Source organism: Erinaceus europaeus, chromosome 16 (genome assembly GCF_950295315.1).
Source record: "Erinaceus europaeus chromosome 16, mEriEur2.1, whole genome shotgun sequence".
Classification (NCBI taxonomy): Eukaryota; Metazoa; Chordata; class Mammalia; order Eulipotyphla; family Erinaceidae; genus Erinaceus; species Erinaceus europaeus.
Window position 1 is genome coordinate 50,573,587 of NC_080177.1, and position 144,179 is coordinate 50,717,765.

Below are 144,179 nucleotides of genomic sequence, written 5' to 3' on the forward strand. Positions count from 1 at the left end.
TACAAAACAGTAAGGTTACAGGGTGTAGTTCCACACTGCACCCACCACCAAAGTTCTGTGTCCCCACCCTCCCAATGGAACCATCGTAGTTCTCACAAAGTCCTAGAGACATTTTGTCTACTCTTGTTTTTTTCTCCCCCCCCCCCACCTCGTGCCTCTTTTTTCAATCTGATCATGTCTTTTTGGTAGTAGCTGAGATTCCTCTGACCTTAAGATCAATGCTCTTTTGTTTTTGGCCTGGCCTACCTCTTTGGCAGGGAATATTCACTGTCTCTACAACAGCTGAGGAAGGCTGAGGATGCTTGTCTTCCTCTGACTACCCCAGGGGTGAGGTCATTCCTTGGAAATATTTGTCATTCTGCCAGCTTTTGACCTGGGCTTCTTAATTAATATTCATGGACCCCTTACTTGGCTTGGTGGGTACTAGCCAAATTAGTGGGTACTATGAGACTTCTGAGATTAAAGACATCTGTTTACACCAGATTTTCTAAGTGATTCATTACCCCCAGGCAAGTGATCTTGTTTACTTCCAGGACTTCAACAGTGTCCACATTGTCTCTAGCCTCTGAACCTATATTTTCAGCAGAACCCCATCTTGGATTACCTCATAGGCTTCCTCCCCATCAACAAGGCCAAGTGTTGGTTTTGGTCTCTGTCACCTCTTATTGAACACCTTCAACAACCTCCCAAATGACCCAATTCCAGAATCTTTTTTTCCTTGATGCTTCTTTCCGTGGCTTTCAGAGCTAACTGGTCATACCATTCCTCTGCTCCCCAGCTGCCAAGGGGACCCAAATGCCCACAAAACAGTGTGAAGACTTCTTTCCTTGATTTTCTTACTGACTCTTTCCCTCTCCTCTCAGTTTCTCTATGTCTCTATCCAATAATAAATAAGTAAAAATATTTTTTAAATATTTTAGTATTTATTTTCCCTTTTGTTGTCCTTGATGTTTTTAATTGTTATTGAAGTTATTATTGTAGTTGTTATTGATGTTGTCATTGTTTGATAGGACAGAGAGAAATGGAGAGAGGAGGGGAAGACAGAGAGGGGGAGAGAAAGAGAAACACCCGTAGATCTGCTTCACCACCTGTGAAGCGACTCCCCTGTAGGTCCTGGTGCTTTGTGCCACATGAGCTTAACCTGCTGTGCTACCCCTGACAACCCAATAAAAATATTTTTTAAAAAAACACTCAGTGGGGAGGGCCAGTTGGTGGTTCACTTGGCTGAGTGTACATGTTATAATGCGTAAGGACCTGGGTTTAAGCCCCCACTACATAGAGGGCAAAAGCTTCATGAATGGTGAAGCAGGTCTGCGGGTATCTCTCTGCTTCTCTCCCTTTCATCTCCACCTTTCCTCTCAATATCTGGCTGTCTCTATCAAATAAAATAAGATAATATGAAATTATTTTTAATTGGGGCTTAGGAGTTAGCATGGTTATCCAAGTGGTTATGCAGTGGTCATGCAGAAAGACTCTCATGTCCCAGGTTTAATCCCCAGCATCACCATAAACCAGAGCTGAGCAGTGCTCTAGACTGACTCTCTCTTTCTCTCTCTCTCTCATTAAAATGAAATACATGTTAATATTGTATTTGTGGCCAAGTTGCAGGTGCTACCATGATGCCAGCCTGACTTCACCAGACAGAGGAATGTATCCAATGTATCCTGCACCCCCACTTCTCCAGAGCCCTACCCCACTAGGGAATAATAGGGACAGGTTGAGAGTATGAATCAACCTACCAACACCCATGTTCAGTGGAAAAGTAATTACAAAAGCCAGACCTTCCACCTTCTGCACCCCATAATGACCCTGGATCCATGCTCCCAGAAGGATAAAGAATAGGAAAACTATCAGGGAAGGGGATAGGATACGGAGTTCTGGTGGTGGGAATTGTGTGGAGTTGTACTCTCTTATCCTATGGTTTTATCAATGTTTCCTTTTTATAAATAAAAAACAAAAATACCAAAATCTAGATATAGACCAGGTCCCATGAGATACAGCATATGTTCACATGTATCCATAAATTAGGGCAAAATATATACCTAAAAGCAAAAGTACACAATAGTCTGTAGTGAGTCAGTATAAATTTCCTAATAATCTCTACTTAGACTTAGATACCCTCCTCACCTACTTCCTATTACACTTCCCTCACTCACTCCAAAGCTAACCTTATCAAAGCAAAGACTGCAAAAGTTGAATAAGGGCAAGAGATTGGCATACTTTAATGATGACTCTAAAGAGTCACTATCAGGCCACCCCATCAGCTGGGCTATATTTGGGGAATCCTGAGGTTCCCAAACAGACATGATGGACCTAGACCTCGAATAAATCCCTCCCTCCATTGTTACCAGTCATCTCTATCAGGAACAACACAATGGACCCCTTTGTGGGCCCCCCATAGGACCTTGCACTCAACTTGGATCAACAACGGTAGAGAATGTTCCATCTATCGAAGGGAAGATGGACAACATACTCTATGTCCCACCTGAGGGAGGTGGGTCCTGATATTGGGGCAGCTTAGAATGTTCTTACTCATGACCACAGAATGTGAGCTCAGATCTAGAGGGATGCAGAGGTCACATAAGCTCCTAAGCTAAATATGGGCCCTAGATCAGATCAAATCAATGGGGTTTATAGTCAACAATATCTATACACCTTTCCGAAATTAGGGAGCTACTCTCTTCCCTGATCCAGCTTTTTGGTTCTTTTTTCAGCCATGACATCATCTCCCCAGATAATAACTTGGATTCACCTGCATATCAGATTTCAGGCTCAGGGAAATAAAAAAATAAAAAAACTAGTATAGGCCCTATGGAATATAACTAAAATATGCCTACTAGCTATCTACTAAATGGAGACTACCCAACTCTTCATCTGCACTATTCCAGCCTTTAGGTTCATCATTAGTTAACAATTTGTTTGGCTTTATATGTTAACTCTCTTTACAGCCACCAGGTTCCAGATGCTAGCATGATGCCAACCGAACTTACCCAGATGGACAACCCCACCAATGTGTCCTGGAGCTCTGATTCCCCAGAACCCTGCCCCAGTAGGAAAAGAGAGAGGCAGGCTGGGAGTCTGGATCAACCTGTTAACGCCCATGTTCAGAGGGGAAGCAATTACAGAAGCCAGACCTTCCACCTTCTGCATCCCACAATGACCTTGGGTTCACACTCCCAGAGGGTTAAGGAATAGGGAAGCTATCAAAGGAGGGGATGGGATATAGAGTTCTGGTGGTGGAATTGTGTGGAGTTGTACTCCTCATATCCTATGGTTTTGTCAGTGTTTCCTTTCTATAAATAAAATTTAAAAATCTTAAAAATTAAAATAAAGAAAAAAGAATAAGAAAGCTATCAAGGAAGGGGATGGGATATGGAATTCTGATGGTGGAAGTTGTGTGGTATTGTGCTCCTCTTATCCTATGGTCTTGTCAATATTTTTATTTTATAAATAACAAAATAATAATAAATAAATAAAATACATGTAATATTTTTAAAATTTATTTCCAGCTCCATCTTATGGACCTTATTTTTCACTTCGTCTTGTGTAGCTTATGTACCCAGATAAGCAAGTTTGATTTTTTTAAGGCCAAGGTACCCCTAAGTTTAAGGAAAGAAATCAGTGACATCTCAGTGGAGCCTTCAGAGTCCAAGACAGCAGAGCTGGGAAGAAATCTGTGACTGTGGAGGGAGAGCCAGTGTGTGATGTGATAATGGGTGTGTTATTAGACAGCCAGGCAGCGCCTACAGGTAGCCAAGTTTTCAAGACCAGGTCAGTCCACTCTGCTCTCAGCTAGTGAGGTGCAGGGAGACAGGCTGTCCTTTAAGCCTTGACTTCTCTCATCTCTAAAAAAAGTAACTTCTTTGCCTTCAGAAGAGATGGATAAACAAGGCTCAAGGATGGAAAAGACTTAACACAGCACCCACAGTCAAGGCAAGAGGCTGTTAGCAACTCTGTGATTTGGACAAACTGGCTGTTGCCCTTACTTCCCAGCAAGGTCTGCGGTAAGAGCCTTCTCCCAGCACTGGCCCCATCCCTACACCACCACCAGGAGCCCTACAGCCAGACTCCAGTGCTCCCCTCCTAAGTCTCCAGCCCAGCCTTGCTAACTGCTACCCAGCAAATGCAACAGGGCCAGGTTAAGGCAAACTCACACCTGCGTGCTAGCTGGGGCAAGGGGGGGAGGGGGGCCCAGAGCACTGGGGAAAGTGGGTTCTCTCCAGGTCATACCTCTCCAAGTGCAGGCTAGACACACACCTCCTACCCCAACCTCCAGCCCCCTTTGGGTTTCTCCACCCTCAACCTCTGATGTGATAATGTGGGTTGGGCTGGGAGTGGTGGACTGCAGGAACTGGAGACGCCGCCTGGGGGCGCTCCCGAACCATTGGGGCAGGTTTGGGAGCGGCGCGGGGGCCCAAAGTCTCCTCCCCCGCCCGCCTCCGCGCTTGTCAGGAGGCTGTTGTGGACGCACGCGGGGGGGGGGGGGGGGGGGGGGAGCTGGGAGCAACGGGAGCGCTCTCACAAAGTTTGCATCCGCGGGTGCGCCAGGCTAGGGCTCGCCTGGCTGAGGGCGGCTGGTGGGCTGCCGGGGCGCGGGCCCGGGAGGCTGCGTGGAGGCGGCGGTGGAGGCGATGATCCGCGCCCCGCTGAGCTCGTCCCGCTGCGCTGGGTGAACCCGCGCAGCCGCTGCCATGGGCACTCTAGGCAAAGCGAGAGAGGCTCCGCGGTGAGTAAGGACTTAGGGATGCGGGGAGTGAGGGGCGCTACCTGGGCCACCCCAGATCTCCCTCCCACCCATTGGCTATGGGAAGCGGGGTGCGCCCTCCAAGGGAAATAATTGGACCGGCTCGGCGGGTGTAGCCAGAGTTTGGACGTTGAGGACAGGTGCGCCCGAGACTGAGGCTGGTTGGGGTGGGGGGACTGCCGGAGGTTCGGGTAGTGCTGGCGAGAGCAGCGCAGCAGAGCGAGCCCGGGAGCCCCGCATCCACGCTGGCCAATCTCCCGACGCTGTTCCCTGCCGGGGTGCCTGGCTCCCTCTCGCTGGCTTTCCTGGCTGCACGCACCTGCTGTGAGCACGGGGCTCAGGCAGCGACACCTGGTGGCCTCCCCGGCCCACGGAGAGCGCGGGTCGAGGGACCCAACCATCTAGACTTTGAGGCAGAGAGCTGAGCTCCCTCCACATGGCTGTTACTCTAGCGAGAGGTCTTAGGAGGGTTTTCTGGTGACAGGAGCGACAGAAAGAATGGCAGTGAGTATGAGGCAGAAAGTAGCTTGGTGGAGGCAGGCAGCTTTTGAGTTTGTCTTCAAATGGGGCCCTAAAAGTGACCACGCACAGACCTCAGCATAGAACTAAGCGCGTTGTGCACCCCACCCCATCCCCAGTGCCATCCACGTGCGCTCTAATATGACCCGCTGTGTCCAGCCTGCACAGGCGCCAAGCCCATGGCGGCAGGAAGCCTGGTGGTGCTGAACTTCCCAGAGCTGAAGGTTCTAGACTCTCTGCATCTCCTCCCCACCCCCCACCGCCCCTCAGGCTAGACTGGAAGAGAGGCTTCAGCCAATTAGTTAAGCCTCTATCATTGGGTCATTTCTTAATTTACAATCAAGTCTAAGGGGGTGGGGCTATGACTACTAGTTTTTAAAAACACACTGTTGCAGATTTAGAACCTATAGATTGTTTTTCATTGCCTGGAATGAAACAGTTAAAAAAAAAAAAACCTTACCTACAGCCATTTCTCCAGAAGAGACAAAGCTTTGAAGATTTCTCTTGCAAAGCGCAGTCGCAGTCAAGAGGGGTGTTGCAAAACAGGTTTCCTAGTTTATGGTGCAGATAATCCCCATCTTCCAGGCCTCCCAGGTGACAGGATTCTGTCTTTCAATTTTTTCTCTTCTCTGCATTCTCCTGCTCTAACCTCTCTGTTGGTCTTTCTGGCCTCCAGACTCTTCAGATTACACCTTTCACCCTCGCTGCCCTTCCTCCTGTCCTGAACACTCTAAGTTCCTTCTTTCTACTTGAATAGACCCAGTCCTCCCAGTTCTGCTAAACCACTCTAACTCTGAGAATCATTTTGTGAACCAAAGTGTTTTCCTCTGCTGGTGACATTAGGAGATTATTATTAAGACTAGAGCCAAAGCAGGATTGGGAGAGGGAAAAGGAGAAGGAGATTCTTTAGATAAGGCTGTTGACAGCCAACGGCAAATAGGTCCTGCACCCATCAGCTGAGGAGGGCTTTCTTTTCATGCTGTCCAGCTCTGCCTTGAGATGTGTGATTCAGCAGTGGTGCCTGAAGCTGAAAGTTGCCTGATAGCAAGGCTGGGCCACCAGCTCCAGGATTATCAAGTTGTCAGTGCTGGGAAGAAAGGAGACAGCATTCATGGCATGGGCCCAGAAGGCCTGTATGTTGGGTGTCCATCGTCACACATGCAGTCCATCATATCTGTAGATAAAGGACTTGGAATCATGGAAGGGTACATCTAGCCTGAGGGTCACTTACACTAGGAGGAAGCCCTGAGACTCAGCCTCTCTGCCATCAGCCCATACTCTGGGAGGACTGTCCTAGTGCCTTCACTTGGATTGACCTTTTCAGCTTCTCTGTGTGGTGTTGGACTTGCCAACTCAGGCACAATAGAAGGGGCTCTGGTCCCAGGCACTGTCAATATTTATTAAGCAAATAAGGTGGGAGAAGTACCAGTTACCCTATCCCATATCTTGCTTTTGTGGGCTGCACAGCCTGGCTGTGTCCGTTGTGTACTTTTCACCACCTTAGTTTCAACAGTGTAGAGCAGAGATAGTCATCTTCCTGAGGTGTCAGCTTTAAAGACCCTGTAGAGGCCTGACACAATGCCTATCATATGCAGTACAGTCACCCACTCTAAGGTGGCCACTGCTGCTTCCTCTCATTTTCAGACACTAATCTGATCCTGGGGCTACCCTGGAGCTGATGCCAGCCAGAAAACTGAATCAGTTCCTTATTTGTGCTAATTTTGTTTATTTTTAATAAATACAGAGAAACTGAGAGGGGAGGGAGGAAAGAGAGAAAAAGAGGTCCAGGTGATGGTATACCTGATTCAGTATACTTGTTACAATGTTCAAGGACCCAGGTTCAAGCCCCTAGCTCCTACCTGCATAGGGCAAGCTTCATAGCTATAACTGTGAGGCAGTGCTACAGGCCTCTCTCTTTCTTTTTCTCTCCCTCCCCTTCCCTCCCTCTCTTTCCCTCGCCCTCCCTCCCCTTTAAACTTCTCTGTCTCTGACCAAGAAATAAATTTATAAATTTTAAAGAGGGAGAGAGAGAGAGAAAGACTTTCAGCCATGCTTCTCTACTCATGAAGCTTGCTCCCCATAGATGGAGGACCAATGGCTTGAACCAGGGCCCTTGTGAATGGTAACATGAGCACTCTACCAAGTGCACCACCACCTGGCCCTTTTAATCAAATCTTTTAGCACCAGCTTGGTCTGGCAGAAATCAGTGTCATGTCAGCTAGCTAGCTGACTACTGGCTTTCATTTGGGTTATCCTAGGCCAAAGAAGAGCCACTGATGCCTGCCATATCCATGCCCTGGAGCACATTTGAAATAGAATCTGAAGATCCAAGATACTGAGTAACCCCCCTCACATGGCCCACTATCTCTTAGCACAGTGGTTTCCCCAGACCCACATGCCCTCAAATTCAATTTGGGTTGAAGTCCCTTCTGGTTAAGATCCTATTTGTTAAGCTTTCCCCAACACTTCTGGGATTGGTTCTCCCTCTCATGAGAACACTTACATGGCTTAGATGGACACTTACTTAATATTTATAGGATTAGGGCCTGGTGGAAGTGCACCCACTACAGCACTTTTGTTACCCTGTGAGAGGACTCAGGCAACAAACCCCAGTGATAATGCTGGTGGCAGAAATAAAGAAATAAATAATAGTTATCTTGACACAGTCTAGAGTCTTTTAAGGAACTTTTTGATCACCTCCATGTAACAGCTAATACAGAATGAGCATCTTTTCCAGTTTGCAGAGTCCTCTCATCTCATGTAAATGCTCTGACTCTGAGCCCTTCTGACCCACTGCAATGCCTTACTTATAGAAGAAGCGCTGATTGACTGGCATATGCCATCATGTTTATCAAAATGTGCAGTGAGTAACAAAAGCAGTGGCTCTGAGGTATAGCTATTATTGTTTTTTCTTTGTCTTGTCTTTTCCTTGGTAGTAAAGTAAAATGAACAACACGGTAGTCCAAGAGAAATAGCTATCTGCTCAGAGGAGTTAACAGCAACAATACCTGTCACCATTAAACCTTCAAAGATTTCCAGATATGTGTGTCTGTATGTTTGTTTCTTTTTCACAGCCAAGGCCTCACTGTTACAGGTTGACTTTTAAGAGAAAGGGAGGCACTACAGTACCAAAGCTTCCTTCAGTGTGGTGGGGACTGGGCTTGACCTTGAGTCATGCACATAGCAAAGCAGCTGCACTACCCAAATGCTCTTTGTTGCCAGCCCTATGTGTTGAGTTTTTAGTAGGAGGGAAACCGCATTTATATGTATCATTTTGCAAGTGAGTAGTAGTTAATCAAGGTCATGACCAAAGATGAAGCTGACTGTGAGTGAATGAAATTTTTTTAAAAAATATTTTATTTATTTATCCCCTTTTGTTGCCCTTGTTGTTTTATTGTTGTAGTTATTATTATTGTTTTTGTTGATGTCATAGTTGTTGGATAGGACAGAGAGAAATGGAGAGAGGAGGGGAAGACAGAGAGGGGGAGAGAAAGACACCTGCAGACCTGCTTCACCACCTGTGAAGCAACTCCCCTGCAGATGGGGAGCCAGGGGCTCAAACCCAGATCCTTAGGCCGGTCCTTGCACTTTGCGCCACACTGAGCTACCGCCTGACTCCCATGGATGAAATCTTAAGCTGTCATTGCCACATCCAAGTCTTATTTTGTTGGTGGTTTTGTTTTGTTTTGTTTTTTCATTCAGTTCTGAAACAAAGCTCTCTGTTTGGTCTGCTTTCTCTTTTAATCTATAAAGATCCAACTAAGTAATGTTTAATGATGAAACTGACTCATGAAATGCTTGTCATAATTATGATCAACAGTGACAAAGAGAATTTGAAAAGCTACCAAGATTTGTGAGGAAGGGGGGGCTGGCTAAAAATCTGAATACCATGGACCATAACCCCTCACTCCAATTCCACCCCATCCTACCTCATACAAGGACCCCCATCTTTGGCTTCTCTCCCAAGGTCCTTGAAATGAAATTGTTCATCTCTTGTACTGATGTCTAGATGACTTGGTTGAAGATGAAACCAACTTAAAAATAATAATAATAAGACTTGAGTCTTAGTGGCTAAAATGGGGGGGAAAAAAAACAGTGCTGGAAGTGAGGAAGTATGAAGATGGCTTGCCTGTCAGGGGATAGGCCCATGGAATCCTCACCCCAAGATGAAGAGCCCTGGTAACAACCCCCAAATCTCACCTTGTTATTTTCTTGGGAGGTGTCTCTTTAACAGCCAACCAGTTTGTTTGCTGTCTCTGCCAAATGGGAGGGTTTTGTCTTCCCTTTTACCAGGGGTGAATTGTCAACTCCTCTCTTCTCCAGCCTGAGCTGTTGGCCTGCTCCTCTGCCTGCACTCACTGCCTCCTCTCTTTCTTGCCAGGAAACTGCCCCATGGATGCAGAGCTGCCCCCAAAGCAAAACTAGAGGCCCAGCCAGGTACTGGCAGCCCCTGCCCCACCCACCCCAGCTTGGTCCAGATCACCCAGTTCCGAATGATGGTATCTTTGGGCCACTTTGCCAAAGGAGCCAGCCTGGATGATCTCATCGACAGCTGCATTCAGTCCTTTGGTGAGTTGGCACCTTGTTGCCCCATCCCCATACCACCCCCCCACGCCACCCCCCGCAGAGAGCTGGCTTTCTTATTTTGTTCTGCCTTAAGAGTGCTCTAGAGACTAGCAACCTAAATCATATTGGGACTTTAAAAATAGCTTTCAAGCCTTTGAAATGTTGGAGATACACACAGTGCCTCTGGCACATGACTGCGTGGGTGGAATAGGTCGTGAAGAGAGGTGTGATTTCCAGCAAAAGAAGTCACCCAGAAAGAGTGTGCCTTCCTCACTGGTTTTAAGATGTCAACGTACCTCTTGCAAAAAAAAAAAAAAAAGCCCTCTTGAAATTCTGAAGTTGTCTGGGGCATTGTCTGTCCCTGTGTTTGAAGGTCACATAAAGGTTACATTCTATGAGTAATCGTTTGTGCGTACATGTGCATATCTTAATTCCTCCATCTAGAGACTAGATGTGATGGAGTGGGGAAGGGCCACCAATAATCAGAATGACTGTGGCTACAAGACACTGGTCAGTAGGCATCTCAATTGGACATCCAAAATCTAGGAGATGGTGGACACAGATGCATGTCAGCAGCAAACTGTAGAAGCAGTGCTGTGTTGTCACCCAGTCTTGACCCTAAAGATATGACTTAGCATAGCTGACAAGCAATTATGTTCAAAAATACACTGTTGTTTTGTTATAAGTGCTGTCTTTCTGATTATTATTTGTAAAATTGTGACTGAATAAGTGTTCCCCTCCAAAAAAAAGGAGTGGTTAACATGGAAGGGAGGGGGGAACTTGTAGGTTTCCAGAACAACTGTCCTCCTTCTGCACCCCTATTTAAACCCCTCCACCCAACCCTCCTGTAGTTGTGAAACAGATAAGCACCAGAGGTGCTAGTCTACTCTAGACCTTTAATGCAATCTGGAGCAGCCCACAGAAGCTGTCATAACTCAGCAGGAAGCATTAGCAGTTGGGTTTAGGGGGATTGGTCAGACCTCATCTACAGAACTGGGTAAGAAAGACTTGGCATCTTACTGACACTCAGAACGATTTAGTATATTGCTGGAAAAAAATTGTTGCATTGAGTTCAACAGGGCTTTGAAGCAGTGACTCTTGGATATTAATGCAGAATCACAGGGTGGATTTTTGTTTTTAGTAACTCATATTCCCAGGACACTCCCCTGAAGTTTTGGGCCCAGTCTAAGGCAGGTGAGGCCAAGGAACTTACATTTCTTTTTTTTCCCCCTCTTCCTTTTCTCTTTCTTCCTTTTCTCCTCCTCAGTTAATTTATTATTATTATTATTATTATTATTATTATCAGAGCATTTCTTAGCTCCAGCTAATGGTGATGCTAGGGATTGAACCTGAGAACTTTGGTACCTCAGCTATGAAAAGCTTTTTAACTATTATGTCATCCCTAGCCTATAAACTAGTATTTCCAATAGGTTCCCAGGTGAGACTAGCCCAGTTGATCTGAGCACATCATTTTGAAAATAACTCCTTTTTCTTTTTGCTGGCTGTAGTCTGTTCAGCTGGGGAAAAGAGGGAGCCTTTTCCTAATCACCCATTAAAAATGGCATTTTAGGGAGTCAGGCTGTAGTGCAGTGGGTTAAGCACACGTGGTGCAAAGCACAAGGACTGACAAAAGGATCCCGGTTTGAGCCCCCAGCTCCCCTCCTGTAGGGGGGTCACTTCACAGGTGGTGAAGCAGGTCTGCAAGTGTCTCTCTTTCTTCCCCTCTCTGTCTTCCCCTCCTCTCTTCATTTCTCTCTGTCCTATTGAACAACGACAACATTAATAACTACAACAATAAAAAACAAAAAAGGGCAACAAAAAGGAATAAATAAATTTTTTAAATATTTTTATTTATTTTCCCTTTGTTGCCCTTGTTTTTTACTGTTGTAGTTATTATTGTTGTTGATGTCATCATTGTTAGATAGGACAGAGAGAAATGGAGAGAAGAGGGGAAGACAGAGAAGGGGAGAAAAAGACCTGCTTCACTGCCTGTGAAGCGACTTCCCTCCAGGTGGGGAGCTGGGGGCTGGAACTGGGATCCTTATGCCGATCCTTGTGCTTCGTGCCACATGTGCTGAACCTGCTGTGCTACTGCCCAACTCCCATAAATAAATATTTTTAAAAATGGCATTTTAATTTCCTTTTCTTGCCCTTTAATCTTCCAGTTAAGGACACCTTTGGAGAAAGAATGGATGGTTTTCCAATTCAAAATGGTCTGCTTAGAAACATAACATGAGTCCAAAGAGACAGCACCCAAGTAGCACAATAGACTTTTCCTGCCCAAGGATAACCAAGGTCCCAGGTTCAGTCCCTGGCACCTCTGTAAGCCAGAGCTGAGCCATGCTCTGATGCAAAACAAAAGCAAAAGCAAAAGCAAAAGCAAAGCAAACCAGTTGTATGTGTGAAGAGATAGGTCTAGAAGAGAAAGCTTAAACACACTGCAAAGGTTACATAGTTTTAGTGGTAACATTTACTAGTCTCTTGCAGAGCAATGTGACTAAATGAACAAGAGTTTTTGTTCTCTTCTCAATTCATTGTGGAAAATTTAGTCACCCACAGTGCAAGATCACCCTTTTCAGGCAAGTGCCTGCTGTGTTCCAGGCTCTTTCTGAACCCTCCAAATACTCTTGACATCAGTTTGGGAAATACTTGACAGATCCTATAGTCCTTTTCCTAAACTGTGGAGCCAGATCCTTCCTACCTTCAACAGAATCCATAAGTTCTAAAATTATGTTGCTTTCTGGAATATGTTGAACTGGACAAACGTGCCTTAAAATTCAAAAACTGACCCCACCTCTAGGTAGGAAGCTTCACTAGTGGTGCAGTAGTGCTGCAGGTGCTTCTCTTTCTATCCCCTCCTATCCATGTTTCTGTCTCAATCTGAAAAGAGAGGAGAGAGAGAGAGAGAGAGAGAGAGAGAAGGCCATCTGGAACAATGGTGGTGTTGTGCGGACACCAAGCCCCAGTAATAACCTGGCTGGAAAAATAAAATTCAAAAGTTGTAAAAACCCCCCCTGAGAGTCTCATAACACTTTGTATTTGTCACAATGTTAGAAAGAAGCATTTGTTAAGCCCCTGATTTCACTGGACACTGTGTTGGCCTGTGCGCATGGAGAACTGTAAGCACCCAGTTCTGTTACTAGAGCGTACAGTAGCTAGGAAGGAAATTTAAAAAAAAAAAAATCTAATGGCCAGCTTTAGTGCAGTGGGTTAAGTGCAAGACCTGGTTAGAGCCCCCAGCTCCCCACCTGCAGGGGGGTCACTTCACTACCCTTTGCTGTCTTCCCCTCCTCTCTTGGTTTCTCTCTGTCCTATCCAACAATAATAATGACAGCACAAATGGGGAAAAATGACCTCCAGGAGCAGTGGATTTCATAGTGCAAGCAGGGCCCCAGCAATAACCCTGGAGGCAAAAAAAAAAAAATCTATGCAAAAGACAGCAGTAGTAAACTAAGATGTGCAGAAACAATAACCCCCGTACACTGATATGAGTGAAGACCTAGGCTGCAGCGATCAGCCACTGCTCAGACTTGCCATGGGCCATGGTGAGGCAGCAGGGAGGCCAGGGGTAAGCTCAAAGGGCTTTGCGTGTGGTGCACTGCACAGCTTCCTGCCACAGAATTTACATGTAGGAGGCAAGAAAGCAAACGCACCATTTGAGTGGAGGGTGCAGGGGACAACTCAGGCACCTGTGATTTGAACTGTGATCTTGTTCTTTGGTTATCAGCAGGCCTGTCTCATGGGAGGCAGGTGGGGACTTAAAGACAGCAGAGCTGGTGGAGAGCAGAAGGCTGTGCTGAGGAAAATCCTGGCCAAGTGTGTGCTTTTCATATTAATGTAATGCTGATGCTTCTCTTGAATCCTGTCACCCCGCATTTCCCCCAGTTTGCGGAGAAAAGTTCCATGTTCAGCGGGGAAGCAATTACAGAAGCCAGACCTTCCACCTTCTGCAACCCACAACGACCCTGGGTCCATGCTTCCAGAGGGATAGAGAATGGGAAAGCTATCAGGAGAGGGGATGGGATATGGAGATTGGGTGGTGGGAATTGTGTGGAGTTGTACCCCTCCTACCCTATGGTTTTGTTAATTTATCCTTTCTTAAATAAAAAATAAATTAAAAAAAAAGCAATCTAGGGTCTGGCAGAGTGCACACACATTACGTTGGTCAAGGGGCTGGGTTCAAGCACAAGGCCTCTGCATTTGGGTACTTGCAAACAAAGCTTCCACAAGCTATGGAGTGGTGTTATAGTATCTTCTTTTTCTGTCTTTCTTTCCCTTTCTATTTCCTTCTATCTTTCACTCTCTGGAGCAGAGCTAAAAACATTTTTTCTGCTAAGGATCATCTGAATATTAATAACATCATTCGTGGGTCATACAAAATTGCACTTAAATTGGCTATGATAAAACCTCCCAGGTTCAAGCCCTGTACACCACCAGCAGGGGAAAGCTTCATGAGCAATGAAGCAGTGCTGCAGGTGCCTCTCTTTCCCTCCTCTCTCTCTCCCTTCCCCCCTTTCAATTTCTCAGTCCTATCAAGCAAAATAAATAAATATTGCATATGGTAACATGTGTGCTCAATCAGTTGCGCCACTGCCCAGCCTCTGCTTTCAGCTGTCTTAACTGATGATTCTCTCTCAAGTGTTGCTGGTGTTAATTACCACCCACCTGATTCTCTTCAGTGACAGGGCACACCTACTACTATGCCTGTACGAATTGGTGGCCAGTTTGAACAGATTAAGGATCCTTTCAGAAGCTTGCCAATGTCAGATAGCAGCTTGCAGACCCTTGATTAAAACTCCGACCCTTAAGTCAGAGCTTCTGGCTTCAACCATGACACAACCCACACCCACCTTCTGTTTGAATCAGAGGTGCCACTTTACCTCCTAGAGCCATTCCTGCTAGTTAACCCACTCTGACAACAATCACACCAACCTGGGGCCTTGATGGCACGTATGCATGAATCATACCATCTGCCACCAAGCTCCAGAGGACCTATGAGATCATCTGGGCCTTTTCAAATGCTTTCACTCAGCAGCAAGCTGGCTGCCGCATGCAGTGCCACGTGTGGGGGGGGGGGTTCAGATTCCCCAGCCCATAGAGTTGTCCACATGACTCTCACTGAATGCAAGCAATGCAAGCCAGCTGCAGCCAGTATCACAGAGGACACTGGACATGTCCCAGAAAATTTGGTCAGTTGTTGGTGGGTTTCTTTTTCTTTTTTTTTTTTTTTACCAGAGCACTACTCAGCTCTGCCTTGTGGTGTTAGGGATTGAATCTTGGACCTTTGTGCCTCAGGTGTGAAAGTCTTTCCCTTTTGTTGCCCTTGTTTTTATTGTTGTAGTTATTATTGTTGTCGTTGTTGGATAGGACAGAGAGAAATGGAGAGAGAAGGGGAAGACAGGGGAAGAGAAAGATAGACACACCTGCAGCCCTGCTTCACCACCTGTGAAGCAACTCCTGTGAAGGTGGGGAGCTGGGGCGGGGGGGGGGGGGACTCAAACCAGGATCCTTATGCTGGTCCTTGCACTTTGCACCACTTATGCCTAACCTGCTGTGCTACCGCCTGACTCCCATCTTTAACTTTTTTTTTTTCAACAACGATATCACTCAGGATCCATGCTTCCTTGACTTCTGATTTTTCTCTATTTCTCCTGCATTGGGCCATTTGTATATTTATAAATTCATTCAAGGGCCATACAAAATTGTCAGCTTAAAAATTATCATTTAGTGTTGCTATGAAAAAATCTCCTAGGTTTGTTGAATTTCAATTTCTGCTGACAGTTGCCTTGGCAGGGTCATACCAAATGTCATTCCTCACCCTTGGGCTACGTAGGAGAGGAGGGAGAGACAGAGAGAAGAGAGACACTGCAGCACTATTCTGTTAGTGGAGCTCTCCCCTTGCAGATGCTCCCACATGGAGGCCTGGGTCAGGTGACAGCATTGTTTGTTTTAAATTGTATCATTTTTTAAATTTTATTTATTGGATAGAAACAGAAATCGAGAGATGGGGGAGATAGGAGAGACAGAAAGACACCTGCAGACCTGCTTCACCACTTGTGAAGTGACCCCCCCTACAGGTGGGGAGCTGCGGGCTCTAACTGGGAACCCTATGTGGGTCATTGCACTTCATGCCATGTGTGCTTAACCCACTATGCAGCCCCTTGTTTGTTTGTTTTTAGCTGTTACATATGTGTTGATTTTCTTCTAAACTCAAAACATCCCTGAAGAAGGGGAAAAGGTCAGCAAGGCATTCTTGTGTCTGCTGGACAAATGAGAAAATGAATGGAATCTCTGAGAACTGAAATAAGTTGTTCCATCACTCCCTGAAGTCTGAGCAGTCACATTGGAGTCTTCTTCAAGAGGTAGGCTGTGCAGTGCTGAGAGGAGACCTGTACCCTGCACCCCAAGCCCCTCCTGCAGGTCTGGCTGCCCCATTTAGAAATTAAACTCCTGGCAGTGGGAGACACCTTGGTGGTATGTCTCCTGTTTGTCAAGTGTCTGCCTGAAATTCTCTCTGAAACAGTGGTAACTAAAATTCCCCCGTGCACCAATGCCCTGATGATTTTGCTCTTTGCTTGTATGTGGGATATCAATGGCTCAAGCAAACAAACTTACAAAAACAAAAAGTAATTAGACTGTCTCTTGGAATCTGTGAACATAATGGTTGTTGGGGCTATGGGAACACAGGAACTCTGGCAGTGGGTGTGGGAGCTATATGCAAACACATAGTACAGAGACTATCCATACACCCAAGATCTTATAATTTTATAAAGCAATATTAAATCATTAGTAATAAAAATAATACTTAAAATTGTCTTGTGCATTGTATTTGCAATATCCAAAGACTTCTCAGACAAGAAAAACTCCAAAAAATAGGTGTATTTCCTGCACTGATGAATACATGAAAAGTTTATACATGGTGGGAGAGATAGCATAGTGGTTATGTAAAGACTGTCATGCCTGAGGCTCTGGGGTCCCAGGTTTAATCCCTAACACTTCCATAAACCAGAGCTGAGGAGTGCTCTGGTCTCTTTTGCTCTCTATCATTCTCTCTGTATGTCTCATTAAAATAAACAAATAGAATATTTTTAAAGAGAAAAACTTGTACAGAACTCAGCTACCCTAGTGATAAGTGCTGTAACTCTCCCACTAGGATTATCACTGGGTCACAGAGCTGCATGATTCTACCCCTCCTGGGGGTGATTATTTTATTTTATTTTATTTTATTTTATTTTTGATAGAAGGTGAGAGGGAAAGGGAAGAGAAGAGAAACACCACAGTAATACTCCTCTGTTATTGAACTCTCCCTTTATTCATGGTGCTGCCATGGAGTGGGCAGTACCTGAACCCAGGTCTCCTCACACATGGTAAAGTTTGTGCTCTACTGGTGAGCTACCTCCTGACCACTTCCTATGTATTTTTCCAATGTGTTAGTAAAGTAATGCTTTTAACTAAACAAGTAAATAGTATAACCTTTTAAAGCTCAAAACAATACCAAATGCTACAAAATGAAGATTACCTTACCTCTGAGTCTCACAGGGCTTCTCCCAGAGGCAGCCATGATTAGCGCTTTCTCTTATGTTCCCATGCATTTTCTATCACATGTAAATTTTAGGCAAAGAAATTCATTTTCCTTGAACAAAGAGGACCTTACTATGCAGTTCCTCACTCTCTTGGGTTTTTTTTTTCCCCTTTGACATATTTTAAAGCTCTTTTTATGCCATCATAAATTAACTTGTCTCAGTCTTTTGAGTGACTATGTGTTTATTGTATTAGTATGATTACTGTTTATCACCAGGTTTATCGCTGAGGCTCAGTCCTGTAGAGATCCACCTTTCCTTTTTACAACAACAGAGAAAATGTTTATTTATTGAGACAAATTATTCACTTGTCACTGCTAGTATTCATCATAGCAGTGGACATCCTTGTCAGAGCAGCTGTGCTTTGAGGAAGTAAAAGAGTTAAAAAGCACAAATGAGGGACTGGGCAGTGGTGCACCTGGCAGATTCCATGTGCAGGTACCTGGTTTCATGTCCCCAGTCCTGCCTGCAGGGGAAGTTTCATGAGTGGGAAAGCTGTGCTCTCTGTCTCTTCTCTATCTCCATTCCCACTCCATTTTTCTCTGTCTCTATAAAGATAAGTAAATAGCCACCATGCAGACACAGAAACCCAGCAATAACCTTGGTGTCAATGAAAAAAAAGGCATCTATGTTAAAAAGGAAAAGATAAAACTGTCACTATTTACAGATGACATCATTTTACATATAGAAAAACCTATTGATAAAATATAAAATTATAAAACTATTAAAATAACAAAGTTTCAGCTCATAAAATAAGTTAATTGTGTTTCTGTACATAGTGAACTGCTAGACAAATTGCATTTTACAACAGCATCAGGAAGGATAAAATACCTGGGAATTAATTTTTTTTAATTATTGACTTAGTAATGATCAACAAGATCATAGGACAAGAGGGGTACAATTCACAATTCCCACCACTAGAGTTCCATATCCCACCCCCTCTATTGGAAGCTTCCCTATTATTTAGCCTTCTGGGAGCATGGACTCAGGAACAGATCCACCATTCTTTGTTTTTAATATTTATTTATTTATTTATTTATTTATTCCCTTTTGTTGCCCTTGTTGTTTTATTGTTGTAGTTATTGTTATTATTATTGGTGTCATTGTTGTTGTATAGGACAGAGAGAAATGGAGAGAGGAGGATCTGCTTCACCACCTGTGAAGCGACTCCTCTGCAGGTGGGGAGCCAGGGCGTCAAATAGGGATCCTTACACCATTCCTTGCACTTTGCACCTCCTGCGCTTAACCCGCTGCACTACCGCCCAACTCCCTAGATCCACCATTCTTAAAGGTTATTTTTTATAGACAATGAGAGGCAGAGAGGAGATGGAGGTAGAGAGAGAGAAGGAAGAAAAAGACCTGTAGTGCTGCTCCTCCACTCATGAAGCTCTCCCTCTGCAGGTACTACAGTTCCTACCAGTACTTGAATCCAAGTCCTCAAGCATGATAATGTGTGTATTCTATCAGGTACACCACCACCCAGCCCTAACAATATAGCATTTCATTGTATAGATATATCACTATTTAATTATGAATTATAACTTACTCTTCAGTGCTCTAGTTGTTTCTTTTTGTACATTTTAAATATTGTTGCAGTAAACACATTGTTAAGTATATTCTTATATGCATCTAAGTAAATTTTATCTGAAAAAGCATTGTGCCCCATTTGACAAAATAACTCACTTGAATAGTATGCTGCTTTGCCCTGTGTGCAATCCAGGTTAAAGCCTGGTTCCCACTGAATTGAAGGAAGCTTTAATGCTGTGTTCTCTCTCTTCCCTTGCCCCCCTCTTCCCTCTTCTCCCTGCATTTTTGCATCTTTGTCTAAAAAAAAAAAAAATCTTACTGGACTGGGAGGTAGTGCACCTGGTTAAGTGTATATGTTAACATGCACAGGGACCCTAGTTCAAGCCCCTGGTCCCCACCTACAGGGGGAAGCTTCACAAGCAGTGAAGCAGTACTGCAGGTGTCTCTCTGTCTCTGTCTCCCTTCATTCTCAATTTCATTCTGTTCTATCCAATAAAAATAAAGTTAAAATAGGGAATCGGGCTGTAGCACAGTGGGTTAAGTGTAGGTGGCGCAAAGCACAAGGATCGGCCTAAGGATCCCAGTTCGAGCCCCCGGCTCCCCACCTGCAGCGGGGGTCGTTTCACAAGCAGTGAAGCAGGTCTGCAGGTGTCTATCTTTCTCTTCCCCCTCTGTCTTCCCTTCCTCTCTCCATTTCTCTCTGTCCTATCCAACAACAACGACATCAATAATAACTACAACAATAAAACAACAAGGGCAACAAAAGGGAGTAAATAAAAAAAGATCACTTTGTTTAAAAAATAAAATAAAGTTAAAGAAAATTTATTGAAATAGTTACCTCATTTGCAATTTTACCAGCCATCTCTCAATACTCTCATCTGTGTCTATTGTCAGCACCTTTATCTGCCATTGTGTTAGGCTCAGGAAGACTCTGACCAAATTTCCACTTCCCCATGCTGCCTGTTTCTTAGAAAGAAGATGGAGACCTTTCCAAGATTCACTTTATGTTCTGTATCTTGTCATTTCATCTCCATCACTGTAGCTCATATCACCCATCCTTAGTGCTGGGTCTGCAACCTGTGGCCTCCTGCCTGTAAGTGTTATGTTCTATTGAATCATGATTTTCCTCAAAGCAGAGGGAAGGCCAGGTTTTCCTCATTACTCTATAGTGTAGACTCAGAGCACAGGTCCAGAGTGGTGGCTCCAGGGAACAGAGTCCAGTCAGCTTCAGGCCAGGCAGGCACCTCTGGGGGAGGAGGCCACAGCTTTCCCCTTTGTAGCGAAATCTGGCCACTGGGAGTCACATGCCAGCTTCCTGGGGCTCTCACTTCCTGAAAGTTTGGTACACTAGACTAGCCTCCAGTGATTCTATACTTGGGGTGCTGTTTGTCTACTCAAGGCCTGTCTGCTTTATCGGTAACAGACAGGTCTCATAAATATCTCCAGTGGTTTAGGTTGACTTCCAGGCTTAAGACAGGAGATAGGGAATCCCCTTATTGCTCATATGTGCTCTCCCATGTGGTGGTGCCTCTAAAAGACCTCTATCATAAGAAACAGGGATAGTCTTTAATATGTTTCTGCATGGAACTAGGTGATAGGCACTCAGCAAAGCTCATGTTACCATGTGCAAGGACCCAGGTTCAAGCCCCAGTTGGGATGCTTCACATGTGGTAAAGCAGTGCTTTTTCTCTCCCTCTCTCTCTCTCTCTCCCCATCTCTATCTCTATGCCTCTATCAAAAGAGAAAGAAAAGGGGGAAATGGCTAATGGTAGTGCTGTAGCAGGCACCAAAATAAAATAAGATAAATAAAATAAAATAATCTTTAGGCATAAAGCTGGCAATGCCTTTGAGAAGCTGAGCATTTAAGTTGAGTTAGTTTACCCAGCCAAGAGACAGAGAGACACACAAAGTAGACTGACAGCTTGAACACTCACTATGATCTGCTTGAACTGGTTCCATCAATAATCACAAAACCCCATAACAACATTATGTTGTTATTTTTTCTGCCACAAAGATGACTTATGGGCTTCTGTGTACATGATTCCACCAGTCCCAGTAGACTCTTATTGTCATTACTTTTTTAAATGGAGGAGAAACTATAAGGAGGGAGAGAGTGAAAGAGAAGGGAGAGGAGAGACATCACAGCACTGCTCCACTGCTCATGAAGCTTCCTACAGATATTCCTATGTAGAGTCCCAGAGTTCAAACTTGGGTCTTTGAACATGGTAACATGTACACTCTACCTAGTTAGCCATCTTCCAGTCCCTTATTTTACTCTTTTTTTAAATTTTATTTATAAAAAGGAAATACTGACAAAACCATAGGATAAGAGGGGTACAACTTCACACAATTCCCATCATCAGAACTCCATATCCCATCCCCTCCCCTGATAGCTTTCCTGTTTTTTTAACCCTCTGGGAGTATGGACCCAAGGTCATTGTGGAATGCAGAAGATCTGGCTTCTATAATTGCTTCCCCACTGAACATGGGCATTGGCAAGTCGATCCAGACTCCCAGCCTGCCTCTCTTTCCCTAGTGGGGCAGGATTCTGGGGAATCAGAGCTCCAGGACACATTGGTGGGCTTGTCTGTCCAGGGAAGTCTGGTTGGCATCATGCTAGCATCTGGAACCTGGTGGCTGGAAAGAGAGTTAACATATAAAGCCAAACAAATTGTTGACTAATCATGAACCTAAAGGCTGGAATAGTGCAGATGAAGAGTTGGTGGTGGGTAGTCTCCATTTTGTAGATAGTAGGCATATTTTAGTTATATTCCAAAGGGCCTGTGGCTATACTAGTGTTTTTTTTTCCCTGAGCCTGAAATCTGATATGCAGGTGAATCCAAGTTATTGTCTGGGGAGATGATGTCAGGGAAGAGAGTAGCTCCCAAATATGGGAAAGGTATATAAATATTTTTTACTTTAAACCCCATTGTTATTTTGCTCTTATACCTAGTAGAAATTAAGGCTCGATATGTAAAGTAACCTGTGGCAAGTGTCTCAGCTCATTAGCAGGAGAATCTTTAAGCTGTGAGCTCTGGTAATTTTTTTTAGTGTTTTTTATTATCTTTATTTATTTGATAGAGACAGCCAGAAATTGAGAGGGAAGGGGAGATAGGGAGAGAGATAGAGAGACACCTACAGCTACACCTACTGCTTTACTACTTGTAAAGCTTTCCTCCTGCAGGTGGGGACCAGGGGCTTGAACCTAGGTCCCTACACATTAAGATGTGTGTTCAGTCAGGTGTGTCACCATCCAGCCCCTCTGTTCACTTTATCTCCAGTGTTTTATCCACTACAGAAGTTTCCTGGAATTCGGATGATAGTGTAGCGAGTTAAGCGCATGTGGCGCAAAGCGCAAGGACCAGTATAAGAATCCCGGTTCGAGCCCCTGGTTCCCCACCTGCAGGGGAGTTACTTCACAAGTGGTGAAGCAGGTTTGCAGGTGTCTATCTTCCTCTCCCCCTCTCTGTCTTCCCTTCCTCTCTCCATTTCTCTCTGTCCTATCTAACATTGATGACATCAGTAACAACAATAATAACTACAACAACAATAAAAAAAAAACCAAAAGCAACAAAAGGGAAAATAAGTAAATATATATATATATATATACATATATATATATATGTATATATATATATATGTTTCCCCCAGTGTAAGAGTAAGCTGTGATCATCAGGGTTGAAAGAGAAACTGGTGGACACACTTCTTATTCTGAGGGTCAACTCCAGATGTTTTCATTTCAGTTACCATTGCTATGGCTTTGATAAAGATGGACCAGACACTAATTTCAAGAAATACTGTCCACTTGATTCTTGGATGTCCTGAGCATTTTTGTCATGCTTTCTAGTAAAATGTGGAAAATCCAAAAGGTGTATTCAGAGAAAAAATAGAGTAGGGCTGTGGAGACAGCATAATGGTTATGCAAAGAACTTTCTGCCTGAGACTCCAAAGTTAACACTCAATTCTCCAACCACCATAAGTAGTTCTCTAGAAAAAAAAAAAAAAAAGGAAGGAAAGAAAAAGAAAGATAAGGTAAATGGGTTTTTCAACATCTGAGCTAGGTAAGCATATGGTAAAGCCAGCCTCCCCCATGGGCATGAATAAAACACTCCAGGCAGACTCCATTAGAGGAGCAAGTTTGCAGCCCCAGGGCCCTGTCAGTAAGATGTTTCTCCTTTTTCTTTCTTTTCTTTTCTTTTCTTTTTTTCCTTTTCTTTTCTTTTATTCTTCTTTGTCATGCTTGGGTCCTCACTGCTGTCAGTCAACTTTTTCAGATATATAGATAAACAGACAAAGAGAAAAAAACACCATAGAACCTGAAATTTCCTTCATTAAGGTAGTGGTCAGGCTCAAATCTGGGTCTCGCACATGGCAAAGCAGCATATTATGCAGGTGAGCTATTTCACTGGCTCTGTTTTTCTGTGTTTTTATTCCTTCTGAAATGCTAGAATCTTGTGGCCTGTCATTGTGTTGGTCATGGAAATTAACAGTGTTTGGGAGGGGGATCTGTATGACTTCGACTCTTCGTTAAAGGCAGTATTTCTAGTCTGTGTCTCTACCTTATTTTTTAAATTAGTGATTTAATAGTGATAAATGGTATGTGTAACTCACAGCACCTTCAACGTGTTCTGTTCTCCCCTGCTCTGATAACCATGATAGTTCTCACTAAGTCTAAAAGACAGTTTGGTTATCAATTTTTTCTTCATAAGTTCATTTGCTTTAGTCATTGATATTCCACATAGGAGTGAAAACATCCAGTAGTTTTCCTTTGTCTCTTTATTTAGTTCACATCACCTCCAGTTCCATCCAAAGTTTAGTTACTACAAATACTTCTGCCATGAATTATCTGTCTTTGGATGGATGCCTAGGAGAGTAATTGTCAGATAATATAGTAGGTCCATTTTTTTATTATTTATATTACTGGCACACACACTATAAACCAAAACCCTTATTTAGGGTTCTTGCTTATTCCTTAATTTTCTGTTAAGTGTTAAAACACCCTACTATTATTGTTTTGCTATTGCTGTATCTTTCAGTTCTATTAGTAGTTGCTATACATTTAATGTGTCTTCACTTGGTAAACAGATGCTATTGATGTTAGAGCCTCTTGACTGAGTTATTCCCTAATCATTATGTAATTTCCATCCTTGTCTTTTGCTGCTTTATTTAACCTGAAGTCTATTTTGCATCAAATATAATTAGGTCTGACCTTGCCTTCTCATGTGGCCCATTAGCTTATATGATTGTTTTCTTGTCTGTTATTTTAAGCATGTTTGTCGTGTTGAGTTAAGCAGGTCTCCTGGAAGTAACATATGACTGGGTTATGATTCTTGATACACCCTGCTACTGTTGTCTTTTGATGGGTGAATTCAGTCCACAGGTGTCTTTAGCTAAATTATGGATGCAAGAGATTCCATTGTCTTTGTTTTATGTGGGTCTTGAGTGTTGTAGCTTTTTGCTGTTTGTTTTTTGTTTTGTTTTTTTACTGTTGTTGTTCAGTGTGGATCTTCTTAGGACTTCCAGTAGAAAACATCTAGTAGTAATAAATTTCTTCATTTGTCCAAGAAGTTCTTTATCTCTCTGTCTAATCTAAATAAAAATCAAGGGGATAGAATACTCTTGATTTCAAGCCTTTCTCTTTGAACATTCCGTAAGTATTCTGCCATTTCTTTCTGGCATTATGAGTTTCAGTAGATAAATTTAATGGGGTTTTCTTTATTGGTGACTTTTTGTTTTTCTCTGCTACTCACAGAATCCTTTCTTGTCCTAGTCTGTAATTTTAATTACAGTATGTCTTAGTGTATTTGGTTTGATTTTGTTTGGCATTTATTTTTGTGCTTCTTGGGTCTGTGTGTCTTTCTCTTTTTTTCAACTTGGGGAAGCATTTTGGCCATTATCTCATTCATTATGTGTTCTTTCCCTGACTTCTGCGACATCTATGATGCAAATATTTCTTTTTTAATGTTGTCCTATAAATCTCTAATGTTATCTTTGTTTCTTTTTTAATTTTTTTATATTTATTTTCCCTTTTGTTGCCCTTGTTTTTTATTGTTGTTATAGTTATTATTGTTGTTATTATTGATGTTGTCGTTGTTAGATAGGACAGAGAAATGGAGAGAGGAGGGGAAGACAGAGAGGGGGAGATAAAGACAGACACCTGTAGACCTGCTTCACTACCTGTGAAGCGACTCTTGTTCAGGTGGGGAGCCAGGGGCTCGAACCAGGATCCTTATGCCAGTCATTGTGCTTTACGCCACATGCGCTTAAGCTGCTGCGCTACCACCCGACTCCCTCTTCATTGTTTCTTATTCTCTTGCCTTGTTTTACTCTTATTGTTCTCTGCCTCATCCTCAAGCATTCTTGTTCAGCCCTCAGCTCCCATTATCCTGCTGTTGAAACCCTCAATTGTATTCATTGAGGGAGTTGGGCAGTAGCACAGCAGGTTAAGCGCATGTGGCTCAAAGCACAAGGACCGGTGTAAAGATCCCAGTTCGAGCCCCTGGCTCCTCACCTGCAGGGGAGTCACTTCACAAGTGGTGAAGCAGGTCTGCAGGTGTGTCTATCTTTCTCTCCCCCTCTCTGTCTTCCCCTACTCTCTCCATTTCTCTCTGTCTTGTCCAACAACAATGACATCAATAAAAGCAACAATAATAACTACAATAAACCAACAAGGACAACAAAAGGGAATAAATAATAAATAAATAAAATATTTTTTAAATTTTATTTGTTAGTTTAACTGTTGTGGTCTTTAACTTGGATATTGTAGCCTGTAGGTCTTTATTTTATTTTATTTTATTTTTTTATTAATGAGAAAGATAGGAGAGAGAGAAAAAGTAAGACATGATTCTGGTACATGTGCTGCTGGGGATTGAACTCAGGACCTCATGCTTGAGAGTCTAGTTCCTTAGCCACTACACCACCTCCCTGACCACATGACCTGTAGATCTTTATTTTCAGCTTATGATTTGTGCTGTAGCAAGTGAACTATCTCTTGCCCCCAGACTTTTATGGTAATATTTTAGTAGCAACTAACTTTTAAGTATATAGTAATATATATTTGCAAGTATATAACTATATCCTCACTCTATTTGCAAGGATATAACTATAACTCAGATCTCCTGTTTCCTTATTAAATTTAATCATTTAAACATTACAGAAAACTTAGAAATAGTTTTATCTTATTTTTCAATATTTTTTCTTCTTTCCCTTATTTCTTTTTTAAAATTTATTTTATTTTATGTATTTGATAGAAAAACTGAGAGGAAAGGGGGAGATAGAGAGGGAGAGAGACAGAGAGACACTTGCAGCCCTGCTTCACCACTTGTGAAGCTTTCTCCCTGCAGTGGGGGGGACCAGGGGCTTGAACCCGGGATATTACACACTGTAATGTAGGCACTAAACCAGGTCCCCAAAATAATTTTACAGCCATCCATTCTACCACCAGAAGCACAATATATCCTTTGAGTATATCCTAGATTTTCTTCCATGTATATTTATATGTACTATAAACCATGTTTGTTTGGTTTTTTTTACAATGAAGTGACACTTTATAAAAATCAATATATATATATATATATATTTTTTTTTTTTTTTTTTTTTTTTACTTTCACTAGAGCACTGCTCAACTCTGGCTGATAGTGGTATGGTGATTGAATCTAGGACTTTGGAAGGCATGAGAGTCTCTTTGTATAACTAGTATGCTATCTACCCACTGCCCTATATATCTTTATATACAATCAAGTATAAGTGTAAACAGTCAGAAAAACAGCTCATCAAAATAGTCAAAAAAGTGGTCAAGTGGTGGTGCACTTGATTATGCACTCACATTACAGTGAGCAAGGATTCAGGTTCAAGTTCCCAGGCCCCACCTGCAGTGGGAAAGCTTCATGTTTGCTTTTTATGGTAAATTCACTGTAATTAACTCTTTGCTCTCTATAATCCACCTTACAGTACTAGGATGTATGGAGAGGTACATTAGCATATAATATTTCTGTTCTATCCTGATGCCAGTTTTTGGAAAAAAAAATCTGATTGAATCCCTTCAAACACTGGACATACTGGCAACTGAATAGTCTAATGAGAAATTAAAGATGTTAGAAGAATAAAGTGCAGTTATTCATTCTTCCCAGTGTTAAATGTTAATTCAGATAACGTGAACATAATGAAGGAAACAAAAATAAATGCCTCCATTAACTTAAAATTCTAGGCATAAGTCCTTTTTTGTTATGTGTAGGAAAAATTAGATGGGTTCTGCTGAGGAGAAGCTTTGTTTTTCAGAAGTAAAGAAAAAATTGTGTGTCTCTTATTAATCTTCTGATTTATTTATTTATTTATTTAATGGCACCATATTTCTAGGTCTCTGTGCAATTTTTTCCTTTGGTAGAGGGCAAAAGACAGAGACACACCTGCAGCACTCCTCACTGCTAGTGAGTCTTCCCTCCTACAGATTCTCAGATGGATTTATCTGTGCATTCCCCCGCCTCCCCCAAATACACTGCTCTGGTTACTTTCTTCTAATCATCACTATAAAAGGTGCTATCTCTGTGTCCCTATCCTCACTGTAAGAACAGAGCCTGCAGCTCCAACATTTCAGTTAAACACCAGTGCCCATTCAATTCAAAAGCCATACTGGCAGTGTTCATGCCTGAAGATGAAGCAAGTGCCTTCACTATCTCAGAGCAGCTGAACCCTCTCTGGGAAGAAAGGGAAGTGGATGACATGGCTGGAATTCTACTTTGCAGAAGAATCACAGTTATATCTGACTGCAGGTCTCCCCAGTCACTGCTACTTCAGAGTGCCTCCGAGATGGCTCACCTGATAAAGTGTATAAGTTACCACATGTGAGGACCAGGGTTCAAGCCCCCAGTACCTAAATTTAAAAAATAATAATAACAACAATAACAATAATAATAATAGAAATGCTAATCTTCAGTCCTGGGGCTGAATGGTGGTTCACATAGTCGAGTGCACATATTGCTATGTGCATGGACACTGATTCAAACCCCCCTCCCCCTGCCCCACCTGCAGAGAGAAAGCTTCACCAGCCAGTGGTAGAACAATGCTGTAATTGTCTCTTCTTTTCTTCTTCTCCTCTTCATCTTCCACTTCTTTCCCCTTCTTCTCTCATTTTCTTTTCCCCTTTGTCTTTATATCCCTCTGTCTGTATAATAAAATAAAAATAAAATACACTAAAGAAAAAAGAAAAGGAAGGAAATGAGTGCTGGGAGCAGTGTGGTTATACAGGCCCCAGGACCCAGTGATAGCCTTGGTAGCAAAAAATAAATAATTCTTCATTCCTGTTGTCAGAGATGGGAGTTGGTGTTAATAATCTCCTCCTCTTACCCCAAAACACATATACAGAGAGAGAAAGAGAGAGAGAGAGAGAGAGTTTTGACCAGGGAAATGCCATGGCTGTGGCACAGGAAGATGCTGAAAAGAACTAGAACAGATGACAGAGGAGGCTATGGGAGGCCATTCAGCATTATGCTTTTTGGAATCTAACGCCAACTCTGCCATCTACCATGCTGGCCATAGACAAATCTTTTGCATTTTTCTCATTTTCCAAATGGATAATGCTAAGCTCAATGGAAGAGTTCTTTTAAAAAAAAATAAGAGAAAGTATTAAAGTACAAGAAGATTCCTAACAAATCAGAGTTAAAGAATATGGTAACCAAGCTTTTAAAAAATCCAGTAGCAGGGTCTGCCACAAAATAGAAGGCAGAGATCAAAGTACAAAGCCTAAGGACACATTATAGGGAAATATAGCAACACAGAAAAAGAGGTAAGATGAATAAAGATAATATAAGAGTGTGTGGGAAAGAGGAATAAGATTTATATCACAGGGGTTCCAGAAATAAAAGAGAGAGAGAGGAGATATCTTACTTGAAAAAATCTTTTTATTCATAGTATCATCAATCTTTTTTTTAATTTTACTTACTTATTATTGGATAGAGACAGAGAGAAGTTGAGAGAAGAGAGGGAGAGAGAGAGAGAGTCACCTGCAGCCCTGCTTCACCACTCATGAAGCTTTCCCCCTGTAGGTGGGGACTTGGGGCTCAAACCAAGGTCCTTGCACGCTATAATGTGTACGTTTAACCAGGTGCACCACCACCGGGCCCTCATCAATCTTTTTAATTTATGTCATTCTCATGATTTATAGTGACAGAGAACTGTGATTTTAGCTTGCAATTCCTTGATTACTCTTAAAGTTGGTGAGATGTCATAACTTTATTGGCCATTTGGATACCCTTCGTCAAATATCAATACTTACTTAAATCGATAGGTTTCTCTCTCTCTGAGATTTGAAACAACAAAGATTTATTTCTCATTCATGCTACAAATTCATTTGGTCTGGTTTATTAACTGCTTTGTTTTGAAGCTACCTGGGAACCCTTCAGTTCATTCAGTTTTCATTTATTGATTTTTTTTTCTTGGTTAGCAAGCATATATTCACCCTGAGCTAGAAAGCCATCATACCCCCACTGCCACCCCCACCCCCAAAAAAGGGTATTATAAGCCTGTTGTATTTGCCATTGTGGCCTTCTCATTGGGGAAAAAAAAAGTCACTTACTAAAGCCCAATATCTGAGCTGTTGTGCATTTTTTTCTCTTTTCATTACAATTGCCTCCTCTCAAAATGACTATTATTATGCAAATCTGACTGGAAGGATAATGAAGTCTCTAGCACCTTAACATGCCCTCATCTTCCCTAAGGTCCCAATGAGTAGCCAGAGGTGTGAAGAGGTGGGAGGTGGGGAGCGGGTAGTGGGCAGGGGGGTGAGGAGGTAGAGAAGAGGGGAAGCCTTGAAGTCCTTGCCTGCAGCCCAGTCTTCTCTCAGCTACCTGGACCATCCACATCGTTTTCATTTCCTGACATCATAAGCCTGGACTGCAGTAAATGTGCCACCCAGTGCATAAGAGGGAACAAAGACAAGAGAATGAGATTGGCCCCACTGTGAGAAAATCTCTGAGCCAGGCAACTGAAACCATCAGAGGGGAAATTTGGGGGGATGTCTCCCTTGCCTCCCTTGGTCCCTTTGGTTGACCCAGTAGTAAGTCGACAGGAGAAAGATTAGCAAGAGGAAAATCTGATGTCATGTGCACAGAGAACCACAAAGAAAGAATTCAAGCCAGCAAGGTGAATTTATATAGAAAGCATGTAGGAGGAAAAGGGCAGGACAAAGAGACTTTTTGATTTAGATAGTAATTTGGAAAGGGATTTTGAAGAGCTTATTCACAGAGGAAAACAGCCTTTTAGGAGCCAAACCAGGATATAAGACTGTCTCTCAGCTCAGGGATTACACTGGGGATGAGGAGATTTATTCCTTGCTTTTCGGGAAATGGATAATTGGACAAAATAACATTCTTGGGTCTGCTGTTTCTCAGTTGTAGTTTCTTTCCTTCCTTCCTTCCTTCCTTCCTTTCTTTTTTTGTGGTGTCTTTCTCTCTCTTTTTTAATTTTATTAGTGATTTAATATTGTTTTACAAAATTACATGTCAACAGGGGTATACAGTTCCAAATGGTTTCCACCACCAGAGTTCTGAATTAGCAATCCCTACACAGCAGTTCTCCTAAGGCTGCAGACATGGGTTAACTATCATTTCTACAACTATCTATATTTGTATATATTTGTACATAATTGATCCTTTTTTCTTTTGTTTTTAATTTTTTATTGGGGAGATTAATGGTTTATAGTCAACAATAAAATACAGTAACAAAAGACAAAATACAGTAGTTTGTACATGTATAACATTTTTGCCCCCTTTTTCTTCCAGGTCCAGTCCTCTCTTACCCTTTAAGCCGCTCACGGCCCTATTACTACATCTAAATGGCCCTCCCTTTTTCTTCCTGTCTCTCTCTGAATCTCGATGGAGCTGGAGTTCAGAGCCCTCTTATCCTCTTCCTCTTATCACTTCTCCCCCACTGGGAATATGAATCAAAAATTTTTTGGGGTGCAGAAGGTAGGAGTTCTGGCTTCTATAATTGCTTCTCCTCAGGACTTGGGCATTGACAGGTCAATCCATAGCCCCAACCTGTCTCTATCTTTCCCTAGTGGGGTAGAGCTCTGGAGAAATGAGGTTCCAGGACACATTGGAGAGGTCATCTGCCCAGATAATTCAGGGTGGAAGCATGATAATGTCTACAACTTGGTGTCTGAAAGGTGGCAGCACATAAAGTGTAACAAAATGGTTAATGAATAGGAACCAAAAAGTAGGAACAGAGCAGATGAGAATAGGGATCTGAGGGTGAAAGAAAGCTAGGAAGTCCATTTTAGGCATATTTCTAGGGGCCCATGACTATGGTAGTTTTTTGCTTGAGTTTGATAGCTACATGAAATTGGATAAAACTATTATCTCAGAAAATGGTGTCAGAGTGGAGAAAAGAGCTAGAAAGTTGGATTAGGGCAGAGTAGCTCCCATTCTTGAAAATATTCTCTGGATAAAATTAATTATTTACCTCCATCTACCTGACCCAGGATGTGTGTCTCTGTGTGTGTATCTGTGTGTGTGTGTATGTGTGTTAGTGTGTCTGTGTCAGTGTGTCTGTGTGTCTGTGTTTCTACTTAGCACCAGAGCCTGTGTAACCTCTGAGCTATTCAGAAGCACTGCTTCACCACTTACAAAACTTTTCCCCTGCAGATGGGGACTGGGGGCTTGAACTGGGGTCCTTGTGCACTATAACATGCACTCAAACAGGTGTGCAACCACCTGATCCCATGCTTGTTCTTCTTGCCACCAACCAGGATTGTGTCTGGGCCTTGGTACTTAACATTACTCCACTGCTCCTAGCAGCTATCTTTTTCTTTTCTTTTAGACAAAGGGTGAGAGAAAACAAAAAAGAGAGAGGATGGACACTGAAGCACGCTTTACTATTGGTGAAACTTCCCCCTTACAGATACTCCCAGATGGTGGCTGGGGGTTTGAACCTCCAAGATCCCTATGCAGGATTATATGTGCACCACCACACAGGCCCACAAATGGAAATTAAAATAAGGTTTAAGGTGCATTAGATTATGACCCTTTGCAGGAGCTCACTTCTAATAAAGTAACTGTGGCAGAAATAAGACTTCTGAGGGTGAGATTTCCCAAATATACCACAAAAAGTACCACTGCTCTCTGGGATCACCGGTCTGGATGAAGCCATCTGACATATTGTGAGGACACTCAAAGGAGAAGAAGCAAGGCCTCTTGCCATAGCTGTGTAAGAAAGCCCAGTTTGAAGTGGTTCCACCAGTCCCAGCCAAGCCTTCAAATGACAGCATCCCTGATAGCCAGAACCACCCAGCTTCCAAATTCCTGACCCTCTGAAATTATGTAACATTAAACATATGCATCCTGCGCAACCCGACAACCCACCTTAGAAGAAAACCTATAGCATAAAGGTCATAGGACAGAACAACTTAGTGGTTTTACCATAGCTGGAGGTGAGAGGGTGTATTTTCTTCTTCTTGAAGACCACCCACTGTTGCAACAGTTGAAAGTAAAGGTCAAGATAAGGGCAACCCTCCTGTTTAGCATATGAGACTCTACTGTGACCCTGATCTGCTTTCCCACTTCTCTCTCCCACTTCTCTTCTTCCTTTTTTTTTTACTTTAGTCACAAGAATTATCTCTGAGGCTTGAAATCTATATGGGTCCGCCACTCCTGGGGGCCAGTATTGTTTGTTTTGTGTTAAGAGATAGAGGGAAAGAAAAAGAGACACCTTCAGCAACATTCCACCATTTGTAAAGCTCTCCTCCCACAGGTGGGGGCCAGGAGCTTCAACCCAGATCCCTGTGCACAGTAACATGGTAAAGTGCCATCCCTTGGCCCCTTTCCCCTGCTTCCTAATGCAGCCAAGGGAACCCTTTCATCCTTTTCCAAGGATATGTTTTACTCTTTCATCTCCCCAAACAATAAACAATAAATAAGCAATAAACCCGCTTACCTCCACCCAGTCTATTAAACTTTGACCCATTTCAACTACCAATACTTCAGGGGTAGGGAAGATAGAAGGATGGTTATACCAAAGAATTTCGTGCCTGAAACTGCAAATTCCCAGGTTCAACACCCAGCATCACTATAAGCCAGAACTGAGCAGTGCTCTGGTAAAACAGTAATAATAATATTTAAAAATTAAAATTAAGTATCATGACAGGCAAAATAGCCCATGTGGATAGTGCACTGTTTTGCCATGTGTGCAGCCCAGGTTCAAGCCTAGCCCTCAGCTCACTGAAGGAAGCTTCAGTGCTGTGGCCATTCACTCTCTGCCTCTCTATATTTTAAACAAGTAAACCACAAAAAGATAACACTACTTCTTTAAAACAGGGGCATTTCTTCTTGCCAGCTCTGCCTTGCCCCTTCCTTATCCAGGCCTCAGAATTTTGCCTGCACCTCTATCTGGGCTTTACAGGACTCTGCACTGTATGAGAGTTTCTGGGTGTCTCAGGGTATCAGGGTCACAGATCTGTACCTAGCACAGCACTCTTTGAACAAAGAACCAGGGACTAGAGATGAACAAATCTAAGCCCAGAAGTCCAGCTCTGCCACAGGGTACTGGGAGGCCAGTTGTCTAGTCAGTGGCACAGGTCAAAGTACTTAATGACTGTTGTCGTGCAGGCTGTGTAGACTGCTGTACTCTGTCACGCCCCAGCCTCTCTGCTCTGCATTGTGGGGGGGTGTGATGCAGGCTGTAAGCAAACCGTGATGGGCAGGTGAGATCCTACCTGTGAACATCTGTCACTGCACAGTGTAATGCAAATGTCAGTGCTTGTGGGTGGGGTAGGGAGGGTAGGGACCCTGCTCTCTGCAACCTTCCCTTCCAGGTCTGCTCACAACAGGCTCCCAAGAGCTAGCCAGAGTTATTGAACTACTGAGCAGGACACAAGTCAGATAAGTCTATTTTTGTTTTTTAAAGATATTTGTATTTATTTATTTGAGACCAAGAACCAAAGTATCACTCTGGCACATGTGATACTGGCAGTTGAACTCAGAACCTCATGCTTGAAAGTCTAGTGCTTTATCCACTGTGTTGCCTCCCAGTCCACTCAGGGAGCTGATTGCTTTCCTTCAAAGATGTATTCAGTAGCATGAGACAGTGGAGAGAGAAAACCAGAGCATCACTCTGACACATGCAATGCCAAAGATTGAAGTTGGAACCTCATGCTGACCAGTTTTAGTTATTTTAGTCACTGTCACCTCCCAAGCCAACAAGTCAGGGCCATCTTGGCATGGACCTGATCACTACTACAGACAACTCTCAGCTTCTTCAAGCATCTCCACTTACCTTTTCAGCCTTGAGAACAAGTCTATCTTTCAGTAGTTTAGTTTGGGATCCTCTAATAAAAAGCTTTTTTGAACTTTAATCTCATCTTTGTCCCTTAAGAATACCTCATTCTACTGGATAATGACTTTCCAGTTAAGGATTGTTCCAGATCTCTGGAGCTGAGCTGTCTGGCTATCACTGTGTGTCAAGGGACTGTTGTTCCATCTCAATCCGTAAATGGAATGAAACACCAGCAACATCAATAGTGATAGAAAGAACAGTCTAGATCTAAGGTTTCTGCTTTGTCCTTATCGTTTCCTTGGTTCCTCTGTTTGCCTTTTCTTATTTAATCTTTGTTAATTCATGTGAGCACTGTGGCACTGGGGGAAGCTCAGGTGCTAGGGTGTCTCCTCCTCCTCCTCCTCCTTCTCTCTCTCTCTCTCTCTCCTCTCCACTCCTAAATAGAAAAAAAAAAAAAAAATCCCTGGAACAGTGGAATTATACATATACCATCATCTCTCCTACCCTACCTATGCCTAATCTCTCTCTCTCTCTCTGTGTGTGTGTGTGTGTGTGTGTGTGTGTGTGTGTGTGTGTGTGTGTGTGTGTTCCTGGACCATCTCTTCCATGCCTCCCATTATGTCTCCAGGCTCTGGGAATACAAATCCTTAGCTACTTCTTTTTTTTTAATGTTTGTTTATTTATTACCTTTTGTTGCCCTTTTTTATTGTTGTGGTAGTTGTTATTGTTATATGTCTTTGTTGTTGGATAGGACAAAGAGAAATGGAGAGAGGAGGGGAAGACAGAGGGGGAGAGAAAGACACCTGCGGACCTGCTTCACTGCCTGTGAAGCGACTCCCCTGCAGGTGGGGAGCCAGAGTCTAGAGCCAGAATCCTTACGCCGGTCCTTGTGCTTTGTACCACGTGCACTTAACCTGCTGCACTACCACCTGACTCCCAGCTACTTCTTTTCTTCCAGAGGCACTTACTACTTTTCTCATGTGAATTTCACAGTCCTTGTTTGGTGTTTACTAATAGTTGCTAGTGGTGACCATGTGCTGTGATTTAAGCAAAAAGAAGGCCAGATGTAATGTGTCAGTGAGACCAGAAGTAAACACCTCATTTTCCTACTCCTTAGAGGATTCTCTTTTAAAAGATATTGTGGGAATATCCAAGATGAAAATCCTAGCACCTGAATGGTAAAATGCCCAGGACGATAGTTGGCAGCCTCTTGCTGCCACTTTCTAGCTGTGGGATGACAGATGAGTTGATTCACCTCTGTATGAATACTTCTGCTGTATGGAGCTGCAGTGAAATGTCTGTGCTGTGGCTTTGCCTGCTTCTGCCACATGGGTTGCTCAGAATAAGGAGATGATTGCTGCTAGTATTGCCCTTTCAGTCATAGCCTGGCTTCAGAACCCAGGATTCAGAAAAAGGTGTACCTTCCCTCCTCATGAATCTCAGCAGGAGAGGGCCAGTTGGTGCCACACCCAGTAGAACTCACACATTACCATGCACAGGAACCCCTGTTCAAGTCCCCAGTCCCCAACTTCAGGTGTGAACAGGGGGAAGCTTCATGAGTAGTGGAACAGTGCCACAGGTGTCTTTCTCTCTTCTTCTTTTGCTCTTTATCTCTATAGAGAAGGGAGGGAGGAAAGATGAGAGAGTGAGAGAGAGATGAAGGATGGAAGGAAGGAAGGAAAGAAGGAAGGAAGGAAGGAAGGAATCAGAAGATATATTAGAAGTATCAGAAGGGATATCAGAAGTATATTAGAGTCCTCATGCAGGCACTGAGTCCAACCCTGGTGGCAAAATAATAATAGTTTCAGGAGAAACTGTGGTGTGTAGTGGGAAGGGTAGGCCTTAAGTCCAAAGCCAGTTCTTAGATGTGTGATTTCAGACAGGTCACACTGACTTGGTCTTTCTTTTCTTCATCATAAAGTAATAAAAATGATAGGGTTGCTGGGAGACCCAAATGAGCCAGCATGCCAGGAAAGGGGTAGCCAGAAAGCTTTAATCAATATGTGTTATTGGGACTTCATCCATGGAACAAGGGTTTTGTGCACCTACGTGACAGCTGTCAGGAAGCCTAGATATGCGGGACCCACAAGTCAACCACAGATTACTGTGGTTTGGACTAGTTCAGGACCTCATTCTCCTCCAAGAGACAGCAAAGCTCATTCCTTATCTTGACTATCTCCCAGCTATCTCTGCTGGGAATGCAGTGGGGGAGGGGGAGTAGGACATATTCAAGTTCTTGCACAAATAAGCACATTTGAAGGCCAGAAATGATCAGGGCTATGGCAAGACTGAGCAGCCTGTTTCACATCTGACCATAAGTATCTCTGTCAATTGGAGAATGTTACCTGAGCCCAACTGCCCCACCCGCACTGCCACAGCTTCATCTGTCAGGTGACAATAACACTGTTTACCCCTAATATGAGGAGGATGGGATTTACAGAGTAAGGTGCTATCTGATTGCAAGTAAGTTTGCTCAGTGACTTGTACCACAAAAGACAGCATGGTGGTGCCATTAGCACAGGGCTGTGCACTGCAGAGACATGCAGGCCAAGGACAGTGTATAGATCAGAGCACAGTTTGGGGCATTGATGTTTTATGTCAACACAGCACCAGTCACTTTAATCTTAGCAGGTAGTGGATGGAATGAAGTTCTCTGGGTTTGGAGGGCTGCTTGGATCAAGTCAGCAGTGAAAAAAGTCTTCTGAATCAGGCTGTTTTATTTTATTGTTTGCTATCAGAGTTATGACTGGGACTTAGTGTCTGCATGACTTTACCATACTGGTGGAGTCTGGTGACTATTTTTGAGAGAGGAAAAGAGATACAGATAGGGAGAGACAGCTGTAGCACTCCTCCTCTGCTTATGGAGTTAACTCCCTGCAGATGGGGACTGGGGGCATTGAACCCAGATCTTCTCACATGGCAATGTGTGCACCTTACTAGGTGTGCCACTACCCATGCCCTAAGAAGGCTGAGTTTACAGCTAACCATTAGTCTCAGATCAGCCTTGTATTAGTTTATTGTGTAAGTGTACTGGAGAAGTTACCCAGTTGATTCTTAGTGCCAGTTCAGCCTGTCCATGGACATTACAAAGCATTTCAGAGTTTCATAGCTGGAATGAAGCCATAGGAGTATGCTCCAGTGAAGGAGGAGGGAGGCCACATCCCAGACTTCCTTACCTGTCTCTGTCCCTCTATCTCTCTCTCTCTCCCCCTCTTTCTCTTCTCTTTTCTTTTCTATTTTAGTAATTTATGTTGGTATGCTTCTAGTTCTGCTTCTGGGATCCCTTCTGTTACATTGCTTGACATTGTGGTCTATTTACATGGTCATTCTGTTACATTGGTTTGGTCTCACTCCCCCTGCCTCCGGGAGATTTTGGTTTAGTCCTTGCCTTTTCGCTCTTGCTTCTCCCCGCCCCTTATATAATTCCTTGGTTCCTGATGCTGCCACCAGAGGAGAAGGATGCAGGACAAAATGGGGTTGTAATTAGATTAGATTAGTTTTTTAACTGTTTGCTCGTGAATAAAGAAATACTGCTTTTCCGCTCAGCCATGTGTCCCTGATCGTCTGTCTCCCACCGCGAAGCTAGTCCGACATACTGGCGCCCTGAACTCTGACTGACAAATTTATTTATTAAATATAGACGGAGAGGAGAGATAGAGACACCCGTGGTGCTGCTTTATCACCTGTGAAGTTTCCCCCCTGAGTACAGGGACCAAGGGCTTGAACCCTGGTCCTTATACATTGTAACATGTGTGTTCTACTGAAAGTACCACTGCCTGGCCCCTTTGCATTTATTTCTTTTGGCAGTGGTTCATTCCTGCTGTTGCTGACATCCCTCTGGGCCACCTGCAGAAAAGTAGGGCAGGAGCTTGTGACCTCTGCTTTCTGCCAGGCACACTCACTGTATGGGGAAAGATCACTGAGTTAACTCTTGTGTTTGTGTCTGGGGCAGGTAGTCCATCTGTTCAGGATCTGTCACTCCTCACCTGTTGATTTTCCATTGTATAATGGTTTATTTATTTATTAATACAAGGGAGACGGAGAGAGAGAAGCAGAGAGTCACTTTGGCACATGGGATGGCAGGGGTTGAACTCTGGACCTCATCCTTCTAAGTCCAGTGCTCTAATCACTGCATCACCTCTTGGGCCACTGCTCCTTAGTTATTAGTATGGTAGTGACAGCCCACTTCCTCCTCCCAGAGCTATGTCCCATCCTCACAACTGAAGAGGACAAATTCCCTCAGAATTCCTCAGATCTGACAGGGCTGGGCCAAGGCTTCAATCCCCAAGGAAACTGGCTGTCTGGCTTCACAGAAGCAGCTCAGCTAAAAGCTCTTTTTTCACATTAGGCAATTCACACACTTGGTTACACTTTCATAGGCCATAGTCGGTCATCCAAAAATATAGAGGTCATTATCTCCAGTGAGCAATCTGTGACTGACGACCATCTGTGACTTCAGCTACCCAGAAGGAAGCACTGCATTGGGAGCCAGCTGCCTTTTCTGTCCAGGAGCCTCCACTTACTTGCCCAGTTGACCAAGGCATGGTGCCTTAGTTTCCTCAGCCTTAAAATTCAACTTTTGAGTGGCCCAAAGGGAGTGCAGTAACTAAAGTGTCAGAGTCTCAAGCATGAGGTCCTAAGTTTGATCCCTGGCATCACATGTGCCAGAGTGATGCTCTGGTATGCAAGTTTACTCTCTATTATTAATAAATACATCTTTGGAAAAGAACTACAAGCTGGTGAAATAGCTCACTTGGGTAGTATGCTGCTTTGCCATGTGTGTGACCCAGCTTCTAGCACAGCCCCCACTTCATTGAAGGAAGCTTCAGCACTGTGGTCTCTTCTGCTTTCTCTACCTCTACCTCTCTGCCTTTCTGCCTGAAGGAGGAGGAGGAAGTTGAAGGGGAAGAAGGATATTTCCATCCCAGGGCAGAGCTGGTGGTTCACAGTGGCAGAACTTTGGGCTTCTAAACATGAGATCCCAAGTTCAATTCCTATCATCACATATGCCAAAATTCTACTCTGGCCTTTCTTCTGTCTCTTTTAAATAATAAAGAAAAGAAAAGAATTAATCTTGTGGTGCATAGTACTGCATGGAGCTATACAATCAGATGTTCAATCCAGGTGACTCTGGTGACTGATCCTGGGAGAGACAGATGCAGGAAATGTTGCTCTTGGGGAGTCTTTGCTGGAGAGATTGTGGTTCCACAGTTCCTGATTCACTCCAGGGATGACCTGTACATGGTGTGTTCTGCACATTCATGGACATGTGCCCCCAGATGTTGTGTGATCCGAGAGTGTCCGCATGCCTCCTGCTCTACCTCTCTGGCCTAGGAGGAATGAGAATCCAGATCACAGTGCCAGGGAGGGAGCATAGACATCTGTTTTACCACATCTCCCAGACTGGCAGGAAGTCAAAAGAAGCCTGTCTTATATGCCCTTTTACTTACTCAAGTGCAAATAGCCATTTCTCTCTTCTCTGTGTTTCAGACCTTGTTCCACCTGTCATCACCCTCCAGGGAGTGAAGGGAGAGCAGAGAGAATTGGGGAGTCTGACCAGCCTCTTCCTTACTTGGTTAAGACTCTGCTTAGTGACCTAGAAGGTGGCACAGTGGATCAAGTGTTGGATTGTCAAACATGAGTTCCTGAGTTTGATTCCTGGTGTCAGATATGCCCAAGTGATGTCCCCCATCCTCCACAATAAATAAATCTTGCAGGGTTGGGGGGAGCCCTGCTAAAAGGCCTGTTGCAGAGTTTGAAATTCCAGATCATGCTTAAGTTGACGCTTGCCTATTGTCCAGTAGTCATGTCCCCCAGGATAGGTGGTAGTGCATCTGGTTGAGCCCACATGTCCCTATGCCAAGGACCTAGGTTTGAGCCCTCTGTTCCTTACCAGTAGGGAGGAAGTTCGTGAATGGTAAAGCAGTGCTACAGGTATCATACGCTCACTCTTTTTTTTTCTTTCTCTCTCTCCCCTCTCAATTTTTCTCTGCCCTATCAAAAAGAATAAAATGACTACTGGGAGCTGTGGATTTGTCACTGCAGGCACCTAGACCCAGCAATCACCTTGGTGGCAATAATAAATAATAAATAAAAGATATAGCAAATAAAAAGATATTAGGGGGCTGGGAGATGGCTCACCTGGTAAAGAGCTATGCCCAAGGACCCTGCTTCAAGCCTCTGACTACCACTTGGGCAGATATGAAAGAGACAGGCTCTTTAAACTCTTGCTGTCACTGCTGGTTGTTAACTGGCCAGTTTTCCCATACGTGCCCTGTGAAATAAGGGCCATACCTAGCAAAGTGCTTGCTTTCTACTCACTATTCTCTTCCTGAAGTACTGAAGATAACAACACTGTTAAAGTGATATCTAATATACATTGAGCTCTTTTGGTGGGAAAAGCTATGAGAGTTCAGCACATACTTGTTCTTTCTTCAGACACTTCCTGCCCAGGGTGCAACTGTTTACACTAAGAAACAAAACAAAATGATACAAAAGAGTACACTTATTTGCAGATAATTGTGTCTTTGTATTCCCTCAGACATGATTTAATGAGAACAAAGAGTCATCACGTAAAGTAGGTCTTACTTCTTTGGAAACCTTATTACATTGTTATGCATCCAGAGTTGTGTATGTGGTTTTGCTTGGATGCAGTCTCTCCTCCATTCTGCTCTATGAGCAGCTTCAGTACAGTAACTTTAGATCTTAGATTACTGTGGACCGAAGAGGTGGTGGACAAAGTGTTTGATTATCAAGCAGGAAGTCCTGAGTTCACCCTGGCATTGTGTGTGCCAGAGTAACGTTCTGGCTTCTCTCAGGGAGGGAGGTTAGGGAAGGAAGGACATCATAGCTTCTCCTTGGAAGTAAAGACTAGATAGCTACTTACCCTGCTATTCAATAGAAGGCTGAAAGAGAAGATATCCAAAGTCTCTTACACTCAATTCTGAATCCATGAAGTATAGTAATTGCTACCATACAGTCTGATGAGGAACGTGGATTGTTGGTAACAAACAACTTTCTGGAATCATTTGATTTTTCTGTCTTTTCTATGGTGCATATGGTCAAACAAGTTTGTGTATCTTTATCTAGTCAGCTTTACATAAGATAAAGATATTTTAGGGGCCAAGCTGAGAGGCTCCAAGGTCCCAGACTCAGTCACCAGGACCACTATAAACTAGAGCTGAGCTCTGGTAAAATGAAGGAATACATGGTGACCTGGGTGGCTGTGCAGTGGGTAAAGTATTGGATTCTCAGGTATGAAGTCCTGAGTTCAGTACTCAGCATCACATGTGTCAAAGTGATGCTCTGGTTTATTCTCTCTCTCCTTAATAAAAGACTATCTTGAAAAACATACAAACAAATAAATAGATTATTTTAACTGGCATTGATTTAAACTATAACTTTTCTCCACTCTGATCCTGGAGAGTACTCACCCCCTTTTGTTCTCTGTCCCCCACAGGCCTCACACTTCTTGGGTCCTTGCCTGAGATTCTGCCACCTCTGGTTCATGGCCCCCCAAAGAGACTTGGGGAAGAAGGGAAGATGCAGCAGGAGAAACAAAGCACAGCTGGGTGGGAGGGGCTTGATGGTGGGATCAGCAGTGGCTAGCCCCACTCTGGTCTCCCTCCCAGGTCATAGTCTTGCTGGTACATCTCCCTGTAGGGACTGTCTGCTCTCTGGTCCTCACTCCAACCTGCTTTGTGTTTTCAGATGCAGATGGAAACCTGTGTCGAAGCAACCAGCTGTTGCAAGTCATGCTGACCATGCACCGCATCATTATCTCCTCTGCGGAGCTGCTCCAGAAAGTCATCTCCCTATATCCTTGACTCAGACCAGCCACTGCAGGTGCACCATAGGGTGCCTTCCAGGGTGTCTTGTTTGGTTTTTGCTTTAATTTGTTGTATTTTAATGAGAAAAGAGAAAGGGGGGAGGGATAGGGAGAAGGAGTAGGGAGGAAGGGAAAAGAGAGAGAGAGAGGTGGATGGAGAGACCAGAGCACTGCTCAGATCTGGCTGGTGGTGGTGCCAGAGATTGAACCTGTATTTGAGTCTTGCACATTGACAGTCACTTCCAGTCTTCAAGATTTGAAATGACTATGAACAGTCAGTGGCTTCTTGTGTCTTTGGGGGGCTATGTGGTGTCTGTCCTCTTTTGAGTGGAACAATAGTAGTAATTTTTGTTTTAATGCCATCAGGATTGTTACTGGGGCTTAGTGCCTTCACAATGAGTTCACTGCTCCCATCAACACATTTTTTTCCTTTTGTTTTATAGGACAGAGAGAAATTAATAGGAGATGGGGAGATAAAGGGAGAGAGGAAGATATGTGCGACACTATTTCACCACTTATGATGTCCCCCTATTGTAGGTGATGAATTAGGGGTTAGTGAATGGTTACATGTGCTTTACCAGATGTGCCACTGTCTGGCCCCAATATTAATCAGTTTTTAAAGATTTATTAATGTGAAATAAGAGAACCATAGCATAACTCTGGCACATGTGATGCTGGGAATCAAACTCAGGACCTCACCCTTTAGAGTCCAGTGCTTCATTCACTGCACGACCTCCTTGACCTCAGAGGAAACCTTACTGATGGCCACTTGGCTCTGGGAGGTAGTCAAAGAAATCAGCATGGTGGAATTTATTTATTTATTTTTTACTTCTTTTGCTAAATTAAAAAAAAAAGTAAATCTCCCTGCGCATTAAATTTCATATGTCATCTTGTGCAAAGGGACCGGGGGCCCACCTGACTCAAGTGATGCAAGGCTTTCTGGCTTTCCTGTCACATCCATCCACCTCTCCCCAAGCCTTCCCCCTACACACACATCACTGTGTGGAAGGAAGCCCCTTGCTGCTCTGGTGGCCTCTTTACAGGCAAGGCTCTGGTTCAGGGGCTTGTGGACTCTGTAGGTGTGGGCTCCCCTGCTGGTGTGACCTTGAGAGAAAGGGCTGGAGGTGGGGTGAGACTGTTTAGCACCCAGAGCCCAGGTTTCTGGCACTGAGTCATGACGGTAGCTCTGCTAACCCCTTACCACTTTCTTCCTTTTTATCATCATCACCACTACCACCCCCCCTTTTTAAAGAGATTTATGCTAAAGACAGAAATTGAGAGGGAAGGGGGAGATAGAGAGGGAGAGAGACATCTGCAGCCCTGCTTTACCACATCAATATGTTTTCTCCCTATAGGTGAAGACCAGGGCCTTTAAGCTGGGTCCTTATGCACTGTAACACATGTGCTCAGATGGGTGCACCACCATCTGCCCTGCCCCCTGCTTTTGCCACTGGGGTGATCACTGGATTTCAGTGCCTGCACAGCTCTACCATTCCTTGTGACCATGCTTTTTTCTTTTTGATAGAGGGTGAGAGACAGAGGTAATGAGCAACAGAGGAGAGACACTGAAGTATAGCTAATGAAGTTCCCCACTTACGGACACTCCCATGTGGTGATGGGACTAAAATCCTGGTCATTGAGTATGGTAACATGTGTGCTCTACCAGGCGAGCCACTTGATAGCCCCTGGTATACAAAACTGTATGCTACATTCAGTGATAAAACATACACTGTCTCTTATCTCTAAACTCCTCTGCTTTGTTTACTATAGTCCTCAGCTCTGCTCTCAGACTTTCTGCTGTTGTTACCAGTGACCACCTTGTCACAGCCTCCTCGTAAGGTTTCTACCTGTGTCAGCATATGAGAGTACTCACAAGTCTCCAAGCTTTCCCCTTCTGGGACTCCACTCAGGACCCCCTGCACAAGTCCGGCTGTCTCTCCCTCAACCCTTCTGGTCTCTCCTCTGACTACCTCTGATATACAGGAATATCTTTTTTACTGTATTAAATTTGTTTAATTTATTTTTCCTTTTGGAGAGGAGAGAGAACCAGAATAACTCTGTGATGCAGAGGCTGGAACTCAGGACCTCATGCCTGAGAGTTTCGTACTCCAACCACTGCACTATCTCCCAGACCACACTTGTCTGTCTTCTCATCATGTGTCCTTCTTGGGGCTATTTCTCACCAGAATTCCCACCACCATCCCTCTGCACTCACAGTTTTCAAGTCTATTGCTCACCATATATATATATATATATATATATATATATATATATATATATATATATATTTTTTTTTTTTTTTTTAACACCAGATAACTATTCAGCTCTGGCTTGTGGTGTGTGTGTATGTCAGGGGAGGGGAGGATTGAACCTGGGACTTGGGAGCCTCAGGCATAGCAACCTCTTTGCATAACCATTATGCTATCTACCCCTACCCTCAAACCATGTATTGAACATTTAAAATGTTTGAAAAGGCTGGCTTAGAACTTTGTTCTGAAGACATGTCACTTTCATCTATCTGTTACAGCCTATCACACCCAGCCTGGGCTAGTACAGCCCCTGTTCATTCTGCTCCAATGCCTGTAGATTCACTTGCAGTTCTAATTAATGATGGTGTGACATCAGAAACACTCCTCCCTGCCCCCCCCCCCGACACCTTAAATCAATTTGTTGGGAGGAAATAATAATTTACAAGGCAGTTGTTATCACAGTATAGTTGATTTCCCTGTGACAGGTGTCAGCACTCCACTCCCACCACCAACTTGTTCTCTTCCACCATCATCTTTCACTGAGTCCCTAAGCCCTCCTTGCCCCCCCCTTCTCCCAGAATCCTTGGCTCTGCTGCACTGGACTACAGCTAGTCTAATTTCAGTACTCTTGATTCCCCACTGACTTTTACCTCCTCCAAAGGCCCCTGGGTTTCTGTTTCAGAAATGACTCCCATGTGGTCTTGTCTCTCTGCTCCCTGCCTTCCTGCCCTATGGGCTCTGCCCTGGGCCTCTCATCAATATGGCCTCACCCTGCTACCCATCCAGTACCTCTGAAGTCACTTTTCTAGAAGCAAGTCTGCAAAATGGGAGTTGGCAGGTAGCTCAGCTGGCGGAGTACATGTTACCATACTCAAGGACCTGGCTTCGAGCCTCATGCCAACACATGGGAGCACCTGCAGGGAAGAAGCTTCATGAGCAGTGGGGCAGTGCTGAAGTGACTCTCTTTTTCTCTCCCTCTCCCTCTCTTTCACACACTACCTTAAAAAAAAAAAAAAAAAAAAAGACCAGAAGCAGTGGAATCATACAGGCACTGGGCCCCAGTAATAACCCTGGTAGAAAGGAAAAAGACACTTTGTGGGATCAGGTGGCAGCACAATCAGGGTGGTGCTCAAACCTGGGTTGTGCACATGACAAAGCATTATACTATCTCAGTGAACTATTTTTCTAGGTAGAGTATACATATTATTATTTGTGAGGACCCAGGTTCAAGCCCCTGGTTCCCACCTATAGGGGGTTAAGTTTACAAGTGGTGAAGTTGTGCTGTAGGTGTCTCTTTCCTTCTGTTTCCCCCTCCTCTCTCAATTTCTTTCTCTATCAAATTAATATAAATATTAAATATTAAAACACTGTCATTGAAAACATAATTACAGGATCATACAAAATAATCAACTTAAACATGAGCACTGAATGTTGCTATGAATAAGGCTCCTGGATTTATTGAATTTTAAGTCCCACCTGAAGTTGCCTTGGCAGGACAATGATTTCAAGTGCCATAAATGACTTAAAGGTTAGACATTCTCCACCCATGAGTTAGGAAAAAAAAAAAAAGGCCACCAGGAGCAGTGGAGTCATGCAGGTACCAAGCCCCAGAGATAACCCTAGTGACAAAAAAAAAAAAAGGAAGAAAGAAAAAGCAGTGTGTGTGTGTGTGTGTGTGTGTGTGTGTGTGTGTGTGTGTGTGTGTGTGTAAAGGAGGGGGTGAGTACTTTTAGCAAATACTTCCAAATATAAGAGATTGTATGGTTTCTGCAGTAGAGACTTCCATTTTCCTTAACCACAGCCTTACTTATAAGGATGCCTTGGCAAAAAATTCACCAGGGCTTTGTCTGAAGATCTGCTATTTTGTAAGGTAAGTTTTCTGCATTTGCCAGGAACTCCATGAAGTGTGGTGAAATAAAAGACTGAAGTGAGGGACAATAGCTCTTTCTTGACTCTCCCTGCTTTGTAATCTTCCTGACCATCTGCAGAACATCTCCACCTCTAAAAAGCCCATGTTCTATAAATTCAAAAACACAGTCTGGTTTTTCCTTGGTATGCTCAAGTTTAATACTTAATATCAATGTTTTCTTCAGTCTCCTAGCATTTCAATATCATTTGACATAAGGGAAAAGTGCAGAGATCACAGAGGCACTCTTTGTTATCTTGTTCATTTTTATTCTGTTTGAAAAAAGATGTTTGGGTTGGGGAGATACCATAATGGTTATGCAAAAAACCCTTTCATGCCTGAAGCAGCAGGGGTCCCAGTTCAATTCCCAACTCTACCTCCAGCCAGAGCTGAGCAGTGTTCCATTAGATAGACAGACAGACAGACAGACAGGTAGGTAGATAAGATTTATTAACATGAGGGAGAGAACTAAAACATCACTCTGACACATACAATTCCACGAATTGAACTTGGGAATTCATGCTTTTAAATACAATACTCGAGCCACTGCTCCACCTTTAGGCTGCCAGTTTTATTAATTATTATAACAGTAATACCCCATGTTACAGAACACTGTGAAAATACAGAAAATACTATGACTATAGAAGTAAGCATAACTGAGAGTCGGGCGGTAGCGCAGCAGGTTAAGTGCATGTGGTGCCAAGTGCAAGGTCCAGCGTAAGGATCTGGTTCAAGCCCCGGCTTCCCACCTGCAGGGGAGTCGCTCCACAAGCAGTGAAGCAGGTCTGCAGGTGTCTATCTTTCTCTCACCTTCTCTGTCTTGCCCTCCTCTCTCCATTTCTCTCTGTCCTAACAACGACAACATCAATAACAACAATAATAACTACAACAATAAAAAAAAAAAGACAAGGGCAACAAAAGGGGAAAGAAATAAATAAAAATAAAAAAAGAAATAAGCATACCTGTTTAACTTCTTTAAAATCTCCTTTGTATTTGTTTGTTTATTAATTTATTTATTTTTGCACCTGAGCACTTCTCAGCTCTGGCTTATGGTAGTACAAGGGATTGAGCCTTGAACTTTGGAAATTCAGACTGTCTTTTTGTATAACCCTTATATTATCTCCACAGGGATTAGGGGGGGAAAAGCATAGCTGAGATAAAAGTATTCATATGAAGTAGTCTATAACTTTTATTTTTCCCTTAAACTTACATTATATAAAATCACCTCTGATAATTAATGCCTCTGTAATTTTTTTGGCCACCAAGATTATTGGTAGCACCCCACTTCTACACAATTACTCTGGTCCCAGTGGACTTTCTTTTGTTTTATTCAAAGATAGAGGCTGAGAGACTGAAAGAATGAGAGAGACAGAGGGAAGGAAAAACACTACTGAACTGTTTCACTGATTGTGAGTGAAGCTTCCCTTAGGCAGGTGATCCCATGTGGTGACTTGGTCCTCATATCTGGGTCATTGCACATGGTAAGTGTGCACTCCACTGAGTAAGCCATCTCCCTGGCCCCCTATAATCCTTTTTTTAAAGGACAGATGACAATCTGTTTCTGTTGAAGTACAGTTTGTGGATCCATTGTCCCATCTCTAGACATTTGGTTTATCTACTTCTTAACCTTTATAGCTCTCTCCAGTATATATGACTGTGCCCAGATTTTATCCTGGCTCCCTTAATTGTGACATACCTTGTACTAGCAAAGTGTTTAGTGTACAGAGAAGCAAAGAGCTCTCTAACTCTTTACTATATTTGGACATTGCTCAGCTCTGGCTTATGATGTTGTCAGAGATTGAACCTGGAACTTGAGAATCTCTGGCTTCAAAATCAATTTGCATAACCATTAAACTAACTCCAAGGCCTCTTGAATCCTTTAAATAGAAAAAATATATATATGTATATTTATTTATAAAAAGGAAACACTGACAAAATCATAGGATAAGAGGGGTACAACTCCACACAATTCCTACCACCAGAACTCCATATCCCATCCCCTCCCTTGATAGCTTTCCTATTTTTTAACCCTCTGGGAGTTTGGACCTAAGGTCATTGTGGGATGCAGAAGGTGGAAGGTCTGGCTTCTGTAATTGCTTCCCCGCTGAACATGGGTGTTGACATGTTGATCCATACTCCCAGCCTGTCTTTCTCTTTCCCTAGTGGGGCAGGGTTCTGGGGAATAGGAGCTCCAGGACATATTGGTGGGGTTGTCTGTCCAGGGAAGTCTGGTTAGCATCATGCTAGCATCTGGAACCTGGTGGCTGGAAAGAGAGTTAACATATAAAGCCAAACAAATTGTTGACTAATGATGAACCTAAAGGCTGGAATAGTGCAGATGAAGAGTGGAGTGGGGGGGGGGGAGGTGTCTCCGTTTTGTAGATAGCTAGTAGGCATATTTTAATTATATTCCATAGGGCCTGTGGCTATACTAGTTTTTTTTTTTTTCCCTGAGCCTGAAATCTGATATGCAGGTGAATCCAAGTTATTGTCTAGGGAGACGATGTCATAGCTGGAAAAAGGCCCAGAAAGCTGGATCAGGGAAGAGAGTAACTCCCAAATATGGGAAAGGTGTATAGATATTGTTGACTCTAAACCCCATTGATTTGATCTGATCTGGGGCCCATATTCAGCTTAGGAGACTATGTGACCTCTGCATTCCTGTAGATCTGAGCTCACATTCTGTGGTCATGAGTAGAAATGTTCCTAGCTGCCCCAATATCAGGACCCATCTTCCTCAGGTGTAGCACAGAGTATGTTGTCCATCTTCCCTTCGGAGGATGGAACATTCTATCATTGTTGATCCAAATTGAGAGCAAGGTCCTATGGGGGGCCCACAAAGGGGTCCATTGTGTTGTTCCTGATAGAGATGACTAGTAACAATGGAGAGAAGGATTTATTTGAGGTCTAGGCCCATCATGTCTGTTTGGGAATCTCAGGACTCCCCGAATAGGGACCCAGTTGATGGACCTGATCGTTACTAGAGTCATCATTAAAGTATGCCAGTCTTTTACCCTTATTCAACTTTTGCAGTCCTTGCTTTGATAAGGTTAGCTTTGGAGTGAGTGAGGGAAGTAAATAGAGTATATTTTATACATCCCTGAGAATATAGAATATAGGAGGACAAACTAGTCTCTGTCTTTTTTTAAAAAAAAACTAGAAACAGAAACAAAGGCAGAGAGAAAGTGAAAGAGACCACAGCATCAAAGGCTCCTTCATTGAGGTGCAGGCTAGGCTTGAACCTATGTCTCCACATGGCAAAGCAAGACATTATCCAAGCAAGCTATCTCACCCACCCAAACCAGTCTCTCTCTGAGGTCTTTTTGTGGGCAGAACACACCACAGTATGAGTCTTTGCTTCAGTATGAAGCTGTGTTTTTTACCCCCTGCCTGCAGATACTGGATAACAGAGTTCTGGATCATGTTTAAAATGGATGCCAGCTTGACTAACACTATGGAGGAATTTCAGGAACTGGTGAAAGTCCATGGGGAGGAGGTACACTGCCACCTGATTGACACAACCCAAATGTGAGTGTCAAGGTTTGTAACTCATTTTCTGAAACCCATTCCTACCCTTCAGACACTGAGGCTGCTCAGCTAGGTCTGGCTCTGCTGCTTCCTTCCATCCCGAAACCTCCCACCCCTACCCCCCAACCCCTCCAGGTAGGCAGCTTCAGCAGTTTCAGCAGTGGGAGAAGCTTGACATTTAACTAGGAAGCTTCTGCTCCTCCAGTAGAGAAAGCTGCTATGGGTGACTAATAGCCAAGCACAGGACAGAAAATAAATATAATAAAATAAACCCATTCAAAATGAAATCAAGTAACAAGTGACTGATTAAAATTAATTCAGATCATGAAAAACTGAAAGCATAATGACTAAATCTGTGTAGCTTCAAAGGTAAGTCAGGGAGAGGTTGTTGCACAGTGTCTCTTGAGCAAGGGTTTAGGCCATACATGGATGTCTGTGAGATACCAAGACTTCCAGAACTGTAGAGCTATCACTGGAACTTGGCATAACTTCACCACACCTGGTGGCCATTTTAATTTTTTTGATAAAAGTTGTGAGACAGAGATAGGGAGAGGGAAACAGCAGAGACATCTGCAGCACTGTTCCACCATTCATGAAGCTTCCCCTCTCCAAGTAGGGAACAAAGACTTGAACTCAGATCCCGGTCACATGTATGCTTTACTGGATAAGCCACCACCTGTCTCCTCAGGAACATTTTTTTCTTTTTTATCATTTCACTGAGGGATTGATAGTTTACACTACAGTTGTTGACACGAGTACAATTTCTCATTACATGATAGGTATCTGCAGAACACTTCCACCCCTGACCTAGGTCCCTTTCCGCCAGGATCTTGCACCAGGATCCCAAAGCACCTCCCCCCAACCTCTCCCCTAGATTTTCTTACATTTGAGATGGGTCAGCTCAATGTAGGTACAAAGAAGGCAGGTACAATGTTGTATACTAAGGTTTTCATGATGTGGTACATTCTTTCAGAATAGCGCAGAACTTGAGGGTAGTGACTTCTAGAACTGGAATATAGTCTGTACATCTTTTTATCCAGCATCCTATGACATGGAGACTCAGCAAGTCTGTGCTGCATGTGAGGTCACACAAGCTAAGCAGGTAGCAGAGTTGAAGCTGGATCCAGAGGCCCTCGTTGCAGTTAGTGCCCTGTGCTGTAGCCATTTGAGATGTATTACTAAGTCACATTACATTTTCCTCAGTAATTCTACTCATTATGCTGGATTTTCTCTGTTTCTTTGCTTAAAATCATAAAATCTGGGCTGAGGAGAAAACATAATGGTTATAAAAAAAGATTTTCATGCTTCAGGCACTGCACCGAAGGTCTCAAATTCAATCCCCAGCACCACCATAAGCCAGTGCTGAGTAGTGCTCTGGTCTCAACTCTCTCTATGTGCCTCTTTGTTTATCACTCTCATTAAAATAAAATATTAAATAAAAGAGTCATAAAATGTGAAATATGGTTATTTTCAAAGAATAACATCCTCATTTTGAAGCCAAAGAAAATTCGTAAGCCCAGAGCTACTTGTTCCAACATGATCCCCACTAACCACTGGCTTCCCCCAGTGTTTTCATAGGCCATCATCCTGTGATTAATCTGCTGACTAGACATACTTGAGGAATGACAAGTTCAGCTCACTTTTTGCAGACAGAGAATCTCAAAGCCTGGAACATACATGTCGGCCACAGGAAATAACCAAATTAGCAGCATTTCCTGAAACTCCTTTGAGCACAGGACCCTTCATCAAGACATGGGGTTCTCAGGAAGACCACTTTGGGAAACTAAGATCTGCAACTTATGACACTAAAAATGGCTGTTTGTCTTTGCTTCCTTAATGAAAGAAGTTGATACATAATCATCTTTTTAAATTGTAGAATAGCATTTATTACATTGAGTGTGCATTTCATAACTTCTTTATCCAGTCATCTGTTGTTGAACATTTAAGCTGCTTCTACTACTTAGCTATTTTGAATAATGCAGCTATGAACATAGAGGTGCATATGGCCCTTTGAATCAACATGTTCCCATTCTTTGAATATAAGCCTAGGAGTGATGTTGCTGGATCATAAAGCATTTTTATTTTTTATTTGGGGACACCGTACTGCTTTCCATAGGGGATACACCAGTTTGCATTCCCACTAACAGTATAACAGAGTTCCTCTTTCCCTCTTTAGTGAAAGAAATTGAAACTGACTAAGAAGCACATGGGTTGGTTATAAAAAAAAAAATTTAAAAAAACATCATATGGGTGAAGGGGGAACTCACTCTACCTTCACCCAGATTACCTCAGTCATTTCAATGGCTGGAAATATTAGAGGAAAACGCCACCAGACAGCCCCGTATGACCTCACAGTGTGGCACTTCCTCTGTGGTTTTCTGTGCTCTTTAAGCATGAAATCTTCCCAGGGACCTCAGTCACCCTGATGAGAATGAAGGCGCACAGGGAACATGGCTAGTGCAGACATCCCAAGGTCAGGAAAAGGGGCCAATGAGCAGGGTCTGAAAACTCTGTCCTTCCTTTAATCTCAGAGTAAATGCACTTCATTCTGTCCCCCTGCTACATTCAAAAGAGTCACTGGGAGCCAACTAGATTTCCTAGCTGCAAGCACAGGGGGGAAAAAAAGCATTTTGAGGAAGCTCTATGAATGCATTGCCATGACCAATAATGAAAATTATCAAAGGGGCTAGGCAGTGGTGCACCTGGTTAAGTGCTCCCATTACAATGTGCAAGTACAAGGGTTCAAGTCCCTGGTCCCCACTTGCAGGCAGAAAGCTTCACAAGTGGTGAAGCAGAGCTGCAAGTGGCTCTCTCCCTTTCTATCTCTCCCACCTCTCTCAATTTCTCACTATCTCTATTCAATAATAAAGAAAGAAAATAAGCAAGTGCTCCTTTGTATGTTCCTAAAGGGAATTTTTAATGCATTTACTTGCATTATAAAACAAATGTTGGGGAGTCGGGCGGTAGCACAGTGGGTTAAGCGCACGTGGTGCAAAGCGCAAGTACTGGTGTAAGGATCCTGGTTCGAACCCCCGGCTCCCTACCTGCGGGGGCGCTTCACAGGCGGTGAAGCAGGTCTGCAGGTGTCTTTCTCTCCCCATCTCTGTCTTCCCTTCCCCTCTCCATTTCTCTCTGTCCTGTCTAATGATGACATCAATAACAACAACAATAATAACTACAACAATAAAAAGACAACGGCAACAAAAGGAAAAATAAATAAATAAAATTTTAAAAAATGTTGAGGGATGGTGAAATAGCTCTGTGCTGCTTTGGCATGTGTGCAACCCAGGTTCAAGCCTGGCTGCCATTGCATTAAAGGGAGCTTCAGTGCTATGGTCTCTTGTTCTCTCTCTAGTTCTCTCTCTCTCTCTTTCTTTCTTTTCCTCTCTCTCTCCCTCTCCCTCCCTCTCTCTCTTTCTCTACCACTTCTGTCTCTATCTAGAAAAAAATAACAAATCAAATGTTGAATCTCTCCCCCTTCTCTTACTGTCTCCCTTCTACACTTCCACATAAAAGCAATGCCCGCGATTGGTCCAGGAAACTTACTCAGAGGATAAAATCAAACACCAGCAAGAAACGGAAAGTGTCTCTGCTCTTTGACCACCTGGAACCAGAAGAGCTCTCTGAGCACCTCACCTACCTCGAATTCAAGTCCTTCCGAAGGATATCGGTACGTACCCAAAGGACAGAAGCAAAACTTCCCTGGGATCCTTCTAAAAATAAGTACTGAAGGACCAGCAAAATAATTTCCTTGGATAGTGTGCTGCTTTGCCCTTTGTTTCCCCAGGTTTGAATCCAGCCTCCACTGCACTGAAGAAAGCTTCAGTGATGTGGTCCCTTTCTCTGCCTCTGTCTTTATAAAATAATTAGGCACAGAAACTCAGCTGCCCAGCTATCTCCTAACTCTAGACACAAGCATACAGACATATGCCAAGTGCTGGGAAGCTTTCCCATTAGACTCCCTTAAGACTCTAAAAAAAAAAAAAAAAGAAGAAGAATCAATGCACTGAAACCTTTTGTTGCACCTGCCATGTTCCCTCCACTCCTATCCATCATGCCCACTTCAACCCACCGCATCATTCACTCAGTGGAAATACTTTGAGGACACACACACACACACACACACACACACACACTGGAATCATGCAGACACAGAGTCCCAATATCAATCCTGCTGGCAAAAAGAACATGCTGTTTTATGTCTAAGGAACATTTTGCTCTGCACACATCTTTCCGCCCATCTGTAGTGCAGAACAGCGAGGCTCCCTTAACTTGCTTGTCTTTGATTCAACTCATAAGTTTTCCCCATCAGTATATCTGCTAGGCAGGCAAGCTAGAGTTTATGAAGTAACAGCCCCAAGGCCCATCTCATATCCTCAAAGCCAATGGCTTGACAAAGTCATAGCTTATTCCTCATTGGCACTGCATGTCCCACATGGGTCCTCAGGGTCTCTGCAGGGACCCAGAAGACTTCCTCTGGGCACACTTACAGTATCCCTGAACTAACAGAAAGACAACATAGCATACACATCACTGCCTCTTATGCCCTTCCCTCAGATGTCACATAGGTCCACATGGTAGTGTACTCAGTGTAGCATATAGATTTCTATGCATAAAGGGTGACCCAGGTTCAAGACTTTGGACCAAACCTGCAACAGGGGAGTTTCATGAGCTGTAGAACAATGCTGCAGAGGATTCTCCTTTTTTCTGTCTCCTTCTCTACCTCTCTGTTCTCCTACCATCTATCAAAAAGGAAAAGGGGGAAAATGGCCACTGGAAGCGGTAGAGCTACTCAGGCACACAGCCTCAGAGGTAACCCTGGTGCCACAAAAGAAGAAGGAGGAGAAGGGAAAAGAGGAGGAGGAGAGTAAATAAAGAGAAAAAGATGTTGCTGGGTGAACTGGGGTACAGCACCAGAACCATCTGTAAGAACTTGGATACAGACGCTTGGTCTTCCCTCTCAGTTTGGGTCTCCTATTTGAGGAGGATTGTCTCTGACTGGGATCAATAGCTACCATCATCACTGATGCTAGACAATTTTTTTTTTTTTTTACCAGAGCACTGCTCAGCACTGGCTTATGGCGGTGTGGGGGATTGAACCTGGGACTTGAGAGCCTCAAGCACAAAATTCTCTTTTTGCTTAACCATTATGCTATACCCCCACCCGATGCCAGATCTTATGGGACAGTTCAATTTTCTCAGTCTGTCTCCCTATCAATCAGGGAGTTGTACCAGTGTCACCTGTGCATCACAGTCAGCAAATGCAGAACTCAGCAGCTCCCACAGACCCCATTCACCACTCAGGTTGCCGAAAAGACTGGTCTTCACATGAGGTTCATGATGATTTTCTGCCACCAGGGTTTTCACTTGTGCTCGTTGCCTATACAACTCCACCACCCCCAGTGGCCTTTTTGTTTCCTTTCTTCTGGAGAGAAGGTGAAAGACAGAGAGATACACAGTGCTTCTGAAGCTTCCCACTGTGGACACTCCCATGTGGTGGCCAGAGGTTCGAACTCAGCTTCTGTTGAGTGGTGATGTGTGCATTCCACAGAATGAGCCACTTGCCTGTGCCTGGTTCTCCTTTTAGTTTTACTTCACATTTATGTAGCAGTAGCACTTTGGAAAGTCAAAATAATTATGTCTGAACTTCCTTAAATACAAACAGCCAGCAAAAGAGCAAGGAGATTAGAATCTTGTGCAAGGATTCTTTGTTCCCTATCTTCCCTCAAGCTGGAACCACTGCTGAAATTTATTTTCTATACTTTACATTTCATAATTTAGAGGGAAGGCATGGCCAGTAGATACTTCATCCATCAGAGCACATACTTTAACACACACAAGAACCCAGGTTCAAGTCCCCACCACTATCTGTACATGGCACTAAGGGAGGCTTCATGCATACTGAAACAGTACTGTGATGTCTCTCCTTTTATCTTTGTCTCTCTCATTCCTCTTTGTTTGAAAGCAAAGGAAAAAATTCACTGGCAGCAGTGGAGACCCCCCCCCAAAAAAAAAAAGAGAAAGAGGAAGGAAGGAAGGGAAGGGAGGGAGGGAGGGGAAATCAGTGGTAGGATTAGCAAAATAGCTCCCTTGGATAGTGCACTGATTTGCCATGTGTGTATCCTCGTTTCAAGCCTGGCCCACACCTCATTGAAGAAAGCTTTTGTGCTATGGTATTTTTCACTTTCTCTCCTGTCTCTAATAATATTTTTTAAGAAGTGGGGATAGAACAAGTATCTACTTCAATATATAATATTTAAAATAGCACATACATTACTATGTACAAGGACCCGAGTTCAATTCCCTGATCCCCATCTGCAGGGAGGAAGCTTCACAAGTGATAAAGCAGGGCTGTATGTCTTTCTCTCTCCATCTCTTTCTCCCTTCCCTCTCAACTTCTCTCTGTCTTATCAAAAAAAGAATTTCCTTCCCACCAGCCTTGTCACATAGTAGAGGACATACAGCACAGGATCTGGGAACCTTGTCCCCAGCAGCTACTAGCCACCCACTGAGCAGCCCTGGTTTGCCCTTGGCATGTCTTACAATACCAGAGTGATGGTCCTGCTGGGTTTCTTTCTCATCAGTTCTCAGATTATCAGAATTACCTGGTGAATAGCTCCGTGAAGGAGAACCCCATGATGGAGCGGTCCATCGCCCTGTGCAACGGCATCTCCCAGTGGGTGCAGCTGATGGTTCTCAGCCGCCCCACCCCACAGCTTCGTGCTGAAGTCTTCAGCAAGTTCATCCAGGTGGCCCAGGTATGTGGCAGGCTCAGACTTGGGAGCTGGGCTATGTGGCAAATCAGTTTCCCTCCATCCAAGACAGGTCTATTACAGATGTGTTTTCCACTTGAGCAGAGGTGGGGACACTTTCTCTGCTGAGGGACATTTGGATATTTATAATATCATTCTCAGGCCATACAGAATCACCAACTTAGGGGAGCTAGGTGGTGGCACACCCATTAAAGCACACACATAACCATGTGCAAGGACCAGGGTTCAAACTCCCAATTCCCAACTGCGGGGGGGGGGGGGGGGAAGGAGTAACTTCACAAGTGGTGAAGCAGTGCTGCTGCAGGTCTCTCTTTATCTCTAAACCTTCCAACTTCCCTCTCAATTTCTGTCGCTATATAAAACAAAAACAAAACAAAAAACAGAGAAACAGAGGATTTGTCATACAGACACCAAGCCAGAGATAACCCTGGTAGTAATAAAATATGTTAATTAAAGGCCAGGCAGTGGTACACCCAGTTGAATGAACCCATTACAATGCATAAGGACCTGGCTTCAAGCTCCCAGTCCCCACCTGAAGGAGGAAAGCTTTGTGAGTGATAAAGCAATGCTGCAGCTGTCTCTGTCTTATCTCCCCCACCTCAATGTCTCACTGTTTCTATCAAAATTAGATTTAAAATATTTTAAATGTATGTTAAAATGTTAATTATCAACTTAAAATGAGTTCTTAATGTAGCTATGAAAAAAAAAGCTCCTGGATTTATTGAATTTTGAGAACTGCCTTTGGTCACTTTGGCAGGTCAGACCATATCGTTTCAGGGACCTTTGGGCCAGATGTTCTCATCACTGGTCTGGTCAACACCTGCATGGACCTGTTTGCTGTTAACTATCTGCTAGCCTATATAGGGTGACTTCTGAGGTCAGGACGGAGTTAAGTTACTGTTCTGCTTAGCTCTTGAGCACTTTTCCAAAGATGCCTATGAGCCAACATTGTTTTCCTAAATCTGGTTGTATGTACAGCAAAGGAAAAGATAATCTCACATTTTCCTGGGACTGCACTAGCCTAAGTTATTTTAAGTCTTTGAGTCCATGATGTATTGAAGGGCTGGGTATATTGTCTCATTTTGATGAGAGAGAAGCAGATACACTCTAGCTCCTTTGTTAGAATTCCCGGTGATTTTAGCTCCTCTGTCCCAGTTACTGTCCTCAGCCACTGGGAGGGTACAAAAGTAAAGGTCCTCACCCTCAGAAATGAAAGTCTGGTCAATTTGGGGTGAAAGATAGACAAGATTGCCCTGAGTGATGGAGTTCTCCAGGATAGTGCAGATTTTGTGTTTCTGCAAGTTTGGGGTTTATATGCATATAACCATATGCATATAACCATGCATATGGCTTATATACCATATAAGGTATATGAGAGTGCAGACCCCTAACTCAACCTCAGATCTGAGGAATTAGAAAAATTCGGGTCTGGATCCAGAGATCTTTGTTAAATGCACACTTTCGGTGACTTTTAGAAACCACTGATGGGGCTAGTGAAACAACTCACTTGAATAGTGCACTGCTTTGTCATATGTACAACCCAGGTTCAAGTCTGGCCCCCACTACACTGAAGCAAGTTTTGATGCTGTGTTCTCTTCCACTTTCTCTCTGCCCCTTTGGCTTCTCTGTCTCATTAAAATAAATAATATAAAGAAAAGAAAAAGAAAACATTGATGTAACCGTTGCTCTCCAGACCAGCTGCAACACACGGAGATGTGCTATCTGGCAAAGTTTGGCACCTGCAGCTATGAAGTTACATCTAATGAGGTTAAGTGGACAGTAGCACGTGCTCTGACTGGCACTGGGAAGACACCCAGTGTAGAGATGCAAGAGCCTGGAGCCTCTCACCTGTGTAACTGGCATTGACACTGACTCTGCTTCCATCTGTTTTCTGTGTCACAGAAGCTCCACCAGCTCCAGAACTTCAATACATTGATGGCTGTGATTGGCGGGTTGTGCCACAGCTCCATCTCTAGACTCAAGGAGACAAGTTCTCATGTCCCTCATGAAATCAATAAGGTCAGTGCTCTGTCCCCAACCAGGTCACTCAGCAGTGTTCCAGGACTAGCTTCTACATTTTCTGGGACAGCCCAGAAAACATTTTTTGTAACCCACACCAACTGTTTATAAATGGGTACAGTGCCAGGGAGCCAACCTCCAAGAAAACTCATAGGCTGGGGACATCAGAGGTAGGAAAAATAACTGTGACTCAGTCTGACCTCTGTGTGATAGTACAGGTCTCTACTGATCACTTGAAACAATGTTGTCTCTTTCCTATGTCCATATGCCACTGACTACTCAGCCACCAACTTTAGCAGTGACTTCTAACTCCAGCCACTCACTCCCATAGTGATTTTCTCTAAGAAGACAGTGATTCAGGTCACCAGGTAGAGCATACTCTTCACCATATGAAGGACCAGGTTTAAAGCCCTGGGTGACCACATGGGAGGACCTGGAGAGGGGGAGCTTCATCAACAGTAGCTCAGGGCTGCAATGTCCCTCTTACTCTATCTCTGTCTCTTGCCCTCTATCAAGAGAAAAGAAAAAGGGAAAATGGCCTCTGAGAACAGTGGAGTTGTACAGGGACTGAGCTGTAGCAATAACTGGTGGCTTAAAAAAAGAAAAAAAGGTAAAATAGTGGTCCAGTTGACCACAGTGCAGTTGGCATGATACTTATATTTACACAGTGACACATTAGAAACCTAACAAATCAGAACCATGAGCAGAGTGACATTCTAGATGATTCTTTCCCAGTACGGTTGGAAATAAGATTTGCAGGTGCCATTTTATAATGATATTTCTTTGAGAATATCTTTCTCATTTTTTTCTATGCAGCTTTCTACAATATTAGGTTTGACAGAATAGAATTTCTTCCTTTTCTGATACAGGGCAGTTGATATACATAAAAACCATCCTGACACACTGAGCTATGTATGGGATGGATTCTTTTTTTTTTTTTTAATTTTTTATTTAAGAAAGGATTAGTGAACAAAAGCATAAGGTAGGAGGGGTACAACTCCACACAATTCCCAACACCCAATCCCCATAACTCACCCCCTCCCATGGTAGCTTTCCCATTCTCTATCCCTCTGGGAGCATGGAACAAGGGTCATTGTGGGTTGCAGAAGGTAGAAGGTCTGGCTTCTGTAATTGCTTCCCCGCTGAACATGGGCGTTGACTGGTCGGTCCATACCCCCAGTCTGCCTCTCTCTTTCCCTAGTAGGGTGTGTCTCTGGGGAAGCTGAGCTCCAGGACGCATTGGTGGGGTCTTCAATCCAGGGAAGCCTAGCCAGCATCCTGGTGGCATCTGGAACCTGGTGATTGAAAAGAGAGTTAACATATGAAGCCAAACAATTTGTTGAGCAATCATGGATCCCAAGCTTGGAATAGTGGAGAGGAAGTGTTAGGGAGGTACTCACTGCAAACTCTAGTGTAGTCCTGCTTTCAGGTATATATTTTGCAGTAGTTTATGGATACGTGTGCACATAAGCTCTCTCTCACAGAAACTGGTGTATATCTAGGTTATGGGACTTTGTTAGAAAGTGAACTACCTGAGATGAAATTAGAGTGTTCTATTAAAGGAAAGATCTCACCCGAGTAATGAAGCTGAAGGGTTGTCATTCCACACGTGAAGTCTCTGGATACAGTCTGAGGTGAAGCATGTTGAGGTGGCAATCGTTGCTTTGGTTAGGTTGTGATCGGCGGATGCAATATTATTTGGTTTGGATTGGGAGATGCATACGGGAAAGTGGGCCCTATCCAAGGGTTCCAGGACTGGGGGAAGTAGGGGCTCTATAGTGAAGATGTGAGGTTCCTGCTGTCTTAGGGTTCAAAAAGACAATCAATAGTTAATATTATCATCACATTATTTGTTAATTGGGTTAACTTTGAAAAGTCCCTTTGTTATGGTTTGCTGGACAGTACCCAGTATCTTGTATATAGCTGTGCTATTGGAAGCTTCTAATCTACTTGGTCTAGGCTTTTGAGAGAGTCCGCATATCAAATACACAGCCTATATATTAAAAAGATTCAGTTTGTCTTTTGAGAAACTTTGAGACATACAATTGATTTCCCCCTCTCATATTAATTAACTACTGATTTATATGTCTACATTTTGCTAAGAGTGTACATAAACACCATTCCCACCACCAAAGGACTGTGACCCATCCCTCCCGCCCACTCCCACCCCCCACTGGCCCAGGAAGCTACATGTCTACCCCTCACCACTGGGTTTTTACTTTGGTGCCCTACTTGTATGGGATGGATTCTATAACTGACTGCTGAGCATTTTCATCTCATGTGAAAAGACTGAATATCCCTCCTCTGCTGAACTCAAATTATGCCCTTCTTCAGCAAGCACAAGTTAGACACTTCTTTATTTTTTTAATTTTAGTGGTTTAATAGTGATTAACAAGATTGTAGGATAACAAGAGTGTTAGACAGTTCTTAGAGCGATTTCTACAGGTTAAGTTTATAGCCTATTTCAGGGAATTTCTGTTTGTATGTTTGAGGTTGTTTTTGAGTCCAAGGCTTTCCCCATTGTGCCATCTCCTGGGGCTGCTCTTTTGAGAAATTTCCAACTGATCACCTCTATTGTCACCACACCAGGCTCAGGGGCTGCTGCTGACACTCCCCCCCCCCCCCAGTGATCTGGCCCCCCTCTAATTTCAAGGACTTTTCTGAGATCAGTGAAAGCACTGAGACTACCCGAGTTCCAGAGGTGACAAGAGAGGCAGTGATGTTTCTACCTGTGTCTTGCTTACAGGCTAGGACAGGGTGTGGGGGTTGGGGGGTGGGGGGTGGATATCTCTTCAGCTTGGGGCAATTTTTTGACCCTTAGGGGCCTCCACACAGTTTATTTATTTCTTACTGTTGTATGAGCTCTTAACCATTTGTCTGATGTGATGAACATCCACCGGTTATTTCTCAGGTCCCCACTGTATAAGGGATGAGGCAAAGAGACCGTTTTCACTGTGACACAATTGACAGACTGTCTTCCTGTCTGCTTCTAAGAAAACTGGTCATCACACATAGAGGGCAGGGTTCTGTGAACCACTTGCCACCTTGGACCAGTTATGTTTAAAGAGAACTCCAGATGTGCTAGTCTCTTTTTTGTGCTGGTGGTCAGCCCTATGCTTCCCTGTCTGCCAGCACAGGGCAGGAACTCCAGAGGAATGCTTTCTGGGGCTCATTCACCTTTTTTTGATGTCAGTCCAGTCTATGCAACCTCTCAAGCTCAGGGTTTCAGTCTGTGAGATGTCACCCACTTCCTGGAATAGAGGCTATTTTGTGGTTTGAGAAACACCGACATATGGCCCACAGAGCACCACAGAGGGAAACATAATATATAGCAGACTACTGAAGCACCACACCTGAGACAGGTTTTCTCCATGTCAGCAACAGCATCTGCACTTCCAAGGTCATAACATTTCAGGTATCATGTGATACAGTCAGTGTCTGGAAACATTCAGAGGACAGTAGGCAAGGGAACTGTCTGGCTCAGGGATAAAGGTCAAGGGACACTTGTATCAGGTAGCACATTGAATAAAGCATTGGTCACTCAAGCATGAGATCTAGAATTCAATCTCCAATGTCACATATGCCAGGTTGGTACTCTGCTTCTCTCTCTCTTTCTCATTCTCTCTCACTTAATAAATCAATCTTTAAAAAAAAATAAGGTAATTACATTGTTAGGACTTATTAAAGAGAGAACAAAAGCATCATTCTGGCACATGCCAGAGTATTAGGATGCCAAGTATTAGGACCTGATGTGCTTGCCAGTCCAAAGCTTTGTCTACTACACCCCCTCCTGGGTCATAGATGTGATTTAAGAGGGATTATTTGCAGCCCAGGAGGTCACACAGTAGCTAATTTTAGACTCTTCAAGCAAGGATTTCTGAGGTCAGTGTCCAACATTGCATGTGCCAGAGTGATGCTCTGGCTCTTTGTCTCTCTATGTTAATAAATAACTTTTTGAAAAAGAATTAGCCTCAGAGATTTTCTTTTCAAAAGATAATTTTTAGCATGCACAAATCCTGATTTTAGAATGTTCCGTTCAAGAGCTGAAGCTTGCCTTTTATTTATAAATATGCTCTGTGACATTTGACATAGAGTTTTTCATGTGGAGGAAGTCATCTGGCAGTTTGAGGTGAGCATCCCATCCTGCCTCTGCCCTGCCTGACCAATGAGTTGGAACCCTAGCTAAGGTTGTGAGTGAGTGTGACAGTTCCTGCAGATAGCTCCCTGCGGGTGACGCTTCTTATTGAGTCCTTTCCTCTCTGTAGGTCCTGGGGGAGATGACAGAACTGCTGTCCTCCTGCAGAAACTATGACAATTACCGGCGCGCTTATGGGGAGTGCACCCACTTCAAGATTCCCATCCTGGGCGTGCACCTCAAGGACCTCATCTCCTTGTATGAAGCCATGCCTGACTACCTGGAGGACAGAAAGGTTAATGTCCACAAGCTGCTGGCCCTCTACAACCACATCAATGAGCTAGTCCAGCTGCAAGAGGTGGCCCCACCCCTGGAGGCCAACAAGGACCTTGTGCACCTGCTGACGGTGAGGTTCTAGCTTTTTTTTTTTTAATATTTATTTATTTACTTTTTGTTGCCCTTTTTTTTTATTGTTGTTGTAGCTATTGTTGTTGATGTCATCATTGTTGGATAGGACAGAGAGAAATGGAGAGAGGAGGGGAAGACAGAGTTGGAGAGAAAGACAGACACCTGCAGACCTGCTTCACCACCTGTGAAGTGACTCCCCTACAGGTTGGGAGCCAGGGGCTCAAACCAGGATCCTTACAGTCCCTGTGCTTTGCGCCACGTGCACTTAACCCGCTGTGCTACCATCCGACTCCCAAGGTCTAGCTTTTGTGTGCTGTGTGCCCCTTCCTGCAAGTAGGCCAGTTGAATCTTTCAGATAAGCTCTGTGAAGTCACCATCATCTCCATCTCTGCTTCCTCGGTAGGAATGCTGACACCAAGATGTAGTTTGTGGAAGACAGAAATATAGTTTTTTTTTTTCCTTTTTAACAGAGACAGAGAGAATGAAAGAGATCATAGCACTGAAGCTTCCTCCAACGTGGTGGGGGCCAGGCCCGAACCTGGGTTGTACACATGGCAAAACAGTGCACTATCCAAGGCTAATATATCCAGGCTGCTTCTTGTGGAATGGAATGATTATTACAGCCTCTTCCCATCTCTGGCTAGCCCTTCCACTCATGGGCGAGACATCATCTGATAAGACACACTACTGCAACTTTTTTGGCGGGATGGGAAGTGGAGAGGTCACAGATTCTGTGTTGGAAGCTGTAGCTCCCCTTCCCAGGAATATTTACATGAGCATGTACTCAACAGTATGTGAGTTTTTAGTTCTGAAGCCCATAGATGCTACAATGGCAAGATTAGTCTAAGACCTCTTAAAGGTTTAGAGTTCTGAGATATAGGAAACTCATTCATTATTTAAGATGCATGGTTATTTAAACTGGATTCCATTGCCAGAATAAAAATTTAATAGTATGTGGCCAGGCAAACCACCCTCTCAGGTCAGTTCTCTTTGGTTGAAGACAGTAAAGTGTGGACCTACTGACTAGGGAGGGTCTTTTGCCCAAGCTCTACATAAGATATTAGTTACTTAGATCTTCAGCTATAGTTTAAAAGAGTATCTCTTTTCCTCTTTGAATTTCTCCAAAATTTTCAAAATATCTCAACAAGATAAATGCTTGCCATATTGCAATAAAGTCATATCATCCAAATTGTGGGATCTGAAAACACAACCTACCAATAGTCCAGAATAAACCGGTGGAGAGGAAGAGCCAAGAAATGCAACAGCTCTAGGAAGAATAAATATCCTAAAAGCCCTGTTCTGTTTTGATCTGCAGTTATCCCTAGATCTCTACTACACTGAAGATGAAATTTATGAGCTCTCCTATGCCCGGGAGCCAAGGAACCATAAAGCTCCAGTGAGTTTTATTATTATTACTATTATTGTTATTAATTGTTATTATTGTTACTATTATTATTATTGAGATAACAGGTATAATTCTGCACCATTCCCACCACCAGAGTTCTGTGTCCTAATTCACTCCATTGGAAACTGCAGTTCTCCCAAGGTCACAGATATGGTTTGGCTGTTATTTCTATAATTATCTGTTTATATTTATAATATACTTGCCCATTTTTCCTATGGTCCCATCTTCCATTCCTTTCTAAGTCCCACCCACACCTGTTACTACTTCTGAATGCCCTTCCTTTTTTCCACTTCTCTACAGATCCTAGTGAAATTGGAGTTCAGAGGGTCATCTTTCCCTAACAATTCTCCTCCTCTCGGGGTATAGGCCAAAATTCTTTTTGGGGTGCAGAAGGTGGGAGTTATGGCTTCTGTAATTCCTTCTCTGGGGATATGGGCATTGGCAGGTTGATCCATACCCCTAGCCTGTTTCCCTAGCCTCTTTCCCTAGGTTCTGAAACACTGGTGAGGTCATCTTAATAGGCCACTTAATAAGATGCTTAGAGTCTTTGACCCTTAAGAAATCTTAGATCATTTTAATAAGTATTATTTCTCTGTATGTCAACCTTGTGCTAAGAACAAAGAAAACTTCAGTCTATATTGGAGGATTAGCTCCTGAAGCTAACGAGCATGTGGTACACTTGAAGGGATGACTAGCAGTAGACAGTAAATAGCCGTGTAAATGTCTTAATGAGGGGGATCAGTCAGTGGTTTATGAATTAGAGAAGGAACTGCGAGCCAGATGGACATCTCTCCCCCTTTTTTTTCCCATTCAAAAAGTTCCATATTTTGATTTCTTGATGATAATGAGAGCAATGTCAATACTATTCAGAAGCTAAACTTCAGAAAACTTCCAGACCAATAGATAGGAAAGCTCCATTCTCTTGTACTAATCTGGTTAGAAGGAGTAGCCTTTGGGCCAGAGAAATAGCTCACTTGAATTGTGCACTGCTTTGTTATATGCATGACCCAGGTTCAAGTCTGGCCCCCTACCGCATTGTATGAAGCTTCGGTGCTGTGGTCTTTCACCCTGTCTCTATACCTCTCTGTCTCTATCTTAAAAAAGAAATTAGAGTTTGGGTTTCTTGTACCAAGAAAGTCTCCAAATAGTGCAGCCCTAACACTATACAGGTAGGAAAGTCATAGGTTATCTGACTCTGTCTTTCCTAAGGGCAGGTGAAACAGTATTTTCATTCGAAGTAGGGAATTTTCCCAGCCCCCAAATGAGTGGTATTTGAGAGAAGTCCTATAGCCAGAGGCCCTTTGGAATATAACTAAAATATGCCTACTAGCTATCTACAAAACAGACACCACCACCACCCCCCAACTCCTCACCTGCACTATTCCAGCCTTTAGGTCCATGATTGGTCAACAATTTGTTTGGCTTTGTATGTTAACACTCTTGTCAACCACCAAGTTCCAGATGCTAGCATGATGCCGACCAGACTTCCCTGGACAGACGACCCCACCAATGTGTCCTGAAGCTCTGCTTCCCCAGAGCCCTTCCTCAATAGGGAAAGAGAAAGACAGGCTGGGAGTATGGATTGACCTGTCAATGCCCATGTTCAGCAGGGAAGCAATTACAGAAGTCAGACCTTCCACCTTCGGCATCCCACAAGGACCTTAGGTCCATACTCACAGAGGGTTAAAAAATAGGAAAGCTATGAGGGAAGGGGATGGGATACAGAGTTCTGGTGGTGGGAATTGTATGAAGTTGTACCCTTCTTATCCTATCGTTTAGTCAATGTTTCCTTTTTATAAATAAAAAATTTTAAAAAAAAGAAGTCCACACATCACACTTTCACCTTATCTGCTCAGCTGACTAAACTGTATTGTCACTTGCAGAAAGATCAAGTTCTAAGTTTCTACTGTAATGAAAGATGGCCAATAAAAAATACAATAGGTCTCATTTTTATAGTATTAAAATGAATTTCAGTGGAAAAGCTATCTTCGTACATTGAACCCTGTGTCCTGCTGTTGCCCACAGATGAGGCCTGCACACAGCTGCACCGGCAGGTAATGGGAAAGGAACTCTAAGTTGTATTTCATCATAGTCATGGCACTTCTATTTTATTTTAGCCCTTAACCCCTTCAAAGCCACCAGTTGTTGTGGACTGGGCCTCTGGAGTCTCACCCAAGCCAGACCCAAAGACCATAAGCAAACATGTACAGAGGATGGTGGATGTAAGTACACTGTGTTACAGTGAAGCCAAGCACTTCATGGCTTATCTGTGTGTGGGGACATAGCAACCAGAACACATAGGCAAGAAATGTGACTCTTAATCCTATGTGAGCACAGGGGACCACTTTGGCCTCATGTGAGAAGCAGTTTAAGGGGGATCTCCAGTTAAACACCTAATAGGAGAGCACATAGAGGATACTAGTTCATTAGGGGGCCAAGGTATTGGAAAAGGGCAAAGAGAATTGGAAACTGGAAATATGGCACTGCTTGATTTGGTTAACCAGGCTAAAGGCAGAAGAGTACATATTTGTGTTTCCACACTTATCTTTGTGGACCATTCCAGTGGAACAGTAGGAAAGTAGGTGTACAGTTTGAAGAGAGAGGGTGGGGCAGCACTAGTGTGCTAATGGGATGAAAGCACCAGGCTCCACCCTGCAGGTTCAGGAGCCTGTAAAGTTCAGGGTCAGACCTCTGCGTCTCTGCAGCAGTTCCTTTGCTCCTCTGTTCCACTCATTTCTGCTGATCAGAGGCTTTTAGCCAGCTTGCCAGCAAATCTCTGTCACTTGACTAAAGGGAGAAATAATTAGCTTCTCTTCAGTAATTGCCAAATAATCTTTTTTTCTTTTATCTCTCTCTCTTTTTTAACTTTTAAAGTCTGTTTTCAAGAATTACGATCATGACCAAGATGGATACATTTCTCAGGAAGAGTTTGAAAAGATTGCTGCGAGTTTTCCATTTTCCTTCTGTGTGATGGACAAAGACAGGTAAGGCTTGGAATGTGAGATTATGGTTAAAAACTTGGGAACCTGTTGGCGAGAAAAGTTCATGGGCGTGTTACTAGAAGACTCTGTGAACCCAAATGTGTTGTGATTTGTTTTAAAAATATTAATTTACTGAAGTGAGACAGAAATCAAGAGGGAAGGAGGAGATAGAGGAGAGACACCTACAGCACTGCTTCACTACCTGTAAAGCTTCCCTTTCCAGGTAGGGACTATTGGTGGCTTGAACTAGGATCCTTGACATTGTAACACATGCAGTCAACCAGGTGCACTAACACCTGCCCCCTTGTGATTATTTAATGTTTGCAGGGCTAAGCACAATCATCAAGGGAATGCCTGAATGATGGTGTGGATCACAGTAGATCATAAATAATGCAAGTCTTCTTAAATGCCCTAAAATCCAAAGACTGTTTATCTGCCCTTTTAATAGACAACTAATAATAAGTTTGGTCTCCTTCTTGCTTTGTCCTTCTAAGTTACGAGAAGCAGCTAATATTTACTAATACTTTGCATATTTACTCAAGGTTATGTAAGTTCTATGTTGGTTCTCTATATGAAACCCAATGTTGGGGTCCAGCTATGTATTATGCACTATCTAAAGTCAGAAACTGCTGCATAAGGTATCTCTGTATACACACATTTCCCATCATGACCACCCCCCACACCCATTTTTTTTTCTAATCAGGGCTCTGCTGGGGTTTCGTATCTGCTGGATTCCATCACTGGATTCTCCCCCACCCCCTGAGATAACAGATGAAAGATAGACAGATATGAAGAGACACTGCAGCACTGCTGTATCATTCAGGAATCTTCTTTGTGTGGTGCTGCCATGTGGTGGGTGGAGAGGCTTGAATCTAGGTTCTCAAAAAAGCCTGGTGAAATATGTACTCTAATGGGTGAGCTATTTTCTAGCCACTCAGTCATTTTAAATCTTATAGGTATCAGTTAAATTAGCTAAGAAAACCTAGTCTACAAAAAAAAAAAACTTCCAACTGTAAACCATTCGTTAATCCCTAACAGAGAAATTAAAAAAAAAAAAAAAAAACTCCACACCCATCCAAAAAGATCTGTGTACACATATGTTCTTGGCAGCACAATTTGTAATAGCCAAAACCTGGAAGCAACCCAGGTGTCCAACAATAGATGAGTGGCTGAGCAAGTTGTGGTATATATACACAATGGAATACTACTCAGCTGTAAAAAATGGTGACTTCACCGTTTTCAGCCGATCTTGGATGGACCTTGAAAAAATCATGTTGAGTGAAATAAGTCAGAAACTGAAGGATGAATATGGGATGTTTTCACTCTCAGGCAGAAGTTGAAAAACAAGATCAGAAAAAAAAAAACAAAACCCACAAGTAGAACCTGAAATGGAATTGGCATATCACACCAAAGTAAAAGACTCTGGGGTGGGGGTGGGTGGATGGGGAGAATACAGGTCCAAGAAGGATGAGAGAGGAGTGGGGGTTGTATTGTTATATGGGAAACTGGGGAGTGTTGTGCATGTACAAACTATTGTATTTACTATTGAATGTAAAACATTAATTCCCCAATAAAGAAATTTAAAAAAAGAAACTCCCTGAAAATAAGTATTTGCTAGCCATGTGTCTAGTAAAAGAACTCATGGAAGGAGTTATTAGGTACTGTATATAGCACTGCTACTCATGGATTTTTTTTTTAAAGGTGCGTTTCTAAGGCTGGAAGGCACCGTTGTTCCACCTCCCCACTCATTCTTGCCTGTTTCCTGGCAGGGAAGGCCTCATCAGCAGAGATGAGATCACAGCCTACTTCATGAGAGCCAGCTCAATCTACTCCAAGTTGGGCCTGGGCTTTCCTCACAACTTTCAAGAGACCACCTACCTGAAGCCTACTTTCTGTGACAACTGTGCTGGATTTGTAAGTTTACCTAGTGCTTCCTAGTTGAACATGGGGAGGGGTATGAGACAGTGTAAGGCAGGCACAAGACCTTACAACCTTAGAGACATAGTTTTACTTGCACCCATCTCTTTCCATTTCTCCGTGATCAATTTTCCCTGATCCATAAATGCTGGAGTAAATGGAGAGAAAATGCTGAACTTGAGAAACACTTTTTTAAAGTGTCACATTTATATGTTGTTTCAAATATTAGGGGGTGGGGAAAAGGTATTTTTGCCGCTCCTCACTTTTCAAAAGGAATTGCTTTTATGTAGCCACTGGGGCTCTGCTTCTCCAGTCTCACCCCGACCAAGTTTCCTCCTAAATCTAGTCTCTGACTGCCACTGTTCTCTACACTTTTTAACATTAGAGTCCAGACAGGTTGGATTATCCTGTGATTCACCACCTGAAGGTCTGGGCTATAGTGAAGATCTCATTATAGTGAATTTCTTGAGAACATTTAATTATGATGGGTACAAATGTTCCTGTTAAGGTCAGGAGTGCTAAGACACATAAAAGCTTTCCTTCTTAGTGAGGCAGAGAGTAGAACGAAAAGACATAAGAAACAGATGTTAGTATCTGGGCTCATAGCACAAATGACATTGTTGCTTTCTGTCTCATTTGTCTCACAGCTCTGGGGAGTCATCAAACAAGGATATCGATGCAAAGGTATGGCTCAGAGTTTGCCATTTTCCCCCCTGGTCTCTAGGGGTGCTCTGCTAATGCATTTTTCATCTGCAGTAGGTGTCCATTCAGTTCCTAACTTCAGCATAGCTCATCTCCAGCACTGCCTCCAATAGCTGTTGCCACAAGAGGAATCGCTGTGTGACCAGCTACACAGCTTCCCCTGGAAGGCAGGGTGGCTGGCAGATTATGCTCATATGAAAAAGTGTCTGCTCAGTGAAAGGGATAGAATCACCTTAGAACAGAAGATGAGTAATCACCAAAAGGCCCTCACCAGCTCTCCTTTCAGCAGTAGATAACTCAGGATATACTGTCTTTCTCTGGTGACTAGAAAAATCCAGGAGCAAAGAGATTTTTAACTGCAAGGAAGGACTAACACCCAACATCTGGGTAGCTGTAGAGGACCCATATGAGTAGGCAGCATATGTGGGATAAGCAAAGCACAGCCTCTTCCCCCCCAGAGTAAGTGTGTGTCTGTGTGTGTGTGTATGTGTGTGTGTGTGGTTGTGTGTGTGTGTGTTGTGTGTGTGTGTGTGTGTGTGTGTGTGTGTGTGTGTGTGTGTGTGTCAAAAGAACATTACATGTATCTAGTTTGAGACCCTAAAGAGGTTAAAGATTCCTTTATCAGGATATCTTGTCCACAGACTGTGGGATGAACTGCCACAAACAGTGCAAAGATCTGGTTGTGTTTGAATGCAAGAAGAGAGGCAAGAATGCAGCAGCTTCCACAGAGAACAGCACTTCTGTAGGGCCAGCATCCCACCTCTATTCACTGGGAGCCAAAGAACTGCTCCATGGTAAGTGTCTTAGAGCATGAAGTGGGAGAAAAGTTTGCCTTTATCCATTCCTCTGTTAACAGACCACCACAAATACCATGTGGAAAGTATGCATCCTGTATTTTTAAGGTTATATCACATTTGGACACAGTTCTGGCACACTAAGTGCACATGTTCTTGGGAGAAAGGTGTCAGAAGCATAAAGGGCAGTGGTCTCAGCTTGAAGCCAGGAAAGGAGTTGTATCAGGTTTTCTCATCAAATACCCTTCCCCTCTCCCCACAAAATAAAAAAAAACTTCTAAAGCCAGAGAACTTATCAGGAGGAAAGACAACAGAGTAAACATGGGTGTATCATGGGGAGCAAATGAAAATGGCTATATATAAGCAGGTCTGCAGGTGTCTTTCTCTCCCCCTCTGTCTTCCTCTCCTTTCTCCATTTCTCTCTGTCCTATCCAACAACAACAACAGCAATAATAACAATAATGACAATAAACAACAAGGGCAACAAAAGGGAAAAAAATAAAAACCTTTCAAAAAAATTACATGCAGATTTTTTTCTTTAAATATCAAGATTTTTCAATTGTGTGGGAGTCAACAGTCCCTAGCCCCCATATTGGTACGGGTCAGATGTGTAATTAAAAGTTTAATTAAAAATTTTCATCTGCATGAAAAAAATAATTAGAATTTTTACCTAAATACCCACTCATAACTTGGGCTATAAAAGAAAGGGAGATTATTTCACAAGCAGTGCTGCAGGTGTTTCTCCTATTAAAACAAAACAAGACAAGCCAAGACACGATAAAACAAAGAAAGGCTACGGAAATGGTGTAGTAGTGTAGATGCTAAGCCCCAGTGACAACACTCATGGCAAAATAAGAACATTAGGAGTTGGGAATTATGCATAGAAAAATCAGGCCTTCAGAAAGGAGAATAATTGTTTTAGGGCAAACATTATAGCTTTATTTGGGTATTTAATGTTAGCTTTTATATTTACTTAACATTTCTAGTCTAGTTTAATGCTGACATTAAACTAGGAAAACTAAACTAGCCTCTCTACAGTTACTAATGCTAATGAGATAATTCTTTTGTGGTCTAGAGACTGTTTTGACTATTTCAATCAAATGTTTTGGCTAGAAAAATCCCTGGGTTTCAGTGCCCCTTAGCCCTAAGTGGAATATCTGATAAAATGTGCTTTGGGCATGTAACATGCCTCTAAGGTTCTTGTTTGAAACTAATGCATCTATCTTGTTGCATTGGGATACTAACCTGTATCTTCTTCTAGCACCAGATGAAGCCCCTTTTCTGTCCCCTAATGGTGAGGTCATGGAGCACAGCGAGAGCAAGGATCGGACTATCATGCTCATGGGAGTGTCCTCACAGAAGATTTCTGTCCAGCTGAAGAGGACTGTTGCTCACAAAGCCACGCAGACAGAGTCACTGTCTTGGCTTGGCAGCGAAGGCCACTCATCTTCCTATGTGCTTTCTTCCCCACGGAAGACAGCCCAGGATACTCTCTATGTGCTCCCCAGTCCCACCTCTCCATGCCCCAGCCCAGTCTTGATCAGGAAGCGGGCTTTCGTCAAGTGGGAGAATAAAGAATCCTTCATCAAATCAAAGGAGGAGCTCTGTCACCTCAGACTCCCGACCTACCAGGAGCTGGAGCAGGTACTTGTCTTTCCTTTCGACTCTGAGAAAAGTGGGGTCAAATCTGGGAAAAGAAGGGGAACTAAGGACTTTAACCACATCAATTACAGAGAGAGAGAGATAGAAGGTTCTGCCTTTCTGTCAGAGAAACGAGTAGGTTCACATGGCACAAATACAGAAGGATAGGCAGGTCTCCCTACTTCAATAGCTGTACCGTTTCTAAGTGCTGGGCCCAAAGATCTCATCACAGTGGAGAAAAATATTTCTACTGATCAGTCACTGTGCTAACACAATACCCCTTTTCTAAATGAGACTTAAAAGGCACTTGTCTATATCCTCTTATAAAGGGGTCTTTGCTAGCCTACTCACACAGTTCTGTTTTAGCATCTTCAGGGCTGCACAGGCATGTAATAAAAAGGTCTTTGTGCCACAAAAAGAGTATTATAGCTCACCAGAAGAAAAGCTCCCTCTTAGTACAAATGAGAGAAATGCACTGATCTCACTTAAGTTACAACAGCTAAATCAACAGTAGGTGACTGGCACATACACACTTAAGACATCAGTAAAGCTACTAGGCTCACAGTTCTAATTATAGGACACCAAGGTGTGAGAGATGAGGATAGAACAGTACAAGACAAGACAGAAGACAGCTATTCAAATACTCAACACTATAGAGCCTACTACTAATGTATTGGTATTTTGTCTAGAATACAATCCATGTTTTCATAACTGGCTTAGATAAGACTCGTTGGAACAGTAGTTTCTTAAAACCGGTAAGTGACTTAATTTAGAGATAGGGAAGGAAGAACAGATGAGTTACAAAAACCACATCCACTGCTAGAACTCCTTAAATGATTCTATGTACTACAACAGTGAAACTTCTTATGTGGATATTAGGATTCTCTGTCTTATCTTCAATATTTGCCATTTATGTCAGACACCCAGGAATTAAATTTGAGAAATAATTGAAAGTTAAATACTATATGTAAAATTCTTACTTTCATGTCTGGAATGTGGGAAAATTTTTTTCTTGATGAAAAGCACTCTCATATGAACCTAGTATTTTTCAGATACATTTTAAGAATTGAATTAACCAAAAAGTGGCCAGGTGTATTTATCTCATAAAAGTCCTTTTTCCACATGGCCAGAAATAATCAAAAGTCAACTTTTAATAACAGCAGAAGAGGGGATGGGAGATAGTTTACCTGGGAGGATGTGTGCCTTGTCATACACAAGTCCTACCACTCAACAGAAACACCACTTGGAGAAGCTCCACTGATGGTGGAACAGTGTTATGTATGTCTCTATCTGAAATAAAAAGAATGGAACTGACCCAGGAATGGTGGAACTGTGCATGTGCAAGGCCCTACCACTGGAAAAAAATGTTAAAAGTGAACATGACTTTAGTCTTGGGCCACAAAGATTTATGTTTCTAGTTGTGTTTGTTTTGCCACCAGGATTATCACTGGGGGCTAAGTGCCTGAGCAGCTCCATCATTTCCAGAGGCCATATTTCCCCCTTTTTATCTAAAAAGGGAAAGGAAACCCACCATAGTGCTGTCATGAAGCTTCCCCACTGCAAGGGTTCTCTCACAAGGTGGCCTGTGGCTTGAACCCATGTGCTCCACCTGATGGCCCCTGAAATATGACCATTTGGCCCTTTGTAAAATACTGGGCCAGGCTTTCATGTTCTCACTCTCTAGTTTGCTTCACATCTTGATATTTTATATGGCTATGAAAAGGAATGATATAGTTGCAACAATAATTCATTGCAGCAAGAAGTAGGTGGCAGACGAGCTAGGCACAGAATAAAAATTGCTGCCCTGTTAACACCAGAGCTAGCGAGTCCTCTCATTTTCCCAATTACCTCCCTTTTTATCCTATCAAGAGACCCAAACACCAGAATTGACTAGGTACCTTTTACAGAAAGAATGAGTTGCACTGACTATATTTAATTCAGCATCCCATCCATAATAGTCAAATAAGTCAATATTTAAAATATTTTTTCTTTATGGCCCTTGTGTAACTGTCACAGGAGTTATCCTGCACACCTTCTTTCTACTTCACTTCTTTGAAGTAACCCCCCCTACCCAGTGTACACCGTGTAAAGTATGTAGAGAGGCAGTCAAGATGGTAGCACAGGAAGAGCCCAAACCCATATTTTCCCATAAAAACAGCAGAACTAAATGTGGACTTTCCTCTAAAATAGAACTCAAAACTAGCTGAACAGCAAACCCACAACAAAGATGTCAAGGTCATGGTCATGAAAAGACTTGCCAAGGGGGCAGGTGGTGGCGTACTCAGTAAAGTACACACATTACTATGTGCAAGGACCCGGATTCAAGGGGTGTGTGGGGCAACTCACAAACAGTAAAGTGGTGCTGAAGGTGTCTCTCTTCCTACACCGCCTCTTCTCTCTGTCTCTAAGAGGGGGTGGGGGTGGGGTGGGGAGCTACCAGGAGCAGTGGATTCTTCATGCTGGCACCAAGCCTCAAAGATAACACTGATGACAACAAACAACTGCCCACCAAACTTGGCAAAAAGAGCTGAAAAATACACTAACTCAACAAGATACTGGACAGAAAGGAAGGCAGAATCTGTGACCTAGATACTGGACAGAAAGGAAGGCAGAATCTGTGACCTAGAAAAACATAGAGGTGGACATCAACCAGAGAGTTCAACAAAAAGAAAAAGAAGTTTTTACAAAATGAAAACAATTTAAAGGGTCTGTAAAATAACACTAACTTAATTCATAGCTAGTGCCAGTGAAATAGTTCACTGGGATAGTGTACTTCTTTGCCATGTGCATGAGCCTGCATCACTGGGGCACATGCTGATATTTTCTCTAAAGTGCTACACGAATGAGGTAAATAAGAGCAAAACATGATAGGGAGAGGGGCACAATCAATGTTTTAGCATGTGTCCAAGTTTAATTCTCTATTAACTTAAAACAAGCTGTCATAAGTCTATTAACTTAAAACAAGCTGACACTTAAAATATTAAACATGAGCCTCAATAGTATCCACAAAACAAAAAACTATAACAGATATGCAAAAGATGATGAAAAAGGAACTTAAGTATAATACTACAATAAGTCTTTAAGCTACAAGAGAGGAAAACTACAGAAGAACTATAAAACGGAAAATACTGAGGACTGGGCGGTAGTGCAGTGGGTTAAGCACACTTGGTGCAAAGCCCAAGGACCGGCTCAAAGATCCTGGTTAGAGCACCCTGCTCCCCACCTGCAGGGGGGTCGCTTTTTGCAAGTGGTGAAGCAGGTCTGCAGGTGTCTTTCTCTCTCCCTCTGTCTTCCCCTTCTCTCTTCATTTCTCTCTGTCCTATCCAACAACGACAGCAAAAACAGTAATAGTAACAACAACGATAAACAACCAGGACAACAAAAGGGAAAAAGTGGCCTCCAGGAGCAGTGGATTCATGGTGCAGGAACCGAGCCTCTGCAATAACCTTGGAGGCAAAAAACAAACAAAAAACAAAACAAAACAAAACAGAAAATACTTACCAAAATGACAGACAGCAAGTACATACTTAAGATCAAAAGACATAGCATGACTAAATGAGTTTTTAAAAGACCCATCTCTAGCCTGCCTACGAGAGATTCAACTTAGGTGCAAGGGCACAGATATACTGAACGAGAAGGGATAGAAGAAGGCAATTCATGAAAATGGAAATCAAGCGAAAGAGAATTTAATATATCACATAGTTTGATGGATAGTTAATCTAAACAGCAAATTTGGACAGAAAATCAGTGAGGGTACAATGGCTTTATATGACATCAGACCAGATAGGTTTAGAATATATACAGAACATTCTCCAAGATAGGCCATAAGTTAGGTGACAAAACAAGCCTCAGTACTTTTAAGAACACTGAAATATCTTTTTTTAATCAGTGTTGTAAAACTAGGAAAAAATGACAAAGGCACTACACAACCAATGGCTCCACAGAGAAACCAAAGAAGAAATAATGTTTTATTTCATGTTTGAAGCAAATGAAGGTGGAAATTCAACATACCAGAATATATAGGATAAAGCAACAACAAACTTCATAATGATACAGACCTATTTTAGGAAACAAGCAAACATCTCAAGCAAACTTAATATACTTAGAGAAGCTAGAAAAGAACATATGAAGCCAAAGTTAGAGGACAGAGAAGAAATGAAAAAGGGCAGTGAAATTAAGAACAATTTATGAAAAAATAATCAACTACATTTTGTTTATAGAGATAGAAACAGAGGGAATGGGGAGATAGGGAGTAAGCTGCAGCACTGCTTCAAACTTGTGAAGCTTCCCACCTGCAGGTGGGGACTGAGAACTTGAATCTGAATCTTTTCTCATATAGTAGCATGTGTGCTCTACCAGGTGCACCACTGCCTGATCTAAATGATACACTTTTAACTAGACTCACTAAGAGAATTCAAAACCAGAGAAGTTACAGCAGATGGATAGCAAAGAAATGAACAATTAGATACCAAACAAATAAATAGGACAACCTAGGAGAAACAGAAATTCCTATGAGTATACAATCTTTCAAAATAAAATCATCAAACAGAAAATATGAATAGGGTTGAGAAATAGCTCACCTATATACTGTGCGGTTTGTCATATGTGTGACCTTAGGTTCTATCCTGGCCCTCACCACCCTCAAGGAAGTTAGGGTGCTGTGGTCAGTCTCTCTATATATCTTAGCAAGCATTACCCGGATACCAAACCCAGACAAAGATATCACATTAAAAAAAAAAAAAAAAAAAAAAAGCATAGGTCAACGTTTCTGATAAACTGAATGTAAAAATTCCTACCAAATGTAAGCAAACTGTCAGGATCAAGTAGTATTTACTTCAGGGATGCAAAGGTGGTTCAAACACATGAAAATAAGTGAATGTGACACATTAGTGTATGAAATAAAATGCCAGTTTAGTAGGTGCAGAAAAACATTTAATAAAATTCAACATTCATTTAGGATTAAGAAAAAATTCAACAGTATAGATTACTTCAACATGTGACAAGCACATAACAACATCATAAAGTTAAAAGCTATTTTTAGTCCTTTTTTCCTTGATCCTTCAAGGTCAAAAACAAGACAGGGTTTACTCACTCTCACCAACTTTATTCAGTGTTAATACTGGAAGAGTAATTAGGCAGGCAAAAGAAGTAAGACAACCCAAATTTGAAAGAAGGACGGAAAGCTGCACTTGAAGATGACATGATTTTACAAAGAAAACCCTAAAGTCCAAATACCAAGGCAATCTTGAAAAGATTGTAGGCACCACCCTTCCCTAGTTTCAAACCACATTACAAAGATACAGTAATCAAAAGAGTAGAGAAGTGCCAAAAAAGTTCAGCAGGACAGAATAGAACCCAGAAATAAACTCACACATATACAGTCAACTTTAAAAGAGAAGAAAAAAAGAAATGATACCACTGCCTTGCACCTTCAGGATTAAAAACTGAATGTAAGATCCTCAACCACAAGAACCTTAACAGAACACAGGAAATACGTTCTCTGACACTGGTTTTAGCTTTTTTTTTTTTTTTTTTTTTTTTGTCTAATTTGACCCAAGGCAAGGGAAACAAAAGCAGAAGTAAAGAAATGAGACTACATAAAATTTAAAAGCTTCTGTACAACAAAAGAAGCCAACAAAATGAAAAGGCAACCTAATGAATGTTGACAAGGCATCTGCAGTCACATATGTGATAAGAGGTTAATAGCTAAAATACACAGAGAACTCAACATAACTCAGGGCCAGTGAGACAGCTTACTTGGGAGTGCACCTGCTTTGCCATGCATGCAACCCAGGCTCTAACACATGGAGTTGCAGCACCAAGGGAAGCTTTGGTAATGTGATTTTGGGCTAGAGTTTGAACTGTGCACACATGTGTGTGCTTGCACGCGTGCGCACACACCTACACCCTCATACAATTCAATAGTAAATTTTAAAAAAAACTGAATTTAATCAGTGCACTGTAGTTTAAGTAGACATTTTTCCAAAGACATACTGGAAGCCAACACACATTAAATGATGTTCAGCATATAAATCAGAATTACAATAATACTTCACCTATCAAAATGGTTGTAAAAAAGACAAAAATAACAATTGTGTGATAAAGGGAACCCTAGTGTACTGTTGGTAGAAATTTGTATTGGTGTAGCCACTCTGGAAAACAATATAGTTTCCTTAAAAAAAAAAAAACAAAAACTGGAAAATGTTATCCAGTACAAACCATTGTACTGTTGACTATAAACCGTTAATCCCCCATAAAAAAAAATGAAAAGAATCTAATTTTTTAAATTATCTTTATTTATTGGATAGAGACAGAGAAATTGAGAGGGGAGGGGGGACAGAGAGGGAGAGAGACAGAAAGATACCTGCAGCCCTGCTTCATCATTGTGAAGCTTTCTCCTGCAGGTGGGGATGGGGCTTGAACCCCATTCTTTGTGCACTGCAGCATGTGCACTCAGCCAGGTGCGCCAACGCCTCCCCCCCCCAGAAACTATAATTTAATGCAACAATTCCATTTCTGGATTTATCAAATCAGTCAGTCAAACATTAATTTTAAAAGATATATATATATATATATCCAGTGTTCATGCAGCATTATTTATAATAGATAAAATATGGGGTGGGGGGCAAGTGGTGGCGCACTGGGTTAAGTGCACACAGCACAAAGCGCAATAGCTAAAATATGGAAATGACCTGTCTATTGATGAATGGATAAAAATGTGGCCTATACAGACATGCATCTCCATGGGGACACATTCTGAGAAATACAATATCAGGTTATTGTTATGATGAATGTCAAGTGTCCACTTATACAAACTTGGATTGTATAGCTTACTGCACAGGTTATAAATAGGGGCTCATATTGTATATGCATGTATGCATTAGCCCATTGTTGACCAGAACATCACTATTCAGCACAATGGGTACTACTTAATCATAGAAAAGAATGAAAACTTGCCATATGTGACAACATAGCAGACCCACAAGGGTGTTGTAATAAACGGAAGTTATACAAAAAATAACAAAAACTTTAATTTTACTTATCATGAGGTACTTGGCTGGGCGCACAGGTTACAACACACAAGGACCCGGGTTCAAGCCCCCAGTCCCCACCTGCAGGGGGAAAGCTTTGCAAGTGGTGAAGCAATCCTACAGGTGTCTGTCTCTCTCCCTATCACCCTCTTCCCTATGATTTTCTGGCTGTCTCTATCCAATAAGTAAATAAAGAGAATTTTTTTAAAAAGACTAGTAACAAAACTGTATTGTAAATTTAAAAATTGCTACAATTGTATACAAATATTGAATCAATGCCAATTGTACTCCATATATTTACAACATATATGGAACACAGTATGTGTACCTCTAAACTGTAATGCAACAAAGCAGAAAGAAAGAAAAAAGACTTATGGTCAGATATAACTGCATTCATTCATATTCCCAGCCTGATGGTATGGTAATGCTTTCAACTTCTAAAAATTTGAGATATACCACTAATGTAGAGGGTGTTTGTGTCATACAGTATGTGGCCCATAACAAATGCTCAGTATTTTACTGTAGTGATTAGACAGCCATCTATGTAATTTAACCTCAGAAACAATGCAGTGGGCCCTAAATTATCCACAAACTGCCAACATATTTTGGTGGGGAATGGGGTGGTTAACACAATCAATGCAAGGCACAGGTCCATGCTCTCAGAGGTATAAAGAATAGGAAAGCTCAGGGGAGGGGAGGGGATACGGAGATCTGGTGGTGGGAATTGTGTGGAGTTGTACGCTTCTTATCCTATGGTTTTGTTAATGTCTCCTTTTTTAAATATATATATATAACAATTCCTGGGTAGTTTCACACAGCTGCCACCACCAAAGTTTTGTGCCCTACACAACAATAACCACTAAAGTTATCAAAAAGTTGTAGATACAGTTTGACTACATTTTTTTGCAAGTCCATATATTTCATTTCTATATTTCACATAGAAGAAAAACCATCTGGCAGTTGTCTGTCACTTCCTTACTTCCTTCATTAAGCATAATCATGTCTAGCTCCATCCATTTTGTCCCAAAGGATACACTATCTCCTTTTTTTAAAAATTAGAGTAGTATTCTATTGAATATATGTCCCATTATTTCCTTATTTAGACATCTGTTGATGGATGTTTATTTATAAATTCATTTCTCCCTGATATGTTTTAATCTACTTATACAGTGAATTATCATATACTAGGAATTTCATATTCCTGTTGCTATAGTAAATATTATGTATCTTATAACTTTGTCAAACTAATTTACTAGCCACAGGAGTCTTTTAAAATAAAATATACTTAAGCTATGAAGGTGACACAGAACAGCACACAGGACTGCAATTGAGAGGTTCTCGGTTCAATGCCCAGCACTACCAATAACCAAAGATGAACAATATTATGCTATAAATAAATGAATATCTAAATAAATAAGAATTATTACACATATTATGATGTGCTGTGCAAATAGCTTTTCTACTTTTTTGAAATCCTAATATCTCTTTTTCTTGTAATCCATTTGCTAGTAGAGTCAGTAAGATTAAACCTTTTTATCTTGTACTAGTTGGAAGTTTATTATCTTTCTATACTGAATCCCTTCTGTGCATTGCTATACTTCACCTGTATTTACCTTTATTGACAGAAACAATAAAGCATTTGTAGAATAATAATAAAAAAAAAGAATAGGAAAGCTTTCAGAGGAGGAGATGGGATATGGAGTTCTGGTGGTGGGAACTGTGTGGAACTATACTCCTTTTATCCTATGGTCTTGTCAATATTTCCATTTTATAAATAATTTTTTTTTAAAAAATCAAAAGACTAGAAATCAACACCTCCTTTTTAAAATCACTTTAAGTGGCATGGTTAAATCTCAGTTGAGGGGTTTATAATCCCTCTATGCCTTCAGATATCTTCAAGGGGTATCCATTAGTTTTCCATTAAGTAGGCACAGAACTTGGGTGAATGAACTAGATCACATAAAACAGTATTCTGATTCACTATCTGATAGCCTCATTCTGCTTAGCTTTTCTACTATTCTGTATCCAAAGATTTCATTATTATGTACCTATTGCCCAAGAACACTTAACTCTGCTTGCTAGCCCCTCAAGTTTTCAACATAACAGAAACTAGCTGCTGTCTGCACATCTTCATCTCATATTAACTAAATAATTTCATATTTAGTTATTTTGCTTCTCAGAGGAAAATAACTGTCATGAAAATAGTTTTTAGTTCTTGGCCACAGATAGAGATGTCAATCAAGTATAGTACTCCCAGTATTGTAACTTGTTTGCTATTCATTGCTGCCTTACTAACATTCCTCATTCTTTCCCTTTAGGAAATAAATACCCTGAAAGCAGATAACGATGCTCTAAAGACCCAACTGAAGCATGCACAAAAGAAAATTGAAACCCTCCAGCTTTCAAGAAGCAATCACATTTTGGCTCAATTGGAGCAGGGTGATTGTCCTTAGCTCAGAAACTTGAAAGGCACAGTCTATAGATGAGCATACTAGAGATCACATTTCCTAAAATAATTAGCATAAAGACCTGGGGAGCTCTGGACAGGCTGACTCGAAAGGGACACTTCTTTAAAGAACCAGTTATTCTTTTTTCCTTTAACCTAAGATTCCTAATGTGCAGTATTACTTTCTAATCAGTTGAATCAACGGTGAAGGGGAGCTGATGAAATGCAAAATTTTGCCAATCATGTAGCAAGAGTCTCCTAACAAGGTAGCTTCTCACATGTGGCCTACCTGGCTGCTGCTTGTTTAGAAAATTCCTGAAAAATGAGTTTGTTTTCTTCCCTGGGTCTTCGATGAACTGAGTATTTACTCTGATCTATCCAAAGCTTATTACAGAGAAATACCTATGTTCCAAAAGTAGATAGTCTTCCTCTCTATCCCAGAATTCTTTATGAGTCTGATTCCTGTATTACTACCTCAGATTTAATCAACTAGCCCCCTTGCCCCATCTGTGTGAGGATGCTTACCTAGAAGTGAACGTCTAGATAGCAGTCACACACATTTAGGAGCCTATTAAACAACATGACATCCAGTTGCAAGTCAACAGTTTTAGTCTCAGTCATAATAAGTAACTAAACTAATGGAAACCACGGCTACTGCCATCTCATACATGACTGGCTAAGTAAAGTATACACAGCATAAGTACAATTGTATGAATATTAAAAAGTAGGTAGAATTAGGAATTTAGGGCTTAAAAATAGACTGAAGTCTTTAATTCTGTTCATGTTTGTCATTTTTTTAAGTAACAGTTTCTCAAGTTCTTTTTGAATTAAATTTGTGCTTCAAATATTGCCATTTTAGTAATACTTAGAAATATAAGCCAATTGGACCAGAGGCTTCAATAGTACCTGGCAGTGTGTACATATAGTATGTATATATGATACCAGGCATGCATGTGGCTTGGAACTTTGTTTCCTCATTCATACGATGTGGAAGTGAATTAAACTACTATTAGTCATTTACACTAATTTGCAAATACAAAATTCAGTTTGTTATGAGATGAAATTCCTTACAACATGAAGTGTACTGTTTGCCAGAATCACAAGTGTCCTGTGAGTGCTCTACTAATGGAAGCTAATGGTAAATGGGTTCAGTAAGTGTACTGGGCAACTGTTCACAGACTTATTGTCAGCCTATTTTTCTCAAAAAAATAAATAATAATTTCATCAATTTCCTACTGGGGAGAACCTACTTTACATATATGGAAAGCCTAATCCACCAAGCTGACTAGAAATTCACACACAGCTGACCAATTGCCAAGAATACAATCTGAACAATCAAACATTCCAAACCTAAAACTAGCAACACCAAGTCTTAATCAGAATATAGAGTATAGAAACTTTTTGGAGGAGTCAGATCATTCCTTTCACTTAAGAAGTATCTTTGATGAAGAACAGTTTGCAACTGCATACCTCCTTGTGTTGAGTTTTATTCTTACTGTTTTTAAAAACTCACTTTATGTAGCTTACCCTTTTCTAAATCTACTCAGAAAGACCTACAGCAGAGTTGCTTACCACCTGTTATACAGATTTACAAAAGCACTTTAACTACTTTCCTTATATGGAACAAACATGAGATTATAACAAATGTTCACATGCATATTCTATTATTTGCTGATAGTAATCAAAGATGGTGGCGCTCAATGTCTTTAAACATAGTCATGTAACAACACACTATTAGTCTCTGTGACCTCCATCCAAAACAAACCCCAACTCAGCTTCTGTGTAAGTATCACTAATCTAAAGGAATTCAAAGAGTCAGTCAGTCAAATTAACATGGTAAGAAGGGTCTCAAGCATTTCAGAATATATCACTGAAATGAACAGGAATAATAGTTTAACAACCATTTTAGAGTCCATCGAAAGTCAAAGAAGTACAATGTGTAAATATGTGCTAAGCTACATGTCATTAGTGGAATCTACAGAAATAACTTGCAACAATTTTTTGGCTCATAAATCTTAAGAAACAAACTTTTGTGTCTTGTACTGACTTGAAATGTTTGAGTATATATAACAGACAAAGGTTGTTTTCTTTACAACAATGTTTCATTATTCTTACTTAGGTAACAGGCTTGCCTTTTTACTGACCATTTGTGAATTTGTCTTTTAAAATGTGTAATGTAAAAGAAGTGCAAGAAAAAGCAAATGTACAGATTGTAAATTTTGATACCTAATGCAAGTTTTCTTTGTGTAATATTTATATGATAAAAGACATTAGGATCTCTACTACAACATAGATGTCTTGTGCTTTTTCTAGTTCATTATATGTAGAAGCTTCATCTGAATCTTTATAAACCACTGTTGAGATCTTTCCCCGTTTTATTAACCAGACTGATTTTTCCTGAAGGAAAAAGCAACAGTTAATCCCCCAATGTTTTTCTAAAACCTTGTGTACTATGAAATAACAGTATACAGAAATATTTGACCGCTTCCTACAACTTATCGTGAGTCCCAAAAACTGCCTACAAATACTTGAAGAAAACAAGTTTGAGGTTATTTTTTTCTCTGTAGCTTTAGCTTTTGACAAGTATAAGAATATATATAAGCAAGAGAAACTATGAGAGGCCGGTGGCATACCTGCTTAAGTGCACATAGTACTAAGTGCAAGGATCTGGTTTAAGCCTCCACTCCCCACCTGCAGCAGGGATACATCACAAGAGGTGAAGCAGGTCTGCAGGTATCTTTCTCCTTCTTTATCTCCCTCTCCTCTCTCAACTTCTCTCTGTCCTATCAGGTAAACTGGAAAAATAAAAAATTTTAAAACAGGAAAAAATGGCCACCAGGAACAATGGGCTTGTAGTACTGGCATGGAGCCCTAGCAACTGGAAGCAAAAAGAGAGAAACTTAGAAACTGCAGGTGAACATATTATTGACAAGTTAATCTAATGTACACACCCATCCAGAGAAACACATGTATACTCATCAGTATTTAAAATTAGAGAAGGGCCTGAAAATCTACCCTTCCTCCGAGTTGCTTTGGTGCATTGCTCCAAACCCAGTCCTAATTCTGCTTTGTATTTCCCTTTATTCTCCTTTCTCATCTTCTGTTTATGAGTGGGATCATCACACATACTCATCCTTCTCTTTCTGACTTAACATAATTCCTTTAAACTCCATCCAAGATGGGATGAAGAAGGTGAACTCACCATTTTTAATAGCTGAGTAGTATTCCATTGTGTATACATACCACAACTTACTCAGTCACTCATCTGTTGGACACCTGGGTTGCTTCCAGGCTTTGGTTATTACAAATTGTGCTGCTATGAACATAGGTATACACAAATCTTTTTGGAGAAGTATGTTTGACTCCTTCGGATACAAGCTCAGGAAGGAAATTGATGGGTCACAAAGGTTCATTTCTAGCCTTGTGAGGGTTCTGGGTAAGGACACAGAACTTTGGTGGTGGGAATGATGTTAAACTATATTCCTATTATAATCTTATAAATCACTATTATTTAGTATGTTGGGGAAATAGATTGTATCAAATTCTTAAAATTTCTAGATTTCAGTTCTGAGTATATATTCCTTTAGTCTAAGCACTGAATGTTTCAAATTTGTAAACAAATGATGTAGACAAATTTGTAAAAAAAGAAAAAGAAAAGAAATGTTGCGACTTAACTGCTATATCCATGAAAAAGTTTACAAGCCCACACATTTGTTGGTGCTTTACCAGAGGGGATGCTAGAGGCCAGATCACTAGGTCTTTGTTGAAGTTAGTGTGTGTGTGTTGGGGGGGAGAGGGATAATAGGATAGAGGGAAAGAGAGACACCTGCAGCCCTGTTGCACCACTCTTAAAGATTTCCCTCCAAAGGTGGGGACCAGGGGTTTGAACCTGGGTTTGTACACTGATTGACACTGGGCTTAAATTGTTAAAGCATTTCTAAAAGTAACATTTTTTTCTCAAATATTAAAATATCTACAATCTTAGATATTTTAATATTTAGAATCAAATGGCTCTATCAATATCTAAGATAATTTGTAACATTAAATGACATAAATCATGCATTAATCAGCATTAAATGACATAAATCATGGTGAGGTCATGTATGGTACAGTAAAGCCTAACCATGGGATTTTTCAAGTAAATCAAGGTCCCAAACAACTTGGTTATACTAATAATAAATATCTATTCCTTTCTTCAGCTCTAAGACAGCAAGAAACCTTCCCCATTCTCTTTAAAATGTGTATTTTATGGGAGTTGGGCAGTTGCGCAGCAGGTTAAGCATACATGGCGCAAAGCACAAGGACCGGCGTTGAAGCCCCTAGCTCCCTACCTGCAGGGGAATCACTTCACAAGTAGTGAAGCAGGTCTGCAGGTGTCTTTCTTTCTCTCCCCCTCTGTCTGCCCCTCCTCTCTCCATTTCTCTCTGTCCTATCCAACAAAGACATCACTAACTACAACAATAAAACAAGGGCAACAAAAGGGAATACATAAATTAATATTTAAAAAATATATATTTCTCCCAGTTTTGGAACCTATGGGACTTTGCTTGTATTTCCTGATGCTTCTCCACTTGGTCATCTACCCTGTGATACTGCCTCTGTTGACCACAACTAAATCAGTGCAACCAGTGCCACCATGCCACCTTTCACTTCAGACTGTATCCAGAGATGCCAAGCCTAAGATGCCAGCCTTCCAACTCCAATAATCTGGGGAGACCTTTCCTAACACAGGGGACTACGTAGTTCCATTTCAAATGGTGCACTCCCTAACAAAGTTACAGACCCTAAGTTAGGGGAAACTATATACTTAAAAGTAAGTTCAATAGTCTTCTGTGATTAGACTTAGATTTAATAAGCTCACCAAACAAGTAGAAAGACCTAAAGAAGACACCATAAAATGCCTCAGTCAAATATTTACTACTTAAGCCAAGGCAATCCCTCGCCTCCCCTCTTCTTCACTTCCCTCAATCATTTTATCTACTTAATAAACTATGCAAAAGAAGTAAGAGATAGGGCATGGCAGATAGCGTAATAGTTATGCAAAGAGACTCTCATACCCAAGGCTCCAAAGTCCCAGGTTCAATGCTCTGCGCCACCATAAGCCAAAGAAGAGCAGTGCTCTAGTTAAAAAAAGAGAGAAAAAGAAACAGAGAGGGAGGGATATCCCCTAATCTCTCCTGACAGCAACAACATTAATGTCACCCCTCTGATAATCTTTAGCAGAACTACTGTATGCAATTGGCCAAGAGATATACTGGCAAAAGGGTATACCCTTTTGTATATATCAACTAAATGACAATTATTAAATAATAATCATTAATATAATTAATAATAATCATTAATATAATCATCAAACAAGTAAAAAGCAATAAATTTTAAGGTTAACTTAGATGCCACTTTAAACCCTAGGTTTATTCCCTCCCCAACTTGAGGCCAGATACCATAAACCCAAAACTGATTTGGATACAACAAATAACACTCACTGACTTAACAACTGCGAGAAAAGTCTAACCTCATCAGATAAAGAAGTACAAAAGCTGGATAAGGGCAAGAGACCACACTTTAATGATGGCCTTTTTGGTCAATACCAGGCCACCCCACTATCTGGGGCTCTAGTCTGGGAATCCTTGGATTCCCACATAGATATGATGGGCCTAGACTTCTAGTAGATCCCTCTCTCCATCATTACTGGTCACTTCCATCAGGAACATCATCATAAACCCTCTTGTGGGCCTCTCCAGAATCTTCCCTTCAGTGTAGAGCAGTAATGGCAGGGACTGTCCCACTCTCTGAAGGGAAGCTGGGTCAGCCTACTCTGTCACTTGAAAAAGACTGGTCCTAAAATGAGAACAGCCTAGCTGTGACCATGGACTGTGAACACAGATTGATGGACTCAGAGGTTATACAGGCTCCTGTGCTAAATATGAATAGGTATGGGACCTAGGTTAGATCAATGGAGTAAACAATGATATCTGTATACTTTCCTCATGTTTGGGAGCTATTCTCTGCCCTAATCCAGCTTTCTAGCCCTATCCTCAATTCTGGCACCACCTTCTCAGACAATACCTTTAGCCCATCTGCATGTGAACAGTTTTTTGCTCACGCAAAAATTAAAGTCATGGGCCCCTCGGAATATACCTAAAATAGACTTCTAACTTCTTCCAACATGAAGACTCAAAATCTGATCTGCTATATTCTTACCTTAAGGTTCCTGATTATTAAACAATTTTTTCTGCTTTCTTTCTAAATGTTTTTTAGCCACCAAGTTGCAGATGTTACCATGACACCAACCTGACTTACCTGGACAGATGACCTCACCAATGTCCTGAAACCCCATCTCCCCAGAGCCCTACCCAAGTAGGGGAAAAACAGAAAAGAGGCTGGGGGTATAGAGTGACCTGTCAATGCCCATATCCAGTGGAGAAGCAATTACAAAAGCTAGAACTCCCACCTTGTGCACCCCATAAAGATCTTTGGCCCACCCTCCCAGAGAGATAAAGAATAGGGAGCCTTCTGATGGAGGGGATGGGATAGGGAACTCTAGTGGTGGGAATTGTGTAGAATTATACCCCTCTTATCCTACAATCTTGTTGATCATTATTAAATCACTAATAAATATGTGACAGTGCAAACAACAAAGGAAATGTTTATAGAATGAATTTTGCATCATCATATAAAATGAAGTACATATCTTTGTCAGAGTAATCTCATTGGAGTTTTTAACTTTGCACTGTTACTCAAAATAAAATCAAACTTCAAGTCCAACTGAAATCACATATGTACAGCAAAATGTAAACTATGGTACCAATTAATGCAACTTCAACATAGACTAGCCAAATAAAATGCCTCCTATAAAAGAAAAAGTGATCATAGCTACCTATTAAAACTATCAGTCCCCTCCTCTATTTAATAAAGTGGTATTAACAAATACAAACACAGCCACAAATACAGATGAGACAACAGTCTACATTCTATTCCAAGTAGGGTAATTTATGTAATTTATTTCTAAAACTTGAATAAAATACAGATAACAATCTAAATTCAGTCATGACAATAAAATACTTTCCATTTTCCAAGTTGATGGTAATAAATATTTACATTTCTAAAAATAATTTTGTTCTTTTTTTTTTTTAAAGAACATACATCAGAGAATATGGAAAAAAACACCTTGTCTAACAGCAAATACTAGTGCAAAGCAATATACTTACATATTAATTCAAAATTGATAGGGTAAAATCTAACATGTTTACTTCAAAGAAGACATTCAAGTATGTTACTTGGAACACTACACCTAATGTAGTTAAGAAGCACAACTATCTAGTTGCTATAATTCTTAGTATCTTCTATACCCACCACCCCCTCCTCCTCCATATGGATCTCCATAACCTCTTCCACCATAGCCACCCCTGCCGCCATAGCCTCCTCCCCTTCCACCATAATCTCCTCTGCCTTGGAAACCTCCTCCTCTCCCACCTCCTCCTCTACTTCCACCCCACCCTCCTCCACCCCCTCCACCCCAACCACCTCTCCCACCCCCACCACCTCCTCTCCCCCCACCACCACCACCCCAACCACCCCTTCCTCCGCCTTCTTGTCTCTTTTGCCAAGGAGGCATCTCGGGGGGTGGTGGTTCAATTTCATTTGGTCGTCCTCCTCTGTCAGGTACCCGGCCCATCAGCACCTGTGTGAAAAAACAAGTTCCTTCAGTTTCCAATATTTTTTCATGTTAAAATTACATAAAATGTCCTAGTGATACTAAAACTTTTATCATCAAAAAAGCAGTAAAATATTTAAGGGCAAGAAAATACCAGACAAGGCAGTATGAATTAAAGTGACAATATAAATCTAATATATGACAAAGTCCTTGGAATACAGCATTTTTAAATAATCTGAAAAAATGTTTCCAAAATTTAGGAGTGGTTCATTTTCTTTCATTTTTATATCAAATGCAAGAAAAAAGTGATAAGCATTTTAATATACAAACTTTTGGGTTGTTAGAAGTCATGACACATGTTTACATAAAAAATGCATTATGACTTTTCCAACAAGCCAGTATATACCTACCATATACACCATGTAACTTCCTGTCCCCTTATGGAACAGCCCTAATTTCAAGTCTCTCCACCAAGCATACCCTGTTGCTGAACATACAGAGACAATACTCTAAGAACTGATGTTAACACTATCCTCAAATAACTAAACTACAGATTATAAACCCAAAAAAGATATATAGTTAGTATTACCTAAAGAGCTTTTTCTTTTTGGGGACAGGTGGTGACCCACCTGGTTAAGTACACACATTATAGTGTGCAAAGACCTAGGTTCAAGCCCCTGGTCCCCACCTGCAGACAAAAAACTTCATGAATGGTGAAACAGGGCTGCATGTATCTCTCTCTTTCCCTCTCCATTTCTCTATCTCTATCCAATAATAAAAATATTTTTTAAACTAAACAAAGAATTTTTTTTAAATAACTTTTGTGACTGTAAAAGCTAGACTATAACCTGATGTAACATCATGCCACAGAGAGCATAATCTAAATGGATACATGCTGGATGGACGAGCTGACATACATTCTACACTAGCTTATCACTGGCTGTTACTGCTGCTATAAAGTAGAAAAAAAAAAACCCAAACTCATAAACTATAAGATCATTGGCATCAAGAAATGAATTTACATTCTCAATTAGGATCTAGAACCTATAGGAGATTCAGTAACTTGCCATGATTTCTGTAAGCAGATACTATAAAAGTCAGGATGGGAACTCAGATCTATGAATCTAGTACATGTATACTTTCTTTTCTACTAAGTATATAAAGAAATGTATCTGGGGTCGGGCAATAGCACAGCAGGTTAAGCGCACGTGGTGCAAAGCGCAAGGACCAGGGGAAGGATCCCAGTTCCAGCCCCCAGCTCCCCACCTGCAGGGGAGTCTATTCACAGGCGGTGAAGAAGGTCTGCAGGTGTCTATCTTTCTCTCCCTCTCTGTCTTCCCCTCCTCTCTCCATTTCTCTCTATCCTGTCCAACAACGAACGACATCAACAACAATAATCACAAGAAGGCTACAACAAGGGCAACAAAAGGAGGGAAAAAAATGGTCTCCAGGAGCAGTGGATTCATGGTGCAGGCACTGAGCTCAGCAATAACCCTGGAGGCAAAAAAAAAAATGTATCAGTACCCTGACTCTTGTAAAATCTTAGTGACAAAAATAAATAAGATTACATTCTATAAGACGCTGTAATTCTTGTTATTGACAAAAAACAACTTTTAGAGTCAGGTGGTAGTGACCCCAATACCCACCTGCAGGTGGCAAGGGGAAGCTTCACAACTGGTGAAGCAGTGCTGCTGGTGTCTTCCCCTAGTCTCTACCTCTCATCCCCTACCAATCAATCTCTATAGAAAAAAAAAAAAAAAAAAAAAAACACTGGGAATGCTAAGCCCCAGCAATAAGACTGAAGGGGAAAATTTTAAAAAATCTCTAATTCAGATAAAACTTTGGTTTAATTAAGTTAGGAATACATGAATTCAATACAAACACACATAAAACACAATTAAGCATAGCTGGACTGAGCTCCTCATCACTCATCAAGACATGAAAAATAAAACTTTAAAATAAGAAAAAAAATGAGGATATTACTAATTCATTCTCCATTATGCCAAACAAACAGACCTTATTAATAGCACATGTTGTTTTCTCCCGGCTGGTGCCACTACTTGTCCTAATGATCTTGGACAGATCTTCACGGGCAGCAAGTAGATGGGCCAACGTAATTGTTGTCTTCGGTGACAAAGCATAACGCTTGGGCTGATAAATTCTTGCTATGTCATCTGTTTTTACCTATAACAGAAATTAGGGGGGAAAGAAAGAACATTCAAATCAAAAGAATTATGGCAATCGATCTGCAGAAAGGGAAAAAAATAAGGGGGAAGTGTAGGAGGAATAATAATATATAAGAAACAGAAAAACAGGGTCTGGGTGGTGGTGCACCTGGTTGAGCACATGTATTACAATGCACAAAGACCCTGGTTTGAGTTCCTGGACCCCATCTGCAGGGGGAAAGCTTTGCAAGTGGTGAAGCAGTACTGCAGGTGTCTCTCTCTCTCTCCCTATCTCCCTCTTCCCTTTCGATTTCTGGCTGTCTCTATCCAATAAATAAAAAAGATAATAACAAATGTTTAAAAAATTTTTTTAATTCATGTTTAAAAAAAAGAAACAAAAACATTCAAACATCTGACAACTTGAATGTGGAATAAAAAAATAAACCAACAGATGTTTAAAGAATAATTAATTACAAGTAACATTCATAAAAAATAATCTATTTGTATAAACAAAAACCAAAATACCTAACAACAGTTTTACCAAAGTCATACACAAGACCTCTAAGAAGAAAACAGCACTGAATTTGGTAAGAAAAAAAATGGGGTGAGGAGGACTTGTAACAAATAGAAAAAATATACATCTGGGTAGTGGTATAGAGTATTATCACTTTTCCCTCAATTAGCTTTTCAGATATACTGCAATTTTTTTTCTGTTTATTAAAATTTTTATATCTAAATGTTGTGGGTTTTTTTTAAATTTGTAGGTAAATTTACTTTTATTTATTTTTTTAATTTTTTTTTTATTTAAGAAAGGAGACGTTAGCAAAACCATAGAATAAGAGGGGTACAATTCCGCACAATTCCCATAACCCGATATCCACCTCCCACCCCCTCCCCTGACAGCCTTCCCATTCTCTATCTCTCTGGGAGTATGGATCCAGGGTCGTTGTGGGTTGCAGAGGGTGCAAGGTAATGTCAAGGTAGATTTCTTTTTTTTCCTCTTCTTTCTCTGGGTCCGATTAGAATTAAGAGCTCAGAGCTTTCTGGTCATCTTCCCCTAACATTTACCCCTCTGGAAGTATGGACCAAAATTATAATTTTTTTCCTCCAGGGTTATTGCTAGAGCTCAGTAGCTGCACTACGAATCCTCTGCTGCTGGTAGCCATCTTTTCCATTTTTTGTTGTTCCTGTTGTTGTTGGATAGGACAGAGAGAAATTGAGAGAGGAGGGTAAGGCGGGGGGGGGGGGGGGGGAAGGAAGATAGGGTCTGGCTTCTGTAATTGCTTCTCCGCTGGACATAAGCCCAGCCTGTTTCTATCTTTCCCTAGTAGGGAAGGGCTCTGGAGAGGTGAGGTTACGAGACACACTGGTAAGGTCATCTGCCAAGGGAGTTCAGGAATATACTGTAATTCTATTGTAGTGGTTTTTCAGGAGAATTAAGGGAAGAGAAGATGAATTTCAATTTAGTCCAGGAACAAAATACAAAGGATGACTAAAAAAAAAAAATTTTTTTTTGGAGGGGAAAGAAAGTAGTACCAGACTCTAATATGAAATATGAGGGGCCAGGTGTGGGGCACCTGGTTGAGCACACATGTTACAGTGCACAAGGACCCAGGTTCAAGCCCCTGGTCCCCACCTACAGGGGGAAAGCTTCACAAGTGGTGAAGCAGGGCTGAAGGTGTCTCTCTGTCTCTCTATCTCCCTCCACCCTCTTGATTTCTGGCTGTCTCTATCCAATAAAGATAATTAAAAAAAAAACTTAAAAAAATGAAATATAGTATTATCAGTACTGCCTTAAAACAGTAAATACTTAAAAATCATGCAGGGAAACTATTCACCTAAACAGTCATTATTTCTTTAATCCTTTAAAAGATCCTTTTAAAAGTATTTGTCTTTATTACTGGGCTTAGAAAAATTAAAATTTTCCAAAAATAAGAATTCCAGCTTTGCCTACTTACTAATAAAGATCTCTTTGACCACCAAAGCACAAAGGTACAAATACAATATACAACCCCTCCTTACTAAAATTAAATAGAACCTGGAGGAAAAAATTCATTAATGACACAAAATAGACAACTGAGCAATCAAAGTCTCATAAAAATGTAACTACAATAAATAATAGAAACAACATCAAAGATCAGCAAGACAGACAATTAATTGTCTTTAATTTTCCTCAACCAATAGCCCATTGGTTATTTGTAAATTCCAAATAAAGTATTCACTTTTAAGTTTTCATTATAAATCAACAAACTTAATTATGTAAGATTTAAATGTTAAGATATCAAAAGGCAAAAAATCAAAACAAAACTGGAGAAAATATCTTCAACAAGTAAAGAGACTTGCTAACTTCCTTAATATGTAAAAACTCAATCAAAAAGAAAGCAAGAGGAGGAGGGAAGGAGGGAGGACACAAACAGAAATTTTAAAAAAGAGGAAACTTAGATGACTAATACATTTTAAAAACAGTTCAAGTTTGCCAATAATAAAAATATACAACACAATTTAATTGGTTAAGCTGCAAGTTAGCAATAAAGCCAGTAAAATTCTAAAATGAAAGAAACTAGAAGGAGGGAAAAAAATTTCTCTAATGGGAGGGGTTGAAAGGCATACACTTTTTTTTTAAATGCCAACCAGAGTTATCACTGGGGCTCAGTGCTTATAAAACTCTAACTACTAGCAGCTTCTTCATCTTCATTTTTTTTTTTTACATTCCTGAGTGGTGCTCTGAACTACTTCGCCACTCATTGCTGAATCTTCTGCCTCTGCAGGTGAGCCACTACCTTCCATATACTTTCTTATCAACAATGTGAATCAAGAACACTTAATGTTAGAATCTGGGACCAGGTAGTGTGGTGCAGCTAGTGAAGCATACAGCATACATAGTACCATATCAAGGACCAGGTTCATGGCCTAATCTCCATGTGTAGGAGGGAAGATTCACAAGTGGTGAAAAAGTGCCGCAAGTGTCTCTCTTTCTCTCTCTCCATATATATATATACACATCCCTTCCCTCCTAAATTCTCTGTCCTATAAAATTAAGAAAATAAATATATTTTTAAAAGTCAGAATCTGACATAAATTTCCAATTAGAAACCAACTATAATAATAATTGACAAATATGGACAGCAATAGACTTGGTGTTATTTAATATAGAGAAATGTATAATAGTCAAGTAAATTATATTGTCATATATGATAAAATATATCCATAAAATGATGCTGAAGTACTGTTATATGCAACATGTATGAGTCTTGAAAGCATTATGCTAAGAGGCTAGATGTAAAAAAGTCTCATATTCTGTAACTCTGCTTATATAAAATATCCAGAATAGTAAATTCAAAATGGCAGAAGTAAATCACAATAGTGGCTACCTGGAAGGGAAGTGAGGGATACCAAAATAATCAGTGTATGTTTCTTTTTGAGGTGTTGGGAATGTTCTGGATCAGTAGTACTAATGGATAATCAATACAATAAAATAAATAAAAGATAATTGTACACTTTTAAGATAGTTGAAAAAAGGCAACCTATAAAATTAGTCACAATGTTAGCAAAATCATTGAAAAAGAAGGTAGATCAACTATATATATATATATATACACACATATATATATATGCATAGATAGATAGATAGGTAAATGTGTGTGTATACACACACACACAATCTTTTTTTTTTTTTAAATTGCTACCTGGGTTCTCACTGGGGCTTAGTGCCAGCACTAAAAATCCACAGCTCCCAGTAGCCATCTCCCCCTCACCCCTCACCCCTCTTTTTTGACAGGACAGAGAAACTGAGAGGGGTGGGAGAGAGGCAGACATCTGCAGACCTGCTTCACTGCAAATTAAGCATCCCCATGCAGGTGCTTGTGCTCGGTAACGTGCACTCTTTTGTGTGCATCACCAGCCAGCCCCCAATTAACCATATTTTTGAAGGGCGATTCTGGAGTATGCACCAAAAAAAAAAAAAAAAAGTAAACCTAACTAAAATAATGCTTATAATTTTTTATATATTATTTATTTATTATTGGATAGAGACAGAGTTAAACTGAGAGGGGAGGGGGAGATAGAGAGGGAGAGAGACACCTGCAACCCTGCTTCACCACTCATAAAGCTTTCCACCTGCAGGTGGGGATCAAGGGCTTGAACCTGGGTCCTCGTGCACTGTAGTGTGTGCACTTAACCAGGTGCACCACCACTTTGGCACCTCATGCTTATTCTTTAATCAAGAAATTCCAGTGTTTAAGAATATATCTTAGTAGAAAGTTTAGCTACCAAGGATTTCATTAAAGGGTCCAACATAAGACAAATGGAAAGAAAGCTTAATGTCAATCAGCAGAGTGTTATCTATATAGTAAAATATTCTGTAAATGTTCTCCAAGTGTAAGACTACTTAGGAGTCAACATGCTCATAAGCCCAAGGCACCCTGATTACTCAAAGAATAGATTGTGTAAAACTCAATTTTGTTTTAGATTTTCCTGTAACAAGGCCAACAAGTAAAACATCCTCAACTCAATGTTAAAATACTTTTAATATACTATCTTTGACAATTCTCTCTATAGTCACAAATTCCTTTTTTTAGCTTAAAATCCTATCAGGTTAAACTGGAGACCCAATATTTATTTAAAAAAACAACACTTTTAAACTGCTGGAGAGCAATAAAACCAACACATCCTACCTATGTGAATGCTAGCCCATCTCTCTAGGTGAGCAATTATGTCATCTACTTCTCTGGTGCAGCTGTTACAGCAACTGCATCCTGCATTCCTTGAGTAAAACAGTCAACTGACATCTCTCTCACGTGCATGTTCTCTCTCTCTCTCTCTCTCCCTCTCTCTCTTATTCCATTTGAAAAATTCAGCCCAGAGTGTTAAAGGTCTAAACACAACCAAAAACAAACACAAACAGACACTTAATATTCTAATCATACAGGATTACTAAAAAGCTTGAAATATATGCTGAACAACTACTTTAACTGAAAGAAACTACATGAATGAGTCTTCAATTATGCCTTATAGCTAGCTATTCCATTACTATGTTAATTCTAGTCCACAGTAACATCTACTCTTGCCTCCTGGAAAAAAGTGAAAAGAAAAACAAGGCTTCTCTTAAAAAAGATAAGCAGCTTGAGACTTTAAATTGATATTTACAATTCCCATCATACAAGGCTAGAAAAGAGGCTGAGTGATGGAGTGTGTGCTTTGAACATGGCTGAGGCCCTGGGTTTGGTTTCCAGTCTGCATAAAATGGGCAGTGATTAGGTGTCTCTGTCTCACAACACAATTTAAGAAAAGGAAAGTAACAAAAGTAATTTGCATAACACAACAATCAGCTCTAATAATCCTAGATAGAAATAATCCCTACAAATGAATGAGCTTCCAAGCAATTTTTCAATATCTTGTTTTTAAATATGGACACCTAAAAAATGATCATGCATTCCAAAAAAATTATTACAAGGAACAAAGGGAAAAAATAAAATATCCTGAAGGAAACCGAGAATAGAAGTCATTTTTCTCTTCATTTTTCATTCAAGAAAATAAAACATGCATAACCAAGAAAAAAATGGAATGCAACCCTGCCAATGACTTCATTTTAGAATTTCTGATTTTTACAAATGTATAAAGATAAATATGTGTTATTTGGGGTGGGGCAGTAGTGCACTGGTTAAGCACATATGGCGCAAGCGCAAGGACTGGCATAAGGACCCCGGTTCAAGGCCCCTGCTCCCCACCTGCAGGGGAGTAGATTCACAGGCAGTGAAGCAGATCTGCAGGTGTTTATCTTTCTCTCCCCCTCTCTGTTTTTCCTTCCTCTCTCCATTTCTCTCTGTCCTATCCAAAAATGAACGACATCAATGACAATAATAATAACCACAACAAGGATACAACAACGGCAACAAAAGAGGGAAAAAATGGCCTCCAGGAGCAGTGGATTCATGGTGCAGGCACTGAGCCCCAGCCATAACCTGGAGGTAAAAATAAATAAATAAATATATAAAGGTTGTTATTTAAGCCCTAAGTTTGTGGTCATGCACTACAGAAGCCAAAGAAAATCAATACAGGACATCATATGGAGACAGAGGCCACATAAGAGCCAAGATGATGACTACAGCACCTTGCAGACAGTGAGAACACAGACATGTGAGAAAAGGATGCTATGTTTCAGTACAAGTACCAGCTGAATGAAGCCACAGGAGTCACCCCAGCTGAGCAGACACCAGGAAATAGTACTCAACCCAAAGAAAATGACGAAAAACAGTTCTCTAGAAAGGTATCTGAGGAGTTTCCTAAGTGGAAATGCACCTACCCTCCAACTTGTTCAACTGCAACATGCTTCATAGACTAAAAGCACTGTTATCAGTGTTTATGCAGGCATCAGCACCACCTATACGTATTCCTACACCCTGCCTTTTTAATCAGTTACTCACTATATCTATCTGTCTCAGCTGATGCCCCTTCTTTTATGCATACTGTAGAATATATCACATCAAAGACTTGGGCAAGATTTGGGAAGAAATCAAGATGTTTACAAGAGGAGCTTGTATAAGGTAAGGATTATTATTATGAGACCAGGAGTTATACTGGACACATGGTTCAGCTAGAGTTATCACATGTAAATGTAGCACAATTGCATAATAGACAAAAGAGCTTGAAGAGCTGTCACAGAGCACCACCTACAGGACACATACAGAACAACAGTCTTTCTTACCTTTGCTCTATCAGACCATCCAAAGGACTGAACTGTCACATCTAATCTTTTCATCAACATCCGCCTGCGGCACTCATATTCACAAGAAAGAGCATTATTAATCTTTTCCAGTTGGTCCTAAAGAATTTGAATATATAAATTCTGAATTTTAGATTCTTTCATTAGACACAGAAAATAAACCTGAAAGGGGCCACTGGTGGTGTACCTCGTTAAGTGCACATGTTAATAGTGCACAAGAACCCTGATTTGAGACCCCAGTCCCCACCTGCAGGGGAAAGCATCACAAGAGGTGAAGCAGGGCTGCAAGTGTCTCTCTGTCTCTCTCTACCTCTCTATCTCCCCCACCCTCTTGATTTTTGGCTGTTTCTATCTAATAAAGATTAAATAAATAAACCTGAAAAAAAATTTTCACCACTCCCATCACCAAGGTCTGTGCCCCCATCCCCAGATTATCACCCCAGTTTTCCCACAGTCCCAGACATAAGTTAAACCTGAAAACTGTGATCAGTACTTCCCGCTAATTCCAAATGCTATGCTTCATTCACCGTTTTCTGAGTCCATACTGAGAATTTCAGTAAATCATTTCAATAATAAACAGAATTAGAACATTTACAATGTTCATAAATTTACTTATTAAATCAAGCACATCAATTTAAGTAAAACATCTATTTGCAAGCAGTCTGAACCAATAAGGAAAGAAAACATTAGTAACATCTTAACTGATTTTGAACTACTCCTTTTTTCAACTCACAACTATGCTAACCACTGGCTACTACAAATATGTATGTATGTATATGTAGGCATTATAAAAATTAATACCCTGACTAATGAACTGTTGGAACCCATCACTCTACCCATTTAAATTCTCCAAATAATAAGTGCACACTACACATTATAAAATCTAGTATAAGATCTGTATATTTGTAGGATTAAGTTGCTTTCAAAAATGTAATTAAATTATTTTAAAAGGAATATTTACCATTTGTTCCTGAGTTAAATCAGTTTTCAGCAGTGGTTTTCCTATATGACTTTTCTGTACCTTTGAGAGAATACCTTTCACCTGAAAGTAAATATAAAAAAACTATGAAAACAGATTCCTAATTTAAAGGTATGAATACTAAAAAATAAACAAAAATTTATAGAGAAGTAATTAAAATACATCTTTATACTAGGAAAGAATATCATGACAGTGTCGAGTATCTTTTCCAAAGAAGTATTAGCTATAGTATGCCTTTCTTCTACAGTAAGAAATAACATAAAGGGGCTGAAAGATGACTGTCCCAGCCACATGTGAAGACCTGGGTCTCAGCCACCAGTCAACATTTGAAAGCACCATGCAAAGCGGAAGCAAAATAGTGGTGTGGTGTCTCTCCTCCTGTCTTCCTGCCCCCGTTTTACCCGATACCTAAGCAAAATAAAGGGAAAAAAAAAAGTCCTCCACAGTGTTGGAATTATGCAGGCACAAAGCCCTAGTGAAGTCTTGGAGGCAAAGAGGAACAAAAGGAAAAAAGAGATAATATAGATCAACAACTAAATAGCTACTAAAAGGCCTTATGAGAATCATGTAAAGTAATTGAAATTTCTTAAGATGACATTCTTACTTGCTGGTAAATTTTCAAGAGACACTAAAGTGATGTTAAGCACATTTCTATTTTCCTTAATGAATTATGATGTATATATTTCAACCACAAATATTTTTTAGTTTTTTAAATTTTTTGTAGTTTATTTATTTGATAGAGACAGCCAGAAATTGAGAGGAAGGGGGAGATAGAAACCAACAGAGAGACCTGCAGCCCTGCTTCACTACTTGTGATGCTTTCCCTGGGGACCAGAGGCTTGAACCTGGATCCTCATGCATGGTAAGGTGTGCACTCAACCAGGTGCACCACCATCCTGCACCCCACAAATATTTTTGTATCATTGTTTAGCAAGTCCTTTCAATTACTGTCACTATACATACATGTCATTACTTTTGCAATGTCACTAGTTTGAATTACTCTTAACATTCTTAATTTAGTAAACAAACTATTATCCATTGGTGTGGTGCATTCCTTAGTGGTATCTGGTGTTATTCCAATAGCACTAATTCTGAAGAGAACTGAGAAATGACACCCAATTCACCGTAATAGATAATCTGTCATTACCCCACTGAAATACATCAATCCATACTGTCATTGGTTTTTGTTTGCTTGTTTGTTTATTTATTTATTTTTAATGAAAGAGAAAGGCACAGAGTAGATGACCAGAGCAGTGCTCAGCTCTGGCTTATGGTGGTTCTGGGGACTGCTTCAAGAACCCTCAAGTATGAAGTATTTTGCATAACCATTACACTATCTCCCTAGCCCCAGAATGTGATTTTCATAACTAAAAAAAAAAAAAAAGAAAAAAAAAAGCTCTCCAGTTATATACTCAGGAACAGGTTAGATGTTAAGGGGTCTGAAGCATACTGAAGGGATTCCTTCATTTAAAATTATAAACACAAAATTAGAGCTAAGTCTGATGGTGGTAATGATAAAGGACACAAGACTTCCTCTTTAAAAAATACTCTAAAATTAGTTGCACTCTAAAATTCATTGAACTCAGTTAAGATGAGTAAATTCTATGTTGCCTGAGTTATATCTTAAGCTGATTTTTAAAAACTAGCTTAGAAAGTTCTTCTGCAAATGCTTTATTAGCTTTACAGCTTATCTACCTCAAAATGATATATAATTCTTACAAACTGTAAAGAATTATTACCTTACTTTCTTTTCTTAAAAGGCAACTATTCTGGATGTCCCTATTACTATAAATATTTTCAAACTGAATTATATTATTTCATATATAACTACAAAGTTTAGTTGTAATTCCTCACTTCTGAAAAATAAATTAATGGTAGAATTATGGTTTTGAATTTAAATTCACAAACTTGTTCATATTTGCAGGCTCTACCAAAATAAAATGTTAACACTACTTTCATATTATATTAAGATTATCTGACACGACAATTTCTCTCCTGGAGATATATTCTAAGAAACCAAACACCCATCCAAAAAGATCTATGTCTACTTATGGTCATAGCAGCACAATTTGTAATAGCCAAAAGCTTAAAGCAACTCAGATGTCCAATAACAGATGAGTAGCTGAGAAAGTTGTGGTATATACAGAATGGAATGCTATGATGAAGTCTTTCTTTACCTCACCTGGGATGGAGCTTGAAGGAGTGAGATAAGCCAGAAAGAGGATGAGTATAAATAAGAACAAAAAAGGAAAACACAAAGCAGAACTTGGACTGAGTTTGGTGTACTGCACCAAGGTAAAATGGGTGGGGGGGTGGGTGGCTTTCAGGTCCTGGTGCACCACAGAGGAGGAGGACCTAGCCTTGGGGTGAGAGTGTTTTGCAGAAAATTGAGAAATTTTACATATTTATCAAAAACTATATTTACTATGGACATTAATCCCCCCAACTAAATAAATATTATCTTACAGTCACTAAATATGTGTATTTTTAGTTCATTAGTAAGTGATGGAAGGACTTACAGGAGCAAGTTTAGGGTGAGGAAGATATCTGAGTATGTCAGAGCACCAACATGCATGTCTAAAGCCCCAGAGGACCACACAATCACTCCACCTTATCCCAGAGCTAAGCAGTACCTAGGCCCTATCTTTGTCTCCTCTCAAAAATAAACTTTTTCTTTAAAATAACACATCTAAAAATGGAGTTTTAGTACCTATGTAAAGAATGATAATTTTATTCTTCTTTAAAATGGATCATTTTCCCTCAAGGACTTCTGTCCAACCTAGAGATTAAGCTAGAATCTTGTGAAAGAATTATCTCTAAATAGAGCTTAGCTGAAAACATGGACAGTTTTAACCATTTATAAAAACTGAAAACATATCTGAGACAGGGTGGGGAGATAACAGGGTAATTATGCAAAAGACATTCATGTCTGAGGGATGAGAGGGACCACTACAGTACTCTGGTTAAAAAAAAAAAAAATCCTGAGGTACTAATACCTGAGGTGCATAAGTTATTTTTAATTATTCTATCAGTCCATTCATTTCAAACATTCACTATGCAAGTTACTAATTAAATACCTACTAGATATTGATATACTCACTCCCAAAGCCAACTACCTACCTTACTATTCTAACAGTACCTATTTAAAAATAACTAGTTAGCCTTTTAATTCCTGGGATACTGCTGCTTCTTTCATTGGACAGTACTACAATATTACTTAGGATAGGGACTGTTAAAATTTACATTACCTTGAATCACTTAAAGGTAGTGTAACCAGACCTTAAGTAATGGGAACAGTGTTAAACTATACTCCTATTAAATTATGATCTTATAAATCACTATTCAATATATCAAAGGAAAATATTCAATATCCTGAGTTCTTTATATGTCTAGATTTCATGTCTGAGTATATGTTCTTTTAGTCTAAGCACTGAATGTTTTTAATTTCTTAACCGATTGAATTCTGACACTGGGCTTAAATTATTAAAGCATTTCTAAAAGTAACATTTTTTCTCCAATACCAAATTATCTACAATCTTAAGACTAGTTAGATCAGAATCAGCTGGCCCTATCAATATCTAAGATACAGTTATTTGTAAATAGCATTAAATGACATAAATCATGGTGAGGTCATGTATGGTACAGTAAAGCCTAACCATGGGATTTTTCAAGTAAATCAAGGTCTCAAACAACTTGGTTATACTAATAACAAATATCTATTGCCTTCTTCAACTCTAAGAAACCTTCCCCATTCTCTTTAAAATGCGTATTTCTCCCAGTTTTGGAACCTATGGGACTTTGCTTGTATTTCTTGATGCTTCTCCACTTGGTCCCCTACCCCGTGATACTGCCTCTGTTGACCGCAACTAAATCAGAGCAACCAGTGCCACCATGCCACCTTTAACTTCAGACTGTATCCAGAGATGCCAAGCCTGAGATGCCAGCCTTCCAACTCCAATAATCTGGGGAGACCTTTCCTAATACAGGGAGGGGACTACCTAGCTCCATTTCAAATGGTATACTCCCTAACAAAGTTACAGACCCTAGATACAGACCATGGCCTAGGGGACAGGGGACATATACACATGTATCTAAAGGTTAGGGGAAACTATATACTTCAAAGTAAAAGTGCTTAGTGATTAGACTTAGACTTAATAAACTCACCAAACAAGTAGAAAGACCTAAAGAAGAGACCATAAAATGTCTAATCAAATATCTACTACTTAGGCCTAGACACCCCCTTCTCCTACCCCGTACTTCACTTTCCTCAATACTTTACTCAATTAACTACAAAAAAGAAAATAAGAGAGATATCTCTTGAAATAAATTTACAGAATTAACATTAAAGTTTTTGTTGTTTTTTTTAAAAACCAGAGCAATGCTCCACTCTGGGGATTAAACATGCAACCTCAGAGTCTCAGGCATTAAGGTCTTTTGTACATACTCCCTGTATTGGTAAAATATTTTAAATTTATTACAAATTTATTACAGATTAGTATTTAGTTGGACTTTTAGTGAAAAAATAAATTAAACACATACGATACCTTTGTTTCCACTTGGTTTAGCATAAGTGGAATGTCAGAAGTTGTTGACTTGGAAATACCAAGAGCATCACAGATAGCATGTACTTCCTGATGAATTTCACTATTTTTATCTACTTGAGAATTTTTATGTTTCTTGTTCTGTAATATCTGTAAAGCTTGAAGCTCTGTGCTTAGAAACACTACAACAGAAAAGGGAAAAACAAATAATGCTAAAATGTAGAATTCCTATAGAAACCCCACTCCTGGATATATATATCCAAAGCAACTGAAATCAAATTCTATGGGGAGATAAACACTACTATGTTCACTGTAGTAGTTGCTATAATAGTCAAGATATGGAAACAACCTATGAATACTTCAGTAGATGAATTGGTAGAGAAAGTACAAACATACATACATACAAACACACACACAAAAATAGACTTGAAAAAAAAAAAAAAGGTGAATTACCAGGATTTTGTACAAAGTGAAATAAACAAAACCAAGGCATAAAAGACCTTCATGGTTGAGGTTCCAAGGTCCCAGGTTCAATCCCCTATACTATCATAAGTCAGAGCTAACCGGTGCCACACCTCGTAGAGCACACTAGTCACCATGCGCAGGGGCCTGGGTCAAGCAGCCAGTACCCATGTGTAGGGGTAAGCTTCACAAGAGGTAAAGTAGTTCTGCAGCTCTCTCCCTCTCCTCAATTTGTGTCTATAAAAATAAATTTAAAAAATAGTAAAATAAAAAATTAATAATAAATAAAACAATGTGATCTCACTTATATGAGGAATTTAAAATAAGCAAACTCAAAGCAGAGCCTGGGGGATAAGGTGGAGGAGACAGAATAGTAGACACACACACACACACACACACACACACGGCTTTCAGGGTAGGGAGGTAGCATATGCCCAAGGCTCTAAAGTTCGAAGTTCATTTCAATTCCCTACCACCATAGCCAGAACTGTAAAATGCTCTGGAAAAAATTAATCAATCAATTAATCAATTAATTAATTAAAGAAAGGAGCTGAAAAAGCTTTCATGCCTGATGCCCCATTAATTAATTAAAGAAAGGAGCTGAAAAAGCTTTCATGCCTGATGCCCCAAATCCCCAAGTTCAATCCTCTTGTTCACCATAAACCAGAGCTTATTGGTACTAGTAAAAAAAAAAAGAAAAAAAAAATTGGGGGCCAGGCAGTGGCACACCCAATTGAAGAAATATGTTATCACGCACAAGGGTCTGGGTTCAATCACCCCCCACACACAGGTAGTATGCTTTACTAATGGTGAAGGAGGGCTGTAAGTGTCTCTTTTCTCTACCTCTTTATTGCCCCCTCCCCTCTCAATTTCTTCATCCTATCAAATAAAAAATTAAAAATAAAATGGCTCTGGGAGCACTAGATTCATTGTGCAGGCACTGAGCCTCAGTGCCAACCCTAGTGGCAATGGAAAAGAGAGGGAGAGGAAGAAAAAAAAATGAATGGAAATATAACTAAAAACAGTGAGTAGCTAAGACTCAAAACAGAGTAGAATGGTAGTTGCCAGGGGCTGAGGAAAAGGAGGTATGGGGATTATTCAATAGTTCCACTTACACAAATAAGTAAGTTCTACAAATCTACTTCATAGCATAGCACTTAGAGTCAACAATAGTGTATTATCGTCTCAGAATTTTGTTACAGAGTAGATCTTATATTAAATGTCTTGACAACAAACAAAAATAGTAATAAAGCAGATGGCAGGAAACTTAAAAAAAATTAAGACAATGGCTACCCACAATTAGTTCAAAGTCCAGTAGGAAAGACCTATTAGTAAATCAACAATTTTAAAATGTACAGTAATGAAGCCCGGGGCTGGATAATGACAAAACTGGGGGGCAGGCAGTGGTGCACCTAGTTAAGCGCTCACATTACAGTGTGCAAGGACCCAGGTTCAAGCCCCTGGTCCCCACATGCAGGGGGAAATCTTCATGAAGAAATCAGGGCTGCAGGTATCTCTCTGTCTCTCCCTCTCTAGCTCCCCCTGCCCTCTCAATTTCTGTCTCTATCCAATAGTAAATAAATAAATAAATATATATATATATTTTTTAAAAAGCCAAAACTGGTAGAACACAGGTTACTACAAGGACCAGGCCTGGTTCAAGCCCCTGATTCCTACCTGCAGGCAGGAATCTTCAAGAGCCATGAAACAGTATTTACAGATATCTCTCATTCTCCCTCTGTATCTCCCCCTTTCCTCTCAATTTTTCTATGTTTCTATCATTGAAAGAAATGGAAAGGAAGATGACCATCAGAAGTGGTGTACTCATCATATTGGCAGCAAAAATCCTGATGGCTACTAAAAAAAAGAAAGTGGGGCTCAGTAGAGGACACACATTACTATGCATGAGGACCTAGTTCAAGCACCCAGATCCCACCTAAGGAAGCTACACAAGCAGTGGAGTAGTACTGCAGGTATCTCTTCTCTCTCCTGCTGTCTGTCTCTTAGCCTCTATCAAAAGAAACAGTGGAGTCACATAGGCACTGCACCTCAGTGATAATCCTGGTGGCAAGGACAAAAAGTACAATAACATATACACTTTGATAAAATATTTTATCTTTCATATTCATTTAAGTAATGGCAGAATTCTGTGCCAACTGTCCTAGAAGCAGACAGTACTGCAAATAATTGTTTCCCTTCAAGCTAGACCATGTCAGGCTGTTCACACATTTTACTGTCATTATCTGTTTAATCATTTCAACAAACAAAAAATTTTTTAAATTTTTTTACACACAAATCTTAGATGGCTATAGGCTTGCTTTCCTCTTTCATTAATAAATACAAAAATGGGGGTGGTGGAACACCTGGTTAAGCGCACATGCACATGTTACAGTGCTCAAGGAACTGGGTTCGAGACCCTAGTTCCCACCTGTAAGGGGAAAGCTTTGCAAGTGGTGAAGAGTGCTGCAAGTATCTCTCTATCTCTTTCTCTATCTCTCCTGCCCTCTCACTTTCTGGCTGTCTCTATCCAATAAAGATCATTTTTAAAAAATTAAACTTTAAAAAATAACAATAATAATAAAAAGATAAATACAAAAATGTTTTTGACATTAAATAGAATTTTGAGATCTCAAACTCCTAACACTAGATGGAAAATATTACTAAAAAATTATTAAATCACAAGTATAGGAGTTTTTATACTGTCCTAATGAATCACTAAGTTATTAGAAATCTTAAGAGGATACATTTCTAGGATTTATTATGTCTGAGCCAGCTTCATATTTTAACCCAAATACTAAAATCTAATGTTTTGTTAATGAAATGTCATAAATCTTAACTTGAAAATAACAAAAACCAGATACAGCAAATACTTAAATGTTCAAAGAAAGCTAACTTACAGAGAAGTTTCAAACAGTCATCCTTCTTCTTCAAACGGTCTTTAATATCTCCTGATGTGAGTCCAGAATATGGACATGCCATTTCTTTTAAAAAACCACTTATCTCAAGCTGGAAACTCTCCAGATCATCTTTACCTTTAAAGAGAAAAAAACATAAAACAATAAGTATCTGACATGTAACATACTATAAAATCTGTCATTAGTTAATTTCAATTCTACAGTGAATTCTAAATGTTCACTTTCACATTAAATCCTTACATGTGTGACCTTCAAATCTTACATAAAGGTAGACAAATAATTTCTATATATGAAAAGTAACACTTAAGTTTAAGCACATAAGTATCTAATCATATAATTAAATATTACTATATTTAATTTCCTGACGATTATTTTCCAACACTTTCCATAAAAGCTGACAGACCAGAATTACATTATGCTAGCAAATGAAATACTAAAACATTATAACAGTTATAATTATTGATTAGTTTCTGAACAAATGATCCATTTCTATTGTATTTCTATGGATTGAGATAAAATATACAATCACTTACTGATGGTTTTCAGGAGGGAAGACAATTTTGTCTAATTTTTTTTCTTTCACTTATTACATTATCTAATGTCCTAACAAAGGACTTCAGTTACCAAGATTGTAATGAAGTAAGCACACTTTTTATGAGTTAGTACAGTTTGTATAAAAGCATTTCTATGTGAATCTTTTTGTGCCACAAGCTCCTTAAGACCGCTTAAATTAGTGTTATTAAAAATTGTTAATTCAAAATAAACAGTGCTCAAAAAGTAAGCTTTAAATTTCCAAGTTTAGACTCTAGTTTGTCTAAAGAACAATACTAATATTAAGATAGCAGATAAGACAAACTGTAAACTTTCCACAAATTTAAGCATCAACTGTGGGTTAATATAAAATTTAATCAAAAGATTTTTAATATAGCCTGCTAAAATTCTTTTTAATACTGAGTTTTCTTTGTACAGTAACTACACATAAAACCAAAAATCTTAAGTCATCTCTGCACTATTATCAGTAAGCAAAAAAGTGAATTAAATAATTAAAAAATGGCAATACCAGCTGAAGTGATACTTTCTTCCAAGTCGCACAGTGATTTTATTTGAGAGCCTAACCAGACACAGAGTTCTGAAAATTCAGGTGATGACAGTCCACATTCTGCTGCCTTGGTAAGGGCTTGCTCTTCTAACAATGGACCCTTATACCTAGGAAAGAAGATATATATAACATAAGAAGAAAGAGGGGAAAAGCCTACATCATACCATGTCAGGGTATGCTACCTGTTTTCTATTAAGTTTTATTGGAACACAGACAATACATATAACCACTAGCAGATTATCTCTGGTTGCTTTTACACTATTGACAGCTCAGAGCCTAAAATTGTTACTACCTGGTCTATTGTAGAAATGCTTTTCTGGGGGTCATGCAGTGGCACACTTGGTTCAGCCTACACAAGTCCCATCCCCATTTGCAGAGGAGAAACTTTACAAGTAGTGCTGCAGATGTATCTCTCTCTATCTCCCCTTCCTCTCAATTTCTCTGTCCTGTCAAATTTAAAAAAAAAAAGAAGCAGCAAAAGAGAAAAACGCCCACCAGGAGCAGGGGTTTGTCGTGCAGGCACCAAGCCCCAGTGATAACCCTGGGAGTAAAAAAATAAATGAAAATAAAAATATAAGAAATCTTTTGCTGATTTCTGTTCTATATAATTAATGTATTTTCTAAATTTCAACATTTTAGCAAAAAGTATGTTTTAAGATAAATATTACATGTAACACAAAGTAGAACAGAGTCAAATAAGCTTATACTACCTGCAAGAGTAAGAGTCAAAAAAGAATGTATAAAATTTAAATAAAAAAAAAAAAAACGAAAGCTTGGGACAGGTGGTGGAGGGCTTAAGTCCTTGCAGGGGGAAGCTTCATGAGTGGTGTACTACAGGTGCCTTTCTGTCTGTCTCTCTCCCTCTCTACCTCCTCACAACTTCTCTCAGCCCTACTGAATTAAAAAAAAAAAAAAAAAAGACTGCCAGGAGCAGTGTATTCATAGTGCAGGCACTGAGCCCCAACAATAATCCTGGAGGCAATAAGAAAAAAAAAACCAACTAAAACTGAAAAGAGTATGTGAGATCACATGTGATGCCTGCACAACAAATCCACTTCCAGTCCTTCCTCCTTCCATCCACCCCCTTCCTTTTGATTAGAGGCAAAAAGAAATTGAGAGGGAAGGAGGAGGTAGAGAAGCAGAGAGGGAGAGACACTTGCTGTTTCATCACCTGTGAAGCTTCCCCCTACAGATAGGGAGCAGGGCTTGAAACCAGGTCCTTGCACGTGGTGACGTGTACTTTAATACGAGTGCGGCCACTTGGATTGCCCTTTATATAAATTCTCAATTGACTTAGATGCCAGTTTTCTACTTCTGTTCTTTTTCCCAACTGAGATTCTAGCATTTTATAAGGTTATGGTTTAATTTCCTACTGTATTGAGGGAGAAGGAGGTCGACGCTTGTTACCCCAACATTTAAAAAGTTTGCCAAACATTATCCTGAGGAGAGAGCATGATTTTCCAGGAATTTTTTATTTTATTCTGGAAAATTGAGGACATTCACATGTCAAGACAGACACAGAGAGAGAGAGAGAGAGAGAGAAAATATGAATGAGAGAATCATTGTTAATACTCACATGACCTAGACAGAAAAAGCAAACCAAGCCCACCAGTCTACCTTTTAGCACCCAAGCCCCTCCTCCACCTTCCGAAGCCACACCTGTCACCACTCTTATTTTCTGGATACCCTCCAGGTATATCCTGTCCCTCAACATTGCTGACACTCAATTTGCCCTATCTTTGGTTATTCTAGAATTTACAATGCTATTTCTAATAAAACCTAGACAATTAAAGGGGTGGGTCGTTTGTTTGGTTTGGTTTTTAATGGCCACGGGGGCCTTGTGCCTGAGCAATTCCACTGCTCTTAGGGATAGAGAGACAAATAGAGATACCACAGCACTACTCAGCCCTTTCTTCTCTGGCCCTCCTTTCTGCCCACTTCTCCAAGGAACTTTTCCAGGAATAGGACTGTTCCACCTCTACCAGTTCTGAAACATGTCACTCAACCCACTATCACACATTACACAACCTACTATCTATCATGTCCACTTGTTTTTCAAGAACTCACCTGTTACAGGTCCTCTAATCTCACCTACCTCCATCCCATTGGTCTCAACACATTCTCTGTATTTACTAATACCCTGCTGTCTCTTACCTTTCCAGTTTAGATTTCAAAGTGTATCATTTCATTTGGTGCTCAGTAAATACCTAGAACTGAATGAATACCATTATTCCCTTCAGGTTTAATAACCCAGACACCAAATTGTGCCAACTTTACTCCATATCCAGTGCCACTAAAGCAACCATAACGTCTTGCTTAGACAACTACATTCAACACATTCTCCACTCACTAACAGAGATAATTGTTCGAACTAGACACTCCTTTTCTATCTAAAATTCTTGGATGACATCTCCTAGCCCCAAGAGTAAAAAAGCAAAAATAGACAAGAAGGTGCCAAAAAATTAGGTCCTCACCTAACTCTGCAGTCTCATCTTTCACCACTCTGGCCTTTGCACTCTGTCCCCAGCCACGTCAACACCTTCTAAGGCATCATACTCATTGGCACTACAAATTTCTTCATATTTTGTTTCTACTGCATGGACACCTTTGTCCTTCTTTCCTATCCAACCTCTACTCACCCTATTCAACTCACATGCCATTTCCTCAGGAGTCTACTGCTAACCCCTTAAACTACACACGTCCTCCTGTCACATGTCACCCAGTTATTTGCCCAAAATTTTGTGAGATCATGTCTGTTTCTCGACTAGACAGTAAGTTCCTGTGACTGGGACTCACTTTGTTAGCTCACTGTTGACATCAGAACAGTAGCCAATATAGAATTGAACTTATATATGAAATAATCATTCCCTCCATAACAGGTCTCAGTCCAAGCTGTGAAGCTTTTTAAAATATTCATTTCAGTAGCCATTTCAGTGGTGGCTCACCTAGTAGTATGTATAAGGTATTGGTCCCCTCCCACCAGGGCTAGGGGGTGGTGGTGGATGGGTGCAGAGCTGTAGTTCAAAAATGGTAGAGCAGTGCTGCAGGTCTCTCTCCTCTCTGTCCCTCTTTCTCCTCCTCTTTCCCTATCTCTCCATCTCTTGCCCTCCATAAAATTTAGTCACAGAGCAATGCAGGGATAACTCTGGTGGTGGTAGGGGTTCATGTATGGGTCTGGTACCAGGGGGTAAAAATAAAGAAAAACAAAACACTGTATGCCTGTACTGCACCTCCTGGAGATCAAGACTCAAGTCAATCTGTGGCATATATCAGACTGAAACATTTCTATACAAGTTCCATCCATGTGTCTAGGTCATCTGCTCCCACCTCTCTTCTCACAGAAGAGAAAACCTAAATTAGGAATAATAATAGTAATAATATTATGAAGCTGTTTACTCACATAGATTTTGCCATTAGTTTCCTACTTTACCTAACAAATGAAAGCTATTTCACTGATATTATAAATGTTTTCATCACAATAGAAAAATGTATTATTCACAACCTACATGGATATTTTAAGAGATCACTCAATTTCAGCATATATTTTAGTAAGCAGATACTCTTTCTTCACATTTCATTATTATTTATTCTTATGAGAGACCACAGTACCACTCCAGCATATGCACTGCCTGGGATGGAACATGAGACTTTCAGCATGCAAGTCCTGCACTTTCCCCACCGTGCTACCTCCCCTGCCACATTTTATTATCACTATAGGAAAACTAAGATGCCAAAACCCTGGCCTCACTTATTATAGGAAAACTAGGGTCAGGTAGTGGTACACCTGGCACAGTACACATGTCACCATGCACAAAGACCTCAGGTCAAGTGATCAATCCGCACCTGCTATGGAGAAACTTCCCAAACAGTAGAGCAGTGTTGCAGGTGTCTCCTCTCTTTCCCTCTCACCTTCTATCAAAATACTGATAAATATATCAAGTTGATAAAAAATAGTTCTAAAACATTTCAGTTAACCTTTCATACTGAACACTCTGAAAGTAATTTTCCTTGATAAGAGTTCAAGTTATAGGTCAAGGAGGTATTTCTCAGTGGGAGAGCACCTGACTTGATTTCTGAGGTGTGGGATTTGACCCCTGGCTTTACATGAGAACAGCATTGACAAACCATGTCAGGACCGAGGGTCTGAGCGGTGACACACCTGGTTAATTGCAAATAATACAGTGTATAAGGACCCAAGTTCAAATTCTGGATTCCTACGTGCAGGAAGGAAGCTTCACAAGTGAAACAGTGTTGCAGGTATCTCTTTCACCTCTTTCCCTGTCTCCCCCTTTCCTTTCAATTTCTCTGTCTCTATAAAAAAAAAAAAAAAGTCAGAACTGCATGAATGATACACTGAAGCAGTGCTTTGTACACACTCATGTTATCTTATGCCCTCATGATAAAATAAACAAAAACTCCCCGGTTTAGGTGATGCTGTGAGCCTAGTTGAGCACAAACATTCCAGTGTGTAAAGACCCAGGTTCCAGCCTCCAGTTTCCACCTGAAGGGGGAAGCTTCATGAGTGGTGAAACAGTGCTACAGGTGTCTGTCTCTCCCTTTCCTGTCAATTTATCTGTCATTATCCAAAATAAGTACATTTTTTAAATAGGAAGGAAAAAAGAACTAGCTTCCCCATTTTCATATCATTCTTAAAGAAACCCAGTATTTGGAGCCTAACAATTTTTTAAAGATTTGTTTCATTTTATTTTATCTCATTACCATCAGGATTATCACTGGGATTCTGGGCCTACACAAAGACTCCACCCAACTTTGGGGCCTCCCCCCTTCTTTTCTGATAGACATAGAGGGAGAGAAAGAGAGACCTGCAGCACCACTCCACCACTCATGAAGCTTCCCCACTGCAGGTGGCGACCAGGAACTTGAACCCAGCTCCTCACATACATGGTAATGTGTAAGCTCTACCATGTGTGTGGTGCCAAGCTTTATTTATTTTTGTGAGAGGAGAGACCAAAGAACTGCTCCACAACATTGAATCATTGTAAAATCAGTATTAGTAGGGTCCACAAGTGGCCGATAGGAAGGGGGGAGAAGGCAGGACTTTCAAACTTACCCCATGCAATAAAGTCCTACACGTAGCAGAACTAACTGCCCAAACAACTGCAATTTCTCTCTATCTATCTCTGTCTCTCTCTTATTTTACCAGAGTACTTACTGCTCAGCTCTAGCTTGAGGTAGACCGAACCTGGGACTTTGGAGCCTCAGACATGAGAGTCTCTTTGCAAAACCATTAAAGTATCTCCTTACCCTGACAACTGCAATCTCTCTAACCAGCATCCCCCCCCCCTTTCGCCTGGGTCTTTGCTTACTTAGTTATACCTCTGTGCCCTCTAACCCGATGGGTTCTTCACTCCTTTACCCTATTCACCCCACCAATTACTGTTCCTGACTGTGGGGGGAGGGGCGGTGCATAAAGGGGGCTCAAGGTCCAGTCACTGCATCCTGCAGTGCGGCTGGGAAGTGAAAAGGGCTGAGCCGCGATGCTAAGAGCCTGTGCCCCGAACCCCAAACACACACACACACACACCTGCAAATGCCCAGCAGCTGGACGTCTTCCACTTTTATTTTTTATTTGTAACTTACAAAATTATAAAGTAACAGTTACATTTCTACACAGTTCCCACCACCAGAGCTCTGTGTCCATATCCCCCCCCCCCAACTGGAAACTGATCACACATATGGGCTGATTATTATTACAATATCTGTCAACATTTATATATATTTGCCCAGTTTTTCTGTGGCCCTGGCTTCTCTCCCTAAGTCACGCCTACTACTTCTGAGTGTCCTTCCTTCTTGCTCTTCCCTCTCCAGGTCCTGATGGAACTGGAGTCCCGAGCCCTCAGGTCATCTTCCCCTAACATCCCCTTCACCCCCAATGGACCCAGGATCATGCAGAAGGTGGAAGGTCTGGCTTCTGTAATTGCTTCCCCGCTGAACATGGGTGTTGGCCTCTTTCCCTGGTGGGCAGAGCTCTGGGGAGGTTCCAGGACTCCCGGCGAGGCCGCTTGTCTGGGGAGTCGGGATGCAAGCACAGAAGCATTGCAACTGGGCGCACTCGCTCCAAGTCCTGCAAGCTCCTCTGCTCTGGCCCTACTTTCTGCTTCCCATTTGTTTTAACATTTTCTCCCACCACACAGCCACTCCCGCTTTTATGTCACCCCCACCACACACACGCACGCGCGCAGGTTCAGAAACGCTGAGAATCCGAGAGCCGCCGTCTCCCCGCGGAAGGGGTCGCGCGCTAACAGGCGCCGCCGGCCACTGCACACACAAAGCCGCCCGCGACGCCCCTGGCTGGGGACGCGCCTCGCGCCGCGGTGGGCGGGAGGCCGGACCCTGAGGCCGCGCGGGGTCCACGCCACGGGCCGCCAGGCGGGAAGCGAGGTCTCGGCGCCCCGGCCTGGACCCTCCGGCTCCGCTCCCACCTCCCGCTTAACTCCGTCGGCGCCGGAGGGGCAGGGCCGCGCCGCTCGAGCCCCGCGGCGGCCCCGCAGGAAGAGCGCCCCGGGCCAGAGGAGCGGGAGCTGGTGGCCCGGGGTGGGGGCCAGGCGCAGCAGCTCCCTGTACTCACCCCAGCGCCTCCAGGGTGTCTAACACGTCTCCCTCCATCGTCGGCTCGGGGCCCGGCTCCGGCCCTCTCATGGTCCTTCCACCCGGAGTTGTGCAGTGCGCTAAGGAGCCCACCGGAAACCAGCGCCTGCACGCTAAGGTTCCGGCCGCAGTCTCCGCCGATGTCGCCTCGGAGGGTCCCAGACTGCGAGCACAAAAGTTCCCTCCCGGGGCGGGAAGTAGCACAGTGGGGTAAACGCACAAGGAGTGGCATAAGGATACCGGTTCAAGCCCCCGGCACCCCACCTGCAGGGGGGGGTCACTTCACAAGCAGTGAAGCAGGTCTGTAGGTGTCTAGCTTTCTGTCCCCCCTCTGTCTTCCCGTCCTCTCTCAATTTCTCTATCCTATCCAACAACAATGACAGCGATAACAACAACGATCATAATAACAACAACGATAAACAACAAGGGCCACAAAAGGGAAAAAATAGCCTCCAGGAGCAGTGGATTCGTGCAGGCACAGAGCTCCAGCAATAACCCTGGAGGCAAGAAAAAAAAAGTTCCCTCCCTGGGGCAGAGGCTTTGGGCCCCGAAGTCATTTTGTGCTTACAGCTAGTAATATGTTTGAATGTCAATAACTGCAAATAAAGGTGATAGAAAGGCTTCCCTGAATTGTGTAGTAACATGTGGAAATCAATATAAAAGGCAACGTAACATTTTTATTTTAAAGAGAAAGAGATACAGAGGTCAGAGCACTACTCAGCTCTGATATAGGGTGGTGCGGAGGACTGAACCAGGGATCTTTGTGCTTAGCAAGAAAGTCTTTCGTAAAACGATTATGCTGTCTCCCAGATCCATAAGGCAACTTTTCAAAGAAGTAAGAAAGCAATGTGGTTATGCAAAAAGAATCTGGGGCTCCACAGTCCAGGTACAATCAGTCCTCAGCACTGCAATAAGCCAGAGCTAAGTAGTGCACTGGTAAAAAATTAATAAGTAAATAAATAAAATAAAATAAATATAAATATTAAAAATATATGGGTGGGGAGATAGCATAATGGTTATACAAAAAGATTTTCATGTCTGGGGCTCCATAGTACAGTTTTAATCGCCCATGGCACCATAAACAAGAGCTGACTAGTGCTCTGGTTTCTCTCTATCTCTGTTTCTCTATCTCATAGTAAAATAAAGCAAATATAATATGTTTTGTAAATCTTAAATATGCTGAATGATCATATATCTATAATTTCATACTCAAATATATCCATACGATACAAAGAAAAATAAAAAAGATATTTTCAGATGAGCAAAATTGATGTAAATCGTTTCCAGAACCTCACAGAAAGAAAATTAAGTAAAAATATCTGAGACAGACAATTAAAAATAAAAGTTAAAAGTTAAGTAAAGTAAAAATAAAGATAAAAGGTAAATGATTCCAAATTCCAGGTTGAGCCTGGAATTAAAATAGTAAAATACTATTGAGAGTAAATATGTAAGTTTCAATTAATACTGACTGCTCAAAACAAAAGCAACAATGTCTTGTGAATATAAAGAAAATTCAAGGGCCTGGGTGGTGGTACACCTGGCTGAGTGCACACAGTACAATGCACAAGGGCCTGGGTTCGAGCCCCCAGTTCCCCACCTCTAGGGGAGAAGCTATGTGAATTGTGAAGCAGGGCTGCAGGTGTCTCTTTCCCTCTCTTTCACCCTCTTCTGACTTGATTTCTGGCTGTCTCTATCGAATAAATAAAGATAATAAGTACTTTTATTAAAAAAAGAAAAAATTCAAGAGAAAAGGGTAACAATCCAAGGGAAAATATTTGATTAATTCTAAAAGGTAAAAAGGGAAAATAAAAGATCAAATCATAAATTAACTCACTTGGTAACAATACTGATGATATAAAATAGTTATTAATGCAAGAAGCAATACAAAGAGACAAATCAGAACGTTTCATAATGATAAAAATGTCAAGAAAACAGAAAGTTATAACAATAATGAATGTTCATTTTCTTAATAACCTGAGTCAAATTCTATAAATAAGGGGAACAGATATCTCAGTGACAGAGCATAGCACTTGCATGCGATCTCAGATTCAGTTTCCAGTACTGCTCTGGTCTCTCTCTCTCTTTCTCTCTCTCTCTCTCTCTCTCTCTCTCTCTCTCACACACACACACACACACACACACACAATTAATTAGTAAATCTCTTACATATGTATATGTGCATGTACATATTTACAATCAAGTAGACTTAAAAGTGAAATAGGTAAATCCATAATGACAGAGGAAGATCGTTAAGTATGTTTTATTATATATTTCCTTAAGTAAACAGCTCAAAACTCTCATTAAACATATACAGGACTTGAAAAACATGACTTTTTTTACCTAATTTATATACATAGATCATTTAGTTTTCCAAATGCATATGCCATTTATAAAACTTGACCCCAAGGGCTAAATAGCATAATGGTTACATAAAAGACTTTCATGCCTGAGATCCCAAAGTTCTTTATTCAGTCTCCAGCACCACCATAAGCCAGAGTTGAACAGTGCTCTGGTCTTCCTCTCCTTCACCCTCCCCCCACCGCACATATCTTTCTCTCTGTACCTCTCTCATTAAAATAGAAAAATAGATAAAATTTTTGAAACTTGACTCTGTACTGCAACTGAAAGAAGATCTCATCATGTTCAAAGACTGAAATAATTTTTAAAAAGCATGTTGTTTAACTACAATAAAATGAAGCTAGTAATTAATAAGAAAAAAGAAAGGACAACTAAAAAATCTACAAATATTTGATGCTTGGAATTTAGGTAATGCACTTCTATATAACCAGAGCTCAAACTAGAAATCAGATAAATGTAAGAGAAATTTTTTAACTAAATAAAAAAAGAATATAATATACTACTATGTGAGTGGTACTATCAGACCTTTCATTTTTATTACTTTTAGTTTTTTTATTTAATTAGTGATTTAGTGATGATTGACAAGATTGTGGGATAAGAGGGGGTACAACTCCATACACTTCAGTTCCTACCACCAGAGTTCCATATCCCATCTCTCCCTTAGAAGTTCCCCTATTTGTCCCTCTGGGAGTATGGACCAAGAATCTTTATGAGGAGCAGAAAGTGGAAGGAATCAGAGCATCATCAGAGCTTTTCTTAAAAGAAAAGATATATAGCATCAAATGCAAATATTAAAATTGAAAATTAATCCTCTACCTCAAGAAGCAAAAACAAATAAAGCAACTTACATCTTTGGAAACAGAAAGGGAGAGGTAACCAAGGCAGGGACTGGGGAAGTGATAGGCTTAGTGGCTAGAGAGCACCTTTTCCATGAGTGAGACTCTGGATTCCATTCCCAGCATCACATGAGGACAATAAGGACAGAGACAGGTTGAGATGCATGAATGACGGGGACAAAGCTTCAGTGTCTCTTTCATAAAAAAGTACAAAAAATAAAAATTGCTTTGTTAATCAGCAAAATAACTAGCCTGGATAGTATGGTTGTTTTGCCATCCACATGACCCAGGTTCAAGTCAGGCTCCTTCCAAACTGGAGAAAATTGAATGCTTATTGTGTTGTCTTATATTCTCTGTCTCTTTATCTGAAAAATTCAGACTGCAGTGGTGAAACCCTGGTGAAAATAATAGCAAATGAAAGTTGAAGAAAAACCCAACCAAGTTTAGAAATGGAAAAGACATCAAAGACACTTTGCAAAGAAGATGTATAAATGGTCAATAAATGTATGGAAAGGTTCCTAGTGTCACTCACTGTCTGGGAAATGCACATCAAAGCCACAGTGAGATGGCATGTCACCCTGCATATATTAGAAAAAATAGTATCTTGATGGGGTTTACAGTTAGCGGTATTTATATACTTTTCTCATATTTAGGAGCTACTTTCTACACTGATCCATCTTTCTAGTCCTATTCCCAACTCTGACACCATCTTCCTAGACAATATTTTCCACCCACCTGTATGTTAGCTATCAAGCTCAGGCAAAAATTAGTAAAGTCATGGGCCCCTTGGAATATACCTAAAATAGATTTCCTAGATCCTTCCAACATGAAGACCCCAATTCTCACCTGCTATATGCTTACCTTTAGATTCCTGATTACTAAATAATTTGTTCTGCTTTATATCTTTTTTTTCATTTTTTTATTGTATTATTTTTTTATTGGGGAATTAATGTTTTATATTCAACAGTAAGTACAATAGTTTGGGCATACACAAAACTTCCCAGTTTCCCATATAACAATACAACCCCCACTAGGTCCTCTGAATCCTTCTTGGACCTGTATTCTCCCAATCCAACCACCCCCACCCCAGAGTCTTTTACTTTGGTGCGATATGCCAATTCCATTTCAGGTTCTACTTGTGTTTGTTTGTTTTCTGATCTTGTTTTTCAACTTCTGCCTGAGAGTGAAAACATCCCATATTCATCCTTCAGTTTCTGACTTATTTCACTCAACATGATTTTTTCAAGGTCCATCCAAGATCGGCTGAAAACGGTGAAGTCACCATTTTTTACAGCTGAGTAGTATTCCATTGTGTATATATACCACAACTTGCTCAGCCACTCATCTGTTGTTGGACACCTGGGTTGCTTCCAGGTTTTGGCTATTACAAATTGTGCTGCCAAGAACATATGTGTACACAGATCTTTTTGGATGGATATGTTGTGTTCCTTAGGATATATCCCCAGGAAAGGAATTGTAGGATCATAGGGTAGGTCCATTTCTAGCCTTCTGAGAGTTCTCCAGACTGTTCTCTACAGAGGTTGGACCAATTTACATTCCCACCAGCAGGATGGTTCCTTTGACCCCACAACCTCTCCAGTATTTGGTGCTGTTACCTTTTCTCACGTATGACATTCTCACAGGAGTGAAGTGGTATCTCATTGTTGTCTTTATTTTCATTTCTCTGACAATCAAAGACTTGGAGCATTTTTTCAGGTGTTTTTCAGCCTTTTAGATCTCTTCTGTGGTGAATATTCTGTCCGTGTCCTCCTCCCATTTTTGGATGGGGTTGTTTTCTTGTTGAATTTGGCAAGCTCTTTATATATGTTGGTTACTAAACTCTTGTCTAATGTATGGCATGTAAAGATCTCCCATTCTGTGAGGGGTATCTTGGTTTGGGTAGTAGTTTCTTTAGCTGTGAAGAAATTTTTAATTTGATGTAATCCCATAGGTTTATGCTTGCCTTAGTCTTCTTTGTAATTGGATTCATTTCATTGAAGATGTCTTTAAAATTTATGCGGAAAAGAGCTCTGCCAATATTTTCTTCTAAGTATCTGATAGTTTGTGGTCTAACATCCAAGTCCTTGATCCACTTGGAAATTACTTTTGTACTTGGTGAAATACAGTGGTTAAGTTTCATTCTTCTGCATGTTTCAACCCACTGTTTCCAATACCATTTGATGAAGAGACTCTGGTTTCCTCATTTAATAGTCTGAGCCCCTTTGTCAAAGATTAGATGTCCATAGGTGTGCTATACAAGCACACATTAGAAAACAAGAAAAAGCACAAATAAACAGCCTGATTGCACATCTTAAAGACCTAGAAGAAGAACAACAAAGGAACCCTAAAGCCACCAGAAGGACAGAAATCACTAAAATTAGGGCAGAAATAAATAACATTGAGAATAAGAAAACCATACAAAAGATCCACGAAAGTAAATCTTGGCTCTTCGAAAGAGTGAACAAAATAGACAAACCTTTAGCCAGACTCACAAAATAAAAAAGGGAGAAGACCCAAATAAATCAGACAGTAAATGAAAGAGGAGATATCACAACAGACACCGCAGAAATTCAACATATCATGCGAGGCTTCTATGGACAACTATATGCCACCAAGCTAGAGAACCTGGAAGAAATGGACGATTTCCTAGATACCTACCAACTTCCAAAACTAAGTAAAGAGGAAGTGGATAACATGAACAGGCCAATTACAGCCAATGAAATTGAAACAGTTATCAAAAATCTCCCCAAAAATAAAAGTCCTGGACCAGATGGTTTTACAAATGAATTCTACAAAACCTTCAAAGAAGAACTAATACCTCTACTTTTAAAAGTCTTCCAGAACACTGAAGACACTGGAATACTCCCTGCCAGCTTCTATGAAGCTAACATCACTCTGATACCAAAAGCAGACAGGGAAACAACCAAAAAAGAAAACTACAGACCAATGTCTCTGATGAACATAGAAGCTAAAATACTGAACAAAATTCTAGTCAACCGGATACAACAGTATATTAAAAAGATTGTTCATCATGACCAAGTGGGGTTTATCCCAGGCATGCAAGGTTGGTTTAATATACGTAAATCAATCAATGTGATCCATCACATCAACAAAAGCAAGACCAAAAACCACATGGTCATATCAATAGATGCAGAGAAAGCCTTTAACAAAATACAACATCCCTTTATGATCAAAACACTACAAAAAATGGGAATAGATGGAAAATTCCTGAAGATAGTGGAGTCTATATATAGCAAACCTATAGCCAACATCATACTCAATGGTGAAAAACTGGAAGCATTTCCACTCAGATCAGGTACTAGACAGGGCTGCCCACTATCACCATTATTATTCAACATAGTGTTGGAAGTTCTTGCCATAGCAATCAGGCAGGAACAAGGAATTAAAGGTATACAGATTGGAAGAGAAGAAGTCAAACTCTCCCTATTTGCAGATGACATGATAGTATACACAGAAAAACCTAAGGAATCCAGCAAGAAGCTTTTGGAAATCATCAGGCAATACAGTAAGGTGTCAGGCTACAAAATTAACATTCAAAAGTCAATGGCATTCCTCTATTCAAACACTAAGGTAGAAGAAATTGAAATCCAGAATTCAATTCCTTTTACTATAGCAACAAAAACAATAAAATATCTAGAAGTAAACCTAACCAAAGAAGTGAAAGACTTGTATACTGAAAATTATGAGTCACTACTCAAGGAAATTGAAAAAGACACAAAGAAGTGGAAAGATATTCCATGTTCATGGGTTGGTAGAATTAACATCAGCAAAATAAATATACTACCCAGAGCCATCTACAAATTTAATGCTATCCCCATCAAGATCCCAACCACATTTTTTAGGAGAATAGAAAAAATGCTACAAATGTTTATCTGGAACCAGAAAATACCTAGAATTGCCAAAACAATCTTGAGAAAAAAGAACAGAACCGGAGGCATCATACTCCCAGATTTCAAATTGTATTATAGGGCCATTGTAATAAAAAATTCTTGGTACTGGAACATGAATGACAGTGGAATAGAACTGAGAGCCCAGAAGTGAGCCCCCACACCTATGCTTTATATCTTCATGCTTTTTAGCCACCAACTAGCAGATCCATAATGCCAACCTGACTTCTTTTGCCAAATAGATGAACTCACCATTGAGTCCCGGAACCCCACCTCCCCAGATCTCTACCCTGTTAGGGGAAGATGGAGACAGACTGGGGGTGTGGATTAACCTGTCAACACCCAGGTCCAGTGGAGAAAAAATTTACAAAAGCCTGACCTCCAACCTTGTCCACCCCATAAAGATATTTGGTCAATGCTCCCAGAGGGATAAAGAATAGGTAACCTTCCAATTGAGGGGATGTGATAGGGAACTCTGGTGGTGGGAATTGTATGGAATTGTACTTCTCCTATTCCTCAATCTTGTTGGTAAATCACTAATAAAATTAAAATAAAGTAAATAAGAACAATTAGCATCAAAGAGATAACAAGAGAGAGGAAAGGGAGAACAGAGAACCTTTGTGAACTGTTGGCAGGAATGTAAACTCATGCAGATACTATAGAAAATAGTGTGCAATCTTTTCAAAAAGTTAAAAGAAGGGGGTCAGGCAGTGGATGCGGTTTGGGGCCCTGCTCCCCACCTGCAGGGGAGAATGTCGGGCTGCGCCGTGGAGAAGAGAGAGAGGAGGTCCGGAGCAAGTGGGGTACACAAATCTTTATTATTGGATCAGGAGGGGGTGGCTCAGGCCACGTGGAGTCAGCCGAAAATGGCCATCCCCACTACCTCACCACCAGGCAAGAGAAAGAGAGAGAGAGAGAGAGAGCCCGGGGGGGGGGAGTGGGAGAGCTTTTATTGGGTAACAACCAGGGGTGATGTGTGGGGACCGGACTGGTTGAAAGGGGCACTGCTAGGATTTCGTGGGGCGTGGTAAAACCTGGGGGTGGAGACTGCATCAGAATAATTCCTCAGCATCATCTCCTCCTTTTCCTTTATATCTAAATGGACACGGTAAGGAAATATTCCATATGAAATATGGAATGAAGCAGGCTTAAATGTTTTTAAGGAATGTCGTGCTCAGGTGGGAAGATGTAGGACTTTCTGTGGAGGAGGGAAGGCTTAAATGGCTGCCAACCTTGTGAGATTTATGTGTCCCCCCTGTGCTCAACCCCTCTTTAGAGAGAGAGACTTACCTGGAGGGTCTCATCTCATAGGTTAAGCGCAGCCTGCTCAACCATCTCCTCACAATATCTCTACATCTTTTTCTATCTTTCTATCTAGTCATTGCATAAGATGGTTCAAAGTCTGTAAAAGACTATCTATGACAGAGGAATAGTAGTGTAGGGGTGAGCAGAAACCTTTTGGGCATAAACCTAAATGATATAACAAAAAAGGAAGGGACAAGTAGGGGAGTAGTAAAAGCCAGTGTGATGTCAAGGGAAGGATAGGTGTGTAAAGGAACGTTCCCTGTTTGGGGGGGGCAAGGGTGCATAATGAGGGGAAGGCAGGAGGGCATGACCCACCAAGCAGAGGGGCTTTTTGGCATTGTATAGTCCTCAAGGCAACAGTCTGTAAAGTCTATGAACTACTCAGGATCAGTCTATGAAAAACCAGCAGTGTGAAGGGAAATAAGCTGCTTTAAAATTGTGTAAAGTGTCTATAGGGTATGCCAGAAATTCCGACAGAAGTCACAGTCCAAAGTAGATGGCTAGGGGAAGAAATGGCCGGGGATGAAACGCTGCATGAGAAAGGTCAGCCGCTGGAATTCTGCTTTTCTGTAGAGAGCTAGCTGGAACCGCCAAAATGTGACAGGCAATTCAGAAGCAGGAAAGGCAAGCAGGCATTAAGAAAGTTCTGTCCTTGGAGTCTGTGTATCAGGTTCTTCAGATCGCATTAAGTGACATCTAGGGTTTTGGGGGGTGTGCCACTGTAGTCGTGCCGTCTATTGGTTGTGCAGGGGGTTCAGATGGTTTTTCCCGGAATTCCTGTAAAAGAAACACAAAAAATCTGCTTCTCGTGGTTAGCAGGGCATCTGATTTGATATATTTATATATGGAGGTTTGGTGCCTTAGCCAACTGAGTATTGGGGGACAAGACACATCAGTTAAGTGTAGAAGAATATGTGAATGTTGTTAATTCACATAAGTTGTATATGGAAGAACTTTTATAGTTTAATACCTTACCATCTGAACAGATGATTCTTCATATGAAGGCTTGATAGCTGTAATCACTCACTTGTGAAAAGAAAATAAACTTGTAACAAGTTAGAGGTTTGCTATAGTTGATACCTCGATGATTATAATTGGTTTAAATAGCTTTATGATTTTGTTTAAAGGTCATCTAATGTAACCTCCTGTAGCAGTCTCTACAGCAGGATCTTTAGACCAATTATAGTTAAAATATATATTGATTTTTAACCAAATTTTATCAAGTGGGTCTTTCCATTTGACCTTAATAGATGGGAGGGTAGATGGTGTTTGCCAGTGAATAATAATAGGAGGTAGGTCCGAATTATTGTAAGTATTAAAGAGATTTAATGTAGTTAAGGCTTTTGCTAGCTGGATATTGGGGGGGTACGTTCCTCCTTTATCTTTATTTAATTGGGCCTTAATGGTTTGATGGGCCCTCTCTACAATGCCTTGTCCCTGTGGATTATAGGGAATGCCCACCGTATGAGTATGAGTAATATTCCAGAGGGAACAAAAATCTTTAAATTGTTTGCTGGTAAACATATCCCAATTGTCAGTTTTCAGATAAAGAGGCAAACCCATAACGGCAAAACAGGAGAGCATATTGCTTATAAGCTTTTTTGAGCTTTCTCCCATCTGAGCTGTCGCCCACATAAATTTAGAAAAGGTATCAATTGAGATAAACACATATTTTTGTTTGCCAAAGTTTGGTATGTGGGTGACATCGATTTGCCAAATAGCATTAGCTTTTAAGCCTTGGGGGTTAACCCCAAGAGTCTGAATAGCAGGTGTTTTTATGAGACTTGCACAGGAAGAGCATGTAGCAAAGATATGTTTCAACTGTGGTAAAGGAACATCAGGAAATCGAGCTTGAAGGCCTTTAAGATTAACATGGGTTAGGGAATGAAAGTCAGCAGGATCAGAGACAAAGACTAGGAGAATTCCTGTGGAGACAAGGCGGTCAGCTGCAGCATTCCCTTTGGACAGGGAACCAGGAAGAGGGCTGTGGGAACTAAGGTGTTGAATATACAGTGGTTGGGTTCGAGAACAGAGCATAGAGGCAATTTGAATCAAGAGAGGGGAAAGTGGGTTGTCATCAATTTTCACATAAGAACGAGCAAGCCATGGAAGTAAGTTAACAGTATACACACTGTCAGAAAAAAGGTTGAAGGATTCTGGTACAGCTTTTAATGAAAGGAAAACATCATAAAGTTCTTTGTACTGAGGGGAATTCTCAGGAAGCTCAGTAAAGAGAGGTTTAGGAGATTGTTTGTCTAGGTAATATGTAAGGGCAGCAGCTCCCCTTTTTCTGCCATCAGTGTAGATTGTAAGAGCAGAGGGAATGGGCTCCCGAGAGAAAAGTTTAGGTGCTAGTAGAGGCAAAAGAGGTAAAGAAGCTATCAATTTATTAGAAGGAAAATGGTTATCTATTTGTCCTGGAAACCCCACAAAGCTTATGGCAAAGCGAGAATGATGGTGTATGAGCCACTCTGTATCTGTAAGAGAAAAGGGCAGAATAATTAAATCCGGTTCTTTCCCTAAGACCTGCACAAACCTATTTCTTCCTCAGCAAACCATGAATGCTAACACGTCTATCTCAGTGAGGAGTCTTGGAGCTCCACCTACTGGCATGTGAAGCCACTCAAGAACCCCATGGTTTTGCCACAATGCCCCTATTACTGTGGGGGTGGAGTTAAAGATTAGAAGGTTTACCGGAGAGGAAGGGGAGAATCAAACAAGGTGAATGTCCTGGAGGGCCTGGTTAACCCTTTCCAGTGCCAAGGAGGCCTCGGGAGTTAACTTACATTTTGAGGAGGGCTGTTTGTTTCCTTTTAACAGGTCAAACAGTGGTTGGAGGCAGATAGAGATACTGCCTAAGCCAATTTAAATTTCCAAGAAAACTTTGTAAAGAAGCAAGAGTAAGGTTAGAAGGAAAAGTGACACTAGGTTTTAAGGAACGAATTTGTGTTAGAGAAATCTCTGGACCTAAGAAAGATGTTGGAGGAATTAGCTGTATCTTCTCAGGAGCTACATTAAGGCTGCTTTTCTTTAATGCAGGAATGAGAAAATCATGTAAGGCACAGAGATCTGTATCTGATTTTCCCCATATTAATATGTCATCTGTGTAAACGAAAAACATTAAGGCCCTCATGAATATATGGGAAAAGGGCAGATTTAACAGCCTCTTGACAAATTGTAGGACTATTGGCCATGCCCTGGGGCAGCACCACCCATTCAAATCTATCAGCAGGGCTGGCGTTATTAATAGAAGGAACAGAGAAGGCAAAACGTTTACAATCTTGCAGTTGCAAGGGAATAGAGAAAAAAACAATCTTGTATATCAATAGCTATGATTGGAATTCCCATGGGAATTGCAGAATCAAGAGGCAAACCCCTTTGGGGGGAGCCCCAGACCTGCATGGTTTTATTTACCGCACAGAGATCTTGGAGGAGGCGCCATTTTCCCGAGCGCTTTTTAATCACAAAGACAGGAGTATTCCATGGGCTTCGAGAATGATGAATGTGTCCCAAGGATAACTGCTCTTGGAAGAGCTCCTTTAATATTTCTAGCTTATCCCTAGGTAAAGGCTACTGTTCCACCCAGACAGGCTCACTAGAAAGCCAATCTAAGTGGGGAGTTTGGTTACGAACAGTGGCAGTTAGTATTGGGGGTGCTGATTAGATGTGGTCTTGCAGGAGCAGGTGTTACACTCTGCAGAGGCATTTGTGGATATCCTAACATCAAGACATTCTAGAAGATCCCTGCCCAATAGGTTGGTGCTAATATCAGCTACCAATGGGTGTAAGTGTCCAGTAGAACCTTCCAGGTCTTCCCACATGAGTGAATCTCGTGTGAGAAAAGATTAGGTCACCCCTCCAACCCCATGTATACAGGGTCCCAGGAGGAGCTCCCAATTTTGGGGAACCTCTGCTTGCCTTAAAATCATCTTTTCTGCCCCTGTGTCAATCAAAAATTTAAAAGGAATATTGCCAATCCTTACTGTCATAGTAGGGTGACCGCATTCTAAAACAGGAGTGGTCCACAAAATCTCAGGCCCTGAATTTGTACCATAAAGGGGCATGCCGTCTTTATGAAATTTGGACCAACAATCTCTCTTCCAATGAAAACCTTTCTGACATCTAGGACAAGGTGTTCGTGGCCTCTGGCTCCCTGACTAGAGGTGTGGTTGCCCTGACTGGAGGCATGGTTGCCCTGACTGGAGCTTATCCTGACATTGGTTACGCCAATGCCCTTGGCGGACACACTGAAAGCAGGCCCCGTTTTGATTACGTGGGGTAACTGCATAAACCTGAGTCGTAATGGGTGCCTTATAAGAGCCTGATGTAAGTTCCTGTGTCACTAAAATCCAATTATCTGGGTGTAGGTGTTTAAGACTAAGGCATGCCTGGTGGAATTGTGGTATCATGCCATCCCAGACAACAGAACGCAGGAGGAGAGAGCTGACTTCAGGATTATAAATATTTCTCTCTAAGGTTGCCCTCACCCTTGAGATGAAGTTCACTAAGGATTCATCAGTGCCTTGGCAAAGAGAGTTAATGGGGACTGATGACTCTACTGTGGTTGGGGTTACCCTTTCCCATGCTTGTGTTGTGCATATGCATACCTGTTCAAAATAACTGGTTGGAAACTTGGCTTCTGCCTGCTGAGTTCCAGATTCAAACTCTCCTGCTCCAAACAAGGCATCAAAATTCCATTCTATCTGTTTGTTACTATTTTCCTGTGATTGTCTAGAGCATTCGTCATGGAAGCATGCCTTCCATTGCAGGTAGAGGGGGTCTGGGAGTGCAGCACAAGCCAGGTCTTTCCAGTCCTGGGGGGTGTTAAGGTGCTGGACAAAACTCCTTAAAATGGACTTGGTCCATGGAGCATGAACCCGTCCTCCTTCACTGCTTGTCTGAGTTCTCTGAGCTCTTTAGAGGAGTATGGATGCCACACCTGAGGGTTTTGTCTATTGGGGGCCACATTTACCAGAAAGGTGTGGACTTGGTTTGATGACGTGGGGGAGAGAGTCACAGAAGTGGAAGCTGCCATAGTGGCCGCAGGGGAAACTGAACACGTATCTATGGGGACAGAGCTCTCAGGGCGGACAGCAAATGGTTTAAGGTCTCTAAATGCTGAAAAGATATCCTTTAACTCTCGTATCTCAGCCACAAGGTCTCTTAATGATGTGGTGTCAGCAGAGGGAGGAGTCAAAGAAGCGGAGACCGCCACAAGAGAAACCGAACCTGTGTCTGCAGGGGCAGCGGGAAGAGGAGTCAAAGAAGTGACCGAACACATGTCTGTGGGGGCAGAAGTTTTGGGGCTGACTGCAGATCACTTAGGGCATTTAAGCCTTGAGCACATATGTTTTAACTCTTGTATCTCAGCCTCAAGGTCACTTAACCTTTTGGCACTTATACATATCCTGAAAGTTGCAAATATAGCCAAGAGAACCCACGGTGCAGCGAAAATTAAAGTGTCTCTGTGATCGAGAAACTGTCCCAGGAGAGAAGGATATAATGTCTGGGACACCTCCTCATAAAACGAAAAAAATACCATGGTGGGAAGAAGCGCGGGGCCACAGAGACAGGCGGATGCCACTTACCTGTGTCTGGGTGACTTTTGGGGACCTCAGGCTGGGCCACCCAGTGGGACATGAGTGCGGGACACGTTGTGCGCCAGGTGTCGGGCTGTGCCATGGAGAAGAGGGAGAGGAGGTCCGGAGCAAGTGGGGTACACAAATCTTTATTATTGGATCAGGAGGGGGTGGCTCAGGCCACGTGGAGTCAGCTGAAAATGGCCGTCCCCACTACCTCACCACCGGGCAAGAGCAAGAGAGAGAGCCCAGAGAGAGGGGGGGAAGTGGGAGAGCTTTTATTGGGCAACAACCAGGGGTGATGTGTGGGGACAGGATTGGTTGAAAGGGGCACTGCTAGGATTTCATGGGGCGTGGTAAAACCTGGGGGCAGAGATTGCATCAGAATAATTCCTCAGCATCAGGAGAAGCTTCATGAGTGGTGAAGTAAGGCCGCAGGTGTCTCTCCTTTTCTTTCCCTCTCAATCTCTCTTACCCTCCTCTCAATTGTCGTATCAAATAAAATAGAAAGAAAAAAAATGACCACTGGGAGCTGCATATTGGTAGTGCTAACACCAAGTCCCATTGATAACCCTGGTGTCAATTTTTTAAAAAGTTAGAACTAGAACCATCATCTGATCCAGCAATTCCACCACTGCATATTTATCCAAAAGAAACAAAAACACTGTGTCAAAGAGGTATCTATATGCTAGTAGCACTACTGTCAATAGCTAAGACGTGGAAATAAGTACTGGTTAATGAGGATATAAAGAAGCTGTGAAATATGTAATGAGATATTATTCACCCATGAAAACAAAGGAAACTCCATTATTTGTAACAACATAGACACCTTTTGCACATTATGCATTGGAGATTAGCCACCCAGAGCAAGTCTGTGATATGTGATGTCTTATTATGGAATTTGTAAATAAGTAACAAAAGCAAAACTCACCAGACTCATAGAAAAAAAAATAGTAAATTTGTGGTTCCCAAAAGTAGGGATGAGGAGAGTTAGGAGATAGTCAAAAGATATAAATTTATAATAATATATAAGTACTGAGTAAATAACATGGTTTGCCTTTTACTGAAGGTTTGTGAGGCACAACTAGAAAGTGGTAAACTATTTTGAATTGGCTGTTTCTGACAAAGGTTTAGAAGAAATGAGGCTAGCACAGTGATTTTAAAAAGAAGATGGAATTAATTAATTAATTTGAAAAAAGAGGAAAAAAAACAAATAACTAGTGATTATACATCACACAGGTAAAGATCAGAATACATTTCTAAGGGGTGGGAGATATCAGTTAGAGATATTTCTCATGGGGGCAATGCATCCCTCTACTGCCTGTGGGCAGAATCTCTGAGACATCCAGGCTTTTCTTAGAGTAGGATTCCTGTATCATGGGATACAGCCTGAAATATAGACCTTATGGTATATTAGTCAAAGGAAGATACCTGATAGACAAACAAAATATATTTTGCAAACATAGATGCAAAGGTAACAATCAGTAGGACTTCCAGTAACAAGTATCAGGAAGTCTGGGATCAGAAACTTCTTCAACACTTATGGAAAACCCTATGGAGAGTCCTCAAACAAATTAAAAAAATGGAGATACCCTAGGATCTTGCAATACCACCCCTTATATATATCCAAAAGGACTATGGTCTTACAATACCACCCCTTATATATATCCAAAGGACTATGTACATAACTGTTTTATTCTCAATTGCAAAGGAATGAAATTAATTAAATGCTCATGAATAAACAACTGAATGAAGACGTATGGGACATATATTTGATGAAATAGTACTAGAAAATTTAAAAAGATATTGTGTCCTTTGGGGCAAAAATGGATGGAACTGAAGATGATTATGTTTAGTGAAGTAGGTACAGAGGTAAGAGACCACTACTGGATGGTTTTTCTCATACATGGAATATATGGAATTGAAATAGGTAAACTTGAAAAAAATAAATTAAATAAAAGGGGAGAGGAGTGACCAAATTCTAAGACTTTGTATAATCTATGGTGGTTATTGTGGGTATCCAGGGAGAGGTGGAGTAGAGAGTTTTACCACAGAACATTTGGTAGTGGATGGGGTGTGGAACTATACTCCTGTAATCATAGAATCTTGTAAACCATTATTAAATGATGAATACTGTTTTTAATTTCTAGACTGGTACTTAGACAAACTTTTCTATTTTCAATTAGTGATTTAATAATGACTGACAAGATTGTAGGATAAGAGGGGTACAATTCCATACCATTCCCACCACCAGAGTTCCCTGTCACATCCCTTCTATTGGAAGCTCCCATACTCTTTATCCCTCTGGGAGGATGGACCAAAGATCTTTATGGGATGCAGAAGGTGGAAGGTCTAGCTTCTGTAATTGCTTCTCCACTGGACATGGGTGTTGACAGGTTGATCCATACCTCCATCCTGTTTCTACCTTTTCTTAGTTGGCCAAGGGTCTGGGGAGGTGTGATTACAGGACACATTGATGAGGTCATCTGTCCAGGGCAGTCAGGTTGGTGTCATGGTAGCATCTGTAGCTTGGTGACTGAACAGCATTAAGATATAAAGCAGAACGAATTGTTTAGTAATCAGGAATCTAAAAGTAAGCATATTGCAGGGAAGAATTGGGGTCTTCATGTTGGAAGGATCTAGGAAATCTATTCTAGGTATATTCCAAAGGGCCCATGACTTTACTAATCTTTTCCTGAGTTCACCAGCTAACTTGAAGGTGGGTTAAAGGTATTGTCTGGGGAGATGGTGTCAAAGTTGGAGACAGTACTAGAAAGTTAGATTGAGGAAGAGAGTAGCTCCCAAGTATGGGATAATATACAAATGCCACTAACTATATGCACCATTGATCTGATCTTCGACCCATATTTAGCACAGGAACCTCTGCATCCAGGTAGGTCTGAGCTTGCATTCTGTGGTTACAGCTAGGAACATTTTATTTCCTTTTTTTGCCCTTGTTTTTTTTTATTGTTGTTGTAGTTATTATTGTTGTTAATGTCATTGTTGGATAGGACAGAGAGAAATGGAAAGAGGAGGGGAAGACAGAGAGAGGGAGAGAAAGACAGACACCTGCAGACCTACTTCACCTGTGAAGCGAGTCCCCTGCAGGTGGGGAGCTGGGGCTCGAACAGGGATCCTTACGCAGGTCCTTGCACTTTGCGCTTAATCTGCTGCACTACCACCCGACTCCCCAGCTAGGAACATTTTAGTCTACACCCAAATTCAGGACCTGTCTTTCTTGAGTGGCAGAGTATGTTGGCCCAGCCTCCTTTTGGAGAGTGGAGCAGTCCGTCCCTACCATGTTGGACCATGTCCTACCTTGAAGGAGAGGTCCTGTAGAGACCCACAAGAGTGCATGATGCTATTCCTGATGGAGATGACCAGCGATGATGGAAAGATGGATCTATTGGAGGTCTAGGCACATCATATCTATGGCCTTGGATGATGGGGTGGCCTGGTAGTGACCAAAAGAGCTATCATTAAAGTATGCCAGCCTCTTGCCCTTATCCAGTTTTTGTAGTCAGAAGGTCACATTTATATATAATTAATAAACAGATGATTTTCAATAGATACTGTTCATTGAATAATCATTTTATAGAAGGTAAACTCGCGTTTTGAGGAATAAACAATTGTCCTCTTTTATCAAAGATATGGTTAACTACTAAGTCATAACTAAGGCCTGAAATCAGGTGGACACTAAATTTTAACTGCATTTGAAAGGGAAGAACAGAATATTCCAGACTGGCATAGTTGGAGAGAAATTCCAAGAACTTAGTAGGAATTGGAAGTAAGATTTACGCATGGATAGGAAGAGTAGACATTTAAAGGGATTCAGATGAAGAGACGGAAAATAATTCTTGAAAGAGTGACTAGAAAAGTTTGAGTCAGGAGACACATACCTCAAGAGAAAGGAATATAACTTGAGTTTGGAAATGTAGGATTAGAACAGTCTTCCTAGACCCTGAAACTAGATATTAACACCTTAATATGGTAGGAGATGGAAAGACGTAGATTTATGACAAGTGTAAGATCAAGATAAGAATATGTTTAGGGAGTCAGGCGGTAGCACAGTGGGTTAAGTGCACATAGCTCGAAGCACAAGGACTGGCATAAGAATATGTTTAGAGGGGGTCGGGTGGTAGTGCAGTGGGTTAAGCACACATGGCACAAAGTGCAAGGACCTGCTTAAAGATGCTGGTTCGAGTCCCCAGCTCCCCATCTGCAGGGTAGTCCCTTCACAAGCAGTGAAGCAGGTATGCAGGTATCTATCTTTCTCTCACCCTCTCTGTCTCCCCTCCTCTCTAGATTTCTTTCTGTCCTATCTGACAAAAGCAATGACAACAATAATAATAACAACAACAAGGAGTAACAACAAGGGCAACAAAATGGGGAAAATGGCCTCCAGGAGCAGTGGAGATAGGGAGCCAGGTGATGGCACACCTGGTTGAGTTCACATTACAATACACAAGGATCCAGGATCAGGCGCCCAGTCCTCACCTGCATGGGAAAAGCTTTGCAGTGGTAAAGCAGTGCTGCAGGTATCTGTCTCTCTTCCTCTATCTCCCCCTTCACTGTCGATTTCTGACTGTCTTTATCCAATAAATAAATAAAGGGAAAACATTTTTTTTCTCCCTTTTTTTTTCTTTTTTAAAAAAATTTTTTTTTTATTTAAGAAAGGATTAATTAACAAAACCATAGGGTAGGAGGGGTACAACTCCATACAATTCCCACCGCCCAATCTCCATATCCCACCCCTCCCCCGATAGCTTTCCCATTCTCTATCCCTCTGGGAGCATGGACCCAGGGTCATTGTGGGTTGCAGAAGGTAGAAGGTCTGGCTTCTGTAATTGCTTCCCCGCTGAACATGGGCACTGACTGGTCGGTCCATACTCCCAGTCTGCCTCTCTCTTTCCCTAGTAGGGTGGGTCTCTGGGGAAGCTGAGCTCCAGGACATATTGGTGGGGTCTTCAATCCAGGGAAGTCTGGCCGGCATCCTGATGACACCTGGAACCTGGTGACTGAAAAGAGAGTTAACATACAAAGCCAAACAAATTGTTGAGCAATCATGGACCCAAAGCTTGGAAAAGTGGAGAGGAAGTATTAGGGAGGTACTCACTGCAAACTCTAGTGTACTTCTGCTTTCTTACTTTGGTGCCATACTCCAAACTCAGTCAATTTCTGCTTTGCGTTTCTACTTCTTTTTTTTTTTTTACATGCATAACATTCCCCAGATCCCATTTAACAATACAACCCCCACTATTTCATTCATCATTTTTCATGGACCTATATTCTCCCCACCCACCCCCCCACCCCAGAGTCTTTTACTTTGGTGTAATACTCCAATTCCATTTCAGGTTCGACTTGTGTTTTCTTTTCTAATCTTGTTTTTCAACTTCTGAGATCATCCCGTATTCATCCTTCTGTTTCTGACTTATTTCACTCAACATGATTTTTTCAAGGTCCATCCAAGATCGGCTGAAAACGGTGAAGTCACCATTTTTTACAGCTGAGTAGTATTCCAATGTGTATATATACCACAACTTGCTCAGCCACTCATCTGTTGTTGGACACCTGGGTTGTTTCCAGGTTTTGGCTATTACAAATTGTGCTGCCAAGAACATATGTATACACAGATCTTTTTGGATGGATGTGTTGGGTTCCTTAGGATATATCCCCAGGAGAGGAATTGCAGGGTCATAGGGTAGGTCCATTTCCAGCCTTCTGAGAGTTCTCCAGACTGTTCTCCACAGAGGTTGGACCAATTGACATTCCCACCAGCAGTGCAGGAGGGTTCCTTTGACCCCACATCCTCTCCAGCATTTGCTGCTGTTACCTTTTCTGATGTGTGACATTCTCACAGGAGTGAAGTGATATCTCATTGTTGTCTTGATTTGCATTTCTCTGACAATCAGAGACTTGGAGCATTTTTTCATGTGTTTCTCGGCCTTTTGGGTCTCTTCTGTGGTGAATATTCTGTCCAAGTCCTCCCCCCATTTTTTGATGGGGTTATTTGTTGTCTTGTTGTTGAGTCTGGCAAGCTCTTTATATATGTTGGTTATTAAACTCTTATCTGATGTATGGCATGTAAAGATCTTCTCCCATTCTGTGAGGGGTCTCTTGATTTGGGTAGTGGTTTCTTTTGCTCTGAAGAAGCTTTTTAATTTGATGTAGTCCCATTGGTTTATACTTGCCTTAGTCTTCCTTGTAATTGGATTCGTTTCATTGAAAATGTCTTTAAAATTTATGCGGAAAAAAGTTCTGCCAATATTTTCCTCTAAGTATCTGATAGTTTCTGGTCTAACATCCAAGTCCTTGATCCACTTGGAATTTACTTTTGTATTTGGTGAAATACAGTGATTCAGTTTCATTCTTCTGCATGTTTCAACCCATTGTTTCCAACACCATTTGTTGAAGAGACTCTGCTTCCCCCATATAATAGTCTGGGCCCCTTTGTCAAAGATTAGATGTCCATACGTGTGGGGCCTCATTTCTGGGCTCTCAATTCTATTCCACTGGTCAGTGTGTCTGTTCATGTTCCAGTACCAAGCAGTTTTGATGACAATGGCCCTATAATACAGTTTGAGATCTGGCAGTGTGATGCCTCCGGTTCTGTTCTTTTTTCTCAAGATTGTTTTAGCAATTCTAGGTCTTTTCTGGTTCCAGATAAACATTTGTAGCATTTTTTCTATTTTCCTAAAAAATGTGCTTGGGATCTTGATGGGGATAGCATTAAATTTGTATATGGCTCTGGGTAATATATTCATTTTGATGATGTTAATTCTTCCAACCCATGAACATGGAATATCTTTCCACTTCTTTGTGTCTTTTTCAATTTCTTTGAGTAGTGACTCATAATTTTCAGTATACAAGTCTTTCACTTCTTTGGTTAGGTTTATTCCTAGATATTTTATTGTTTTTGTTGCTATAGAAAAAGGAACTGATTTCTGGATTTCAATTTCTTCTAACTTAGTGTTTGCATAGAGGAATGCCACTGACTTTTGAATGTTAATTTTATAGCCTGACACATTACTGTATTGCCTGATGATTTCCAAAAGCTTCTTGCTGGATTCCTTAGGTTTTTCCATGTATACTATCATGTCATCTGCAAATAAGGAGAGTTTGACTTCTTCTCTTCCAATCTGTATGCCTTGCTCCTGCCTGATTGCTATGGCAAGAACTTCCAACACTATGTTGAATAGTAATGGTGATAGTGGGCAGCCCTGTCTAGTACCTGATCTGAGGGGAAATGCTTCCAGTTTTTCACCATTGAGTATGATGTTGGCTGTAGGTTTGCTATACATAGACTCCATTATCTTCAGGAATTTCCCTCTATTCCTATTTTTTGTAGTGTTTTGATCATAAAGGGATGTTGTATTTTGTCAAAGGCTTTCTCTGCATCTATTGATATGACCATGTGGTTTTTGGTCTTGCTTTTGTTGATGTGGTGGATCACATTGACTGATTTACGTATATTAAACCAACCTTGCATGCCTGGGATAAACCCCACTTGGTCATGATGAACAATTTTTTTGATATACTGCTGTATCCGGTTGGCTAGAATTTTGTTCAATATTTTCGCATCTATGTTCATCAGAGATATTGGTCTGTAGTTTTCTTTTTTGGTTGTGTCCCTGTCTGCTTTTGGTATCAGGGTGATGTTGGCTTCATAGAAGCTGGCAGGGAGTATTCCAGTGTCTTCAATCTTCTGGAAGACTTTTAAAAGTAGAGGTATTAGTTCTTCTTTGAAAGTTTTGTAGAATTCATTTGTAAAACCATCTGGTCCAGGACTTTTATTTTTGGGAAGATTTTTGATAACTGTTTCAATTTCATTAGCTGTGATGGGCCTGTTCATGTTATCCACTTCCTCTTTACTTAGTTTTGGAAGTTGGTAGGTATCTAGGAAATCATTCATTTCTTCCAGGTTCTCTAGCTTGGTGGCATATAGTTGTTCATAGAAGCCTCGCATGATATGTTGAATTTCTGCGGTGTCTGTTGTGATATCTCCTCTTTCATTTACTGTCTGATTTATTTGGGTCTTCTCCCTTTTTTGTTTTGTGAGTCTGGCTAAAGGTTTGTCGATTTTGTTTACTCTTTCGAAGAACCAACATTTACTTTCATTGATCTTTTGTATGGCTTTCCTATTCTCAATGTTATTTATTTCTGCCCTAACTTTAGTAATTTCTGTCCCTCTGGTTGCTTTAGGATTCCTTTGTTGTTCTTCTTCTAGGTCTTTAAGATGTGCAATCAGGCTGTTTATTTGTGCCTTTTCTTGTTTCCTAATGTGTGCTTGTATAGCTATGAACTTCCCTCTTAGGACTGTTTTAGCTGTGTCCCAAATATTTTGATAGTTTGTGTCTTCATTTTCATTGAACTCTCGAAAGATTTTGATTTCTTCCTTGACTTCCTCTTTGACCCAGAAGTTGTTAAGAAGTGTACTGTTGAGCTTCCACATTTTGGCACTGTTACTAATCTTTTGTTGATTGTTAAGTGTTAGTTTAATTCCACTGTGGTCTGAGAAGATGCTTGGGATGATTTCAGTGCTCTTGAATAGGCTGATGCTGTCTTTGTGGCCTAACATATGGTCTATCCTTGAGAATGATTCATGTGGATTTGAGTAAAATGTGTATTCCAGTTTCTTGGGATGAATGACTCTGAAAATGTCCAATAGTTCTAGTTTATCTATCTCTTCATTTAGATCCCTTATGTCTTTATTGATTTTCTTCCTGGATGATCTGTCAAGTTGAGATAGTGGGGTGTTGAAGTCCCCTACTATGATTGTGTTACTGTTAATATATTGCTGTAGCTCTTTCAGTAGAAGTTTGATGTATTTAGATGGCTTCTCATTGGGTGCATAGATATTAATAATTGTTAAGTCCTCTTGATTGACTGATCCTCTGAGCATTAAGTAGTGTCCATTCCTATCTTTTTTAATCTTATCTATTTTAAAGTCTATCATGTCAGATATGAGAATAGCTGTTCCTGCCCTTTTTTGTGGGCCATTGGCTTGAATGATAGTTTTCCATCCTTTCACTTTAAGTCTGTGTTTGTCTTGTTGCATTAGGTGAGTTTCCTGTAGACAACATATTGTTGGGTTGTGTTTTCTGATCCATCTTCCTACTCTGTGTCTTTTAATAGGTGAATTCAGGCCATTGACATTTATTGATATGAAAGATTGAAGATATTTTAACACCATTCTTGTAGAGTTTTAGAGTGTTTTGATATATGTCCTATTTGTGGTGGTCTGGTTGTTTATAGGAGACCTTTCAGAACTTCTTTCAGGGCAGGCTTGGTGATGGTTGCTTCCTTCAACTGTTGCTTGTCTGAGAATGTTTAGATGCTTCCATCTAGTCTGAATGACAATCTAGCAGGATATAGTATTCTTGGCTGAAAGCCTTTCTCATTGAGCACTCGGTAGATATCTTGCCATTCTCTTCTGGCCTGTAGTGTTTCTATGGAGAAGTCTGCTGCTAATCTTATGGGTTTTCCTTTGTAGGTGACTCTTTGTTTTTCTCTTGCAGCCTTGAGGATCCTTTCTTTATCCTTATTCCTTTCCAATCTAAGTATGACATGTCTTGGTGTCTTTAGGTCTGGGTTAATTCTGTTTGGGACCCTCTGGGCTTCTTGAATCTTTATGTCTTTGGTGTTGTCTATGCTAGAGAAATTTTCAGCTATTATGGCCTGGAGAACGCTTTCTTCCTCCCCTTCTCTTTCTTCCTCTGGTAAGCCAATAATGCGTATATTGTTTCTTTTGAAGTCATCCCATAGGACTCTGTTGTTGTTTTCAGTATCTCTTAATCTCTTTTTGAGATCTCTTACTTCTTTTTTAGTTGTCTCTAATTCATCTTCAATCTTGCTAATTCTGTCTTCAGCCTTATTGATTCTATTCTCTCTGCCCTCTACTTCTTTCTGGAGTTCATCTATTTTGTTGCCCTGCTCTGATACTGTTTTAGCTTGTTCAGCTAGTTGCCTTCTTAGCTCAGCGATTTCAGCTTTCAGCTCTCTAATAACCATGAGATAATTAGAATTTTCTTCCATATTCTCATTGGTTGTTCCTGCATTTCTGATTACAATTTTTTCAAATTCTTTACTCACTCCTGTTATTATTTCCTTAGCTAATGTTTGGATGTTGAACTCGTTGTTTTGTACTCCACCCTCTGGAGGACTTTTAGCTGGACTCTTGTCCTGGTTCGAGTCTCCAATATTTTTTCTTGTTGTTTTAACCATTTTATATAAGTTAACAGTTTTTTCAATCCCTGAGTTGGAGTTCAGTGGTGTAAAAGCCTTTTTTTTTTCCCTGTAGGCTATGGGAGCCTGAGGGCTTTTAAACTGTCAATAGGCTTCTTAGCTTAATCACTGACTCCTGACCAAGAGATAAAGCAGGGTGTGGCAGAGATAATCCAGTGGTTATGCAAAGAGACTTTCACAGCCCCTCAGCTATGCCACCGAAGTATAGGTCTTCTCCTGAGTTTCCCGGTTAGATCTCTGTACCCTGGTTTCCCTCCCTGTTGCTGCTCCAGATTCTGAGGGTAGTAGCAATGGAGACTCAGAGTTTCACTTGGTGAGTCTCTGGGGAGTCCTTTCCTCCCTTCAGCTGTCCCCTTGTTGGTGGAGCAGACTGGAGGTGGTGTCTCCACTGACAAACTGTCGAACTGTTAGCAGTCACTTAATCTCTCCTTAGGCCCCTCTCTCCTCTCTGTCACCAGCCACTCGTGTTTGTACTCACGGGTGATTTACTGGGTTTCTGTGGTCATTCTAGTCCTGTCTTGTTTCGGTCCGGGTGGTCTCCTTTGGTATTCCTAGTTGATCCGGGAAAGGAGAGGAGAGGAGAGAAAGCGATCTGCTGCTTGTAGCTCCGCCTCCGGAAGTCAAATCCGGGAAAACATTTTTTAAAAGCTGAGATAGGTGTTGGTCTTGTCATGTGCAGTGATAGATCACATTATACATTGTTATTTGTTGCAAAACATAAGTTAACAATGAAATAAAAACATATTTTAAGGATACCATAAGCATAGGTTCACAGAAGATTTCTGGAGAATATTTTACTCTTGTTACATACAAACTCAATCCAACTAAATCTTTTACAAGCACAGAATACCAAATTGCCTATTATATATGTAGATTTTGGCAGCATTGGATAGACTTCTGTATTCCATCCCCTGAGCATCAAATCACTCTTCCCCACTTGCTGATTTCTGAAATACCAGAAGACATTATCTGGCATCAGCTTTGTGGACATCACATTATGTCAACCATTAAAACACAAATGCTTGGAGAAGTAGGCAGCTTAGCCAGGAAAGTATAAATCCGAAAGGACTACGGTTCAAGCTCCAGGTCATTACAGAGGAGTGCCTGCAATGAAGGAAGCTTCATAAGCAGTGAAGTGTTGCTGCAGTGTTTCACCGTCTTTTTCTGTCTCTTCTCATTCTCCCACAGAATGAGAGATGGAACAAATCCATGTTCAGTCCCCTTCATTGGAAGTTTTCCTATTCTTTATCCCTCTGGGAGCATGGTCCCAAAAACATTATGGGGTGCAGAAGGCGGAAGGTCTGGCTTCTGTAATTACTTCCCCTCTGGACATGGGCATAGACAGGTCAATCCATATTCCTGCCTGTTTCTGTCTTTGTATAGTGGGACAGGGCTCTGGAGAGGTCATCTGCCCAGGGAAGTCAGGTTGAAGTCATGGTAGCAACTTGGTGGCTGAAAAGCATTAAGATATAAATCAGAACAAATAGTTAAATAATCAGGAACCTAAAGTTAAGAATAAAGAAAATGAGACTTGGGATCTCTATTTTGGAAAAAGCTACAAACTCTATTTTAGGTATATTCCAAGGGGTCCATGACTACCAGTTTTTGCCCGAGCCCAACAGCTAACTTGCAGGTGAGCAAAAAATATTATCTGGGGAGATGGTATCAGAGTTGGAGATAGTACTAGAAAGCTGTATCAGGGCAGAAATTAGCTCCCAAATGTGGGTAAAGTATATAAATACTGTTAACTGTAAATTCAATCGATCTGATCTGGGGCCCATATTTAGCAAAGGAGCCTTGCAACCCCTGCATCCCTGTAGGTCTGAGCACACATTCTGTGGTCACAGGAACATTCTAGGCTTCACTCTTTTCAAGGTCTTCCCCGAGTGTCAGAATATTTTGACTTAGCCTCCCTTCAGAGAATGGGGAAGTCCCTACAATTGTTATTCTACATTGAGGGCAAGGTCATGTAGAGGGCCACAAGTGGATCCATAATGCTGTTCCTGAGGGAGATGACCAGTGATAATGAAGAGAGGGATCTGCTTGCTAGAGGTCTAGGCCCATCATATCTTTATGGGAATCCTAGGACTCCCTGACTAGGGCCCCAAATGATGAGGTGGCCTGGTAGTGACCAAAAGAGCCATCACTACAGTATGCCAGTCTCTTGCCCTTATCCAGATTTTGTAGTCCCTACTTTGTCTGACAAGGTTGGCTTTGGAGTGATTGAAGGAAGTGAAATAGAAAGTAGGTGAGGAGGGTATCTAGGTCTAACTAGAAACTATTTAATTAAGTACTTTATGGTGTCTTTTTTTTTTTTAGGTCTTTCTACTTGCTTTCTGCACTTATTGAGTTACTGCAAACTACTACACACTTTTACTTTAAGGTATATATTTTCCCCTAATATATGCTCTATCTCATGGGCCCTGGTCTATATGTAGGTTCTGTAGCTTTGTCAGGAAGTTCACCACTTGAAATGGAATTAAGTAGTCCCATGAGCTAGAAAAGGTCTCACCAGAGTAATGGAGCTAAAGGGCTGACATTGCATGCCTGGCATCTCTGGGCACAATCTGAAGTGAAACATGTAGAGGTGGCACTGGTTGTACTGATTTGGTTGAGACCAGAAGATGTAGTATCAAACAGTATGGCCTGAAAGAAGCATGAAGGAAAAGGATCTATGCCCCATAAGTTCTAGGACTGGGAGAAATATGGGTTTTATAGAGAATGGGGAAGGTTCCACAGAAAATGATGCCAGCCAGAGGAAAGGACTGAAGTCGTAGGGAGTATGGTGTTGTGGCCTAGTGACAAAGTTACTGGACAGCTAGCAGTGTTTTCATCACTTTGGAGAAGTAGCTGTCAGTGTGGAGCAAAATGTCAAGAAAATGTCAGCGCAACACAGGAAGGGACTCAGAAGGAGGGTTGGGAGAATCAGGTCAACCCAAGGATGGGACACCTTGTCATGGAAAGCAATGCCTGAGGTATATAGGACAGAACATAAAAGGACAGTGCTGTCAGGGGGTAGCAGGTTGACATAGGAATCTTTGGAGTGCTGATATAATCTGACACAATAAGGGAAGAATTTGCCTGGTGGAGACTACACTGGAGGCTACTGTTTAGATGCACAGGGAGCTATAAACCAGAAAACCAGAGCTAATATGGGGCATACACATGCAATTCCCTGCTATTTACACTTTTCATTTTTTTAATTGTTGGACTCTTTTTTAAAGTTATTTTTATTTATTTGTTGTATAGAGAAAGCCAGAAATTGAGAGGGGAGCTATTCAATAAAAAATAAATAAATGATATTTTAAAAGAAAAAAGAAAGGAGAGAGAGACAGAATCAGAGAGGGGAGAGGACACTGCAGCACTGCTGCACTGTTTGTAAAGCTTCCCCATGCGGGTGCTCCCATGTGCTGGTGGGGCTGAAACCTGGATCCTCATGAATGATTAAGCTTACTCCAAAGGTAAGCTACCTCCCAGCTCCCCTCCCCACTCATTATTTTATTCAACTAGTGCATACCGAGCTCAGACACATTGTACAGCATATTCTGCTCAGAATCCAAAGCTATGAAGACAGGAGGCTCATTTACCACATGCCCAACTCAGGTTGGGTAGAGCCAGAGTTTCTGGCTCTCTGACAGTTCTAGAGGTTCAGTTCGAGGGGTTCAAATTATTGCTTAGTGCTTTTGTAGTATTAAGACTTTGGATACAAGAATGCTGGCTGAGAGCAGCATTTCCAGGTGTGGGACATCGAAGGTGCTGGATCCTGCCCCCTCTTAGTCTCTCCACATTCTGCATCTGTGGGCAAGGATCTAGTCCCTTCCCTAAAAAGGGGAGGGGAATGAAGGACTTTAATCGCCCACTATTTCCATGCTGCAGAGTTTGTCATAAAAATCCATGCAGCATCGAACAAAAAGTCCCAAATACAAATGATTTCAAAGAGATGCAGCAGAGTTAAGGACCCTGAGCCACCAGCTGGCGAGCTGAGCAGCTTAAGGAAGAAATTCAATTTAAGGATAAATCAACGTCGGGCCTCTAGGGGGCGCCCAACGCCAGGGAGCAGAGAGAGACACCCACACAGTCGGGAAGCCTCATTTATACTGTGCTTATAGAATTTTAGACACAAATTTCTGCTTTTTGTCACGGATCTCTACTAGAAGGAGAATGCCAGGGCTTCACGAGTATATTGAGAACAATCATTCGGAGCTGGGGAGTGGTTCACCTGGTAGAGCACACAGTTTACATGCATGAGGACCCGGGTTTGAGACTCTGACCACCACATGGGAACAGTCCACTCAAAGGGGAAGCTTCCCCCATGGTGAAGTATTGCTGTGATGTCTCTCATACTCTCTGTCCGTCCCTCTCTATCACCTGTTGTCTTTAAAAAAGAAAAAAGCTGCCAGGAGTGGTGGGAGAATGCAGCTGTGAAGCATTGATAGCAAAGAAAAAGAGAAGACTCATTAAACATGAAAAGGTATTGAATGAAACAAGTTTATTGAGGTGCCCATGAATGGGCAGGACATGCAGGGTTTCAACTCATTCTGACCATTATGTTATCAGAAAAACAGAAAGAAAAAAAAACTGGGGCAATAAACTATGTTTGTAATTGTGGGTGAAAGCATCCACAAGATGTATACAATTACCTTGTACAATGTGCCACCTCTTGGAATGCAGTTTTCTTATTCTTTTCTTTAAAATAATTTATTTATTCATTGATGGCAGAGAGAAAGGAAGAGAAGAGGGGAGGGAGAGAGGGAGAGAGAGAGAGAGAGAGAGCAAAAATACCAGAGCAGTGTACTGGCACATGTGAAGTTAGGGATCAAACTCAGGACCTCATTCTCTA

The 144,179-nt window shown here is 41.2% G+C and overlaps 2 protein-coding genes across 3 annotated transcripts; one reads left to right on the top strand and one right to left on the bottom strand.

Annotated features, from left to right (window-relative positions):
* Nucleotides 1–3,825: 3,825 nt before the first annotated feature.
* On the top strand, nt 3,826–84,251 carry RASGRP1 (RAS guanyl releasing protein 1). Of its 2 annotated transcripts, none has more exons than XM_060175157.1 (17): nt 3,826–4,004; nt 9,645–9,832; nt 41,911–42,016; nt 46,085–46,147; nt 49,580–49,711; nt 53,228–53,381; nt 56,296–56,469; nt 58,387–58,503; nt 62,769–63,044; nt 64,362–64,442; nt 66,569–66,673; nt 67,326–67,435; nt 69,202–69,346; nt 69,997–70,033; nt 70,693–70,845; nt 72,107–72,489; nt 81,836–84,251. In XM_060175157.1, the coding sequence occupies exons 2-17, from the start codon at nt 9,757–9,759 to the stop codon at nt 81,968–81,970; spliced, it is 2,247 nt and encodes a 748-aa protein (XP_060031140.1). In that variant the 5' UTR covers nt 3,826–4,004; nt 9,645–9,756; the 3' UTR covers nt 81,971–84,251. The 2 variants fall into 2 exon arrangements, with proteins under 2 accessions (XP_060031140.1, XP_007528974.1); XM_007528912.3 differs by lacking the exon at nt 3,826–4,004 and adding an exon at nt 4,498–4,726.
* Nucleotides 84,252–88,928: 4,677 nt separating this feature from the next.
* On the bottom strand, nt 88,929–115,238 carry FAM98B (family with sequence similarity 98 member B). The gene is made up of 8 exons (XM_060175154.1): nt 115,089–115,238; nt 108,461–108,606; nt 107,383–107,517; nt 104,027–104,205; nt 99,465–99,545; nt 98,486–98,602; nt 91,634–91,801; nt 88,929–89,644 (listed from the first exon to the last, which is right to left on the bottom strand). Exons 1-8 carry the CDS (start codon nt 115,157–115,159, stop codon nt 89,297–89,299), a joined length of 1,245 nt encoding a protein of 414 aa, XP_060031137.1. The 5' UTR covers nt 115,160–115,238; the 3' UTR covers nt 88,929–89,296.
* Nucleotides 115,239–144,179: the final 28,941 nt, after the last annotated feature.

Bases quoted from the DNA above. Each gene is read 5' to 3' on its own strand.
- FAM98B (XM_060175154.1), bottom strand. From the start codon at position 115,159: ATGAGAGGGCCGGAGCCGGGCCCCGAGCCGACGATGGAGGGAGACGTG. The intron at 104,206-107,382 runs GTAAGTTAGCTT...TTTCTGTTGTAG, and splicing joins TGACTGTTTGAAACTTCTCT to TGTTTCTAAGCACAGAGCTT. The intron at 89,645-91,633 runs GTCTGTTTGTTT...TTTTTCACACAG, and splicing joins CAACATGTGCTATTAATAAG to GTGCTGATGGGCCGGGTACC.
- RASGRP1 (XM_007528912.3), top strand. From the start codon at position 4,692: ATGGGCACTCTAGGCAAAGCGAGAGAGGCTCCGCG. The intron at 66,674-67,325 runs GTAAGTACACTG...TAACTTTTAAAG, and splicing joins ATGTACAGAGGATGGTGGAT to TCTGTTTTCAAGAATTACGA. The intron at 72,490-81,835 runs GTACTTGTCTTT...CTTTCCCTTTAG, and splicing joins CCTACCAGGAGCTGGAGCAG to GAAATAAATACCCTGAAAGC.